This window comes from Falco biarmicus, chromosome 2, assembly GCF_023638135.1.
Source record: "Falco biarmicus isolate bFalBia1 chromosome 2, bFalBia1.pri, whole genome shotgun sequence".
Taxonomy (NCBI): domain Eukaryota; kingdom Metazoa; phylum Chordata; class Aves; order Falconiformes; family Falconidae; genus Falco; species Falco biarmicus.
The window spans coordinates 78,233,589-78,357,618 of NC_079289.1; the positions used below are offsets into that span (position 1 = coordinate 78,233,589).

The 124,030-nt window shown below is 39.0% G+C and overlaps 5 protein-coding genes across 8 annotated transcripts; 1 reads left to right on the forward strand and 4 right to left on the reverse strand.

Moving 5' to 3' along the window:
* Positions 1 to 8,316: 8,316 nt before the first annotated feature.
* Positions 8,317 to 17,462, reverse strand: PSMG1 (proteasome assembly chaperone 1). Its single transcript, XM_056328791.1, has 7 exons — positions 17,079 to 17,462; positions 16,845 to 16,954; positions 15,307 to 15,458; positions 14,895 to 14,957; positions 12,242 to 12,440; positions 11,191 to 11,327; positions 8,317 to 10,117 (listed from the first exon to the last, which is right to left on the reverse strand). Exons 1-7 carry the CDS (start codon positions 17,312 to 17,314, stop codon positions 10,043 to 10,045), a joined length of 972 nt encoding a protein of 323 aa, XP_056184766.1. The 5' UTR covers positions 17,315 to 17,462; the 3' UTR covers positions 8,317 to 10,042.
* A 1,829-nt stretch (positions 17,463 to 19,291) lies between these two features.
* BRWD1 (bromodomain and WD repeat domain containing 1) lies at positions 19,292 to 83,708 on the reverse strand. Of its 4 annotated transcripts, none has more exons than XM_056328789.1 (41): positions 83,508 to 83,708; positions 83,281 to 83,339; positions 83,059 to 83,088; positions 82,792 to 82,851; positions 79,442 to 79,592; positions 78,081 to 78,179; positions 77,358 to 77,518; positions 76,549 to 76,770; positions 74,551 to 74,651; positions 72,913 to 72,983; positions 70,884 to 70,984; positions 69,478 to 69,518; positions 67,799 to 67,897; positions 65,162 to 65,312; positions 64,447 to 64,581; positions 62,827 to 62,955; positions 61,292 to 61,517; positions 60,668 to 60,853; positions 59,763 to 59,946; positions 58,842 to 58,932; positions 57,745 to 57,885; positions 55,649 to 55,734; positions 54,582 to 54,777; positions 53,420 to 53,536; positions 53,172 to 53,279; positions 52,678 to 52,802; positions 52,480 to 52,562; positions 51,900 to 52,011; positions 45,918 to 45,979; positions 41,503 to 41,658; positions 41,105 to 41,225; positions 39,431 to 39,556; positions 38,692 to 38,767; positions 37,422 to 37,466; positions 36,663 to 36,809; positions 35,368 to 35,520; positions 34,922 to 35,091; positions 33,035 to 33,270; positions 31,726 to 31,914; positions 30,222 to 31,205; positions 19,292 to 21,540 (listed from the first exon to the last, which is right to left on the reverse strand). In XM_056328789.1, exons 1-41 carry the CDS (start codon positions 83,569 to 83,571, stop codon positions 20,387 to 20,389), a joined length of 6,948 nt encoding a protein of 2,315 aa, XP_056184764.1. In that variant the 5' UTR covers positions 83,572 to 83,708; the 3' UTR covers positions 19,292 to 20,386. The 4 variants fall into 4 exon arrangements, 3 of the variants coding, with proteins under 3 accessions (XP_056184764.1, XP_056184763.1, XP_056184765.1); XM_056328788.1 differs by having other exon boundaries at positions 31,726 to 31,917; XR_008820227.1 differs by lacking the exons at positions 19,292 to 21,540; positions 30,222 to 31,205; positions 31,726 to 31,914; ... (7 more) ...; positions 41,105 to 41,225; positions 41,503 to 41,658 and adding an exon at positions 51,321 to 51,461.
* A 4,118-nt stretch (positions 83,709 to 87,826) lies between these two features.
* Positions 87,827 to 95,259, reverse strand: HMGN1 (high mobility group nucleosome binding domain 1). Its single transcript, XM_056328797.1, has 6 exons — positions 95,032 to 95,259; positions 94,546 to 94,578; positions 94,418 to 94,447; positions 94,269 to 94,319; positions 91,179 to 91,310; positions 87,827 to 88,689 (listed from the first exon to the last, which is right to left on the reverse strand). Exons 1-6 carry the CDS (start codon positions 95,044 to 95,046, stop codon positions 88,642 to 88,644), a joined length of 309 nt encoding a protein of 102 aa, XP_056184772.1. The 5' UTR covers positions 95,047 to 95,259; the 3' UTR covers positions 87,827 to 88,641.
* A 148-nt stretch (positions 95,260 to 95,407) lies between these two features.
* Positions 95,408 to 103,649, forward strand: GET1 (guided entry of tail-anchored proteins factor 1). Its single transcript, XM_056328796.1, has 5 exons — positions 95,408 to 95,675; positions 97,732 to 97,897; positions 99,263 to 99,330; positions 100,169 to 100,283; positions 101,974 to 103,649. The coding sequence occupies exons 1-5, from the start codon at positions 95,586 to 95,588 to the stop codon at positions 102,045 to 102,047; spliced, it is 513 nt and encodes a 170-aa protein (XP_056184771.1). The 5' UTR covers positions 95,408 to 95,585; the 3' UTR covers positions 102,048 to 103,649.
* LCA5L (lebercilin LCA5 like) lies at positions 97,904 to 119,576 on the reverse strand. The gene is made up of 6 exons (XM_056328792.1): positions 115,191 to 119,576; positions 113,569 to 113,706; positions 111,466 to 111,559; positions 107,826 to 107,935; positions 107,410 to 107,529; positions 97,904 to 98,763 (listed from the first exon to the last, which is right to left on the reverse strand). The coding sequence occupies exons 1-6, from the start codon at positions 115,611 to 115,613 to the stop codon at positions 98,746 to 98,748; spliced, it is 903 nt and encodes a 300-aa protein (XP_056184767.1). The 5' UTR covers positions 115,614 to 119,576; the 3' UTR covers positions 97,904 to 98,745.
* Positions 119,577 to 124,030: the final 4,454 nt, after the last annotated feature.

Here is a 124,030-nt window from a genome sequence, read left to right on the forward strand (position 1 = left end):
TTGTAATAATGAAAAGAGTTTTGCACTGATTTGTGATAAAAGAAGAAATGTCTACCCCATCCCTGTCTCCAGCTGCAAATTTTTTGCCTGATCCGTTCTCCTCCAGAAACAGAAAGGTCACATCCAGGTTAAAACCACACCTGCTGCAGGAGAAGCCAGCCAGACGTATCTTTATGACCTCCAGCAGCAGAGGCACTCACACTTTCCACTCCCTAAACCAGATTTTCAGTGACAGCCCCTAAACACACCAGTCAGCACAGGTCACGGACTGATACTCCCATTTCCTTTGTGAACTCAGAAACACAGCAAAACTCCTAGTTATCATTAGTCAACAGCTTTGAGTATTCCACTCTGTTCTTTAAGCAAAACAGATAAACTCTGGCCCAAGGCTGAGCACCTGCCTTCTCCTTCCTCACCCTGGATTAGCTCCTCGAGGCTGAAGCAGGTGAGACAACCCAGTTAGACCTGTGCATGCTCTGCTCTTCTGGATGTTAAGGCCAAACTGTCTCTGGACAAAGAGGCAAACTGAAGCCCCTACAACGAGTCATCTTGAAAACTTGGTCCTTTTTCCTGAAACCCTGTTAGGGTCTCAAGCTGACAGCCACAACACCATTTCTGTGACTGTAACGCATTTTTCTGCTGCAGGAAACACTAGTAACAGCCAGCAATAGGGCAGGGATGGCACTGCCCAGCTCCCCGCTCAGAGGTGATGCCCACCGCATGCTCCTCCAGCTCTGCATCACTGGGGACATCAAAGGAGCTGAAGCTGGTCAAAGCGAGGCACCAGCCAGCACCCCATCAGCCCATGGCAGATGATGAGGGAAAGAGGAGATGCTCTGAGAAAGCCTGCAGCAACACCCCCCTGCGTTTGCTCTCCCAGCTGCTGGCAATCCAGCATTTGCTCTCTGCATTTAACAGCCCTCCGTCAACATTTTCTATCCAGAATTTGCACTTACTGACATTGCTGCCAGCACAAATAAACTCAGCAGCACCAGGGGAAAGGCCAAGAGTCTTCCTACAGAGTAACATAGCCCAGAGGTTGCCCCACACCTGATGCTGGAAAACATCTGAAATGCAAAGATGGGAGGGAGGAGGATGCCAGCACAGAGTGGGCAAGGTGGGAGGTGGGCAAGAGAGACAACTGGAGAAGGGAAAATGGAAGAGGGGGACAAGCATATAAAAACTGAAGAAGCCAGAGGTGATGTTTCCTACAGAGAAAGAGGCAGTAGTTGAGGGAGTGGGTAGGGGCTTGCCCTCCTTTTATTGCTGTGTTAGACACATTTACTGATTTTCCTCAAGTCCTATAGCTCCTGGAAACATGTGACTCTGGCACAACGTATCTTTCATCCCAAAGAAAAAAAGCAAAAGTCCAGCCCTCGTAGTTACAGAGTAAACTCAAAACCTCAGGAGGCAAATAAAAACACCCCCAAATACATGCATTTTTTCAAAGGGTAATGGTTTCTGGAGCCAATTCAGAATTTGCACACTTTGAGCTAGCTACATCAACGCAGATATTTATACACATGCATTTCCTTGTCAATGACATCTTCATCTTTAAAAGCAACACTTCACTTTGCTACTAACGAGAATTGTTACCCAGTCACATCAGACTAGAACATTTGCCTCTTGCCAGTAAGTTTTTAATTTCTGGTTCTCAAGTTCTGACCAAAAGGGTAATTTTTCAATCACCAGAGAATGGGTTTGACGCTTAGGATTTAGTGCCTCATAATTACATCTTTAAGGTCAGAGAGCTGAAGTGTCCTAAAAAAAAATTAATAAAAACGAAAGCTGGGCTAGAAAAATAACAGCTGAGAGAACTGCTGGAACAAAACAGAAAGAAAGTCTTTTTATCTTTTAAGCACTCAAATAATTTTGTCCAACTGCAGTAATGACTGAAACTTTTTTCCATCTCATTTTGAGCACACCTTTAAAACAAACCACAACAATGGATGAAACTTCCTGCATCCACTTCCTGCTATGAACCATTCTCATTCTTTGAAATAAATATGTTTTGGGTTATTTTTGTAAGGGTAATGTTTAATAACTGTCCCCCAGCGTGTAAATGTGTGGAATACACCAAAGATTTAACATCTGCTACAAATAATTTTACAGAGGATCTCAAGTTCTCTATTTTAAGATTATTAGGATATTGTACAGGTGGTCAAATTATTAAAATATGGTTTAAATTCAACACTCATGCACTTTCATAACATGAATTGGATTTTAAAGTCTGGAAGCCACATGTCAACACCAGAAAACACAAGGCTGGCTTGCTGGAAGTTCAAACATTAAAGGCCACTTTCAAAACATTACAGACTTGCTAGGCAGCACCACAGCTGTGGCAGCAGGCTGCTCTGCAGAAACACTTAGCAGCACCCCCGAGGTAGAGGTGATGCAAACAGTTAAGGCAAAATACTCAGGCGGGTGGCCATTTCTATGAGCATTACAGCATTACTTTCTCTACCCCATATTGATTAAGCCAGAACCTTGACCCACTGATCTTAATTTTAACATCTAATCTGAAGTGCACGCTGCAAGTGCAACGCACGGTGAAAGGTGATGCATACAAAACCAAACAACTACTGATGCTGTCTTTGTTCATGAAGTACCGTGAAAGCTACACTAAGGAAAGCTGAATAAATGCAGTATTAAAGAGCCCTACTTACTGAGCATGACTCGGTATTTATTCCTATTTTGAGTTGCTTCTTGATGAATGAACGGAAGCCTCTTGCCTGATGCACTGATGCAGCACAGGGCTCTGGGGACAGCTGGGGAGTTTGGGTCCCAGCTGGAAGGAAGTACATGATTCACACCAGCATGTGGAACATGAAAACCCACTTCTGCAGCTTGTGGTTTTACTGGGCTGCTCTAAAGACCGCAGAAAGTGGTTTGCTGCGCAGGAACTCTTGCGCCTTCTTTGGGGGAAGCACTAGCTATACTGCTGCGAGGCAGAAGAGGTGCCATACTTGATTCCATCTGTCCCACAGTGTAGAGGTGGGTGCCATTACCTCAAGAAGCACCTACAGTGCCACCTGAGCTCCTTGGGCCTGAGATCTCAGCTAGCACATCTGCTGTTTTACTTTCCAAGAGCCAGTGTGTGTTCTCCTGCTTCCAGGCGATCCCTGTGAAGGCAAGATCCACAGCTGGGAAAAGGAACAGCACATGTGAAGAAGAGCTGGGATGATACTCGGTGAAGGGGGAGCCTCATGCTGTGGCTCACCTGCTGTGCAAGCCACCCCATTCACGAACATTTTGTTTGCCAACACACACAATTTAGAGCACATTCAGGGTAACCACACCAAGTATGGCACTCTTACTGCTTTAAGCAGAATAACATGACACACAGCTGAGCCTGAATCAGAGCAGTGTCACCATCTCAGAACTGAGCCAATACAAAATTTGATCTTCAGCACTGATATGGTGAAATATTTCCATCCAGATGTTTTTAAAGACATGAACTGAAAAAGTTAGCAAGACCCCTAAAATTCACGAGCCTTAGAAAGCAGCATCACCACAAATTAGCACTACAGTACAAACCAGCCTGCAGCTTTGATTATCTGACCCCTCCATCACCTCTATACTGGGATGCTCAGAAAAGCAAATCATATGATTGTTGTCCAGTAGGACACAAAGCAGAGCATTCACAGTTAGAGCCAACAAAATCTTCACTGAAAATTAAGCTAGACAAACCTGCACCATGCAGAATTTCTTTGCTTGCCGGACAGAGTGTCAGCTGGGAACTGTGGGGATTCATACTTTGTTTTTACTCATAAGGTGTCTGCAAAACACCTTGCAAGAGAAAGAGTTCATAAAGACAGAAAATGTGCTTGCCACAACACCTAGGTATAAGTCTTTTTATAAAATCCCCACAGATTTACTTTTAGTTTTAAAAACTTGCTAGATTTTAGTAGCTGTTAAAAGTAAATATTCCTCACATGCACTCTCATGCAGTTCATAGAGAAGTGGAACACAAAAAAATCTATAAGGGCAGGTGCTAAATCACCTTTTCTGCTGAATCCACCATTGCAGAGCATCTCCTCACATATGGCACTACAAGGTTATCCCAAATGTGCTTGCTTCCTGCCACTTGGAGAAAAAAAAAACAAAACCAACAACCTGACAGAGCTACGTTGGGTACTCTTAATTCTGGTTTCAGGTTGAATAGTTTTGCACCAGCACTTTCTAAGTAACCAACAAAAGAACTGCGTGTTTCTGACAGCATCCACAGGGTTTCTTGCAAGTGTCCTCCAGGGTTTAAGGGTGGAAATAGCCAGGCACAGTATTTTGTACTTGCTCACTGTGCTTATTCTGCACAAAAAAATGTATTTTTCAATCCAATTTGGAAGCCAGCTAAGTGGAGCAGCACAAAGGCATTCTTTGTGACCTACAAGAATGTTACTCAGGCCAGCAGGGAATAGCTAACCCACCTCACAACCTACTTTTATTTCACATCAACTGTCTCAAACCCTAGTTTTATAGGATGGTGTCTGCTAAGGTTTTCTCTACTGTACTCTCACCTTTCTATACTGGATGCCTCTGTTCTCATATAATCTTTCAACTACAACCATTCTACCTGCAGTTTTTTTGTGTTTTTTTTCTTCTTAAGTGAGAAAAAGAACATTCATCTGTTCAGTAATCAAACTGCTGCCTTTAGTGATTGTGACTCTGTTATGTTCATTCCCCCTTTTGTTAATTCCCTATGAAGCAGCAGATTGGCTTTAAAGTCTATAGAGCTGATTGAAGAAAGATGGTTTTCATTTCAGTAGACCATGAAAAGGGATCCAAGTCCAAATCAGACGTAACAGAAGAACTCAAATATATAGTGGTTTTAGTGTATGAAAGCACACAGTAATCCTCTGATTAAAACACAGGGGAAGAACCCATGGCCTTTTCCATAAATGCTTGTGTTAAGAAACTGCCCTCTGAAGGTACATCACCATTGTTACAAAACATTTTCTACTTTAAAGCAATTACCCAGGTAATTATATAACATCCAGGTAAGTACGTAACATCCCATACAAAGAACATTTAAACATTTAGTCATACAACTATTTGGAAAAAAACTCCTCGAGACTATAGCCTGCCATTTAACCTTTGAATTTCTTCCACATACATACTGTTCACGGTCTATGGTGCGCTTCTCTCACTGAAGACATCTCAGGACACCTTGCTATGAAAGCAAAACAAGTGCTTTGCATTTTGATTCCTGCTGGTTAATGGCTTCCCACAGTATTTATTGTATGGCATTCTCAAGTACTTTTGCTCATCAACGATTCTAGGACATCTACCAACAGCATCTCAGTGTTTCCTATAAATTAAGAAGGGTTTACCTCAAAGCTCTCATCTCACCCAGCTAGACAGAGGTGCCCATTTAATGTTGGCTGCTGTTACAAGCAGCAGCTGCCAAAACTTCTAGTCTAAAACATTTAAAGGGAAAAAAATGCAGATCTCATTGCACTGAAAAAATCATTAATCTCTCCTACTTCCATTTCATTCTTAGCTCATTTAGATTTTTCAATGTTTTAGACAGAAAGAAAACAACATTAAAAAAATCAGAATGAACATCTGAACTGGAACAAAATGCCTGCCTTTTAAAAAAATCTTTTTCATTACCTGCAACATTTCAAAGTTTCATTGTACCAACTCTGTTTCTGCTTTCAACATCCTGATCCAGCTTTGCTCTTACAATTCATCTCGTGAATGCCTGACACATCAACAAGTCAGGCTGCAGGTACCTCAGCTTCTTGTTCACCCACCAAATACACAGCTACCAGCCGCATGCCAAATTGTCATTTACAGGGTTTGCTTAGCACTCCTAAGAAACTCTTGCCTGAAGTTGAGGCAGAAACAAACTCCTCCTTTATGGGCCATTAGAGTACTCACCTCAGTCACCCAACTCTCCAACACGGAGGAGAAAGGAAACAGCCATCTCACCATCCTGAGCTTCTCCCGCTCCACGTCCTCGTCACTGAGCCCTGCCCTTCAGCAGGGTAGCTTTGGCCAGGAAAAAGCGCCTGATCTTGTAACGAAAGGTGTAATTGAACTTTTGGCATTGGGTGGGGAGCAACCAAAAGTTTGCAGGGCCAACTTCCAGTATTTTCCTGAATTTTGCCCACTTGACTTCCTAAATGCTTTAATAGTGTTTTTGGCATAGAAATTGTAAAACTACATGTCGTGAGGTTCTTTGTCTGAGGCTGCGGCAATAAAGGGGTCTGCAGGATGGAGCCCAAGATATTTGCTGCCAGTATGAGAAGGCTGGAGTCTAAGGAAGACCTAAATTGTTTGCTAGAGCCATGCAGTAAGATGAGACCTTCACACAGGATCAGGAAAGAGAGGTGCATCATGCACTGGCATCAAGGATGGTCTGATGAAAGAATAAAGCTCTTTTCTACGTTATCTGTCACGCAGTGGGAACACAGAGGTACATGAACAAGGTTCAGGGAGCACATTACTGGATAGGAGGCAGCAACCACTGAAATCAACCTTCAGGACATGAGCTCCAACATCCCCTGCTATAGCGCCTCAGAATACTTGGGCTCCAACCGGAACACGTGGGCTCATGCTTTTGCGCACAGTACCAGTGCTTCTGCTGATGGCACACAGGAAGAACTGGTACATATCAAATCCAGAAGGAACATAATGGGATAGAGAAGTGCTCAGGAAGCAGAGCAGGGTGTCAAGTTTTCATGCTGGATTTTCAAGATTGAAAGAATTTCATTACTGCAGAGTCATTGCACTGTATGTGACCACAACAACCACAGGGAAAATTAAAGCAAAATAGCAATATTGCTGTTTGGGGCATTCAAATGTGGAGGGTTTGTAACAAATTAAAATAAAACCCAGATTTCCTGGCTTGGACATTACCTTCTATGTCTGTACAGTTCTGTACTCATACACCTGTGACCTGAACTGCAGACACCGACATGTTACAAGCCAAGAGTTAAGGAGCCTATTTAAAGCGCACCGTGATTCCAGGACTTAAGAATAAGGTCAGGCGCATCACCTTTGAGGAAGGAGAACAAGTCTGCCTACCAAATATATTCTGTAGCATGGCAAAGCAGATTAGACTTGAGAAGAGGCTGTGTCCTATGTTTGGAGGACAACATTCTTCAGCAGAAGACAGCTCAGTGTTATTGGGGTGGGGTGAGGCAGGAGAAGGAAGGCAAGTGGCTTGGACGATTTGAAATCTGGAAAAAGAAAACAACTCCAGTCTAATAGTTCACTCTATCTGGTTCCATTATTTGCATTTAGCCCAATACCTTAAGGAGACAAGCCTTATACAATAATCGCTTTTCAGACACGCAGGCAAGAATGCACTTCTACCCTCAAAGCTTTTGAAGCCATCTGCCACGTTTAACAGTTTTAAGTTTATACGCTCCTACAAATATTACAAAACCCAGCAGCTGTTAGAAACAAAGAAAACCACTGGAGAGCACAGAAGAAAAAAATACTAAACCCAACAACTTAGCATGTTCAAATATGAAAAAAATCTTCAGCCAACGCTCGCATCTTATGAGATACTGGAGCATCGTTAGTTCTGATGCTTCCAGAACTATCTGTTTTAAAGGGGGAATATGAGCTACTTTATACATCAAATTATGGAAAAAGAGAGAAGGAATTTTAAATTAAAATATTTTCTTTCACTGCCCTATAGTACTTACTGTGTACTGGAAAAGGTTGACATTTATACAGCACAATCCAGCTGACTCTGGTGAGGGAGACTGTTACTGACTACGTGGTGTGCACGTGCCCTGGCCTATACAGTTTCACACCAGAGAGAACTACTATGGCACAAAGCTTGACCTCATCTGTAAAGTGGATCACAGACATGTGCCTGGACACACAGGGCAAAACCACCCGCCTGATGGTATCCAGCAGAAAAAGCGCCACATCCGACAAACATTTCCATCTACAGAGAGCTATCACACCCTTTGAAGCAAGAATAACACCCTTTGAAGCAAGAATAATTAGCTTTCGGAGCATTCTGCCAGCACACCAGTTTTCAGACTTTCTAATTTCATCTTCCAAGTAGCTTTTATTCAAGGTATTTAAGAGTATTCTTACACCTCAGCATAAAACCAGGTAATAAAAATTGGATTATACCTCAGTGGTAACTGTTTTGAAACACTGCAAACTGCACAAGTTATAAAACCAATACTAGAAGTATATTTACAGTTCCTATAAGAGCCTGCATATGTATCATTAAAGACATTTCTTGTTATGTACTTTACTTATTATGAATCAAACATTCAGTATGCAAGAAAATGGTGCAGCCAACTTGCAACTCTTTCAGAGCAACAGAACTCTCAGCTCAGATCACATATACAAACAGGTTTTAATTAAAATGCTGCACAGAAATGAAAAAAAAAAAACAAAAACCCACAAAAAAACCAACCAGAAGGAACTGTGTGTGTCCTGCACTGCATGCTTCAGTTTGTTCTAGAATACAGCACCACTTAAGGAACAGTTGCTTACTTATCTATAATTATATTATTAGAAATTGAAGTCAGTATCATAACTGATAGGCAACTTGATATCCACATCAAGAATATTTTAATACCATTGAAACTACAATACAGCAAGCAGTTTAAAAATTTCCAAACCCAGAAGCTGTAGCGGGCCTGCTTGAGCCAGGGATTACTTGCTCCAGTGGACACTCACTAAGCTGACCACTTTCAAACCTGAAGGGAACAGTTCTGTTGAAGAAACATGCTGTTCCAAACCACCCACTGGGCACCCAGTGCAAGCCAAGGCTAAACTTTGGCAGAGAACTTTGAAGCTGTTATCCTTTTGTCCCAAAAGGATAAGCTACATAAAATTTAAAGACCTCCATTCAGTGAATTACCTGATAGCAACAAAAATACTATCTTTAGCACCATTTTCTTAAATAAAATGTGAAATTAAAGGGGGTATCTGCAAGTCATAACTGCAAGTCAGTCCTAATAAATACTTTAAATACACTGCTGAAATTGTGATCAACTTTCACAGTTTTTTGAAACACTTTAGATCTTGAACTTTTACTTTTCTCTAAAAATCATACTCTGGCCTAAGAGATCTTGTACTATTCCTACTGTTGCCAGCAATTTGGAGTTTTAAAGTGGATAGAATACATCGGTTTGCCCTGGCAAATCCAGCTGAAGCAGCTTGCGAGCCTACAGCCTGTTTCACCGGCAGAGGTTCCCATCACTCTTAAGAGATCCAACAGCGGAAAATGCTCCTGTGCCTCTGCAGCAACTGCTCCGAGGTCTGAAGCTGAAACTGCCAACTAAGGCAAGCTCTCAGCAAGGCACTGCAAACTGCAAGTGGGAGTTGCTGCGTCTGGACGTGGGCACACCTCTCTTCCTGCCCGACCTGCAGACAACAGCACCCAAAGCACCTGTGATCTACATGGTGAATCCAAGCCACAGCCCTTCCATGCAGTCCAAACCAGCTCCACATTCCTGCCTCCCACTAAAGCAAGCTTAAGATTACTTCCCACTAGTAAGTCTTTTATTTACCATACTTTACTTTTTTTGTACCGACACATACATAAAAACATGTATGTCCACACATACACGTTATCATTCATACACACATACATACAAAATTATATATATTTATGTATGTAAAAAGATGCAGAACTTATTTTCTCCACCACAGACAAATCTTTAAAGAGGATCAAATATTAGGAAAACTTTTGTGTCTCAAAATAAAGTTAACAAAAGGTGTTCTCATTAGACAGACAGAATTACTTAACTGCATTTCCTCTTTTACATATAAAAGGTATACATTTAGATAAGACAATCCCTTCAGGAGAAAAAGAAGTTGCTTTCCATATTCAAGATTTCTTTCCTACAATTGCTCCAGAAGAAAGTCTCCCAAGCCACGCAGAAGAAATAAATGTGTTTGCAGTGATGAATCTGAAAGTAACAAAAATGAGGGCAGAAGTAAAAATCTACTGGAATTTATTCCACTTTGAAGGAAACAACTACAATTCCAAGATGTCCTCTACAGAAGAAACTGGAGCTTACAAAAGTGCAGTCTGCATCATAAATGTCCTCTTTTAGATATAGATATTATTGTGAGTTTCATTGGTTGTCAGTAACTTCTTCAAAATCTTTGAGCTTTCAGATACATCCTAGGAAAAGGAAGAGACAATCAGTATTAGCTACATTGCTGGTAACAAACCAAACCAAAAAGTCTCGCTGTCCTCTATTCCTATTTTTATTACTCTGAATACCAGACTTATTAAAATATTAACTGTGAGCAAAACTCAGGTCTTCCGAAGGCATCCACAGACCTGCTAAAGGCTCCAAAAGAATTTGCAGTTCAGTCTGGGATTTGTTAATTTGTATTCCTCCTCATTTGTGTACGAAAGGAAGAACTTGTGTATTTGCTGCTGTTTTCCTTCAAAATTTGAACATTCACGTACTAGTCTAACACGTAGTAGTAAGTCTAACACATCTGTTAGACTTATTTAGCAGTCCAGTATAAGCTGTAATGAAAACTACATTTGCAATTCCTACATTTAAAGTTGAAATAAATACTGTAGCACACACAAACCTCTTCTATCACTTAAATATAAGTTAAATTGGCAAAACTGAGTGTCTTGAACAAACTATACTTCAATTAAAAACATTTCAGAAATATGCAAAACATTCACTTTAGTAGCTATAACACCAAGATTTCACAGCTGCTTGTTTAGTGCAAAACTGTTACGAGCCATTTTTAGAAATTCAGTCTTTTAATTCCAGAAAAGTTACAGGTCAAAATAAATTTCTTAAGAACCTTTCACATAAAGCATAAGACACGCAAATACAGAGCTACAACACAGCCATCTTCCACACGAATGCAGAATGAAAAAAAAAATAAATAAAAAAAAAAATAGAAGTTTTAACATGAGACACCCTCGAAGGAAACTGCAGCTTAAACAATCATAAGGAATCACTCCTTAATACATTAGTAGCACAAGAGCCTGAAAAGTCAAATGAAATTTTGAGGGAACCTGTAGATTCATTATTTCTAAGCAACTTACAAACAGATGTTACATAAGGTGCTATACCAGAAATCAGTGTCCGCTACCATTAAAGTCTGTATTTTTCTGCCTTTTAAGGTGCCCTCATAGGGGCACACCAACAGCAGAATGCAAGAGATGAAAGATAGACAAAACCACAACAAACCTCCCATTAATTCTTAAGTATGAAATTTTACCTTGACTAAACTCTTCAGCATTTTAGAAGAAAGCAGAGGCTTGAACGCTTCAATTGTAATTGTGTCCAGTTTGATAATGTCAGTGTAACACTGATACAACACTGCAGGAATGTGCCATACTTGACAATAACTCAAAACTAAATAAAAGTCAAAAGAAAATGTGTGTTACATTCAGCAGAGAAGGAATCTCAGTTCTGTGTATAAAATCACATGTGTTCTGGTCAGAACTTCAAAAGCACAAAAGTTTATATGTTAACTGCTCAGGATCCTTACTGCTAGACCATCCATTCCTCATTCCCCAGGTACACAGGAAAACAAACCACCGAAAATTAGAAAGATGCACTTGGTGTTTGCTCCTGGAAAATACCTTAACTGGAAACTGTGTATGACTGGTAAACAAAAATAATACTAGCTTCTGTAAAACAAAAACAAAACACCCTCAAAAAACAACTGAACATAAAAACTCAAAACAAGATAAAAGTTTTTTGAGAAAAATCATCCACTTCTAGCTCCTGCCGTACAAATTTTTCCTCATGATGCTACCACTAATTTGGTACTGCGAAACAAAAAGCCTGGGCTTTCTTACATTACATAATAAAACTGAATCTAACTTTTACATGAGGGAGACCAGTAGCCCTGTGAAACCTACTTTACCTGTAATATGCAGAAAGGACTTTTATGAGCCTCAGCCTGGATGCTCAGATGAAAATAACTTAATAAAACATACTCGGTTCCTAAGTAAAATGCCCCAATACCCCAATCTACAATACCCCCAATATACAATACAATACAAAAGGCCATACTGAAGAATTTGCCAGCACTTATGTGCCATGCAACACTTAAAAGGATTTGTGGGTATTTTTGAAATTTGTCCCTGTTTTACAAGGCAACATGTAAGATGTGAAACAGTTAGGAATTAAGTTTCCAAAAAGTTAACTTATTAGCCAGTTCACACAACTAAATAAAAATTCTCATTTTTAATGGGATGCCCTTCAAAGTGAATTTTGTGTTGCCACCAGCAGCCTTGTAAATAACTGGAATTTCAAAATACCAGCAGCAGGAAGATCTCGCACAATGTTAGGTTGTTCCAGCAGTGGGCAGCAGATCTGCTCTTTGAATTCTTTTGTCTTCAAGGCTTTCAGAAATGGAGATGGAAGTGTTAAAGTGGATTCCTGAGTTTTATAATCAGCTACAGGACACGTTGAAAGAATGGTTACTTGCAGGCCCTCCTTTTGCATACAGCCCAAAACCTGAAATAAAAATGTTAATACATAAGCAAAATTTATCTTCTCACGGTAACAGCATAAAACCACAAAGAGTCACTTCTATTTAAGTGCAAATGGCAGTTTAATTAAGGTTTGCAGGACTAACTAAAATTTGAACAGCAACCTTCAGCCAGAAATTCCACACGCATTGCTCTTGGGGCACAAATAAAAACCCCAAAAGAACAGCTAACATATTTACCAATTTTTTTTTACCGTATTTACCATATTACCATATTTTCTGGAGAGGCTTTAGGTTTTCAGCACTTTCTATTCACCTGCAAATATATTAAGATTTACCATTTTTACTAGTGGTGATCACAGAAAGGAAAAGGACTCCAAATAAAACCAGGCTGCTTATGACAGGAAGGCAGCTTGCTAAGCTACAAGACATTTGAAATTGAAATCGTGCTCCCCAGACGTTCTACGGTACTTAAAAATTTGAGTCTTCATTGTAAATACTGAGATTTTATTATATTCAGTTGAATTGAGAAAGAGAACCCTAATTTTTCTACAGTCTTCCTCAAATTCAAGGAAGAAAGTTTCAAAAACACTGTACAAAACACACTTTTGGATTCATTATATGCCATCACAAAACACCAATATGCTGCACAGCGTTCCATTATTTTTAAATAACGTATGTCAAAATAAGCAGAAGCATGATAAACCTGCGCCTTCTGTTTCACTGTCCTCTTCGGATTTATGACCAGGAAGGCAATAGGGAATTTGGTAACCACAACATAAATTTGCCTGTTTCTGTACATGGTACCAATCACAGAAGGGAGGCTGACTGTTCCCTCACATCAGTGTGCTACCACTGTAATACAGAACCGATAAAACTTTTCAGAAGCACAAACACTTTTAATTGACTTTGTTGGAAACACTGACTGATATGCACGACTGCAAAACTTATTCTGTATGTTCTCATTTTGTCAGTGATCACGTACTGAGAAAACACATAACTAAAAATCTGACTCATGGAGACTGTGAAGACACTCAGTGAATCAGAATTTATGGAATACAAAACAAGTCTGTAACTCACACTAAAAGCAAAAGATTACCAGCACAATGTTTCTGCTGTAAATTTAAAAACGACCATGAAGTCTAAAAGAACACTGACGTGGTAAAACTGTACACTCCAACTGTTCATGAACATCTATGTCTGAAATAGCATATAGGCGTGAATAGCTGGAAAAACACAAATGGGGAAGACAGCAAAACCACAGTCAGCTTTCTTTTGTAATCCCGGTTTAAACAAAGTGCAAGAATGTGTGGAATACACAAAACCAAAATCGTTTTGGTCTTAGGGTTTCTGAACTTCAAAGCGAACCATTACCCCGCACCAAAGCAAATTAAACTGTTGAACAAGCCAAGGAACCACAAAAGGCTAGTATTCCACAAACTCGGGTCTGAAAACCCTGTATTGTTCAGTGAAGTTACTCTCATTTTCCATCCTCTTTGCCTTCCCATTATCTCTCCAGCTCCCTCACACTGAGATAGTTCTCCCTCGGAACCAGGTAACCCTTCTCATGTGCTGGCTGGCCCAGCTGGCAGGCCAGACTGAGGGATCACTCAGCTCCAGCTGAGGACTTGCTCTCAGCGGACGCACCACTTTTTACCTCACTCTGTATCTCTAGCCACAGCCTTACACAAATTCAGTGTAACATAATAGCTTTAGAATCTCTGCTTGTTCATCAGATCAGCCAAGATTTACAGGAAGCTCGTTAGCAGGCAGACAGCAGGACAAATTAAGCCATACCTCCTTGAGGCTACACAGTGACCCAAATCCATAAAGAAAATCAACAGCCAGAACATACCCCCCACTGGCTTTATCTTATCAAAATCAACATGATGATACCTCGAGGGACCTGAATGACGCAGCAGCATTTCTGTACCTGAATGATGCTGGGGTAAGGCACTTGGCATATTAAGTCTATGAACAAATGGGACAGATACTGCTTTGGAGGCACCTTCCTTTAGAGTTCCTCCTTGTGAAAGGCACAGAACACACCCATTAGTGAGTTTCACAACATGTTTGTCTGATGATCCTCTGGCAGCCGTACAAATGCAGTTATGTTAGTATTTTTTAAGGAAGGATACTATCAGAGCTGAGATGCAGCTGAAATAAGCCATAGAAAATTTAATCCAAACAGCAAAAAGGTTTGGAAAGGGCAACAAAATTGAAACCGTCCAAAAGAAGTAACTGCACAAAGTTCGTAAGTGCAGATACAACTGCTAGCATCTAGAAAGGAGTTTCATAGAATCTGCAGATAGTAAATTTGTTCATTTGTTGAATACTTAAGAAAAGAAACCCACAGGGAAAACAGTTATTTACTATGCTGTCATGTTTTGGAGTATCGGAGAGGAAGAGGCACTTAACATTAAGTTGAAGACCGCCACCCAAGATCTGATTACTCTGATTTGCTGCCTTGCCAGTTTTACCTTTTCAAGCCACTGGAATTGCTGATCCTCAGCAACGTAGCAACTACACTGGCACAACAAAACCTTAAAAAAAAAAAGTTGCATAAGCAATTGGTTTGAAGAACACAACAACAGCTCATAATCACATGTAAAGATAATGTGACTGCAGCCAAAAACAACTTCAGTTTTCTTGGGCTGCTTCAACTCTACTTCATACAAGAATTTTTCATTCACAACTCATGTGAAGCAGTCAGGTTGTCATACACCTTCTTTGTACTGAACTTCACATGCAAGAACTTCAAAATAAGTTTTAGATCCTTCATTCAGAATACAACAGCCTTAATGTTTTGTTTACCCTGGGCAGGGGGTGGACAAAGGCTGCTCTCTTTTTCAGAAAACTGAAATATAAAGGAATGCATGCTAAGTCACTTACTGTCGGATCCGATATTAATTGGTAGAACAAACAGAAAGAATCTGTTGGGAGGACATTTGTTGTGTTGGATGTTCGACACCACTCATTCCACAGCTTCACAACTCCAACTACTTCCCAACATACAGAATCCAGAATAAAAGATGACAGAAAAGCTGCAAAAAACAATACATACTCTTAATTTATAAAGGATAAAATCTCTGTTCTACAATACTCAAACTGAATTAGATAATTTCTTTGCAATCTCAAGTTAAAAAAAAAGCAGTAACTTATTTTTAATTGACATATATTTATTGACCAAATCCAGCAAAGATCAAGAATGTGAGTAACCTCATAGTATCAAGACTTAAAAGAGCGGTTTGAACTGTAGAGATCCCTAACATCAAAACCATGTATTCTTAGGACTTATATCACTACAGTCAACTTTTATTCCTTTAGTATACCCTAAGGATCTAAAAATTAAGTCTCTAATACTTGTTGACATATCAGATAAAACAGATTTCTCAAGAAAAAAATTTTAAAAAAATTACTGAACCAGCAAGGCAAAACTATTACACTGATTTTAGGAGGAAGAGACAAGATAACACATGACTTAGTGGCAAAAAGAGATCCTAAATCAAATGTTCATAAATCAAATTCCTGTCAAAAGCTACTGTTGAGCAGAAGACAGATCTAAAATATCTGTAAGTATTTTTCAAAGAAAAACTCTGAACAAAGAAAAAACAAGTTAGCAAAGTTAACTTAGTCTCTAAATGTCATCTAGATGTGACTTAAATGTAAGAAAGACTTTCTTTATATCCACAGGGAAACAGCTATTAAAAAACTCAAGACCTTGGTAAGTGTGTGCAGGAAGGGGAGAGGGTGTTTCGAGACTAGGCCTAATGACAATCACCTCAAAAGAGGCCATTTGGAACAAGTGGGGAATGAGAATGTCAAAAAGGGACTGATTCATCAAGAAAAAAAAAATTTAAAAAGTCACTTCATTAGAAATTAAAGAAATTACAGCTTATCGACCCATAATTTTACATCTTTGGCAGATCCCTGTTTCAAAACACTAGACTGCACTGAGCAGCTTGCTACCATTAAAAGGAAACTTTTGCCAATTAACAAACAGCCCAGATGAGTCTACCAATCAAGAGTCAAATAAAGAAAATGGAAGGTTGCCCCAACTAAAATCCAAAACCAAAACATACTTTGCTTCTGCCTTTCCATTAAAAATATATCATTTTACCACGACCTGACAAAGGGAATAAGCAGCTGTAACAAAAAGCTTATTTCCCACATACAGACTAACTTTAGCTTTCTCTGGACGGCTCAGCTGCCTCGGGGTTAAAACTCCACTCCCTAAAAGAAGGGCTGGACACGGGCTAAGGACCATTCTTCCAGCAGAGACCAACGTTAAAAAGGCTGTGGCAAAGGGGGTGCCCTGGCAACACTTACACTTTCTTCCAACCTCCTGCCTTCTCAATTTAGCCAGCAGCAGAAGAACAACAGTATTTCAGACCCCCAGACGGTTTGGTTTTGCAGGCCGCACCACCTACCTGCAGCGTTATGTCCTATCGCTACTATAAATTGAGAGCACGCAAACGGCTGGTCGGCAGAGCTTCCCGCAGGCGCGCCCGGCTTCAGGGTCCAGAGGACGTCGATCTCCCTGACAAAAGAGGCGGCGGGAAGTGGAGCAGCGGCCCCGCTACCTCACCCGGCCCGGCCCCGGCCCCCCCCGAGGTCCGTCGCGGGGGCCGCCGCGCCGCGGCAGCCAGGAGGCCGGCCGCTACCTTTTCTTCTCCAGCTCCCTGCGGATCTCCCGGTCCTCGGGCGTCTCCTCGCAGGCCTCCTCCGCCGACTCCTCGTCGTCCACGCCGGCGCGGGACGGCGCCACCACCACCTCCCCGAAGAAGGTCGCCATCGCCGCCGCCCCGCAGCGCACCGCGCCTGCGCGCCGAGACGCTCTGGTGCGCCGGTACCACCGAGTGCCGCTACACCCCGGTGCCGCTCTGGCCCCGCGGACCATAGAGCGGGCCGCCGGAGGCCTCCCCGCTGCCTGCCGCGCCGCGGCCGCTTCTGTGGCCGGGCCCCGGCGAAGGGCCGGCCGGCGGCAGCGAGGAGCCGCTGAGGCCCCCGTCCCCCCGCACGGCTCCTCCCGGCCTCAGGGCAGGCCTCGCCCGCCGCCGAGCCGGGCACCGGCAGGAGGGGCAGCGGGGCGGAGGCGGCCCCCGGCAGGCAGGGCACAGCCCGGCCCCCGCTCGGTGTGTGACACGGGAAGGCACGTACCCGGCCCAAGTGACACGGGAAGGCACATACCCGGCCCAACACACCCGGCCCGTGCAAGGAAGAGCGCAGTGACGGTGCAGTTTCATGTACAGCTTTACTTTGGGCCGCTTCCACAGGTACACTGTAGAAGTCGTGAGGAAGCTGATGCCCCTGCGCTCCCGTTGGCCCAGTCCCTATCCCAGATTCAGGTCCTGCTTTAAAACAAAACCACCCCTCCCAAAAAAAACCCAGCTTATAAATGCATCGCCTTAAGCAGCTTTAAATAAACTTTTACAGGTCCACTGCGTCACTTTACTTCCCTGAGTACAGCTAGACCAAACAAAGAATACCAACTGATTAAAATTACCAGGAAGACTGAAGAACTGTTTTCTGCAAGGCTTAAGAGAGCCATTTCCACCAAACATGCTCATTTTAATAAACTAAATAATAATAATTCAAAATCTTAGAGGGTTAAAATGTCCCTTTCCAGTTTAATAATTTCTCCTCCTGCTGGCTCTTTGGAACCTGGCTGTATGTATAAAATTGGGGAATACAAACCAGCACTCTCTCTGCTTAGAAAATGAAGTGCCGCAGTCCCTAGGCCAGCAGTGCCCTCCCAGCTATGTAAGTACAGGGACCAGAGCCTTCTCCCAGCTTTCAGGGATCACCACGAACGCACAGCACATGAATGCGGTATGACAGAGAATACAGCATCTGAAAAAGGGCAAGAACAAACCCCTCCTTTTTAAATCTAAGCCTGAATTAGAAATACAAACACACCAGCCCCGCTTCAGCAGTTTATACTTGAGATTTAAAAAAAAAAATATCTGACATTCACTTAAGAACTATTATATCAGTATTTATTCCTGTACTGGAGGTTATACTCCATTAAACACTGATCATAAGCAGCTGCTGAACAATGCATTCAATTTATGGGTAATACAAAAATACCACTTGACTTACTCTCTTTTTAACAAAGTTGCCCCTAAAAGGTAAGATACACAAAGCCACCTCAAAGTTTCATCACTAAACACAACTGTGTTCATATTTTAGAAATCGACTTAAAGAAATCAGATAAAACCTATCTTAAATTTACAAAATTCTACTGTATCACATTAAGGACTATGTTCTAAATAAAATTCCTGGGGCAAGAATTACATAAACTAGGTTATTTTTGGACTTCATACAGAAGTTTTAAAAGAAAATTTAAAAGAAAAATTCTTTCTCTATACTGAGATAACATTCTAGATACCAAAATGATGTGATGGTAAATACACCTTTTGGCAAATAATGAGAGCAATGTTGCTGGAGAAGCAGTTCTCACTGACTGCTTGGTAAGGGGACTCCCTTTCTTGTTACTTCACTTCCACTTGCACAAGCAGTTCTGGCATTCATGACTGTTGATTATGCAGCTGCACTAACTTCCCCCACCCCCCCCCCTCCCCAAAAACCTACCAGTCCAATCTGCTGGAAGACTGATTCACAAATTGGCTATTTCAGTTAAAATGAGCTGGGTTGGGATAAATCCAATATTCTAACATACCTCCTACTGAACAATGAGATCAGGAGTCACTAAGTCTTACTAAGGGGAAAGAAGGAAGCCAGCAGAGGGAGGAAACCTGCAGCAGAGAGTGGGAAAGGCACAGAGAGCATGAGCACCTGGTGCTGGACTGAAGGCAGCAATCATGGGATTTCTGCCACAACAGCTCCAGGGAAAAGCAAGGTCAGAGTTTGGAGGTGCCGTGTGTTCTCGTAGTTGATATGTGGTCAAGCAAGAATGTACACATTTTTCCTAAAGAAATTTTCTTCGATCTTCTATGCAAGAATTACTTCCTGTCAACAACAGCCACCTCAAACACTTCGAAAATAGAAGATATACTGCAAAAATCAGAAACTGATATGCTTTAATCAATGAGAAGTCTACCATTAAAGCACTTAAAAGTTTAAATATGGAAGAACAACAGAAATGTAGCAAAAAGGTCTGGAATGTAAGAATCCTGCACCTTAAGCTTTTCACGCATAAAGAAAACAGAACAAGTGTTTTGTTTGTTTTTCTATTTTATAAAGAAAACACACAAAAACCCTTAGGCCCAAGAGTTCACCTGCATTCATATGCTTAAGTTTACAGTATAGAAGTCACATTGATGATGATAGTACTACCTGTCAGCATAAACCCTATCTCCACCAGCACCAATATGCCTTTTTAATTGGCAAATAGACTCTGTCACCGGTAACTGGTTCTAGTCACGTTATCAATAATGGAAGTACAGAACCTTTAACATCTGTATTAATACAAGTTGTAAAGTTATTGGCCCTGTGACCATTCATTACTCCTTTGATGCAATGCTAGCATCCACCAGATTTTTATAGTGTATAGTATTATTTATAAGCCTGTTACTATTGTATATGATTTCATACAGCGTTAGAGATGTTTGAAATCTGTTCTTGAATGTTGTATGACCTAGGTAGTATTCCATTGCAGCACCCATAACAATAATACTCAACATACTGCCATTAATCTGTTGCGCAGTGCTTTAACATTTTTTTTAACTCTTGTTATATGTAATAAAATACCAGTAAAGACAAAAAATTGCCCCTATAATGAGGCACATTTTGGCATCTGTGCTAAATGCTGCTACATGGGCAGGCAAGTGCAAGTCAAAATATGAAAAGGAGAAAGTCATCATCTAATCACATTCATAACTTTTTCATAGAAAAATATAAATATATTCCCTGAAATGTAGGACAAAGAAAAGCCAGTATCCATCATGAGTTCTAGTGCTATTACCATAAAAAAAAAAAAAAAAAAGTGGACTGGCTTTTCCTTTTAAGGTTACGTTTTGCAATCTGCATCATCTAAACCTCTGTCGTCATCATCATCATCATCATCACAATCATCGTATCTCACAGTCCGTCTACCACCATTCCGAGTTCTTATCTTAGAACGCCGATTAGCTCTTCTGTATTGGGTGTAATCCAAATCTTCAGAGTCATTTTCTTTATTAGGTTTCCAACGTTTCCTTCGCTGGGGTCTTCTAGAAGGCTTACGTAAACTGGAATTGGTAATTTCTTTTCTAATCATTTCTGATTTCCTTTTCCTCTTTCTTGTTTCTGTGGCATCACTATAGATACTGTTATCAGTTCCAGATTTTGAATCAGAGGAAAAATTGAAACTGGCTTTTGAACTTCCTGCAGTCCCAGGTGCTTCCACATTCTCTGATTCTGAGCTTTTTTCATCCTTCTTCCCCCCTGTTTCAGATTCTGCTGTTTCTTTGAAGTCATCCAGTAATTTTGATCTTTTGAAAGAAGCTCTAGATTTTTTATTTGAGACTTCTCTAATATTTTTAGTTTTGTGTTTAGCTAAGTCAGAATCTACCTCCTCTTCGGAGTTGCTTGTACAATGGTTGTGGGCTGAAGTCGACTGACTAGAACTTCCCCAATTTCTCCCATTTTCCATCTTGTGGTTTGTGGAATTCTCTGAAGAGTCATATTTGAGATTTTTAAGAGCTACAGTACAGACTGTTTTGTTTGCCTGCTTGTGGTTAGCATCGTTCCACTTTTGAGTCACTTTTATCTCTGCCTCTGATTCTGTTTTTTCGTTCCCTGACTCACTAATGTATTTTCTTTTAGGAGCAGATGATTCAGGGCAGGAAAGTTTTTTTCTGCCAGGAAACTGTTCTTTCTCATTTTCAGACTTTAAGCAAGCATCTGCCTCCGAACTGTCAATCAGTTTCTTCCGGGATGCTGCAGAAACATTGCCATGAAACTGTCTTCTGTTCTTCTTTACTGTGTAAACACTTTCTGAGCTTGATAATTCTTCCTTTATATCACTCATTATCTTAATCTTATTAGCTGCCAAAGTGGCACATCTGCGTGGATTTTTCTTCTCAGCCACATTAGACAGATTTATATGTTTCTTGTAGTTAATGATGCACGTCCTGCTCCTGAGCACTTTTGCACTTTGTCCAGTCTCCTCAGATAGTGATTCTACAAAATAAAGATGTAAAAGCTCTTTTTAGTAATTTACATTCCTGAAATAATTAAGCAGAAGCTCTACTACATTTAATAAAACACACAAAAGCATTTTTATTTAAATTGCAACTGTTATGTCCAATTTACCTTAAGCCTTTTTTAAAAGCACAATCAGCCAGTCCTAAGCATACTGTTAACTCTCAGGATTACTCTTGTGCTTTGAGATAATGAACCGGTTTAAAAGTAACGTTCTTTAGCAATACTCCAGTTAGAATACTCGAATTAGCTTAGAAATTAAGTATTACCTAACTTAGCAAACAAATGCTTTCATATTACTAATACTTCTATCATTAAAGCTGTAATTTTCTTACTAGAACTCTCAAAATTAATTACTATACATTTTAGACCTTTTGTTTCTAAAAAAAAAAGGTTACAGTATTTTATGTAGACATAAGCCACAGATGGATTTCACAATTTTAGTATTGTTTCACATGTGTACAGAACATTTAAACTGTTCAGTTCCTCAGAAACTTAAACAGTAAGATTGCTTGTAACAGTGAATCTTCCGTTCAGTATTTTTATTTTTAATATAGCCCTTGTTGTTATGTTGGGTTTTAAAAAAAATACGCACTCTGTAATAATGTGATGCTATGAAGATCAATGATTTCAACTTTCATCTCCCAAATAAAACAGATTTACTCGTAAGTATAAAGCAGAAACTCTCGAAGTTTTTTGCATAGACTTGATAAAAAACAATAAAATTCTGCTATTTTTGCAGAAATGTGTTTTGCAAAGTTAGTTTTCCCAAGATTGTTGTCCATCTCATATTTCTTTGTAGCTGTTACTGATTTTATGAGCGAAATTGATACATATGTACTCCATTAAAGCCCCTACATTATATCAGGCTATTATCTCCTGATAACAGTCAATTTTGTTCTAGCTTAAACTCATTACTTTTGATTATTCTCTACTTGTACTCAGCAAACAGAAAAATCACGGCAGCCACTGTATATTTGCAGAACACTAGGCAACTAAGTGGTTTTTTTAAGCAGAAATTTAGGGAAACAAGAGGAGTTTAGAGAGGGCACGCTCTTTTGTCTTCCTTTACAGAGGGATGAAACAAGCTTGTCTTACTAACTTTGTTTCAATTATCTGAACTGCTAATGGCCAAATGCCTTCTGAGAATGACAGCCACCCAGACAGGAACAGTAGCACGAGACTTAACACCAAGTAAGGTTCAGTTCTTTGCTCCTTCTGACCAGCTCAACCAGAAGTGTTAACACTGCAAGTCACTTGTACTCTCTTTTTCACAAGTTCCTCACTTTTGAGGTAAGGACAGGGCAACATTTTCCCTAAACTCTGACAAGAATAAATGCACTGAAGATGTATTTAGAAAAGTAAAAAAAAAGTTATGGGAAACAAAGTCAACGTCCAGCTTGAGTGCCAATATTAAAAAATCTCCTCAGATACCAAATCTGATCGTTATTTCAATGTAAATCTTTTTATGTGCAACTCATGTATATTCCTATTTTTACATTTCCAAAGGATAATTAATTTACCGTCTTTTCTAATAGTTTCCAGAAATTATACATGAACACTACTACTGTTACTATTTGTACTGTCTGATTTTATGGCCAATTTGTAACACATTTCTGCTAAATACCACCACATAATGCTGTATAAAAGGTGAACTAATTTACAGATAAAAAAAATGAAGAGCTAAAGCTTAAATTATATACTGTACTACAATACTATCAAGTAGACGTGCACACAACATACGGCTGCCACTCATAGCTGTTAGGAGGTAACCCTGAACAGGCAGGAGCAAAGAGCTTTAACCATGGTAAATTACACCTGAAACAGGAAAATATTGTACATAAATGTAATGATACATCTTAACATACTAGTAGTGGCAAACAGCAGCATACTGGTACGAAGAGACATTTTGACCAGTTAGTGTGGAAACGTATAACCCAACCCCAGGATTAAAATTCCCCTGCATCTGCTTTGAGCTACACTGGCATTCTAGAAGGGCAGTTTGGAAAGGAGGAAAAGACTGCTCAGGCTTAATGATGAGTACTAATAAATCTCCTTTTGCCTTCTGAAGAAATAAATGTTTAAATCTTAAAGACATCACCTGGAACTATTCCAAGAAAAGCAGTTAAAAAAAATGCATAGAATTATTTTAGCCAGTTTTTCACAGTTAGATGCTTAGCTGTTTGCAGATGCATGTTTTTAGAATAAAAAAAACCCAACTTTATCATAATAAACAGATCACGTGTATTTTCAAAGTTTCAGCAGCTAACTCATAAGATGGAATGCAAGACTAAAGGATAAAGGAATCCAGCCTTTCTGCAACACAGCACCAGAATATTAAAACTACATTTTCTATGCAAAAGCTTAAATTAGGTGCAAATCTGTATATAACTAATCTTATTTTTTAATAAAAGCTTTAATTAAAGCTTAATGAAACTCCACAACGAACATCCTGAATTAAATGCTGCAAAGGTACAAACAGATTGCACAGGCAGGAAGGAGAGGATGAAAAAACTCTACTACCCGCAAGAACTGGGAGAACATTTAGAAGAAAGGCACCACGATATGAAGGCCTTGTCCATCAAGTTTACCATTGTGACAAGCAGTCCTGGAGTTCATGCCATGAAACACTAATCCTGGAAGTCCAGGCTGCAATAGTGGGTAGGAATATCCAGCCATACCTACAAGTCAGGTAATCTGCAGGGTGCACTACAGTCCGCAAAGTATTTTCCAACCCCTACTGGCCAGTTATGCAATTTATGTGAAAACTCTGCCTTTTTTTAAAAAAAATAATTATAAAACCATGCCATGTATATACATCTATATCATGTAAAATATAGAATATAAATATACATTGCAGTGCTATATATACACTATGTATTATACATTACAATATACTATATTTTATGTGGTGTATATGTATTATATATTTAAAAAATAACCAAACTTCCACATAAACTGCTCAGCTGGTTAACTGCATAGTATACATAGTATATAGACAGTTATACATAGAGAGAATATATGTTTATTTTTAAATACATATTTATATAATATCTATGTGCCTATATGTATGTATGTAAATAAAAGCAGGCACATACTCCAGCAGTACCTAACAATAACTTTTAGAAGTAAAAGCCAGTTTAGACTCCTATTTACAGTTAACTATCAGCCTCTTTTGAAAGAAGCAATACATGCAGCTGTTCGGCAAACCACAGTAAACTAGGCTGTGCTAACAGCGCATCTGTTGTTGCGCCTGTTGAGGAAAAAACTGAGCTAGAAAGGGCATCTGCTAATTTAAAAATAATTATGTGACTACCTGCAATCATATCCTGAATTAGATTAAAAGATTAGATAAAATGAAATGGAAATATTTTGTTTTACAGTAAACATGCAAAGCTAGCTATCATTTCATGTACCGGGTAACTAATGTTCCAACAAAACAGCAGGGTGGAATAACTCACAATATAAAGAAAACGAAAAGCCCGGAAGTTACTTGCCTAGAAGGAACACTGTATAGGACAACGATATATTCCCCTTTGACAGGAAAGAAGCCTCAGATTTGGCCCTATGTCTTTAAGTATTCTGGTTCTGTACATGCTGGAAAAATAACATTAAGTTTCTCAATAAGTTAACAGCATCCTGAGCCCTCCTGGCAGATGACTCTGCAATGAGACCCAAACAATGCAAGTATTCATTACTGTATTTTATTCTTATTGACTTTTAAAGAGCATATTCCACAGCTTTTCATTTCAGAAATCCAGTGATGCTTACTCTTGCCCCATACTTACCTGAAGGATTTCCTTTAGATGGGGTCTCTTAAGTTTTAAAAGGGCATCAGCTTAAAACTTACGGTAAACCAAAAAAGTTACATTCTGCTGTGCACACATTTCAACATTTGGGTGGTTATACAGGGCAGGGGACATTAAACATTTTGAATTAAGACTGTTCCATAACAAACAACCCCACCTTAAAGCAAAAAGATGGATATTAAACTAAAAACATGTACTGTTTATTTTCTTACTGACTCTCACTAAGGTCTTTGGTAATGTTATTATGATTATTAAGCAAATGCAGCCCTTGGCAACTAACTGATAACACATATTGACACTTGCCTACTACACATGGAAAGAAATGCTCAATTTGCTTTTATGACTGGCAGTTTTATCTAGTGAATGAACACTGATTGCCAAAGAAGCTAATAGCCTAAGTAAAATTAAGAAAAGAAAAAAAAAGAATCAAAAAAGTTTAAGAGACAAAATGTGAGCAAGAGGAGTTTTGCTCCAACTTAGAGCTGGAAAATAAATTAGTATTTCACACCCACGGACATAAAAAGTACAACACAGCAGAAGCTACAGTTTCACCAGAGTATTAAAGAATTGGCAAGAAGAAAAACCAGACTTTCATCAAGCCTTACAACACAACAATATAAACTGAACAGTCATGTTACATTCAAAGGACAAGCTAAAGAGATCAAAAGCTTAGTGTTAGCTACCCAGTGTGGCAGCTTCTATATATTTCATGGGAAATGCTGAAACAGAGCAAGGTCTTAAAAAGATTAGTCAGGATGAGTTTGGTACAATGCTCTGGGTGATGCTGTGCTTGTGTTAATGTGCTCTGAATAATTAGAAAAGATAAGGTGGGCACCTGAAAGAGATAAGGAGACCATGAGTCAGGAAATCGCTGAATTAAGAAAGTTGAAAGGTTTACTCCACCTACATCCCACCTATTATGAACAGGATGATTAGGTGTCAAAATCAAATTATGTATGTAAAGATGTTGTAACCTCATGCGAAAACTGTATAAATTACATGACTTTTCATGGAAAACTTTGGAGCTAGTTTGTCTGGTGTGAATCGGCTAGCTCCCCGGCGTTTCATGACATAAATACCTTTGCTGCTTAAAGACAAAATTAGCCTCTGAGCAGTTACTCTGTACCAGTTTGGCATCACTGTTTACGCAAAAGGTATAAGGAAAAGTGTTTATAATTAACCAGTCTTGTTTTCTCCTTAGAAATGATGTGTTAAACAAGCTTGATAAGGGAAATGTTACCAATTGCCTACTCTAAAAAATAAAAATTTGCACTAGATTAAGTATTTGTACAAACATATTCCTTTTTTATCATATTAGAAGTGTCTTCAAATCTCATAAAGTAATGGTACAAATCCCACCCATTAAAAAAAAACCAACTTAAGTTTTGTATTTGACTCGGAAGTTTTGGCATGTGAAGCACATTCAAGTAAGATTTTCAGTTCCATAAAGCCATTATCCACTCCACACACACACCCCCCCCCCCCCTCCATTTTCTTAAACTTTAGAGACTACGGCAACCTAGTTCTGACAAGTCTAGAGTTAAATAGTCAATTACAGAACTCAGCAGTTCAAGTCTATCTGGGATGCTTTCACATGACTAATGTTGAAACACAGACTGGTTTCAGCTGGGATACAGTTAATTTTCTTCCTAGTAGCTGGTCCAGTGCTGTGCTTTGGATTTAGTGTGACAATAATGCTGATAACACACTGATGGTTTAGTTGTTGCTCAGCAGTGCTTACACTAAGTCTGGGACTGTTCGGTGTCCCATGCTCTGCCAGGAGCAGGTGCACAAGAAGCCGGGAGGAGACACAGCCAGGACAGCTGACCCAAACTAGCCAAAGGGATACTCCGTACCATATAACATTATGCCCAGTATATAAACTGGGGGGAGTTGGCTGGGGGCCACTGATCGCTGCTGGGGGACTGGCTGGGCATCGGTCAGCAGGTGGTAAGCAGTTGTATTATTGTGCAGCACCTGGGTTTTTTTTTCCTTAAGTTTTATTCCCTTCTGTTTCTTTCTCTTCTTCATTACAATTATTATATTTTATTTCAATTATTAAATTGTTCTTATCTCAGCCCACGAGCTTCACCTTTTTTCTGATTTTCCCCCCCTATCCCACTGGGGATGCGGGGAGTGGAGGGAGAGAGCAGCTGTGTGTACTTCTTTGCTGGCTGGGGTTAAACCACAACAAACATTAAGAAACATCTGCAGTACATTTAGTAGCTATAAATACTAAGACTTTTCTTTTCTTTTTTTTTTTTTAAACAAAAGTAGTAAGCATTCCTTGTGGAAAACTGTCAAGACAGGTTCATCTCAAGAGACAATCATTTTCCTCTCAACATTCTTACACTTTGATACAAGTGTGTATCAAAGCCACTAACCGAGAGGACATGAAAATGTGAAATAAAAGGCTGATAAAAATTTACTCAGTCTGGAAGAAAAAAAATACACACTGTCAAAAATAATCCTTTCCCCCACGTTATTTTTTGGCAAGGCAGCATTCAGTTGACACTGAACATGGGTAAGGATGCAGCTTGGACACAGATTTTATTCTTTTGTAATGCAATACCGAAGATGGCTCTTACTTTTCTCAACTTCCAAATTAAGTGTTGTGGGAAGTAACTGAAAACACTGATAGGAATTTTTGCTCTGAAACATGACAATCTTCAACTCTGAGTATTATGTGAATCAGAAAAGTTTAATTCTGTTTTGTATGCTTGGTATGGAAAACAACAAACCAACCCCTTGAGCCTGAGCATCTTTATTTCTTTAATTCCCTTAAAGCCTTTTGATAACTATTTGTGAGGCACTAAATTCCCGCCAACCCACACATTAAGGCTAAACAATATAGACTACTTTGTTTGAGGGAGGTGGGTAAGGAAAACCGTTGGCAAGATTGATCTTCACACCATAATAATAAAAGAAAAGCTATATAATGAAGTCTTTAAAATAAACCCAAATGCTACATATAAATGTGCGCAACAGTTCATATAATGCAATCCTGCACATTTCATTCTTCCTGAACATATTCATTTTCCTTTTTAGGATAAGTGCAAGTGATGAGAGCTCTCAAAGCCTGAAAATTTTGCTTTACTCACTATAAAACATACTGAATAAATTGAACTTGAATAAAGTTAGATATACAAAAAGCTAATGATTCAACTGCATCTATTGCTACTTATGGGTATTCTCTCAAGTTTTTCTAAAACGTTTAAAATCTTTCAGAATTTTTTTTTTTGGGGGGGTGGGGAATAGGAACAAAAAAACCCAACCAAGAGCCCCAACCCCAAATTCCTTAGTTTTTAGAAATTCATAATCTGGTATCTGTAATTCAGTGACAGATCTGGAAGGATTAGACCAAACACGACCTCTGAACAGTCTTTCAAATTCTAAATCGGGACCAATTCCCCAACGACGTGAAGACACAATGTACAGAACCTGTTTAATAAATCTTAGTATCATTCTGAGAAGTTAAAATAAAGCCCCCAAAAAACAAATGTCCAAATCATAATGCGTCAGCAGCACATGCAAGCATTTGAGTGACAGATAAATTATAGAAAAAAAACCAACCAACCAAAAAGTGAAAAGCTAAACTTTTTGAAACAAGCCAAATGGTTAGTACATCTTACTTCTGCAACTATTTGTCATTTCTTCACTCCAGTTGGCTGTTAACTGCTTTACAGAGATCTCATGTAATGTTGTATCAGTATGATAATATAGTTAGAACAGTGACATGATGCTTCAATTAGATACGTTACTTAGACACCCATAAACCTATAAAACTAAAGCAAGTAACAGAAAGGTCACCACTGTATCTGTAACAGCACTCCCACACACACAACCTCCCCCCAAAAGCACCCAAACCCTTGTATGTTGAACCTAGGAAAAGCCAAGACATGCACCAGAACACTACCAACGCAACATCAAGGTGCCTCCCTGTCTTAAGGACACTACACATCATTGGCAGAATAAAATCAAAAAATCAAATCAAGTTACAGGTTTCACTGTACACCATGGAAATAAGAATAATTAAAACATCTTTCAATCAAATTTACTTCAAAAGACTATAAACAAAAATAAAGTTACTTCATCGGAAAATAACAGTTGTAAGTCTGCTTTGGTACAGAAAACACCAACAGAAAATAACGATAATCTAAAGTAAGAACTATTACTTTACCTGCAAACTCCACGTAACAGGACTACAAGCCAGAGGTGTTTTGTTACCAAAATTCTCAGAACAAGAAACAGTCCAAAGAAAGACAAACGTACTGCTCCTTTTGAGATTTTTTGCTACCTTGAGATATACACCACAGAACTTGTTCACAGCACCCTTTAGAATATCACTTAGTTTCATGCTGACAACCTGAAAGCTGGTGTTTCTTACATCTGTCACAACAAGCAGGCACAGCAATACTACTTCAGAACAGGTATTTTAGCATTAGTTACTACATACTGCCACGCAGATAAGGAAGTGTAAGTTAAATATGGAAAGAACAATCATGATTTAATGACAAGTTTTTCATAGAGAAATGTATTGCCCAAATTGCACAAGAATGACCAGTGTTGAGTCTGAATTCTAAACGCCACAGAACTACACCAAACTATTAGTTTTCTCAGTGCTATGTTTGATAACCTCCAGCTCCAAACCTGTCTAGATTTCTAGACACTGTTATCATCACCATAGCTTACAGTTCTCCTTCCCCTGTTTATAGTGATTTTAGAACAACAAGGAACACTATTACACTTTTTATAGTCCAGATTTTCCCAGTCATTATCCAGTTACTAATCTCATATTTTCTCTGTCTAGTCAGTATCAAGAGTTAGATGCGTTAACTGTAAAAATTTTACCTTTTCTAATGATTTTTGGTTTTCCTTTTCTCTTCCTCTTCTTTGTTTTTGAAGAAGTTTCACAGTAATTACTGTTATTGGAATCTGTCTTAGATTCTGTATCAGAAGAGTGATTGAAGCTGGCACCAGGTGCAGATCTTTGACTCCTTAAAATTCTAACTGGCACCAAGCTTTCAAAGACAAAACTTCTCCCATTCTCTCTGTCTTCCGCTTCAGATTCTGCTGTGTCCTCTAAATCACTCAAGACTTTTGCTTTTTTAAAAGAAGGAGCGAGCTGCAGACCAGCTACTTTTCTGCTGTTCCATCTATCCAATTCAGAATCCACTTCATCCTCAGAGTTGCTCACCACAGGCTTATTATGTGCAGGTGTTGACTGGTCAGAAACTTTCTGACTGCTCCCATCTTCTGAATTATGGCTTTTGGAGTCATCCTCTGAAAAGTCTAGGGTGGGACTTTTCAGTTTGGGAGACGCAGCACGGACTGTCCCACGTAACTGTTTATGACCATTGCTTTGCCAGTTTTTCTGCTTCATCTGTGTGTCTGTCTCAGAATCTGAAGTTCCATTTTCAGATTCACTAACAAATTTTCTTCGTGCAACAGATAAACCAGATTGAGAAAGAATCTTCCTCTTGGTAAGCTGCTCTTCTATTTCTTTTTCACTTTCAGACTTTAAGCCTACATCATCCTCAGACCCCTCGAGTAACATCCGTCTGGCTGCAGCTGAGGCATTTCGGTGAGGCAGTTTTCTATTCCTGCATCCAATGCCAATACTTTCTGAGCTTGAAATTTCTTCCTCCACATCACTCATTAGCCTTAACTTATTAGCAGCCACAGCAGCACTTCTGCGTGGAGTTTTTCTGTGTCTACCAGTACTATTACTGAGCGACTCAGATGTCACCACCGAAGAAGTATTTTCAGAGTCACTTCCATATAACTTTTTCCTGACAGTTTTTCTTATATTCCCATTCTCCTGAAGTGGTGCTCCTGTAAAGGGAGGGGGGGGGAAAAAAAAAAAAAAAAAAAAAAGAGATTATTACCTTAAATGTAAAAATAGCAGCTTCTTAAGTCTTGTCAAATCTGGAACAGGTTCAACCCACAGACATAACAAATGAAATACACTCCTACTAATAGCTATGTACTTTTGTTATCTGCAAAGAGAAATTATTTAGCTAAGGTATAAATTTCAGCTTTATTCTAGTTTCGTGAAAACAAGGACTTCTTTACAAATTATTGCTTTTACTTTCATTAAGATACAAAATGCTGCAAAACATTCCCTCTCACTAGGCTCTCGGTTTCTGCCCTCCTCCCCTAAGTACTGGAAAACAACAACAAAAAAAAAATCTTTTCAAAGTTGAGTGTAGTACTTTGAGAGCTTCAGAACTACCACCAATCAAAAAGTTAATGTAATGATTATTTTTTAAATTGCTGTATATGTAAAATATTTATTTACATATATACACACTTGTGTTACTGGCCATTCACAAGATAACTACTCAGATCTTACCTATCTGTTTTCTCTGAGCAGCTCGATTTCTAGTTATCCTACAATTGCTGATCTTTCTTCTACATACACCATTGTGTAGTGGAGGTGACACAAGAGCCACAGAGCTCTCTTTGCTGTCTTCTGAGCTACTTGTAGAGGATGAAGATGAAGAAGTAGATGAAGAAACCAAAGAACCTTCTATTTCACTTTCTGCTAAAAATAAATATTCAGTTAGAATTCTAAACATACAGTTAGCTTCCACTTAAGAGCTACATTTTGCTGGTCCAGGAAATCTTAAAAATTTCCTCATGATATTATCTTAAAATACACTATGATGTCTTAATGACTTACACATAGGAAACTGATAGCTCTATAAAATATGCCACTCCATATTTATACAGTGTTCAGTGATAGGAATCTTCATTAGCCTATATTTAAGTTTCAAGTAAAATAACACAGCTGTTTCCAAATAAGAGAATTAAGAGAAAAGCATGTTAAAAAATAACAAAACATAAGCTGACAAATCTATTTTACCAGAACTTGCACTCTTATTCTTTCAAAGAAGCTGAGTTTTTGTCAAGGTGAGATGGAGGGGAAGAAGGAAAAGACAAGAAGGCTTTTATGTCTCAGGGACCTTTTGTTATTTACTAATTTTGGATGACAATTTTAATGTAACATATATGGGAATATAGCCTATATTTTATGTAGTACCAATTATCAAATACACTACATCTTCCTCTAAAATAAGAAATATCCATTCACTACAACCACTTTTGCAGAAGAGCTGCTTGAAACAAAGAAATTCCATTATTCTATTTGGTAAGACTTAAAGAGCATCAAGTGACCAAGTAATCATCAGTCTTACTCCACTCAGCTTTGTTATGAATACCCATATAAAAGCTGCAAAAAAAAATACCATCCATTTGACTGCAAAATGGATATACAACGAAGACAGCTCTGTGGAGCAAATTATCCCACTGACCAATTTCTGCTTAGGTGCAAGCTTTTTCATTTATAGAAGTTAAGTAAGCTCAATGCATTCCATGGGATTGTAAAGCAAATGCTTCTGTGTTTAGTACACAGATCTTTTTATAACATTCAATAATGTAATAAGTGTCCAAAATTCATTAATACACACAAAATTCTGTATTACACAAAAAACAAACTGCATAGAAATCTTGTCTAAAAAATTTCACATAAATGCAAACCTTGCTTAACAACTTGGAACATAATTGTAAATTACGACAATTATAAAGGAAGGGAAACACTGAAAAATTCGTTGATATGACCAAGATTAAAATCCTCATCTGAAACAGATTCGATTTCTGACCTGATGATAATGCAGAACAATTTGTTAGTGTTGTGGATCTAGCTTTTCCATTCCTTTCAAAGGATGCCAGGCATGCAGAATCAGAGGATTCACCAGAGGAACTATGGTTGTAATTTCTAGCATTCGGTTTATGGCTTGCAACACAGGCGGCTCTGCTTGAGGTAGGTTGAGTGAAAGAATCTTCCTGCTCAGATTCAATTTCTGCCTGAGACTTTAATGGTTTCTGCTTCAAATTTCTAGTGAAAGGGGAAAGAAGTAAAAGCAATGCAAGTTGTAACACCATGAGAAATAGTGGCAACTATTTTAACAATATTTCTCCCTGAAAGTTTAATTAACTGTATGCCATATGATTTTATGGAAGGGTCCTTAGATTTGTGAGTTAACATGGTGCGGGACAATTTTAACTTTGACTAGGATAAGTATTAACTACTTTAATTAAAATAACAGTCTACACTCCTAATGAAGTTACACATGAGGAGACATTCTTTCTCTGCTCCGAGAAACAAGTTAATACTGGATGCCTTCTGGACAGCAACATCCTGTTATCGTTTACCAGGAAATTGCAACGGCAGCCTCAATTTCTGTTGGAATTGCCAGTCTCCTGTTAATTGCACACAAGGCTCAAACTAAGTGCTATGCATACTAACGTTATTCCACAATAAACTGAGTTCCAAAGACACAAATAAGGTGTATCTTTAAAGTTTACTGTCTAATATAAAACACATGCTTGTAGAGAAACTCACCAAACTGATTCTTCCTTACTATACACGTTAGTGTGCTACATGCAGTCGTGATAAGTCACTTCTTTTCACATTTAGAACTATTTTATCAGTTGCTCCCTTACAGTCACAAGTTTTCAGATATTCATCTAGGCACACAAGGTATATATGCTCTTCCTGCTATCCAAACACTCTCCCAAATACTCCCAAACCTCAGCCCTGCTGACCACCGTTGACTTGTTTACCAGTCACATACAATTCTTCAGATACAAACAGAAATGTCGTTTCAATGGAAAATTTCTGTCTATCCTGATTGTTTGTATCTTTATTTCTCCGGAAAGAAATGAGAACCCAGGGAATAATCCCAGTAAAGCTTAAAGCCCACTGCTAGGTATGCCTGTAGTATAATCCAACATGTATACGTAACACAATTGCAAAGTGCAGAAGTAATCCACTGAAACTGTAACAGAAGAAAATCAAACACGGCAAAGTAATGTATTCTTAGATATTTTTCTTTCTTTTCTTTCTTAATACTCCTATTCCTGTCCTTTCATTGCCAGATGAGAAAAGCTGGACAATAGCAGGAAGGTATAAAATCAAGTTTCCAAGATTTTGGTTTTACCTCACTTCATCCCATATGCAAATTAAGAATACATGAGATAATTGTGTCAATCAGCCGTTGTCTCAAAGGCTTGTTTTCCTTTGAAAGAGAAAAGACATCTCTAGCTACCAACAGAATGCTACATTAAGTGAAAATTTCTATGAATTCCATAGGACTGACTTTCTTCTGTGCATGATAAAACACATAACATATGTAGCTTTGTAATCTCCATAAAATATACAGCAAGTAAATCTTTGTTTCCTTCCTCCTTATTTCAGAGTAAATATTCATTCCTCAACTGATTTAAAAAAAGAAAAGCAAAAACCCCAACCTTTTCTACTCTTCATTGCCTTTGGTATTTCACAGCCAGTTTTATACTACAAAAAAACCACTTTTTTTTTTTTAGTATGTCTTTCCTACTGCAGGAGAAGTAATTGTACAAAGTCTCACTGAAGTTAGCTAGCCATTTAATAAACCCATCGGTCTCTTCTTAGTAGACTAAATGTGACAGTCAATATGAACATTAGTCAGCTGTGATATATATCTACATCTTCGTAATTTCATTACCTGAGCATTTTGGTAGGATGTTGCACTGAGCTTTGATTATGAAATCTTCTAGTATACCTCTGGTTTCTTCGTAGTTTTTCATTCTGTTTCTGACCATTTTTGAAGTCTGAAACAATCCGTCTTATTTTCTCTTCAAATAGTGCTGACAATCTCAAGGTCATACTATAAATCTAGGTAAGGAAGTGGCTTATATTAAAAACAGAACCTTTCATCCAAGAATAAACATTTCTAAAATTAAAACCTGTACAGAAAATAGAAAAACCACAGCATGCAATCCTATGCAACTAGATAAACAAGAAATAAACATATTAAGTATTTCTGTCATACTTCCCCCCCACTATCTATCCAATCAGCAGTGTTATCAAAAGTACTGATAAATAAACCAATTCCAAAATAATACTTCATTTCATTAACACAAGCATAACCCCCCCAATATTAACAGCTACCTTTGACTTTTTGTTTGGAGTATAAGATTTTGCATTACTAAATATCAGTCTTATATCTTTGCACAGTTCCATTGGAGTGTCGTAATTTCCAGCTTCCAGAGTTTCTTTCACTGTGCCAAAGTCCATTGGAGTGTCTATAATATCTCTGTAATCCTAGACAAAACATATGAAAACAAAATCCCAGAAGGCATAAAGGACAACCACCACTTATCAATTTTATTTCTGTAATTTAAGGGTAACTAAGATGACCCCAGATTATCTTAACCATCAGCTGAAAACAGAAGCACCTAACCAGCTGACAGCAATACTTCTGCTGAGCTTAGTTGATGTGAATTCTCCACCACATTATCCCATACAAACTCTTGCTCATTTTCAAGGTGGTCTTCAGAATTTCTGAAGGATCATGCGTTCACACAACATCACATGCTTGCATATGCAGATTTCAAGTTTCAGTTCTCCCAAGTTTCCTCAATAAAAGCTACCCAGTAACAATGGGTCAATGTTTTTATTGTTAATCAAAATGAGACTGCCCTTAAGTAGTCATGTAATCCTTTCCCTGATGCATTTTACTATGAGAAACAAATTGATCTGGGTTAAGAAAAAAACAAACAAAAAAATTTCCAAAACTCAAATCAAAACACATCTATCTCTCCTCTTAATGAATTTTAGAGAACCTCAAGATGTCTTTAAAACCTGAAGTGAGACCTAAGATATGAAGTCCATATGAAGACTGTTGCATGCTTGTTAATAAGTTTTTTTTCCTTTCTTGAAAGTGTGTTGGGTTTTTAGACAAAAGAGACTGAAGAGTTATTAGGAATACCATGAACAGCTAAGAGAAAGAAAAGAAACAACCCAAAGTCATAGCTTAGGCTCAGTAAACAGATTTTGTAGATTGTCCCTCAAGAAACTAGTTTTAATTAAGAACATACAGAGTTATCTAAAATTATTTCCCTATAAGGGACAGTAAGAAAGCAAGCAAAAAAAAGACTGAGTCGTTTCAAACCATATTTAAAGTATCAGGATATTTTTGGACACCATCACCACTCTACAGTTGTTTTGTGTTCTGTGTCAATATTTTTATGGATGTTACATCTTGACGCAGCAGAGCACACAGCACGTAGTTCTAAGCACAGAGCAATGCAAACTTCTTTCAGCGGTTTGGGACTAAAGCCAAACAAACACGAAGAGAATAAACAGCTGCAAGAGCAATGTGGAGATCTTACTATGATACCAAACACCAAAAGAAAAAACCTAAGTAGTATTTTTATTTTACAAGGTTAATAAGAACAACTTACAGGATATTGATCTAAATCAACTGGCTGCCTGAAAGGCTCAGAATCTTCACACTGGAAAATTAAGTTCACCAGCTCCATACACTGCTTCTTCCAACAGTTTTCATCATAGCCATTTTTCACACTTCTTCCTTTTTTGAAGCCCCGTCCCTTGGAAAGAAAGTTAGAAAAAAAGCATTACTGAAATATAACAAGAAAACCTAAACCTGATAATTTCTCTGAAATTATTTCTGTAGCAGAAAACACACTTCCAAACGTATTGTATTACAACAAAAAGGGCACTACAATACTAGCAGATGTTTTGCCTAACCTTTATTAATTAACTGACAAATTACACACTTTTACTATCTTTCAAGGTTTTTTTACTAAATAACTAAGGCACACAAAAATACACCTTCTGATACCAAATTTTTCTCAAGATGATTTTAATAATATCCATCACTCAAAATATTTTTTTGAAGCATCTCAGCTGAATAATGGTTTTACTTCAGTATCATACAGATAACTGAAAACTGTTACACTGGACAGCACTGGTATTAAACTCGTACGTAGTATTTTCCTAGAAAACTATGCAGAACAAGTACAGAAGCATTAAATGACCAAAGATCTATTTAAGCAACGATTTTACTTCCTTAGTATCATCGGAAAAACTATGTTCTATAACACCGAGCAACAGCCTCACAGAATTTCAATACAGTCTGCTAATCAGTTCTTCCCGCCGGACCTGAATTGAGTATATATAGTAAAGATTAGTTAACTCACTTTTCTTCTTCTGTATGATGTTTGTGGAAGACATTTTTCATCATCCTGCACAAAATAAAAATCAATCATCTTAAAAATTAAATATGAAAAAATAGGTAATGGGTGCTCAAAGTACCGTTAGATTTGATACTGTGATAAAAACAGATTTTTATTCTAATTTCTCTCAGTAAGACGGAAGATGAGCACATATAAAAAATAACACATATATACACACATAGCATTTGAGAGACTTGGAAAGACAGACCCTGGGTACCACCTGAAGATTCCCAACTGCAACACTTGTCCTTAATACAAAGGGAAAAAACACCACCAGAAATTGCAATGAAAAGATACCTATCAGCTTTGAACCTCAGTGACTAAAGATTGTAAACAATTTAATTCAGTGATAATACACGTCATAAAACTTTCTGAGTATTTTCTTGTCCTGAGTTTAGGAAAAGACATCTTGTGATCAAGTTACTTTTGGTAAAAAGAAAAAACTTACAATGTGTGATGCTGAAGAAGTGAGAAAGAGAACTAAAAGGACTCGGTGTAATTTCCTCCCTACATATTAGCTTGCAAGGGCAAGCAGCTGCTTTCCAACTTTATGAAGTCTTTTTCATAAATGCCAAATTAGAAATCAAGATGTGAAAAGAAGACATCCGTTTGGGCAAATTTGGGTACACTATTAATAAACATACAGCACTGCAACAGTGAATATTTACCTCTACCAGATAAAAGATAAATACACACTATTAAATTCTCAATGAGGCATGCACATCTGATGCATGATTCATATTATGGTATACAGAGATACTGAGCTAAAGCATCACTGCTATAGTTACCAACTTGTCAGCTTTTAGCGTTTATGACTACATGAATAACAATTTTGACCTTACAAATAGACAGATGCATATAATACAATGAAAGACTATACTCTCGAAATATTTATATTACATTACTGCACATGAACACGTTTCAGAAATACAGTGGCACTCGCAAAACTTGAAATAATTGTTCTAGTTGTTGGCATACAGCCACAGCACAAAAATGCTTATTTGTTATACTTCTTAATGAATACTGACAACTCAAAATTATTTTAATAAAGCATCTCCTCACATCATTCCCCACATTCACAACATATTCCGTGTTTATATTAGCTATGTAAATGTCTAGATATAAACAAAGATCTCTATAAAAATAACTGAACAATTTTATCAAAAATAATTGAAGGCTGGTGTTATTTTCTTACAACCATACATTACTGAAATTATTCATTAAAAAAGCTTACCAGATCAGCATCAAGACAATCTTGTTCATCATCTGTTGTGCTACATAATTCAAAAATGTTTGTACAGTCCTGATCACTGTAATGCAATTAAATCTCTGTTACTGGAATAGCAAAAACATAGTTATCATTTCCTAGATTAAACCCAGCCACAGCCAAGAGCTACACAAACTGAAAGACAGTAACTTAAAATTAAATGAAATATAAAAATCACATGATGATTATACTACTAAGAAAGTCACATTACATCTGAAAACCTGCTGTACTGTGCATTTCAGAAAATGGGAGGGAAGGAGGGTGAAATTAGCACTAGGGATTTGAAAGGTGTCTTCACACCTGATTTACTTGCAGGAAGACTGCCTAAACTAACATCTTTTAAAATAAACCTTTCAAATTAACCAAGTCAGAAAAGCTGCAACAGGAACTTCTACAGATGCTAGACAGCACAGAACTTACTTTATAGGTTGAGCTACTTTCATGTCAAGTGATGTTTTGATACTATAAATACCAGTGAAGGCTACTAAAGGAAAAAGTTAAACCGTATCTATGCTGAACATTTAAGTATTTCCCTGGTCAAGATAATAGTCAAAGAGAATTATATCACTGTCCTGCAGTGCATTGAAAAATAGTAAGAAATGAAAAGAAGCAGCATTCACAACAAAGGGATATTAGGATGCTTATACTCTCCCACCATTTAAGAGTGCAAGTATTCAAGCACTATTTAGATTAAAATGTCACTTACTTGATAAACTTTAAGAGCTGGTTAGTGATCTTTTTTGCAGCTCTAGCAATAGCACTCCCAGGTTCATTGAAGGTCCTAGCATTGCTTTCAATATATCTTACTTCCCAAACCAATGCAGAGATCCTCCTTAAAATTAAAAATAACACTGCACCTTTAACACTAAGCTGAAAAGCTTTAAAATTGCAAAAATTAAATCTTGGTAGTTTTCTGTGCCCATCAGATTAAGATATATGTCCTTTGTTTTAAATCTCATTAGACCAGTCTCAAACTTCTCATTCACATGCAAAACTGATATGCATATATGTATACAGATATTCACTCAAGGAAGGAAAACCAACAATGCACATCTTTGCTCACTCGTTTTCCAACTCGTTGATAATTCATCTTCAGAAAGTTTGTGAAATTCTAGCATACTTTGGTTTCATTCTTGAAATTCCATTAATAAAACTAGCCAAGTAAGCACTAGCATTTGTTACCATTAAATTATAAAACATCACTGAAATAATACTGAGGACTGTGGATTTCCTAGATGCCTTAAAAATGTATGCATTAAAAAGCTTACATTTGACCTCCTTCAAAAGGAGGGGAAAAAGTACTATTTAACCACCACCGTAAACTGTAACATTTATTCTGGAAACATCAGAAGCTTGTCACAAGGCCCTGTCAAATGGAACACAAGTTCCGTAGTTATCTTAGTAATTAATCTTAACTAATAAACAAAGGCACAAACAATTAAGAGAGTGGCAATAAGCTTAGTCCAATTACATTTTTAAAAGACAGCCATGATGTTTTTTTTCTGTCTTCCCTCAAATACCTTGCTTTGAGGCCAACTGAGCAGTTTAAGCAGTGCCCTCTGTAAGATGACAGATTTATAGAAACTGCTACAAATTAAAATTGTAACTTGATAGAAATGAGCTAGCACAACTATGCAATTTCATCATCCATTTTACCAATTTCTTGTAGCTGTGAAACAGATGCCCCAAGTTTGCAGCTCTCTACCTACAGAATTTCAAACTATTTTCCAAGGCATTACTTCAAGTCTTACATAGGAGGAAAACACACTGAATTCAAGTCCAGATGAAGAACATCCTGAAATTTCTTTTAGAGCTATTGGATACCCAGTGGATCCAGCAAACCAGAACTATACAGTTTCTTCCCTCTTTCTCTACCATAATTTTCTATAATCTAAAATACTGGTGGTAATATTTAACATTTCAGCTCTGTGTTTAAGGCCATTTCTGAAAGTATTAAGCGCTTAAGAGTTTAAACCTCTTCAAATTCAAAGTAACTGAGGTACAGTACTTCAAAAACTGAATTAAGTCTTCAGCATTGAATTAGCTTCAAATATCTTTTTTTAGTATTTACTAATCTTAAATAGCACATTTCTCAAAGAAAGAATGTCACTGCTTATTGCAACTCTGAAAACAGTACCAATATATGCTGAAATCAATTTCCTTAACTAAAAACCTTAATAATAAAAATCAATATAATGTTGCAGTTATCAAGCATCAGAGCCCTGCTACAGAACACTACGAATGCTCAGTTCAGGCACCAGGCTATTGGTTTTCAGAGTGTTTGTAAAAAGAATAACTGTTCTTACTACAAAAGTTTAATCCTCTCACAACAGACAAACTCAAGGCCACATTCTCCCTTGTTTCCACTGCTAATACAAACCTGTAAAATCGGTTAGCCAGCCTTGTCCGAATAGTGTTCAGGTCTGTTGGATAAGCAATCACGGTACAGTACTTGGGATATGTACACAGGTCAACTGGACCGGCAAAAGCTGCTGAAATGTCTGTTAAGAAACAGCAAGATTAAACTATTTCAAGGCTTGTATGCATATGACAGTTGAGCCAGGTGTTCAATTGCCTTGTATAGTTATTCTTGATAAAACCAATGATGTGTAAGAATTAAAAAACCTCAGTACAGACAGAAAGAACTGCACATAAAAATGTATGAATTACAGTACTTCCATCACAGGGAATTTTAAAGGATGCCACGGATATTCCAGAGAGCTGGTTATAAATGTAATGTTAGAAGAAAAATACCTAAAGGGTAGATTACATGCTCACCGAGTGTCAGAAGCTGATCTATACCACTGATAATCCGCTCGCATGCTTCATCACGAGATTTCATCCCCCACTCCCCTTCTTGGGGTTTATACAGTAGCTTCTCCACCTCTTCGAAAGTCACAGAAACACTAGCTCCTAATTCTTCAGGCTGATCAACTGAAGAGTGATAGCAAACAGGAAAGGGTAACAAGTGAGAACACAAAAAACCAAGATAAATTGTTACATACTCACGCTAATTAAGTACTCATATGCTCATAACTGACAAAAAAATTCTTGCCTTAAAGTGGAGCTTAATGCTATGACTATGGGGAAAAAAAAGTACACAAAGTGCATAAACAGCAAAGACATCTTTTATTTGCCTTGTCTGCAGATCTGAGTTTCCTGAAGACTCTTTCCTCTCTTCATCTAAGCACTAGACTTAAAAGGACGTAAAATCAGAAGAACTGTCTGTATGCTTTCAGTTTAAATGCACGCCTGAAACTTCACAAGATCATAACTTAGTTTTAGTGAGCAAATTCGTGCCCCAAGCCTTCAAAAATGAGCAAGATAGGCAACATACTTTGTGACATTGCTCCTGACATTAACAACTGTTCTTTTGGACATTTAAAAAAAACGTTTGTTTTGAACATGGCAGATTGTTTCAAAGCACTAAGAATTAGTAAAAATATAAAGCTGTGAGGCACGGTTCTGTGGAAAGAGTCACGCTTCCAAAGACTAATGCAATCTGGCCAGTGCAGAATGACTGGGGTATCTTTCCCCCCTCAACTCCAGATTGTTTTTAGTATGTCTGCAGTTGCTGCATTTCCGTTGTTTTACATAAGCGAAGTTCCCAGAGTTCTTCATTTCATTTGAGCACTTGAAAAGGAACAAGCATGTGAACATTCCTCATCAGACACTGTGGGTAAGCAAGATCACTTCTTTGTACTAATTAGGACAACTGGAATTAGCAGATAAATAATTTGTTGTTAGCAGATTAATTCAACTGTATAAAGCATGTAGGTTTATAGCTAGAAACTAACAGTAATAACTTCCATTAGCTTCCGAGAGTCTGCCCATTAAAAATGAAAGCAAGAAAGAGAATAGGGTCCTTGTCAGTGTAACAGTAACTGTAATCCATGAGTATGTTACATACAAATTCTAAAATACATTTCAGCTAGAACTACTGTAGAGAAAAAAAACAACTAGCTTTAGTGAGGGATCTTCTAAGTTTATGAAAAAGAGTATTTTTTTCCTTCAGCGGAACAGTGTTGGTCTCAGCCTGTCATGGTTTAACCCTGGCTGGCAACTAAATACCATGCAGCCACTTGCTCAGCATCCACCCCTGCCTGCCCTGCCAGCAGGACAGGGAGTAGAATTGGAGAAGGTGGTAAAATTCAAGGGTTGAGGTAAGAACAATTTAATAACTGAAATAAAATAATAATATAATAATAATGGAAAGAGAAGGGGATAAAATCCAAAACCCACGTGACGCACAATACAATTGCTCACCACCACCCGCTGAATGATGCCCAGCCAGTCCCTAAGCAGTGATTGGCCCCACCTAGCCAAGTCCTCCGTTTATATACTAAACAACTAAAAACACCAGCGTGTTTTCAACGTTATTCTCATACTGAATCCAAAACACAGCACTGTGCCAGCTACTGAGAAGAAAACTAAATCCATCTCAGCCAAAACCAGGACATAACCCAAAGTAATTTCTAGTCTTCTGCTCATTATTGTGTTGATGGAACCCTAACAGTATTTGTAATCCATTGAAATAGTACTAAAGATGAAGCAGTTTTTCAAGAAGCAAATGGATAAAAAACAAAAAGGTACTAAGAAAAGCTGAAGGGACAGAGGTGACTCACTCAGATGATCCTTCTAACTTATCTTTGAGCCAAAACAAGTTCTGCAACTTCCTGAAGACAACACAAACAGAAAGCACCAAGTAATGCTTCTACACCTACACAGGGTTGTGTCAAGAACTCAACATGGTTATCTGGTACTCTGCTGCATAAGTGCTCAAGAGGGATTTTCTCCTGCAGGAGTTAACAAGTAAAGCAGAATGACAGATAGAAAAAAACAAAACTCTGTCCTTCCCAACAAACATGTAAAGATCTCTGCTTTGTGTTCTTTGCAGCACCCTGGTGCATGTGACACAGAGGACTTGTCATAACCCCTGGCATGTTATACATCTCTCTCTACAGTATGACCATATGCATATGGGTCCCATAAAGCTGAACCCGCAGAAGGAGGGTTGCAGTGCTTACAGTACAGGTAGAGGCAGTTTATATACACAACAGCCATTACACACCAACAATGGTTTAGTAAGCAGGCTGCTGAAAACGGAACTGTCAGGTCCGTATGCACCACCTTTTCCTGGTCTCTACAGCATTGTCCCTGACAAGACAAGAGCTTGACATGCGATATTGTATCTTGATAGCCATGAGACAAAACTTATGCTTGCAGGATACAAAAGGTAAGAAATTAAAAGTTGTGACCTGCCAGTTAGTCCAACTTCAGTGCTGTTCTTCTCCCATACATCTACTGTAAACTGTAGAAACATTTTGAAAGAAGAGTGGCAAATGCAAGGTACATCAATGACTTACATCTGTAAGTCATTCAATTGAAGAAAGAAAGAAAGAAAGAAAGAAAGGGATTTGAGGTTTAATTGTTAACATAATAATGCTTTCTATAAAGGCACAAAAACTTTCTGTGAGAGCTTTACTTCTCTACACAGTGCCATTTTCTGCCTGGAAACATAGAAAATAAGGAGTTCTGGATTGTCTTTGGACAATTTTTGTTCTTCCTTTACCCTAATGGCTGCTGTGGTACTTATCCTTGACCTGTTCTGGTCTCAATTCTTTGACCTTGTCCACAAAAAAAGACATACTAGCTTTTAGTTTTGGTTTTGTGGGGGTTTTTTTTGTGTCACCTTCCCAGTTTTCCTATGGTAAAGTCGCAGCTTCTCAGATCAATCAAACCTTAAGCTCTTAATATAGCAAAGTAATAACTTAGATCAAAGAAATTAAAATTTACCTCTGATACTGCCAGTAAATGATGATTTACACATGCGATACTACCCAGATTTAAATTAGTGTTTGTAGGATGCCTCTGTGATTACATTCCCAGTGTAGCAATTTCAAGAATTCTAGTTCCTTTGTGCTATCAAACTTAAGTGGTTGAGACCACTATTCTCTGTATTTCAATCCACAGGAAGATGTAGTGATAACTAATACATTGATATAAACAGCGACTTAAACCATAGTATACAGTGTTCAGAAGAAATTGATACAGTTTGCCCTATTAACAAAATAAATCCTGACTTAACTTCACATGCAAGACCTGTGAGCCTCTAATAATATGACTGTCTCTCAACAACATACATGGGAAGCATTAACCAGTTCATGATGAGTAAGAAAAGCTTCTGTATGTGAGGAGACAGATGGTGGTAGTGAGAAAATTAAATGTTTCAATTTGAATCTGTGCATGTGTAAAAACAAAATCCTGCTGATTACTTGTTTTCTGTAAACTAGAATGTATAAAGATTTCAATTTTGTATTGATTTCAGACTGTTTTGCAGATTTTGTCACCACAAGGTATGACTGAAACAGCCAGCTAAAACTTCAAAGATTAGACAGTCAGGTGGCTACTGAGAACAGCCGCATGTGTACAATATACCTGTATTTACGAAAAAACATAGCCTTTCTGGTGTATGGGAAACAAGTTAACTCCTAGCAAAGTTTATTAAGAAAATTAGTTACCTTTTTGACAGCTTATTCAGTAACTACTCTCTCAGTATTTCACAAACTTTCCTCCCCTCACCCAGCTAGTATACTGACAAGCACTGGAAAACTGAATCAAGTAAGAAAAACAAGGAATGCAACTTCTTCATTTACAGTTAATTTTGATTTGACCACAAATTTTATAAATTGCTGGGTTTAAACAATATGCAAGTATTTGCTGACTGGAAATTATTCTATACATATTCTTTCCCCACCCACCTATACTGTAATGTATTAAACTAGCTTTTGAAACTTGAGATGTTCTTGAAACTTGACATTTGGAAGCAGCAGGTTTTATTCCATAAGCCTGAGCTACACTTCTTAAGTATTTCCTTCAAAATTGCTCTGGAAGATGCAAAGGAAAACAATATAGGTATATTCAAAGTATCTCACCAAGTCTGAAGTAAGACTGTCTTTAAGAACTTGCTTGCCTAAACACACAGGAACACCCTGCTGACATTCTTTATAATTTAAAGGACAACTATTACCATATAAGTTCCACCTGTTAAGTAGATATGCACAATGGATACTGTACGCAGAAGACTTAGTGGCAAGAAAGACAGGAATTGTATAAGGTCTGCTATCTGCATGAGTTGAAGGAACTGGAAAGAGGGAAAAACACATTAAACTGTTAAGTGAGTTTCTACCTACCATTATCAGGAACTGGTTCCATGTCCCATGGGCTAAGCTTTTCAATTTCACCGTTGTCCCATCTGATACACCAAGTTAAAAAAAAATAATAAAGTTATTGTGACTCAGAAGTATTCGCTCCAAGCATATTTAAATCACAGCTTGTTTTAGGTATCAATAAGATACACTGTATAAACATGCATATAAACAAAAACATTAGCTAGCCATCAGCTATCACAGTGCAAAAAATAAACATTCCTTATAATGAATTTCAAATTAAAACTGTGCTCCTGATTTTGGCTATATGCAACTTACCCAATATAAAAATCAATTCTACAAAGCCTGTATCAAGAAGTTGCAAAGAAAAATAAGCCATATATTTGGAAAAATAAGATAACATCAAGGGGAGGATATGAGAAAAAACACACAGAATTTCTTTGCTAACCACAACAGTAGTTGCCCAAGTCTGGAACGTTTCAGAGAAAGGAAGAACCGTGAGTGAGGTACTTGGTATATTAACATTTCATTTTATAAGGTATGCTACATTAAGACAAATAAAAGAGTAAATATAAAATAAAGAATCTAAAGTTAAGTAAGGGCCAAGAGGAAGCCAAGGCAAGCACAGTTGATACTGATAGTACAGTACTGATATTCACTCTGATGCTTAAGTATTAGATATGAATATCATTTTGAGATCTCTCCAAATCCTACCACTTTTAGGCAGATTTTTACATGTTTTTAATAACATAAATAGCAATGAATTTTGGTATTTCAAGGGTAGGAAATGCTGACTTGATCAGCTCAACAGCCTACTGGTCCAGCTAGACTAGTAATTTGTGTCTTTGAAACTATTATTGGGAGATGCTGTTTACGGAGAGTGTATGATCCTGGTACAAGTCCATTCTACTTGTACTTCCAGCATTCCTGGCCACTGTATTCCCTGAGGAAGGTTTGTGAATACATCCCAACCTACGTCCTTTAGGATCTGTTTTATTTTTGTACAATACCTTTTTGAACCTGCTATTCCTGTTTCCACAACCTCCTGTGTAAATACATTTCCAAAGTTCATTACCCCCAATGTTAAAAAAAACAAACCCAAACTCTTTTAAACAAATCTCACACAAATTTTAACATGTACCTCCAGTTCTGTCATTACTGAATGTGGTGAAGAGCAATTCTCTATTCATCCTGCCTACCACCTTTATGATTTTGTCAGCTATGAAACAACCCCTTTCACCCTTCTCTTCCATCTGAAGAGTCACGTTTTTCTTAGTCTTAACCCACAAAGCATCTGCTACATGCTCTTAATAATTTTAGTTGCCCTGTACCTCTCCCAAAGCCATTATGTCTTCCTTTAGATGCCAAGACATAAAACGCATCAAGACATCAGCACACCACACTGCTAGAAAGCAGCGAGCAATACTGTTTTGTCCTTGATACCCTTTCTGATTGTGGCCAACACCTTGATGGTTTTTGTAGCTGCCACTGCGCACACAGCTGGCATGTGGAGAGCTCTCAATGACTACCTCAGCATTTCTGTCTTCAGCGGAATCAACTAACAAGCTCAATATCATATAAGCATAAATAAGACCATTGTTCCCTCAGATATCCTACCTAATATACATCTGTTCTGACAACTGTCTGGCACTTTTTACCCATTCAGTTTTATGAGGTCCTTCTGGAAGTCCTCGCCTTTATAATAGTGGTTGACTACTACCTGAAATTACTTGTGGTATTTGGATATTTCACCGTGCAAGCCCTCCAAGAGGCTTAGAAGGACACTGAGTAAAGCTGTCCCAGCACCAGTTTGTGAGGGAGCCCACTACTACAGCCTGAAATATGATTGTTAAGAACCACTCTTTTGCACCCTCCCTATCCTTCAACCAATATGCAACACCTAGAAGTATGTGCTATAATCCTATGCAGTCTTAGTTTCTTTAACATCTCCAAGAGAAACCCTGTCAAGCGCTTCTCAACAAAAAAATCCAGATATATGCTGCCCACTTTATTCATATGCTTACTAACAGAGTCACAGAACTTCAAAAGGGGTAGAGACAGAACTTCCCTGTACAGATGAAGTGCTGTCTCTTTCCTACAGCTGAGTTCATCTTTATGCTCAACAGCATTATTTTTTATTATAGGCACATACCAGAAACTAAAGTCAAATATATTAGTCTACAGTTCACCAATTTCCCTCCAGAGCCTTTTCTGTTGGCCAGTTACAACAGCAATCTGCCAGTACTCTAGTACAGGGTCCAACTGTAGGACAGTTTGCAACTTTGCCAGGAGATTTGTATCAAAGTTCTTTGAATGCCTGGGTGAATGCCATCTACTTCTTATGGCTTAATAAACATAGATATTTGGTCTAATAACTCCCTGGTATTTATTTCAAACAAACTGAAAATTGAGATGATCATCCTTACAATACTTTATAACTAAACTCTGCTCAGGCAGGAGCACTTCTCCATTATTTTGGATTACCCATCAACTTAGGAAAACCTGGATCCATGCAAATTCAACCTGTTTGATATTTACGAACTAAGAGAGTTCTGAAAGCTCTGAAGATTGATCTGTTTCGTTTTCCTCTCCAGTTAATATACAATACTTCAGTTGTTGGTATTAACAAATGTATGTACTACTTCATAATATTGCATGTAAGACACCAATACAGTTTAGTACAGCTTAAGCCCCATTAAGTTCTGCCTAAGCTCCATTCATACAGGTAATGCAACTTAATACTATATAAAGCTGCTTCTACACAAATACCTATTTTTGTCCAGCCAATAAAATAACAAAACATTCAACTAGCACATCTTCTATTTATATACTATCTATACAACAGTGATGGTGACAGTTTGAGAGGATTCCTAAGCGTGTGACAACCTGGTTACCAATAAGTAATTCAGTTATGAACATTCCCTTCACTGTAGACATTCAAGACTGGCCTGGACACAACTGTTCAACCTGATCTAGGTGGACCTGGTTCAACAGGTCGTTAGACTAAATGATCTCCAGAGGTCCCTTCCAACCCTGACCATTCTGTGATAGTGTGAAGTTACATGGCAATTACTTCCCTTCGCATTCAAATGTGGTTTCCCACACTCTCCATCACTGAGTGTTTTGAAGCCAACTTTCAAGGGTTGTTTCTGGTATTGAAAAAAAAAAAAAGCAGTTCTATTCTAATAAAGCTCTTTGTCTCAGACATGGCAAAGAACAATTGCAGATGCTCAAACTCAGCTGGATTAGCAAAAGCACCATAACCCAAATCCTGAGTGAAGAAGAGAGACAGCATATTGCAGTTTTTCCAAGACAGTCACAACCACTTCTGTTTATGTTGTTCTTTCCTCTGCTTAAACAGATGCAAGATGAAGTGTATTTGAAAATCTTTTTGCATCCAATGTATAAAGCATATGGATGCAAATTATGAAGCTACTGCTGCTGAATCATATGCAGATTCTTGGGCAGACATGACTTGAGAAAGAACTAATGACCCAGCCAAGTCACAAAACATAACTATACCTGCAAAACACTCCAGACATTTTCATATACGTATCTTAGGAATCTTCTCTAGAAGATAGTTAAGATAGAAGAGTCACATTCTCTACAAAAGCAGCACAAATCTTTAAAAAGCTATTTTGAAAGTGGTCTTTAAAGAGCACTGCATTGCTTACCTACTCAATTATTAAACTAATTTCAAAGCAGCTCTAGACTTTCCTCTGTTAAAGGCTGGTCCATTAAAAACCTCAAATATCCTTTAGTGTTCACAGAAGAAAGGAGTCTAGGAAATCAGCTGTATTCATAACTGGCAACTTGATTTGGAAATAGCCAAGAAAACAACCAAAACCCCCATCTAAACTTACTCCTGGTAACATAACAAAACATATGAAAGGTATAACATGTGGAAGGTTACACACCTTCCATGTACATACACTCCATGGGAGCATATAAAACAGTTTGAGCTAACATAAAATTTAGTGTTTTGAAATAAGATTCAGTAGTATATACATAGTGGTATCTGGACTCAATGGAATTTAGTCTATACATGATTTTACAGAACAAGGGAAAATGTACTAGCCAGTAACTCATATATTTTTACACCTATAATACCTGCAGGAGGTATGCTTCAAGTGTACTATCCCTCATGCCTGGGACATGAGTAAGACGTCAGTAAACACCCAGCACCATTTTAGTTTGTCAAGACCCTCTCTTTATATAAGAGTCCAAATGCAAATGAAATGAGGGCAAGAAGTCAGTGTACTGATAGCCTGGATTTCAGTTTTTTTGTCTGTACGTACTTTCTTATTGTGGGTGATTAAGCAACTAGCAGAAAGAAAAACCAAGTATTTGCACATACTAACAGATCCTTTATGTGTGGAGCAGTCCTAGCTTTATCACTGTCAGGAACATGAAATCCTTGTGGTCAGATGATCTGTTGCGGAGACTTATTTGTTGTTTTGTTGATACCGCTTTTATTTACAGCACATCAAGAATGCCAATTTGCTAAGCATAGCTGTCGAAGCAAAAGTGAAAATTCACTTGCCAAAAGCATACAGGCAAGAACTTCAATCTGGAAGTTCCTTACACCTTCCCACTAAGGAAAATAAATGGGATAGATGACAAGTAAAGTAGATGAGACATGGACCCAAAATATGCAGCACAATCTTGGCAGTCTTATAGAATTGTCTATTAGCTACAAGTACTTCCTCTCTTTGGGATGAGCGACAGGTTCAAAAGCCTCTGAGTGAAAAAAAACATACAAAGCTCTCCAACAATGAAACTCTGAATATCAAATATACTATAAGAGACATGGGAAGATTCTCTGGTCATGATGGAAATAGGAGTGTTATGTATCCACTGTATATTCTGCTTACAGTCCTCCCTTGCTGGGGGAATCCAAAGCAAGCAAGATCCCAGAACCATTCCAGACAGCTTGAACAGGACAAGGACAATATCCTCATTCTGAAGGCTGAGGCTCCAGAGCTATCTTTGCTCACCTTTCAAAGGACCTCTTTGTTGGTATGAAAGAAGGTGCTCAAAAATGCCACTAACATCAAACTATCATGGGGGGATAGTAGGGAATCAGTTTTCAGAACACACCTTGGATAAAGAACGTAGGAGTCCAACTGTCTTGTTACCAGTCTGACTCAGATGCTCTGGGCTTTTCGTGTTTAAGCAGTTATTTTTTTCTACTCAAATACCCTTGATTTGCTCAATGTGCCATGTTTTGAACAAGGTACTTGATATTATATGCCTTCGTCCAGGCAGTATTATCTCTGACAAGTAGACTGGTCAAAGGGATTTGTCTGTTACAGGTAACACAGGGTCACATCACTTGCCAGTTATCTAGCAGAGTATCACCCAAAGAGGAAATCAAAAGGTGAAATTGCAAGTGGGATCTACACAGTAGGGAATATGACAGAATACCAGTAGGCAGTGAAGAGACTCAAGTTCTGTCTTCACATTCATGTGTCAAGCATGAAGAGAGAGCAACGTTTGGAAACATCCTCTACAGGAGTCACAAGTGATAGCATGAGATCATCTTATACGTATACTCGCTCCTGTGGACTATAATGTGAAAGACAGTAGTGTGAGAACTTAGAGCATAAGGATCATGATGTCAGCAACAACAGAAGAGATTCAGCATGCCCCATTCAAAGCCAATTGTCAATGAGGAATAATAATTTACGTGCACTGGAAATTGCATTGCTTGCTTTATGGAAGAGATTCAACACTAGTCGTCACAAAGTGATTTGCAAAATGTGAAAGAGGTCTTATGTAAAATGTAAAAGAACTTCTTTTACCATATTACTATTCACTAAGAAGTTGCCACGAATTATTAAATGTTCATGTTGTGCTAGATTAGCAACTTGAAGCCATTAAGCAGTGATAATACAACCAGTAAAACCATTTGACTAATTTATACTTTCTCATACCAAAGAGCCAGCTATGTAAGAGGCAACCCACACTACTACCATTAGAAGTGTAAAAGCTTTTTATACTTACTTAACACTGTAGCACTGAAAGTGACTATCTGGATACTGAGACTGATATGGTTCTTGTCCCAACACTGTTCCAAACCACCATGCATCATCAATAATGGATCGGAACCTATCGGCTAGAGCAAATAAAAGTCTGTGTAGACATTCTACCAAGAAAAGTTAATTATGCTGCTTCTACATACAATTAGAAGAACTTCTGATCAGTTTATTTCAGTTTGAAGTTCTAAATGCACTGATATGCAGTAAGAGATGAGACAACTTATTGTGCCAAAAAAAATTGAAGTGCTAAAATCTAAGTAAGTTTGCAACTTAGCTACAACATAAGTGAATGCTACAGTCCAGTGTTTTGAAGAAAAACGCGTTTTGAAGATACGCGTTTTGAAGACTGTATCTTAGATCTATGTTAATCCCTCCAAAATGATTAGTTACACCAGTTAGTAAGCTCAAATTTCTAATGGGCAAAGGGACCGTACCTATCAGAGAGCTCTCTGAAGTAGCATCTAGCATATTCAGCAACTAGCCAAGGACAAATTTTTGATTTCAAAATCATTTAGTCTATTCAAAAACCTAGAAAACATACTTACATGCTTGCCAGTTCCTTTGCCGTGCCTCATCATAAAACTGACGTAATATAAGGAAGTCAATAACATCTGGCATATCGTGGTACCTAGATAAAAAAAAATTTTAAAAATCCCTCTCGTGTGTGCCTTAGGGCTTTAGTAAGAAGCTTAAAAAAACCCGTATTTTTTTAATACTTTTCAGAAAAATAAAGATGCACATACCTGATGGAAAAGGATTTGTCTGTATGTTTTCCAGTGGCATGATCTATAAAAGCAAGCTTGAGGCAACACAACGTGGGAGGACCGATTTCATATCTAATTCCAACAATTTTTACTAATTCCTGGTCCTACAGGTAAGAACAAACAGTTTCAGCAATTATCACCTTCTGGACTATGCACAGAACTATTAATACAACATTAGTTAGCCAAGCACATGAATTCTACCACATGCAAAAAAAGCCAAAAATATTAAAACTGTATTTGAAATCTCAATGGAAGACAGTCTGTCACACTTGGCAGTTTTAACACCGGTATTTATATTCGGGCTTCCCACAGGTAACTCCAAAGACACTTTGGTAACTGAAGACATCTTCCCATATTGTTTCCATAAGGAAACAGCATGACCTCACAAATCAACATTTTGCAAACAATGTAATACAATTCTTCATTCACAGACTACTAGTGTTGAACCCACAGTATCTTCAGTGCAGACCTACCCTAAGGACTACTTTTCTCCATGGCTCCTTGTGTGGGTTCAGTTCATAAATGTTATTTCTTCTAACCGCTTCAATGTAAGCTTCATGTCCTTGTCTGAAATATATTACCTAAAAAGAAAAAAGAAACCAAAAAAAATTCACAACAACAAAGCACACAAAGAGTAAATGTTTAAATGTTTTCCTCTATTTGGAAACCATAATCATCTAGGGTAACACAAGCGTTTAAAGATCTTAATCCATATACTTACCTCGTCGCCCATCTGAGGAACAAAAGGGGATCTTCGAAGAGCTGTGTCTGTTATCCAAACAGGAGGATGGCAATCATAAGACAATTCCAAGTTTACTGGCTGTGTTGCAGCATTAGCCTTCACATTTAATAGACAGCAAAATTAGTAATAACAGACATATGGCTGACCTGACATCGAAACAACTAAATTCATTTTAATTCAGCAGACAAAAGCTTAACTTATACAACACTAAACTACATTTCCAAAAATATATTAGCAAAATTCCTCCAAGGCTTTGCTCAAGTTCTAACTGTATTTGTATACTAATATTAAGCATTCCTTTCCTATATGAAGATTTGAGTAAGCAAGGTCTTATTATTAAATACAGACCTGTATTATGCAGGTCTTAAGAGAAACACAGTTTTATAATTTAGACAGCAGTCTCAGTGCCCAATTAAAAATCTATCAAGCTGTAAGAAACTATTTGATGATGAAAAATTATGAGAGATATTGCACAGTAAATGTCCATATAAAAACAGTTCCAAAAATACCATTTTAAGAATACTTAGAAGGAAGTGAAAGGACGGAGAGAAAAACATACCAAAATAACCCCAAGCACTTAAAAAAAAAAATAAAAATAAAAATAATGTTTGTCCCTTTATGGTGGAAAACAGCAAAAAATAACGAATTTAACTTCAAAAAGGATAATTATTTAAATTAAACTTAAAAATTTCAGTAACCTAAAGACAACTAATTATTGTAGCTTATGAAGAATTAAAAATTCAACCCAAATATAAATGGCCACCACAAAGACAGTGACTACCTCCCTTAAGTTTTTAAAAAAACATTACTTAAAACCAGACAGTTTAACAGGGTATTAGTCTAGTATTCTGAACAGTTATTTAATAATCACATTTCCCCTTTGAGACCAGCAACCTTGAGAACCCATTTTATTTGAAAAGTGAAAATTACTTCCATTTGGAATGTAGATTCCTCCATACAAATCAGCAGATACCTTGCATTTGGAATAGTCCTAAATTAATGAAGGGTACACTGTATGTAGTGATACCAATATTCTTGTCCAATGGCAGGAATAATTACTTTTAACAGTTTCCTGTGAAGACGTCTAAAAACTTAGAAGAGAGAAATTTACTAAAGGGCAAGTAGAAGAAATTAACTGTACCTCCTCCTGCTTTTTTGGTTTGGGTTTTTTCCTCCTTTTTCTTCTTCTTCTCTTTGGAGGAGATGATTTCCCTGCTAATACTTCATCTTCAGAAGTACTGCAATATCTGATAGCTTTCCGTCGAGAAGTCCGTACAGGAGGTTGTAAATTAATGCCTGCATCAGCGATCCAGTCAGAGTATCTACTTGAAGAATCACTGTCCATAGTGGATGGGGTCAAGGAAAATATAAAACCAAGTCGTCAATTTTTCAGAATGCTGAATTCTCTTAGACAAATATCTGTAGATCTAGATTGCTGTTGAAAGTACTATTAAAAGAACTGAAATTACTTCAACCTGTTGTAACACTTCACTTAACATTTAACATAAGGGTTTTTTTAAAAAGTGCTTTGAATTACTGTGTTCCCAAAAAACTAAGTCTGGTGAATTCTAAAATCAGTAATTTTACTTAAGAAAATTGTGCAATGAAATTCTCGACCAGTTAAGAGCCCTCCCTGAAGAACACACTAGCTAAACACTACTTAAATTCTTTAAAGACAGTTACACAAATCACACATTTGCTTTTTTTTTTTAAACTATCTCTCTCAGGAATTTTCAGTTGTACTGCTATAGAATTCAGAACTAAAAAGCCATAGCAAGGTGATTAGAGTTATCTGTAACTTCAGTTCTAAATAAAATTATAACCTTATGAAAATTATTTTTTCCCCGACCATTTTTGTATGACCAAGCAACTGACTGTTGCTGCATTATTAACAAAAAAAAAGCAAAAAAAATCCCAAACCAAACAAAACCCCCCACCCCTCAGTAACTCAACAGAACAAAACACACTACAGAAAACACTCCAGAAAATCTTGTTTCTCCTTGCCATCTAGCAAAAAGAAAAATATTTGAAACTACATTAAAAGACAGAAATCTTTGCTAAAATGGAATACTAAATAATGCAATATGTCAGTACAGTACAAAATGTTATTACATATGAAGCACAACAGAACTTCCATACAACTTAACTTGCCAAAATTCAAGTAAAACTCATTACAGTAGAAGCTGGGATGTGTTTGTTCGCTTTTACCTAGAACTATTACTGTTGCTTTTCTTGTCACTTCTCCACTCTTCCTCTTCATCAGATGAGCCAGAGCCCTCACTTTCTTCTGCTTCCTGAATTTCAAAATAGGCTGTCAATCCCAAACCTTCTTAAAGCACATAGTTTAATGGTTTGAAACATAAAACCCATTCTCCATTCCTGTCTGCGTATTACCAAGTTAGGAAGAAATTTGGTAAAAACAGTTGTTAAAATGGAAATGAAAGTAGTTCCCTTCTGTAGCCAATTTAAACTTACTCTGTTAACCTCAGGAGCGCACTATTAATCATTAACTTCTGTATATTCACTCACTTTTTATTAGCCAGATGTGGATCCACCTGCTGTAGCAACTCTTCACAAAGCAACAATTCTATCCCCCTGCCATATGACAGTTCTACATTTTTCTAGTCTTAAGTTCAAATCATTTATCAAAGTGGCAATTGATTTTGCTTCCTTCAAATTCCAGACTTACTATGCTGTAGTTAGGTCATGTCAAGTAGACAATAAAATCTAGCTCACTAGAATGCAAAAGAAGAATTTAAAGACCGCACAAGGAACAGGTCAAGGAAAACTATCACATCTCCCATTCACACACAACTTACATACTGTTAGCGGCTCAGCACTTTTGTTGGTTTTTTTCCCCCCTCATTAGTTATGCAAGTTAGAATGAGGTGATTTTTCTGATTTTAGTATCAACCGATTGACCAAGTACTAATTAGATTTATTCATGCACATATTTAAATGCAAAACTAAATAGTCAAGATACATCAAAATATATTACAACTGAAGTCATTTGCTGATTGCTGTTAACCAATTTATTCACATTAACTTTGTGTTTTACATGTGTTTTGTATAACTGAAATGACTAAGTATCATGTATTACTCATGTCCCAAGTTATATGTTGTCAAGCAAAAAAGAAAACAAGATTTAAACTTGCAACTTCAAGTTTAATACTGTTTGAATTAGTCTAACTGATTGTCATTTTCAGAATAACAAACTTAATAGTCTTCCCCCAAAGACCTGTTCATACCTGTGTACAGGATGGACAATACTCACTAAGTCAGTTTTCTTTTACCCTACCATTTGTAGGATTAAAAGAAAAAAACCCCACCATTTATATCACAGCTTGGCTTCTCACAGTATTATTAGTTTTGGTATTATTAGATCTAACATCGCTGCCTCAAAAATATTTAAGTATATGCAGTGTTTACAGGACAATGCACATAACTACCTGCACTTCGTGTGCTTTGAATTTGTCTGGTGTCATCTGTCAACTCTCCTCCCATCCTATTCCCAAAATAAGGAACACTCGATTAAATCTATGCGATTATTTGTTTTGAAACACATAGGAATTCTTTATTAAGAGGCTAGGAGAAGAGTCAATTTCCAAAGAACATTATTCTTCATCTTACAAAATAATCTTACCTCCTGAACACCCCCTCATTTTGTTCACCACTCTTCCTTAACACAGGAAGTGACTAGTCCAATACATCTGACCTTCTCTTTCCACTTCTTCCCCCTTTCCCAGTGTGAGACTATTTCCTTGTGTGAAAGGCAAAATAAATGTAGTCCAAGCAATCCTACTGCTGTCTACAGCATCTGATAACACAACAGTCAAAAGCTCCTGCAAAGTCCCATTGCACCCCAAGCCAGGACTTGGCAGAGATAAAGAGACTCCGTGGAAGAACCACATTAACAGGCTTCACATTTTCCAGTTTTAGGTCTGTGCACAAATCTGGGAAGGTTTTGCAGAGAAACAGCAAAACACACCTGAAATCCAAACTTTACTTTAAACCAACCTCAGCACTGTACATCAGGTTTTTGTCTTGGACTGTGGATTTAGTTTAGAAGATTCTCAGAAAAAATAGTTCAGCCATTTATAAAATTACAGGAAAGATTGCCATTATTAAAGCAACAGATAACTAGGTTCGAGAAGTGCTAACAATAATGATGCTTACAGAAATACCTTCCTTGGTATAAGAGAAGGGTTTTTTTGTCAGCTTGTTTGTTTTAAGAGAAAAAAGGCACATTTACATAAACTTCACTTATTGAGGAATTCAAGTTCAATACAGAACTCTGAAATTACCTGCTCTATGAAGCCAAAGGAGTTATCTCTTTCTTCATCAGAAGACTCCAGTTGTTCAATGTTATTCCGTGTTCGGTAACTAGCGTATTTCCGTCTATGCAGTCTACGCTTAGATTGTATTAATGATGACTCAGAGTCACTCTAAATTTACATAGGAAGTGAAAAAGAAAGTTACATAAAAGCATATATGCAGCAAACTTTTATGGGGTGAAAGGGTGGCTAAAAGCACTGCTCAATATAAAAGCTGAAACAGCTTTATCACATCACATCACAGCCTGATCCACAAAACTCCATTCCACAAGAAGTAATTTTCCTGTAAGCCAGCAGTTTTTAAATTTGCTGTTCCCAATTTAAAATCTAGTAGTTCTAAGAAATTTATCCTCATAAACTACTGTAAGCTACAGATTCATTCACATTATCTGATAAATACATTTACAGAAGCAAGAATTAACTGCCTACAACATGCAGTTCTGAGAGGACCTGAAATCCTCAACTCCCCCCAGTTAAGGGGATCATGCAGTAGAATTCTCCTGTCAAATTGTTTTGTAATGCAAGACACAGCAGAGCAGGCCACTACCTTATAAAAACAGTATAATAACCAATTTTTCCTTCTTATCGATCCATTCCAAAAAGCAGACAATGAAAAAAATCATTCAAAATGTGGTAAGTCTGAAAAAGTTGCCCCATGGACAAAACATTGGTCTTCTAAAGTAAAATGACAAGGGAATTGCAATTTAGCCTACAATTCTTCAAATACAAGACCCTGAATATTCTCACTTGCACCTTAGTGCCTTAGCATGGACCTGCAACAACTGTCCTTAAAACTTTTAACTGCAGTAAAACCAGAATGGCCTGAAATCAAGCCTGCCTTTTAAAATTACTAGCAAATACCTTTGATGGAAGGAGGCAAGACTAAAAGAAAAAAAAAGAATTCTAGGTATTCATAAAAATGCATCAAACCTTGTCCTGCAATAAGTGCAAGCTGAATCAGCAGAAACTTCTGAAGACCATGTCTTCTGAAATGTCTCCTTCCATTTTTTAAACCACAATTTGTCCCTAGGCACAAAATGCCCATTTTCCTAGAAGCTGCTGCATACCTTTTCCAATGACTCAAATGACTTTTTCTTCTCTGTTGCATAAAGATCTCTCTCCTCTTCCCCTTTTGCAATTCGATATTCTTCTTGCTTCCTACAAGAAAGTAATGAAAATCTAATTCTACACCTGTTTTGACAATGCTGAAAAGTTAAATAATCCATTCTATTTAAAGATCTATTTAAAACCCCCTAACACCTCATTTCATTACATTACTAATTTCCGATGTTATTATTTCTCAGTTCCAGAATATTCTCAATTCCTCTCATTTCCAGAGTAAAGAAGATGAATATTAAGAAAGTCTTCCTTGTAAATATCAGAACATAAACCTTTTCAACCTCATTTTTAACCCACATTTTTCCCTTGGCAATCAATCTACCTGCCAACACTGGGGAAGTTTTTTAAAAACTTCAGAGATGTGGCCATACATATGGCTGTACCATTAAAAAGAAATATTTAGCTACCTATATTAATTCTCCTTTTCACAGATGCATACTGATAGTACTTTTGAAAGCAACTGTTTTAGCATTTCAAGTGCTCAGTGCTGCTTCTGGTCATAAAACAGCACCGCCACAGTGTCTCACAAAAGCACAGTCTCTCCCAGCTCTTTCAAGAGAATGAATTTAATCTATATCACTTTATTTTTGATAAGGCAAGAATCCAAGTAAGCTAACTCCCTTTAAGATGACTTAAAATACTGAAATATGGGCGAATAATTCCCTAATAAACTAGAGAAACTTCCATTTATTTTTATTGAATGGACTTTACAATACAAAGCTTTTAAGGACAGCTGACCGTAACACGGAACTACTTCAATCTGTACCACAGATCTCTTTTAGCTTAGGTCTAAGAGCACTAGATTTAGAAAAAACAACATGATGTGTTCTCTCTAGTCATATGCGCAGCCCCATAAGCTGCCTAAAGACCTGAGTAAACTTGGTGGTATTTCTGGTACAACGACTCTTCGTCTCCAAGCCTGAAGGTCTCGCTCAGTAGCCATCTGACTTCGTGGAGCGTTCTGATGCATCTGACGCACACCTTCAACTTGCCCACTACGTCGCAGACCAATATTGGGAGGAGACTGGATGTCGAAACTTGGCCTTCTAAAAGCTAAAATATACAAACAAAACCATTTTTTCCAGACTACACAGAATTGGAAGCTTGTTTCTTCTTACTACAACATAAAAAAAATTAACACTTTTCATATTTTAACCTCCGTAATTCTAAGTACATGACTAGTTACCACCTTCAGGAAATTATCTGTCTCATAAGAAACACAGTGAGATTACACATATACTTTTTAAAATGTAATATTTCTACTATTTTAATACAGTGAAAGGAAATGCTTTTCCAAACTATTTCAGGCAGCTCTGAGGTTAGTGAGGTTCTAAAAAGCACTTTTCCTAGAGCTAAGATTACTTAATTAAAACTACAAGGACACAGATCAGAAGAGTGCCTGGTTTAAATCTGTAAAGAAGAGGGAGGGAAACCCAGTTTGAATAGTGGTAAAATACTTTGCAAATTTTAGAGGAGAATAAACGTAGCTCCTATAAATGTTACTTGAGTACTCTACGAATATTATTAAATATGTAGCACTCCAAAAGTAATACAATTAATGCTCTTTAAAAGGAAAGTAAAAAGCTCTGTTTTGTAATTTAATCACAGTAGTAGCAGTGTTTTAATGAATGAGAAGACCTTAACCAGGTATAACTATGTTAAGGGAATCTTAGTACCCAAAACATTAGAAGATAAAAACTGTTTGAAATATTTCACAGAGCATAACCAAATGGAGATAGTACAATTACCTAAGAATCTATCAGCAAGCACTAACCTCTTCTAGGTGTTCCTTCCCCATTTTGTGGGCCATTTGAAGCAGATTCTTGATCAGCTCCGGTTCTTTGATCTTGTTGTAGTTGTAATTGTCTAATCATGTCATCAAGAATGCTGGGCTCCAAGCCTTGTTCATCATGATCAACTGTTTGTTGGCCTATAACTTGTTCAACCACTTCTCCATCACCTTGCAAGTGTAATACAGATAAAATGAATGGGTTTTGTTAAATAACTGACTATAGCAAAATGACTTAATCTCATTGTTTACATCACAGTGAGATGTGTTGTACAGCTAAACACAATGAAAACCATTCTTGAGATGATTGCAATTGCTTATTCAAAACAAGCCATTTGCAGAGTCTACAACTCAAACACAGCATGCACATGTCAGTGCCTGCAGAAAATAATTAAGACATCCATTTGAACAACAAATAGTATTTTTTTTTGCTTGGTTAAAATCATATTTGATGTGGGACCTTTCAGCATCTATAGTGAACATAAACACACAAGTACTTAGCACGTGAGAAAATGAAGGCATTTTTAAATCACTTATGTCACATCTACTCTGTTCCCATGCAGAATTACTATAGGTCTGGATGCAGGTCTTTAGTGATAGTATTCTTACTTGTTGCTACATATCCCAGCTGAGGAATCAAATGTTCATCTGCACAATTCTCTCTTCCAGGCACCAATCTTTGATATTTTGTCGGATGAGGGTTTCCATCCACATCTACTAAGAAGGGAGGGGGCATGAGATGAGGTGCTTGTTGAGTCTGCTCATCTAGGACGTAATTGTTAGAGTCTCTAATAAGTGGCCGATAGTCAGTGTGGAAAAACATCTGATCAGGAATCTAGAAAGAAATGAAGGTTTTATATTATAATTTTTTTAAAAAAAGAGTTTTCTAAAGAACTGAAAAGAACAAGTCACACTAACATACCTAAAATGTCCTTAAAGGTTAATAGAAAGTGCAAGCTCCCAATAGAAAGAGTTATGCATAGCTACAATTAACCTGTATGGGTGTTGCAGTACTCATTTTTAGTGCTTTTGCAGGCAACAAAATGCTTTTACAATAAACTGAGGTAGCTTAAAGCAGAAGCACTTCAAGCACTGCTTTACACTTGAAGTTAAAAATATTTAAATCTCGTTCTGTTTCATTTTTTCCCCACAAAATTAAGAAAGTTTCCTTGGTTTTCATGCAAGGAAATAATTGTCTAAATTTCAACATAAGTTCTCAAAGTAAAGTTTGTTCTTAATCATGCAGTGACCACCAGAAATTTTTTCTGCAACTGAAACAGTCTGTTAAATCCATGCAGCTGAAGGAAAATGGTTACATAGGTATTAGATCACAGTCTGAATCTTTGCTCCTAGCAATAATGAGCAAGATGAAGAGAATTAAGTTTCAATTTCAGCTAAGATATAGAGCAAAAAACCCACCCACTATTTAAAATGACAAACACAGAATTACCATTACAAATTAAAAAAAAAAAAACTGAGGGGAAAGTGAAGAAAAGCATAGGCAGAACTACAATTTTGAGAGCTATTTTGAAAAAACAGAAACACATGTATTTATCAAAACAAAAAACGAAACAGGCTGATAAAGTCAAAAAATATTCATCCCATGCACATTTTTAAACATTTCAAAATCCAGTGTTGAACGATATTTATTTTTGCGTATTTTAATCAAACTCAAAGTGATTTAGGGGTTCAATAAGGACAAGCCTAAAGAACTGCAAGTTCTAATAACTGAAATAAACCAGCAAACTATGCTTAAGATGCTACCTGATTAACCAAAAAGCAGTTTGTAGTGCAATAAACTGTCACACATTCCACTCTTCAAACATTAAACTATTTTCAGAAATTAGAAATAAAAGTAATTTTGAGGTTGAACAACTAACAGGCAAATTAGCTGACCGGAATATGAAAATGTATTCCAGAGAAGTTCTTGGGAGCGACTCCCAAGGAAATGTTAAGACACTGGTTTTTCCTGCTGTGCCGGGACCATATGCAAAAGCAAACTCAGGCATCAAGGAACTTGTTATATTTAGATCCTGTACCTACACAAAACTATTTTTTACATATGATGTTTCAGAGGAATTAGTGTAACTAATCTACTTCACTTAGAAGCTTGACTAAACAGTTTAACAGAAGTCTGAACTTACCTTTTCATAAGGCCTGCTACAGCCAAAACCAAATATCAGTAAATGTCCATGAGAATCTGTACATGCAAAATGCTGTCCATCTGGTGAAAATTTGCAGTCAAAAACAGCACCATGTCCTTGGCCTTCAATCTAGATTGAAGGAAAGAAACTCAACTATCTGACCATTTTTTTTTTTAGCAAACAATAATGCAGCACCAAAAAATAATTACTCCGTCAAAAGCAGTCATGCACCTCTTAAACACCTCCATTAAAGCACAGATAACCTCGTTAACTCAGTTTATTTCTTTTCCCCTGGACATGTGAATTTCAGTCCTGATTCAGACAGTTTTAAAAGATGTGCTCAATGGTATGGAAACTTACTGTTACAAAAAAAAACCCCAAAAACTAACCAACCAACCAACAACAAAAAACCACCAAAACCATACAGAAATGCTTTTAGAGGTTCTTTACCTGTTGTATACTGCTTAAAAGTAAACTGCAGATTTTGTTAAATCACTTCCAAGAAAAGCACAGAGACCCTTAAAGCTAAAGCCCTCACTTTGCTATTGACTGTAACCAGGCAAAAAAAAAATTAAAAAATTAATCTGAACAGTGGACCACAACTTAAGCCTCAGACAAAATAACCTAGTTTAAAGTGTAAATCATAAGCTGTCAAACGGAACGAATGTAATGGGAGCTCTCAAGAAGAACTGCACCAATCCACTAATTGTTATGGTAATAATATTATCGCTTCCAACACAGTTGAGAATACATATATTTGTCTGTAAGACTCTTGAAATGATGGTCTAAACCAGGACCTTTCAGTCTCTTAAATGGCACCTCACCTCAATTAAGGAAAATGGTTACTAAGAATGAGGTGGAAGATCTTCCATACCAAAGAGTGGAAAAGCCCTGGTGTCAACTATTTACAACAGCCCACAGACCTAGAAGTCCTGATCAACAGGTGAAGTCTGAAGAGCTCAGACACTGCCTAGGATGAAAGTAAAGTCCTGCTCTGCTCCCCCATACCTCACACTCAACTGCAAATTCTCACCATTCATCCACCACATCTCAGAAGCTTATCAAGACCTCCCTGACCAAATTCAACTTAGAAGCCTAAGGAAAGTAGCAGTGGGGAGTACTTCTGCAGATCCATGAACTGGCGCAGCTTAGTAAAGGGTCCAGTGAGAGGCACCTGATTCAAGACAGAGAGTAGAAGTGGGCACCCAGAAGCAAACAAGGGAGGCAATCCCAGCCCTCCTTTTCTGCCATATTAAACTGTTACAACTGACTCCTGGTCACTTTCCACCTACAAATACAATAACCAAGAAATTTAATGGTAAAAGCTCTAAAGAAGAAATGAATTCATAACATTTGCTGGTTTGGGGTTTTTTGGTGGTTTTAGTTTTGGTTTTGGGTTTTTGTTTTCTTCTGGGGGGGGGGGGGTGGGGGGGGTGTCATCTTCTTTTTCTTTGGTTTTTGGTTTTTTTGGGGTTTTTTTGTTTTGTTGGGGGTTTTTTGGGGGGGGCAGCGGTCCTCCAAAATGTGCAGGGGTTGTATGTGTTGGCAACAATCCCTTCAACTAGTATATGAACACACTGCAGGCCACTAAGAGAAAATGGGGTTTAAAAAAGGTCTTACCATGTTAAAGTAATGCTTTGTTTTCATGCCTTTGGTAATGTCCCATATAAAGATGTTGCCATCGTGACCTGCAGACAGCATTATCCTGGAATCAAAAGGATGGGTCTCCAAGACAAATACTTCATCCGTGTGCCCCTAGAATTCAAAATTCCACATCACATTCAAACAAGAGGACATAAATCCCCATCAATAGGGTATTTCCAGTAGTGCCTTAAGTACTATACTATCCTCTCCTCCCTCATACTCAATTTTTGGAAAATTAAACCCCTGTAAGCTGCCTCCGAAAACATATGGACTTTTACAAATTCCACAGTGTATCTATCTGGACTGCTAGCTGTGGCTCATCAGTAGGGTAAAACTCCAGGCAGCCAGAAACACTTAAATCATTCTAAATTTAGTAATTTTCTAGATTCAAGCAAGAACTCTAGAAATACGGAGCTTTTGCCAAAGAACAGCGAACTATTCAATGGGTAAGTGTGTTACTGCACAAAAACTTCTATATATGCCACAGGAGAGGCAAGTTCAACACAGCAGCTAGAGAAAGGATTGTTCAAATGCAGGAGGAAGCAGCTAGTTTTCGTTTAAAAATAAAACATCCAAGAAACGCTATGCTTGCTTTTTAAGACAAATCAGATCTAAATATGAACTCGGGATGCACATGTCATTGTCATTCTAGGAAGACCATATACATCAAAAAGCAAAGAAAATTACATACCACCAAGTCATGAAGCAATTGCCCTGTACTGGAATTCCAAACTTTGAGTAGATGATTATTCACAGCCGTAACAACATAGTTATCATTTTGGTTCCAAGCTATCATGGTTACTTTAGGCTTCATAAATTTGTCTTCTTCTGAACATGGGTCGCTATTTTAAAACAAGTTGAACTGGCATGAGATATTTTTAATCAGCCCATCTCAAACTCAAAACACAGAAAAATAACCTCTTTTCCCATGTTAATAATCAGACAAAGGAAAGGAACAGAAGAATTAAAATTTGTTTTGAAATTTTCGTCCATAAATTTCACTCTTTTTGGAGCTATCAACTATAAAGCAGATCTGGATTTCTAGGATACTTATTTCATAGGACATGATAACCTCTTTGCCATTACAGGTGCAAGGCAAAAAGGCTTTCCTTTTTCATGGAGTCTTATCTCTTCCACAATTAGAGTCCTAACATAGTTCCTTTAAAAACTTGGACCGTTTACAGTCAAGACCTTTCCAACTGTTTCAGAAGCTAACCTTCACGTTAACTAAGCATTTTTTTCTGATTCCCAACATTAAAATATTTGTAGTGAGTTTTTGGGAGCAGAGGGAGCTACAGGAGTAGCTTCTGTGAGAAGCTGCTAGAAGCATCCCCTGTGTCTAAAGGAGCCAATACAAGCCAGCTCCAAGACAGACACAGCACTGGCCAAGGCCAAGGCCATCAGCGACCGCGGTAGCACTTCTGTAGTAACATATTTAAGAAGGGGAAAAACCCCAAATCTGCACAACACCTGAAGCAGAAGACAGGAGTGAGAATATGGGAGCACTGCAACTCTGCAGACACCAAGGTCAGTGAGGTAGGAGGGGCAGGCGGTGCTCCAGGCACCAGAGCACAGATTCCCCTGCAGCCCCTGGTGAAGCCCATGGTAAGGCAGGCTGTCTCCCTGCAGCCCATGAAGGTCCACAGTGGAGCAGATATCCACCTGCAGCCCATGGAGAATCCCACCCTGGAGCAGGCGGATGCCCGAAGGAGGCTGTGACCCATGAGAAGCCTGTACTGAAGCAGGTTCGCTGGCAGGACCTGTGACCCCATGGGGGACCCACACTAGAGCAGTCCATTCCTGAACTGCACCCCATGGAAGGGACCCACACTGGAGCAGTTTGTGAAGAACTGCAGCCTGTGGGAAGGACCCATGTTGGAAGAGTTCATGAAGAACCGTCTCCAGTGGGAGGGACCCCACGTTGGAGCAGGGGAGGAGTGTGAGAAGGAAGGAGCAGCAGAGACAATGTGAGATGAACTGACCACGACCTCCCATTCTCCATCCCCCTGCGCAGCTCAGGAGGAGGATGTACAGAATTCAAGAGTAAAGTTAAGCCTGGAAAAAAGGTGTTTTAAGATTTAGTTTTTGTTTCTCATTATACTAGTCTGATTTCATTGGTAATAAATTAACCTAATTTCTCCACGTCAAATCATGACACTAACTCCCGAGTGATCTCCTGTCCTTATCTCCAGCCACGAACCTTTTGTTATATTTTGTTTCCTCTGTCCAGTTGAAGAGAGGAGTGATAGAGCCGCTTTGGTGGGCATCTGGTGTTCAGCCAGGGTCAACCCACCACAATATTAAAGGTAATATTTTGTATTAACCTCAATGTATTTCCTCATTTCTGTCCCCAAAATACACGTGTAGGATACTGTAACACACCCTTTCAGCATCTTAAGTCAACTGAAGGAACAAGCTTTCTTTGAAGCATACCTTCACAGAGTATTACCTATATTCCACATCAACTAGTATCCTCTCTTACAAAGACTCTCATTATACACAACCACAATTGTACATATTAATCCAGAAAGATATCACAGTCAAATCTCAAATATTTCTGTCTCCTCCTTTCTTAGTAAAACCACTTTTCCCCACACCCTCCCCCCTCCCCCACCATGGGAACATCACAGGAATCACACCCTCTAATCAACTAGAAAACCCAAGGTTTGTTTTTTGTTTCCCCCACGCTCCCCTACTCCTATTTAATCACCTACAAATTCACTTCTGCTTAGTGTCTACAAAAGTAAGCTGAACATTCTGCACAATTGTGAAACATCCAGCCTTCAGGTTTATCCAGCACCATGTAATATCCTGATCTTATCTGCAATGACACTACTCAAACTGTGTGACATCAGCATATTTCATTAATACACTTTTAAAAGTACAAAAGAATCAATGAAAATAGTCAGCTAGATCAGCCCTTGATGAAACCCACCTATTACCAGTCATGACCTCTGGAAAGAGGTCATCTACAACCTTATTTTTACCAATCTAAAAAGGTTTCTCCTGTGACATGTCAGGTGTCTGAAATCCAGACAGAGAAGATCTATTGTACTTTCTGTTAACTTTTTCCCTTAATAAAGGAAACGTAATTAATTTGGCATAGTGTACCTTTGAAAGCTATAAAAATATTTATGTGTTTATTCAAGCACAAACTAAAATTTAGCAAGTTATTACATCACATTATTTCACCCAAAAAAACCCACACCACTTGATCGTAACGCTGCTAAGGCTTGCTCTAGTTTGACTGCAAATAAGTGTGCTTGAGTTTTTCAAACTTTCTGACTTTACACAACAGACAAAAAAAAAAAGATAACACTTCACTCACCCTGGTAATCGATCGGACATATCCAACAAAATACTCCTCCATTCTGCTTGCTCAAAACACCAGATACGAGCTGTTCCATCTCTACTGCCACTTATGAACCTTGAAGAAATTTTAAAAGATAGTTAATTCATCTTCAAAAGAACTTGCTTTACATCACCACAATTTAAAACATTACAATGAAAGACTGATAGAAGCAAAAGCTTCTATTTGCGTGCAAGGGAATTCTTTACAGTTATCTGTCCATTAACCTTCTTTCCAGAAGCCGAGGAAAGAGTTTTTCTGAACTGAAAAAACTGAATAAAGTTGTCAAAATCCACAGGACAGAAAAGCAATTTCCAAAGTTGAACTCAATTCACAACTTCACCCTCAACTCCTTCTCAGCTGCAGTTTTTCATTACCATATTTTAAGTAATGCATTCTTGTAGAGTATCAGATAATGAAGTGGAGGCAAGAACAGATCAGCACAGCAAAACCTGAGCTGTTCCCACCCACAACTGCACATAAAAGAGGAGACCACCAGTGGCTTACTTCAGGATACCACGGTGTAAACCACAGCAGTTCAGGCTTCCATTTCATGAGCTGCTGAACAATGAATGCAGCAGAATGGAAATTTCTAAAGAGAGGAACTGAAACACTATAAGATATCCCAAAGATAATCTCCCTAGTCCATGAATCACAACCCTGAGAAAGACAGTTGACATACCTCTCATAAAAGAAGTCTGGGCGCTAGGTATATCACAACTGTGCTCTAATTTGCTATGATTCATTTTAATAACTCATTCATTAGTTCATAATTATTCATTTAATAATAATAAATCTTAAACATCTTCCACAGAAAGTTTCACCAAGCAAAACAGCAGAAGTTTTGCCTTTTTTTTTTTGTACTGCCTTGAAAAGTAATCCATGCAGGCAACTTGATGGACCAGTGCAACACGATGACCCCAAACCCAAGTATAACTGCAGAAAAACACTGAAAGGAAGACAACTACAACTTCCAAACTGAATACAGATTATCAGCATTCTTAGCCACAATTACCTGGCTTCCAAGAAAAAAAAACAACCAACAAACAATAAAAATACATCTGCAACTCGAAGTTGCAGCTTTAAGTCTACCCTGAAGGCTAAAATCCACATCTTCCTTAGTGATAGGCCAATCAGAGATCAGTTTTGACTCCATTCTGTACTGGAAGTATGGATGAAGTTTTACAAATGGAATTTACACATGCTCCCCCCAGCCCCAAATCAGCTGTAAAATTCTGTTAAATCCATTTCCTTAAATAACATTAGGCTAGAAAAAAAAATTAGAAGGATTAAAACTTATTTTAGACCACTTCCATTGCATTTTCCCATTTCCTACTCTGATCCAATTACCTTCCTGAAACCGAAAGGAAAGGAGTGGAAAAGCAGGTTTATAAAGCCACAAATACACTGGGTATGTTAAAATACTCCAGGTAAATCAATATGCAGCCACTCCAAATACATTATCTAACAAAGATTAACAGAAAGCCAAAACAGACAGCTGAAACCTAACTATGTTCTCCTGGATTAGTCCACATTTCCCCTTTGAGTTCTTAGTAAGCAGAACCTTCTTACTGGAAATCTCCAGGTGAGAACAATAATACATTCATAATTCCAAACTGACATATTGTTTGTTCACATTTGAGCATCTTTCAACATACCTATCACCACTGTTCGAAAACTGAATGCTGTCAACTTTGTCCTGTAAGAAAAAGTACCATTTGTTAGAAATTATGTTTTTAAATAGGAAATATGGTTTTGACAAATCCAAGCTTATTAAAATATGATGTAATCAGTAAAATACCATGTAATTTCTAATGCTTTTAACTGTAAGGTAGACCAAGTCCCAACGAATACTTAAAAAAAAAAATCACTAACCACTAATGCATTTATAATGCAAGTTTTTTAAAAATATCCCACTTAAACATGACGGATTGACAGATGAAATAGCTGTCCATTAATAACTTGGCAGCCAATTAACTCATAGTTGAATATATATTTCCAACATCCTAAGCTAACTACTATCAAGAGGAATCTGTTGTTCCCACTCCTACTTACACATTCCTTAAAGAAATATAATTAATTATTCATTTTTATCATAATAAAACCTACAGGGTAAGTAGACAGCACACTCAGATCAGTTTGTCTTCAAGAGCTGAAAGTCTCCTCTACATACAAAATAAACATTGATCAAGCCTTATCATTGTAACATAAAAGCCTAAAGTCAGATTCAGTATTGGAGAAAACATATTAGGGCAAATGAAATTAAGGTGATGAGTATTTTAAGAGCTGCCCTTGAAAGAGCTGTAAGGTTCAACTAAATCTGAATTCTCTACAGTAAAACCACAGATTCTTTGTGCATTAAGTGCTGAAAAAACCTGCACATGAACATAAGCCAACTTTCCCTTAGACTGCTAGGAAGACAGAGTCCATTTGACTAAGGTACACAAATAAAAAAATGAGAGTATTTTATCTAAGAAGTTATTTTCCTAACAGGTAACAGTTACACTAAGAATGCAAGTAAAGACAGACAGCACACATAACACAAAGCACATGGGAAAACAACACCAAACCAGCAAGCTGACTTATTACTTAGGAAGTATAAAGCAGCTTGCACAGCTACTGGAGACCTGAATAAAGTAAAGACGAACAGAAGTAAAATTCTGGAGACTCAATTCCATTTAAATATTAAAACCAAAAGGTGTCAAATGGTAAATAACATAAGTAATGAAATCTACATTCTCAGCCTATCTACTTCCTATATACAGCACAGAATATGTAGGCGGCTAGGCACACTTGCATCAGGGGGAAGCAACTGAACAAACCATACACTTTAAAATTTGAGAAATCTATGACAACCAGTTGGAAAAACAGAATTCTAAACACCATCTTGATACATTCCAACCTTTAAAATGGTCAAATCACATTGAGCTGACTGGCTGAAATTCTGCCTAAGTTCTAAAAATATTCAATAAAAGAACATTGCCACAAGCCCACTAACAACATTCACATGTGATTTCAATACTGCTTGAAGTGACTAATTATTAGATTTAACAATCTTACTTACAGCATGACTTTCCAATTCAGCTATCTTCTCAGGTGTTTCAGAGCCAAAAAAATACATCCTGATGACATGGTCAGTACTGCCAGTTGCTAAAAACATACCACCTGTAGAAATCAGGCAATAATTAAGCTACTGGGGAAGAAACTAAAACAGATCACTAACATTTCTCAGATGCCTAGTCTAAAAAAATAATCTGAAGAGTGTCTTTTTAATGCTTTTCCACTGACATTCAGACGTGGAAGGAAATCTCCCTCTTGCTTCAGAATTCTCTCTGCCATAGTAAAAATAAATAGTCATACTCAGTGTGACAAAGATTTTAAAATACCTAACTAGGGGAGTGCTCAAACATCTACAACTACCAATTGCGCACAGAAGCCTTTGATTACAGCTAGTCATCAGCAGAATTATCTAGATGACTCTTTCACTGTAGCATGTGTCTCATTTATGGCAGTGAATTACTTCAAAACTGGGTAGAAGTGCAAGTAAACCAGCTTAAGTACACAGGCATTTATCTGTGGTGGCAGCAATACTAAGATCTGCCCCTTGGCACCTCTAGTGCTATCAAAAAAAACCCCAAAAAACCTCCAAACAAACAAAACCTAAAAAAATCCCAAACCCAAACACAACCCAGGGCTATATCCTGGCAACCTTACTACACTTTGATTTGTATTGTATTTCTGAAATTCCCAAGTTCCTTCTAATGTCCATGCTGTCTGGTACCAGTAAACCTTTCCACAAGTCACCAACATGATTAGAATGAGAGAAGACTACAAGCCAGGAGTGAAGCATATTTATAGATACATTCGTGGGATGTTAAGAAAGAAGGGATTCTTTATGACCATCCCTGAATACAATTAGCACAGAATCAGGGGCTTGACAATTGGCAGCAACCACTTGCAGTGCTGTTGACTGTGGTATCTGTAAGAGCCAGTCTAAAGAGAACAATATTGTCTCAACATTGCCAACAGAGACCTGGAGATGGAATGAGGTCCTCATGGACACCAAGACACAAAGACCCTGGGAAAGAGAACTGCATGGTACGAGGAGTACTATGCCACTCCCTGCTACCTGGGACTGAAAGGAACAACTACACCCTGGGAAAGAGAACTGCACGGTACGAGGAGTACTATGCTGTTCCCTGCCACCTGGGATTCAATAAGGCCGCATAACAGCTGTCCAGAAGATGGATCACAACTGTGGTCATAACAACAAACCAGAAAACAATACAAGAACACACCTCCTGGTCTGAAGCTACCCGCCACTGGAGCAAGATAACCTGGCTCAAGAGGGCGGAGACTGGCAGAAGTCCACAGACCAGAGAACGAGCAAGGTGTGTTGCTTGGCATAAAAAGATGCCTTCTTAGCAACTGAACTTTGGAGATCTTCCCCACCAAGGATCACGATGATCAGAAGGACCGGCGGGACGCTGCCTGGACCTGGGACCATAGGGACGCCTTGGACCCATGGTGGTAGCTATAATCCTCTTTCCTTTTCTTTTTACTTTACCTTTTATTCACTTTCTGTCTTTCTACCTATCACACACCGCTTTACGGGCAAACAATAAAATTGTGCTGTTTGATTGAAGCATAACCCCCTTGGTATGGTCGCCTTGATTTTTGTGCTTTGAGATCATAGTCAACAAACCATCACGAGTCCACTGAGTGGACCGTGACTTTATCTTAGCGAATTAATTTTGCAAATTCCTGATATTATACTAAGGGATTAAACAAAAATAAAAATCCAGTAAAGATGGATAAAAAGTAAACAACTATCATGCAACTTTTACTTCTGTAAAATCACCAATGGCAAAGGGAAAATAGTACCACGTAGTTCAACAGTCTTTCACCGTTAGCTAAGGCAAGCCACAGTATTTATGTCACAGGCTAACTATACATGTATATACAGCTACTTACTACACAGCTCCTGGCTTTGTGTATTTCAAAGCTGTCACAACCAGAGTACTACAATAACTCTGTAATAAATGAGGAAAGAAGAGACACCACACGCTAAACTCAATCTGTCCATGACTTACCCACACTGAATGAAGAACAAAGCATCTGAACCCCTGGCCTAGGTTTCTCCGTGAATTTCACTGGCCGATTGCTTAAAAAGAAAAGATGCTTGAAATGGGACATGCCATACAAAAACTTGGCTTTTATCAGCATTTTAAAACATAAAGGTATGTTTCTTGAAACATCTACATTACAGGTAATTCTTAAATACATACACTAACACCTGCAAATCTTGTGCAGGAGGATGAGCAATAAGGTTTTCTTTCCAAAATTACTGTACACACACAAATGATATTTGAAGCCCACACAGCTCATGACTTTTTCTGCAAGATGCTATTACCTAGCAAGGATAACATGACATGCCAAAGGATGTTTATTTTCTCTCATCCTTCTGCAAGTATGATTTACCCCCACCACAACATATGCACAAAGTACTGAACTCTTGCTCTCACATTACAAATCACCCACAGTAAATGAAATAAGGCCTATCAAAACACCATTACTACAGAATGCTGTGCAAAATCATAGAATTTTGCAGAAGTAAATAAAAGTTTTGCAACACTGTGCACATAGTGATTTAAGAGACTGGTTTCCTGTTCTGTAAGTCATATACACGCTCTTCCAGTTGACATGGCCAGAATCTCACAGAAAGTAGCTACATTAAGGAGAAATCCAGCACTGTGCCACTTAAAAGCACTATAGGTTTCTACCCATTATTCTACTGCTTTTCTGTTCCAATGTTTTCTGTTTATCAAAGGAAATATTGAGAAATTCTGTGTAAGAAAATTTTTCATGTTTGTATGACACACACTACAGAGATTCAACTCCTAAGAATGCTGCTTTGAGACCTACCAATGCTTAAACTAACTTAAGTCCATGCTTAACCTAATTTAAACAATGCTTACATCTGACACAGTCCTCTAAGTTGATTTCAGAAGGTGAATAATTAAGGATCCAGTTTAAACACTTTCCTCCTGTAACTTACAGCCCTAAAAGATTCTTCAGATGAAACTATACCTTTGATAGTTTTTGCGCAATTCTACTACCTTAAGTTCACAAATTTGAATTAAAAAGCAAAATAATCTTGTGCTTTCTAACGTACTGATTTTTTTGAAAAAGAAGCTGCTCTATCGTAAAAAGGATTACTTTATACCAACTTCCATTATATGGCTCAATACTAGTACAGACTGATGATCCCAGATCTCTTCTTTCCAGTAATAATCTAAACTATTTTTTTCTGTACAAATAAACAGCAATCACATATAGAACATTTAAAAACTATCCTGAACATACTCTGCATGCAAATTCTGTAAGTGACATCCTAAAACTACAGGACTGTTTAAAACTCAATACAAACAAAAATATTTATTATATTGCTCCAATATATTTATGTTTAGCAATTCTAGTTGTTTTATATTTGTACTTTTAGTGTAGTAAGAAGTTAATATTCCTGACTAATCTCTCAGAGCAACACAGTAACATAAATTTGTACAGGATATAGTCAGTCATGGTGCTTTAAAATAATTACATAATAGATTATTTCCACAACACTTTTATGATCACAAAAAAATCAGATTTTTTTAGCTAATTAAAATCATTCCACTTATTTTAATCAAGCATGGTATGGCACAGAGATAATTTGCAACCCATTTACATACTTGAATTTCATGGAATCTGCATCCCATTGCCAAAAGCAAACAGTTCCATCTGCACCAGTAGAGACCATGTATCGCATGGAGCCTTTCACCATTGGACTAAACTAAAGAGAAGAAAGGAATATCAGATCCACACAAAAAGATATTTAAAAAAACTAATGTAAAGCATCGATTTACTTCGGATTTTTCAACTAAAATGGCTAAAGCAGTTGTTTTTATGCTTATAAAATAACATTTATACTTCAGATTATGGTCGATGTTTCATCAATGAACTATATAAAAATCAATTTATTCACTGCTTTGGTTTTGAAGTCTTAACTAACCACAAGCATTCACTAAAAATTTTGTCAATGAATGAAGCAAACAGCAGAGCAGACTAAAAAAAAAGTATGGAATTAAGTTTCACTAGACAGGCTTACTTTTTAAACTCTATATTTAAGCAAAGCATCAGTTATGAGATAGTCCAAGTATGTGTAACTTGGTATCACATACGAATTAATAGGAAGTCCTCACACGTATTTTTTAAGACATGGATTTACTACTATGCACAGAGCTATCCTTCGGAAAACTTTACAGAACACAAGTTGATTAAATTGTTTATCAATTATTATTACTACCACCATTGGAAACAGTCATATAAATTGTACATATTGCAATTACAGTATTACTAAAAATGCTTAAACAAAAAAAATCCACCACAGAGTAGAAGGAACTCCATAAGTTAAGTGCTTTGCCAATAAAAAACAAAGAAACAAAACCAAATAAATGCAATGAATGCCAGAGAAGCTCTTCAAATACAAAGATTATTCTTGGAGGCAGCATTTTTGACAAAACTGCAAAACTAATTTTTGTACTGAACTTCACAAGCTGGCAGGTGGCCACTACTTCACCCCTCAAAATAAGCCTGTTTGTCTCATTAGAAAACGCAGCAAATCTGGATAATGAGTTTATCTGTTAAATAAGGAATTACAAAGGCCAAAACAAGACAATTCAAAGGCCTACCAATAGCACACAGAAGTATCACAAAGTCTTCAAACTTAAATACACAACATACTACACTGAACATCTTTGCACTTTTGAAATAACTTATAGTTCTGAAATTAAGACATACCTTTATCACAGAAGCTCTAAGAATCACATACTGGATGAGAACACTCACCCACATAAACCAGTAACAGGCAACTGGAAGTCACTGTATTTCCCAGAAATTCCCTTTGGTTCCAACAGCTCAAGTATTACAGGTAGTGATTTTTTTTAAGCAAAGAAGGATTCCTGGCATTATCTTCAGTTAAATACTCAGGAATTTCAGGAAAGCAAGGAACTTTTTTATTATTTAAGCAGGTTTCTCCTGTGGCTTTGACTAATTCTTGACATCAATATCTTAATGTTCACACTTTAATATTCCCCCAGGCAGTCACACAGAAATAATTTCAGTCGGGTGAAAACCAGTGACAGGCACAGTGAAAGCTGTTTGATATTCACACGCAAGTCTTCATTGGAAATAGAACATCAGTTCCTTGCACTAGCACACGAAAAGCAAGATGTACACTTGCTATGTTACCTCCTAACCTAGTAAGAGCAACAACAATACTTTTCTGCATCAAAAGAAAATGATGTTACTAACCTTCCTTTTCAAGAAGTTATAACATAAAAACAGAGGGCTCTGAGGTGTAGAGCATTCACATGACTGTTTCTCAGTTTCAATTAGCAACCAAGGAAACTGGTCCTTTCTTACCAACATGACAGCTAGCTACTCTTAGAGTGTCCCATCAATCTAGATTCTACTACTAAAGCAGGCAACTTCCTAACTCAGGCGCAACAGCATCTTCCCCCTCCCAAACTATTTCTTGTCTTCAACTATTTGATTAAAATACCTTCAAACTTTCCATAACATGCTGTCAAGTGAAATTTATAAGTTTCATGGACTGGCTGCTTCTTACAATCTATCTACATTATTAGTGCTTCAATATGTAGAAATACTTAAAAAAAAAAAAAACTTACCTGTAATGAGGTAATGGACCCTGTATGTCCATGGAGGACTGCAACTGGTGCACAAGTTCTCAGACACCACACTCTGATCATTTTATCACAACTTCCAGCTGCAATCATGGTGTTTTCGTAATTGACAGCCATATCTGAAATCTCCGCTGAATGTCCTCGTAATGTGGCAAATAACCTGCCATTATGAGTTGACCAAATCTTTACCAAACAGTCATCTGAGCCCTAGAAAGAAATCATTTATTACACTCAGCAAGGATTTTCAAAGACATTCAGGGTAAAAGTTTTAGGTTTCTTCTGAAGAACCAAACTATATTTTCCCACAGATTGGTAAATTACACTTCTATTTAAAATTACATAAGCCATTTTAATCTGAAAGAAATAAAGTCATACAACCAACATTAAAAAACAAAAATGCTCATTTATGGTTCAGGATTACAGTCCAATCACCACAGATCTATACCATATAATTAAAAAAGTCTGGAATAAGTTCGAGGGGATTCCTTACAGTAATGGCAAGGGCCAATGAAAGTACTGTTCTGTAAAAGCAATTTCTCCTATGCCTCTTCATCAAACTACCTTACTGAAAAAATCTTGTACAACAACATCAACACCTGACCAGATATTAAGTACAACTTCTTACATGCTTCTACCCCTTAATCGTATCAAATTGTTCTACCTAGCACAGCTTAATCAGCTAACTTTAAACACTGTTGCTATCCACCTCCAGAAGTTTTAGCATAACATGCATTTCAAAGTTCTTTTCCTAGCATCCATCTAGAACTATATTCAGATCCATTTCATCAACTCACAGTAAATATTCTATGTCCAGTCCTATCGAATGCAACACAATATACAGAAGAAAGATGGCCAAGAATCCGTCTGTGCATCTTGACATGCAGATACATACTTCCTGGAAATGAAGTACTGAACTTTGCATATCCAGTTAATTGTTTTGCTCGATGTACTTCCACTAGAATGCAAAGAAATCAAAGAGTGAACATACTAACGTTTAAAACAGGTCTATTCCAAAATATGACTTTATTTAACTTCCATTAATATATTACTTAAGGGCTTACTAGAAATGACTCAAATTTCATAAGATCAGGGGTATTTGCGAATTTTTCTATGTATAATATCAAGACAGTATTTTAAACTTGCTCCAATCAAAATTTCAGTCTCTAAATAAGAAGTGCTAAATGTTGCATTTATTTTCCCATGGCTTTCTATTCCTTAAATCACACCTTAGAGAGTTCTTCTATCCAAAGGAGAATTATATGTATTTTCTGTAGGTTTACCTACTCAACACAAGAGCTTTATTAAAGAACAAGGTGTCATCTAGAGGCTACTGTCTCACTAGCGCTGTTAGCAGACCTTTGCACCCAATAAGTAACTCCAGTGAAGTCACATAAAGTTCTCCAGATAAGCCTCCAGATCCAGTTCTGAGGTGCAATTTTCAGGGTTGCAGCATGGCTAGTATCAAGATACACATCATATGCTCACAGGAGCAGTGTTAAGTGTTGGAAAGAGCTTACCAAGATTTGGTGGTGTGCCATAGTTCACAGGAATTTCAGGAGGTCTTCCTCTATGAAGAGCAGCAAACGCAGAGCCCTTCCAAACAGTGTTCCTGCAATCTTTAAAACCAATTGGTTGAAGTTTATGACAAGTACATGTTAAAAATGCCAAGAGAGCTGTAGTTCCAAGACACAGTAAAGAACGTATCTATAAGTGGTCTCAAACACAGTATTGAAACAACTAAAGAGATAGGAACACCAAATGCCCCAAACTTTGCATGGACAGTGTAGCATCAGAGGAGAGAAAAATTCATTTAACAGAATAACAGAAGGATGGAAAAAACCCAATACAAACAACCATCAGACTTTGGAATTACTCCTAAATAGTGATGCCCCCGCAGTTCACATAGCACAAAGCTAACTTTTCAAATGAAGTTTTCCTACTTTCCTACTCATTCTCAGCGCAAAGCCTTTAAGACTTTTAACGTTTTCATAAATACTTATTTATAAATATTATATTTATTAGTATGAAATTATTTAACTAGATGACCTTGAGAGGTCCCTTCCTACCTGACAATTCCCACACTGACAGTTACTTTCACACACACATGCTGAAATAATTGCAGCCCTGATTTTCAGGATAGAACAGTCACTGTTGTTCAACGTGCATCCTTGGAAGCAGTTAGGACAGATAGCTGAAAACACAACAGTATCCCATAGACCAATCCCACAACACAGCATCCAGCCACGCAAAAGAACTTCATACAAACACAGGAACAACTCCCCTCCCGGAAACATTCAAAAGGTAAGAGTAAAGCTAAGTCACACCCTATCAAATACAGTATGGGCTTATGCATTGCCAACCATTCCCTATAAGTTACAGGCAAGTATTTTCTTCCTGTGTATGTACAGAATTCACAAGTACTAATTTTGATGCCATTTGCATTAATTAAAAAAAGCTTTCAGAAAACGTGTTACTGTCTCACATTTGCACTGAACAGGGTACAACAGCTACTGCTTTCAAAACCCAACAGGGGACAATATACTAGTGGGAGTGTTGGGAGATGTTAGAGAAGTAGCACCTGCACCCTGATGATTCATCCTATTGCATTAACACAGAAAACTGGACATGTTCAGCAGCCTCAGCACTCAAGTGTAACAATAATTCTTGTGATGCAACTTAAAACCTTCTCTTCACAAAAATCAATATATAGTTATACCACTAATACACAGATCGCTGGTGTTTTGGTTGATTAAACACAGTACAGAAGAAGCGAGGGTCAATTTTGGTGAAAACTCACCACTTTTAAGTATTCCAAAAGCATTCAACATACATTTAAGAAAATTTATCATACCCATTTCAAGTAATAAATAAGCCATACCTTTTGCTGTACGTAACAACGACTGTCTCCCTGCACCAAGTAAAGAATTCACTCTCGAAATGCTGGGTGGTATCTCCTTATCCAGTATAGGGCCAATACGCTTGCAAATTTGTAACAAATGGTCTGGAGCCACATGTTTGTTGGACAGCACCTGACAGAAATTTAAGTTTTAAAAATACATATATATATATATATATATATATATATATACACACTACATCCAGAACAGATGAATCTAAAAGTGTCAATATGCATAGGTATATTAAACAATGTTTAAATATTTGTAAGTTCAACTTACAAAATAAAATAAATTCTATTAAGTTCTGATCTAGTAAATTCAGCCAGTACTTTCCAAGAATGGCAGAGCTGTAGTAAAAATAAGTTCAGTAACTTCCTGCACATGAGTATTTTACCCTGAAAACCTGTAACATTCACTCATATGGCACCCATTTGTGCAGCACCTTACAATGAGCATCTTTGCCCAATTTACTCTATTTTTACTAAAAATAAAATTCAAACTCATATGAGAATTTTCCTGTAATCAAGCACAAGAATTTACGCAGCTAGTACTTCAGTCACAGTTGTTCAGTAAACTGCAAACTAGTAGGTTTGAGTGAATCTCTCCAGAAATAGTTTCCTTGAAGAACCAGTACTACATAGCATAAGACTGCCCTACCTTCTTAAACCAAAAGGATCAAAACAGTCATCCATCCATTCAGGACGGATCCCATACTATCCACATCTAACAATCTAAAAAAATACACCCACACACACTCAGATGTCTCAGGCAAGAACAGATGTGTGTGGGTTTTTATTTTTTTTTTTCCACACTCTTCTTTCTGGGAGTTCAATGAAAAAAAAATATTTAAAAAAAGACTTTATCCAACTATATGTCAATCACAATAATGCAGAAGTTAAACATGCAAAGCAGGGTTTACACAGATGAGTAGACCAAACCACCAGAATCATAAATTTAAGCTATTGTGGAAGTCTGAATCAGCAGGCACAAACAGCTCCATGCTTACTCCAGTCTCTGATCTGGCCACGTAAAAACCAGTTAGACCCAGAAGCCACACTGCTACTTCAGCAGCCAGACTATTCCCAGCCAATGCATTCAGAAGAGGCAGAGGGCCACACCAACACAGGTACGTGGCTTCTTGCCCTTGTAGCTCAGAACACATGCAGAACTAGCTGGTGCTCATGATGCTGTTCCCCTAGCCTACTGACTATGCTTAGATGAGGGAAAGTCCTGACAAGGCTGATCTCGTCATCAGAACAGCTGGAATAAAAATACCACACGCTGTCACATAAGATCTGTTCAACAAAAAGTTGCCCAAACGCACACTGAGTATTGAGAACACACAATTTAAGCCACAACCTAATACTTGTTTTGAAAATAAAAATCCAAGTAACATATAAAGCTTGTGGGGGTATAGGTGGTATTCCTGGCAGGGCAAGGAAGTAGTAATATCAGTAAAATAGTGAACATTACCACACAGCCAAATGTATCCAAGTAAATCAGTTCATCAGATGCTTAAGGTTGATTATAAGAAATACATTTGGTAGTCCGAAGATTATAAAATATACGTTTTCATAATTTCTTTCTAAGTTTTGCCTCTTGAACTGGTAAGGAGCAGTACCAGCCATGACACTCAGGACAGAAAGCCCAGTATACTTTACAAACAGCATTATAAACCAATTTGTTTGCATGCCATCATCAGGAAGTATATGTTGCAAACTCAATCCCCAACAGAAGCATGTATCCAAAACTTTGCAATTCATTTCCTTTTTAAGTAGTTTCACTCAGATTTTCGAAGGAATAGATATTTTAAAGTCTTGCTCCAATTCCATGATGAACAAAGAGGAAAATAAATAATTGTACCACATGACTGAATTTGTCTGTGGTCTCTGCAAATTCAGAGTGAAACCAGTAAGACAACAACAGGTTCCCAACGCCCCTCTGCCACAAAAAACTAAAACCTTCAGAAGATTAATTTGGATATTCTGAAATAATATTACCCTGTGTAGAGATTTATTTTAAATTGTGTAGGGAAAATCAGGTAGAAGTAGCACATATTAAAGAATTCATCTGACAACTGTATATGCATAGTAAACAGTTTAAAAACCCTTAAGTCGGAAGAATCCATACATGACATCTCCCACCACCCACCACTTTTTTGCCAGATCTGGGGTAAAAACACCAACACAACAAACCCAACTAACCAATAAAAACCCCTCAAACAATCCTTTTTAAACTTAATACTAATTTCATGATTGCTAAATTCAAGTCAGAGCTTGAAAGTATCCCTGTTTAGCAAGACTAGGCTTTTTAGTGACTTAAAACATTAATCTAAAACCTCATTTGCTCAACTGACCACACCAACAAGCAGAAGAAATGGAATCCAGTTTATCATTTTAAGCAGCACTTAAATAATTAAGAAAATGTTTTAAACAGAATTTCATTCCTTCTCTATGCAAGTATGATTCTGAGACCTTCAAGCATTACACAAGAGGGACAAGGGGATTTAACTGCAATAATAGACAAAATGATGGCTATAGGAGAAGTTGATCAAATCAACCTAGAATGCCTGAATCCCTAAGAGGGGGGGAAAAAGTGAGAACAAACATCAGTTTAAAGAAAACATGATCAACTACAACAAAGCAGGATAAAACCACCAGGCCATCACTTCACAAGATCAACTGCCAAATATACTTTGCCATTTAAGAAGCAGTAAAATAAAACTGCAGGAGAAACACAGGCTTCCATTCATGAACAGATACAAATTCAAACATTTAGAGCAAACACCATCACCCCTAGAAGGCATGCCGTTGAGAGATCCCTCGTATCTTTGTAACATTTACGAACAAAGCTATGACCAGTGAGTAGCCAGAGAAAAAGAGCATACTCCTAGGCACCAGAACTGCCAACCCTTGATTTCTGAACAGCGATTTCATTTCCTAATCGGTTGAAGGGGACTGATGAAGGAAGCCAACCAGAAAATAAATACCATCAAATCAAAACGCGCTTAACAAACTTGCTCACGGAACTCCGAAATGAAACCTTGCTTCAGATTGGCTCTTCCCTATATGTAGGCAGCGGCATGTAGCAATGCACAACGCCAAGCTCCACCTCGGCTATGTAAACAATATCCTCAATTTAAAACACCACTTGTGTTTTTGTTAGTCTAATGTAAAGAAATTAAAGGCCCTTTCCAAAATAACTCGAATACTTTAACAGTCAGAATGAAACTGGAAGGTAAAGCTTTGGGCCTACTTTTAAAGGTAAAGGGTCTAACATCAATGTCATCATTCTAATTGAAATGGTTATTTAAAAAAAAAAAAAGTCTCACCAGTTCTTCGTAACTTCTACAATGCTCATTTCCTTGCCAATCCAACCTTTTAGGAAGCAACTAAATTGAGGTGGGGAAAAAAAAAAAAAAAGAAAAGTGAGTGGTTAAAGGGGAAGGAGGGATAGATCCAACATCCAAACAATGTGTGCTGAGGGGAAGAAGTTGAGACAGTAGAGCGTTCTTCAAGAAGAAACTTGAATGACTTGTAAAGTAAGGGAAACTCTTGACTACAGCAAGAGAGACTATTTCATCAGAGCCCACACAGACCTGGTGCTGCTCCATCTCCTGCACCAGCACCTGCAGAGAAAAGGGGAAAAATAGAGTTACGGACGAACGAGCCTCCGGCTTCTCAAGCGGCGGCTGCCGCAGAAGGGCTGGGGAGGGGGAGGGGGACACCGGCTGTTCACACCTCCCCTTCATCCTCCGTGCGGCAGCGAAGGGCCGAGGGCTCTGTGCGCCCAGGTGAGTGTGCGGCGCCCCGGTACTCACCTTCAGCGCCCTCCGGCAGGGCCCGGTGGTCAGGAACCGAGCTATGAGGAAGTAGAGCTCTGCAAGAGACACAGGGAGAGACGGGGGATGAGTCCGGGGCTGGCCGGGAGCCCCCGGGGGGACTGTAATTGATAATCACGGTCAGGAAGATGGCGGCAGGGAGCGGCGGCGGCACCGGCGGTAGCTCTCGCCCTGGCCCGCGGCCGCTGGCGCCCCGGCGGTGTTACCTGATTCAATGAGCGGCAGGGACACGCCGCCGCCGGAGTTGGAAGAGGCCGGGGGCTCGGCCATGGCGGGCCCGGCCCGGCGGCTGCCGGCCGCTCGCTCGCTCGGCGCAGTCGCTGCTGGCGGCGGCCGTGGCGGCCCCGGCAGGGATTAAGGCTCAGGCAGCGCCAGGCGCGGGCAGGGCCCGGCTCGGCATAGCCCTGTCAGCGCCACCCCTCCCCCACCGCCAACCGCCAGCCAACCGCCCCCCTCCCCTCTCCTCCGCGCGCGGGAGCGAGCCGCCCCCGCCCCCCGCCGGACGCCTCGCTCGCGCTCGCGCTCGCGCTCCGGCTCCCCTCCCCCCCGCGCTGCCGCTAGCGCAGCCTCGGCGGCGCCGCCGCCATCGCCGCCGCCCCGCCGGCCACGGTGCCGCCGCTGCCACCTGCGCCGGGCACGTCCGGGGGAGGGCGGGGGGAAAAAGTAGTCCCCGTCCCGCGCTCCCGGGGACTGGCGCGAGGCAGGGCGGGGTGGGGGGCGGGTGCGCGTGTGGCCGCGGAAAACGTGCGGGGACGGCGGCGGGGCAGGCGGCGGGGGGCGGCGGGGAGCAGAGAAGGTGCCCGGTGGGGGAACGGCAGGCCCTGCCGCGGAAGGATTGCGCGAGGCCGGAGGGTGGTGACGCAGCCCCGGGGGGCGGGGCCGCGCCGAGGTGGGGCGGGGCCGCGCGGCGCGCTCGGGTGCGCGCGGAGCGGCCGTTGGGTGGCCGTTGAGGGCCGGGAGCGTGCGGGCCCCACAGCTGCCGCCGGGCGCCCCCGGGGGCCTCGGGGCCGGGCCAGGCCGAGGCCTAGCGGGGACAAGCCGCGGCCCGCAGCGAGGCGCCGAGAGCGGGCGGTGACGGAGCCGTGGAGCTGGGCCGTGTGCCCGGCCCGTCGCCCTGCGCGCTCCCCGAGCCGCCGAGGGCCGGGAGCAGCCGTGTGCCTCCCGCGTCGGCGGAGCTCGGGAGCGGCTGGGGCGGCAGCGCAGCCGCCACACGGCCGGGTAACCGCAGTTTGGCTCCCGTTCGCCGCTTGAGGTGGCTCGTCTAGCTCCGCTGCCGGGCCTCCCGTGCCGCCGCGGCTCCGCGGGTGCGGTGCTCGGGGGCACCTCGCCGCCCCGCACCTCGGCGTCGGGAGCGGCGGTCCCCAGCCCTCTCGAGGAAAGCGTCACTGCGTCGCCATCACCTTTCCGAAGCCAGCGCCCTTGCCCCACGATGACCCTCAGCAGACGGGTGCCAGCGCCACCTCCACCCCACCCGGCTCCGCGAGCCTGTTCGTGGGGCATTTCACTTTTCTTCCTTCTTACAGTTGTTCCTCACCTCTGTCCAGCATGAATTCCAATGTAAATTTAGCAATGGCTAGGACTGTATTTTAAATCTGAGCTGTTCCTTTCTTTTTCTATTCCCCACCCATGGTGGCTTGGTATGCATTTTTAGAACCTTTGAAGTCAAACATTTTTACATATCATTATAGAAGCATGCGTGCATTTTGTTAGTCTCACTACCTCAGATGTGCTTTTCAGCTTCTGACAAAGAGCTTCTGTACACCTGAGGTGCAGGGCCAACAGCAGCAGTTTCCCCAGACTGCTGCCCGTGTCCTGCCTTCAACACCTCCTGCTGAGTCAGTGCTCCTCTGTCACAATTCAGGTACAAGAAAAAAATACTGGTATCCTTTCCATTACAAACCTGACTTTAAAAAAGGAAGAAGAAAAAAAAAATCCATGGTTTTCTGCTTCCTGTATTGTTGCAAGCTTCAGCCACGCTCTGGAAGGCTACCTGTGTTCCTCTAGATTTCATTGACAAATCAGTACTAATTAGCCAAACTTGGATGCACTCCAGCATCCTGGCTGTGTTAAGTGTTTTAAAGAGCTGTGATCCAGTTGATACTAGAACATGAATTCCCAAATGGTGCAGCATGAACATGTACGAAACAGTCTCCTCTTAACCAGAATGACTAGTAACAGCATGCAAACATGATTAACTTCAGAGAAGCATGTTTTCTTCTCTTCACGTTTTGAAACGGATAGCTCTCCATTACGTATGTTATTCTGTAGTGCTGTATGCACACCTGCATTACCTGTCACTCCATCCCCTAGCTGCACACAGCAAATATATCTGGTTTTGTACAAGAAAGAATGCTTTTTCTGAAGCATGCTCATGGACATTCTTGTCAGACAAATGTAACACCTTCCACTAATTCTGTAGGCAGAATTAACATCTAGTACCAGTATGCACAATTCCTCATTCCCTGTAGCCAAACTGGGGGGGGGGGGGGGGGGGCGTATGTGTGTGTGTCTGTGTGTTACGGTTCTATGTTGGCATTTCACGCTATGCAGAGAAGGGCAACTGTATCTGTGTACTGCAGAATCAATTAAAATTCTTCGTTGATTCACCTACTTATTTGCTAGGCATACTTCATATAATTAGGAAAGCCCATTTCACTCTGTATCGCATCAAGCAGGCCACGCTGCTCAAAACAGATCTAGGGATCCCGTGCTCTTGATGGAACTACCTATGTTGTTTCCATCTTCCAGCATGAAAATTCCTCTATCCCACAAGCGAAGCCATCACTGATTTATCTGTGCCGAGTCCTTTCACTTCCGTAATAAAGTAAATAACACTGTCCCCTAGAGTTAGGGAGCAGTTACAGTAAATCAAAGAGTGGATAGCAAATGTTAGAGAGATGCTGAAAGTAATCAACAGGATCTCAACATCAGAAACTCATCACATGAAAAGTGGGCATTCGGTAAAAGGAAGTAAGAGGTTATTTCGGGGTATTTACCTGCAAGTTTGAGTCATTTAACTGGTGTTTTTGACTTGCTAAAAACAGAAAGTAGAGAATGTCATGTAGCTATGCCACGCTACTACTAAATTAAATCAACAAATACTGTAACCGGAGTGAGAGGTGGGAGGCAGGAGAGTTAGGAAGTGGCATAGATTTACAGTTTTGGAATATCCAGGAACTTGTAGCCAAAGCCACAGGTGTGCTCTGCAGGGAACACAGCTGCGGTGGAAATGGACCAGAAGCGTATTGTGGTCCAGTGTTGGGAGGGCATCATACATATAAGCTAAAGAAGATTTAAACATTGCTTAAATACTGAAGAGGTAAAAATGGTAAAATCCTTTCTCAAATGAAAGCATTGTTTAAGAAAGTAAGTTACAGATGAAACTAAAGTGGTTGCTTTTTTTTAGAAATAACGGACAATTTTAAACAGACACCAAAAATGTACAGAAAGCAGATACTTGCAGGTGTTACTTAAGAACCTACGTTCTCAGTTAAGGGGGGAAAAAAAATCTAAGGAACAAACATTACATTTTGATCTTGACTCCTCCCAAGACAAGGTTGGCAGTTGTCTGACTGGCACCAAACAGACTGTTAAGATAAAACCATGCTACTCCCTGCTGCAGTTCAGCAAAATAATGTGAAATGGGGGGGAACCCAAAAAACAAACCTACAACCAAAACCACCCTGTACTCTGTGGAAGAACTGAAGTAATGCTGTACTAGATTTTACTTTTTATTTTAGGGTTAAGTAATATATACACTAAATATGCCCCCTTCTGATGAAAGGCTGTTAAATCTTCCAAGACTGATTTAATTTTCCTCAAATACAGCAAGGAAGAATCAGGGCAGTTTTGTACTGCATGAATTAGCTCTCAGCACACGTACATTTTATTTTAATGCTCTTGTCAACCTGCAGCCTTATTTAGGGGCTACTCATTTAGGCTATTGCTAACAGCATGGTAAAGTCATCTAACAGCTCATCAGCACCAAATGGGAAGTTTACTCGCACTTCCCTCCTTGCCCAGGCTGTTCCATAGCTCATCCTCTACAGGTTCCATTACATAAACTCTGCTGCCAGGGGAAGTTCGCAGTCTAGGTTCATTTTCCCCCAAACATCTGAAGCTTTACTACTTTTAAGACAGTATTTGGGGAAATTCCACCACTGTTTCAACACAACACCACCATCTGATCAGTTAACAATCAAGAGGACTGCTCTGTGCATCTTTGTTAAAGCAGTTAGTTACACAAGATTGCATATGCAAACTCCTAGAGGCGGAACAGATGAAAACATCTGATGCTTACTGATCACTGAGTTTTGTAACAGAACCAGCGCCAGGCTATCAGCTTTCAAACTGGAAGTCCAGATTTAGACTGCAACTACAGCATTCTACTGGCTACTCACTGCCTACATTACCACCTATTTACTGAAAAGTACATTTTTAACAACATTAAGAACATGGTTAAGACTCTGAAACTATGCCACTTAGACTGTGAGTTGCCATAGTCAATGCAGGAGCTACAGAAACATCCTTTCATAATCAAGATTTATTTGGCTTTTGTTTGGTGATCACAGACACTATGAACAATTTTACAATTGGTTTTATTCACATAGTTTTTTAAATCTAAAAACTGTAATTCTGTGTTTTTTCTAGGAAAATTTCATATGGTTTTTGTTTGATCTTTGTAGACAAGCTGTCCTTTAAAACTGAATGTGAAGTTCCATAACAAGTTACATCTGCCAAGCAAAAATTTTTACTTAAGTCAGTACTTGAAGATACAAGTTTCCCATCTTTCTCATCACAGCTACAAATATGTTGGAAAAAAATAAAGCTGCAACTACCAAAAATAACTTTGTCACAGATATACGTCACTGAGCATGGAATCCAATAGGGAGCAGTTTTATTAGATAAGCAATTCTACTGATAGTACAACCATAAAGATAAGTAACTAAAATGTTAAGACATTCTCAACCTACTGTTATGAATTCCAAAGTCTGATCTGTGTTATGCTTCATTTAACAGGATAGAAAAACTGTCCCTCTCAGTCTATGGAAGGTGAAGCCTCATCAAGGTTTCAGAGCCCTCTCCTTAATGTAACATGCCATTAATTTCTGGTTTCATAGAAAACAGACAACCAGTACATGATTTTACCACTTAAAAAAAGCATTTACACTTATCTAAATATGTAAAAAAATGGGTTGAGTTGGGATTCTCTTTTTTAAAAATGTGTTTTCTAGAACTACTAAAAAACTTGCATTTACAAAATAGTTGATAAAAATATTCCTCTGAATTGTACAAGAAGAAAGGTATAAGGACCACCAATTAAAGACTTGGTACCAGATGTTACTCAGACTTAGCTTCTTTCTCTACTGCTGCATCAGATGCTGGGGTCTGAAAAGACAAAAAACAGAACACTTCAATGCAGAAAGTTCCTAAGTGATTCAGCCTCTTAGTCTGTAGTATTTTTAATGCACAAGTTAGCTAACCTGACATACAGAACAACCACGGCTTCTTTCTACATACCACTCTTTACAGTCTTAATAAACTGGTGTCGTGATCTGCTTATCTCTCTTGGCTAATGACCTACTAAAAAGCAGCTGTCTTGCAAAGGCTTCTGTCTCCTCAGATACATCAGCATAAATTTTGGAATGCTGCTGTTGTTACTACTCAATACACACTGCAAAGGATTTTTTTTTTTTTTTTTAAAGAACAAAGCCCATTTCATTATTTCCTGCCTTTATGAGAGGAAAAGGGGGCTTTTTAACTTACTAAGCTAAAATACCTGCACATAGGGTGTTTAGAAAAGACTCTATAGAGTTCATGCATTTAAATTTCAGTACAGCACTGTTAACATATTCTCAAATCTTACCATGTTTTGAAGTAACTAAGAAACACAGTACTGCATTAAATTAATCTTGTAAAAATACATTCAGTGAAACTGAACTGTAGCAGCAGAGTATATTGTTTTCAAGTCAAGTCTCTATATGCTGTACCTCAACTTCAGAACAAGCTCATACAAACTTGATTAAAATTACAACTCCATTTAGATCGGAAAACTCACTGGATTTGCAATGTAGGTTAAAAAATGGAATGTAACATGTATTAACAGAAAAATTGTACTTAATTATTCTGATGTTTTGCAGCACCACCAGCAGAACAGATTATTCAATCTCAGTAGTACACAAATGGGAACCCTAACACCCGTTCAGTCTTCACTGCGACCTGGGGGAAGCCTTTGAAGGACAAAGTACGGAAGCCATTGCCATTCGCAGGCCTTGGTCTCTGTGAGCGTCACTAGAAGTCATCACCTTTCACCAGACTCTGGATCAACAGCAGCATCGCTTACACTGTTGTCCTGATTGAAAACAGTATGTCCAACAAGACAGACTATACCCCTGCCTCTCCTGGACTTGGGCATTCTATTAAGCCTGTCATTTTGGTGTGACCAACATGAGACCAGCATGAAGATGTGCCCCAGAAGTCATGATCCATTCCTTGCAAATGTAACTCATCTCTGCACTACTGTACTGAACAGACCCCAGCTGAGAAATATTGCCAAATTAAACTTTTGCTGGTATTGCTGAAATACTACATGCACAAACTAAGACCAAATAATGTGTCAGTAATACAGAGCCAGACCTACATAGAAAGTGAAGCCAACTAAGAGATTCTTAGCTATAGCACAACTTTTTCACAAAGGTCACCCTGTAAGCTTGCATGAGAACTGTTACCAAAGTAAACTGTCTTGTACACTAAAGTACTGTCTTCTACCTTCCTTGCCCACCAAATGCATCATCTATCTAAAAAACAAATACTCTTTTCCTCCACTTGAAGATCTATATGCACACTGATAGATCAGTGTGATAGAATTCAGATACTTTTTTTTGTAGAAAAATAACTTTTCAATGCAACAACCAGAGAGGAAGCATGAATCACGTATTTACATTTTTTTTAAAAAAAATCACCTCCCATCTGATCAGCAAACTCCACTGAACTAATTAAAATGAGCTAGGCATTCAATATTGCGGAAACCTGAGACCAATTCTAGGCCTGCTACCACATGAAAAGATGTGTTTCATCCAGTTGTTAATAGCTGCCCTAGTAAGAAGCTCTGCTTCAACCTGCAGATCCTGTCCTAAATTTAAAATTATGTCCACATTCCATAAAAACTATACAGCGTGGAGGGTATTTTAAGTTAGATGATCAGTGACTCCAAAAATTTCAGCAACCTGGACATTTTAACGCAGTATTACAGCCGAGACTGATGGGGCATATTCCTTTCTTCAGCAACAACTATTAGTTCTTGCACTTTCTCTTCCTATCCTGCACTAACCTGTCCCTTCTACCAGCACTGTCTGTACCTACAACTCCTATAAATGTTATCTCAACTTTGGTTAAATCATTTCAACTTTTGGTTTTCAGTGAAAACTATTTCCAGTCCCACAAAAATGAATACTGCATTTGACAAAAAAAAAAATTGTAGCAAGAAGGAACCTCTCTTCCTGTAACAGCAAAGGCAGACTAAAACCCAATCAGACGAAACACACACACAAGCAGTATCCCCTCTGTACACTCTCTATGTATTATTTTGCCAAGACTTACCTGCGGGGAAAATAGCCCCTCTTTGGGCACATTATCCTGTATCGTAACTTTGGTAAAATTCTCACCTTTTTCCTTAATTTCAGGGACAGTTAACATATCACTGCAATTCTTTTTGGGGCAATTGGAATTTTCCAGGTGTATCTACTAACATGTCAACAGTACATCTTTCTTTTGGCAGAAATATTTTAAGAACTGCGTATGTTTCTGATAGATGTTTGGATATACCAGTGCAGTAAGTTATCCAGCTGCTTTGCACCAAAGAACAGAGACAACTTTACCTCCTCACTTTTAGCTTCCCCATTTTCAGCAGGCAAGTTGTCCTTTGTCTGTTCTTGGTTTGTCTCTTCTGTCTGTTTTCCTTTAGGCCCCTTTTTCCCCTTTGATTGAGCTTTCTTGTCCTCAGATTTATCCTACAATGAAATATATTTCCAGTAAGTAAATTCCTACAACATACTAGGTAAGCGTTTAAAGTAATAAAAACCACACAAAATTACAGACTTGCTAAACAGCAAGAGCTACTACCAACAACCAATGAGCCAATAAATAGGTAACTGCCAAAAAAGTTTTCTATACAATCACAGTTTCGGGTAGTCAGTAAGATGAGATAATCCAATCAGGATGAGATTAACTAGATTCCAGTGGCTAGACAGAGCCATTTGCAATATATGGTTTAACTTTGTGGCACATGAAATAATAGCAAAGCAGTCCCACTCTGTAAACACAAAGCACTTCGCTCTTTTTCCTCTTACATTGATAAGTGAGAATTTCAGTAACCTAACCTAAGTAACTGCCTCACCTACAAGTATTGTTTTCAGCACTCCTTTGTTAGGATCTCAGTCACATCCTCTGTACCAACATGACTGTTGTTAATTGGCAAGTATTTGTTCAAGAACTACTTTCATGTAGATCTATAATACATCCTCCCAAACATTCCTACAGCAACCAAACACTAGGAAAGTTTGCCTGTCCTCCAGATGATCCCCCTACTTACAAAGTATTTCTATCAGTTTAGAATCACATAAATGCGCTGGTTTGGACTCCATCTGTCAGACATTACTTCACGACACTAACAAAAGTTTTCAATAAATGAAACGGCAACAGTTTTTCCAGGCAGGTAAAATGGAAGTGGCAGAAGAACGTAATGCAAATGTATACCTCTAAGCAGAAGATCACTACACTTGCCTACCTTAAAATGTGTCTAATCTCATTAAAAATATCCTGTGCATTTTGTTAGTATGTTCTTCAAAATAGGTCCCAATTTGTTGTCTCTGACCTAAAATTCACTCCCAGAAATAAAGTTCTCATTTTTCCATATTTTCAGTACTGTAGAAATGTGTATCTTAGATTACTATTAGAAACCATTTGGTCAGAAGTACTCCATACTCTCTTCACTCCAAGCATTTTTCTTACAAAAACCCATGCAACTTCTTTAGTTCACATATGCAACATTTTAACAGCTATCTGAATATATTTCCAATTTTGATGAATGCTCACATAGAACACTGTCTTCGTGAAAATACGGTTTTGTCACCCAATCACAACCATTGAGCAGTTGTGTTTTACACCACTGCATACACTCAGTAAGCTACATTACATATATAAGAGATGCAGGGTTAAAAAAAAAAACAACAAAAAAACCCCCACAACCCAACACTGAAGCATCTTATGTCACGTAACTAAATCATCAATGTCCCTAAATGCAGAAAATATTTGAATTTCTAAATTAAAAGAAATGCTAAAAATACTATCTTTTTAGAAAAGGTAATATTGTAAATTCTCAGGAGCACAGGGAAAACAGCTGAAACATGCCCATGGGAAAAAGATCCTTTTAAAAAGTTTTAAAGTTTAAACTTGGTTATTATAAATTCAGGCTTTTACACATGCAGACTTCTGGGTTTTGATTATCAAAATGTATTTTTTCTTCCTTAATATTTATTTCAAAAAACCCCAAGTAACTCCATAGTGAGCAAACATCTCCCAACCAGAAAAAGAGACTGTAAGTAAAGTTTTAAAAAGTTACAAAGCTGATGCAAAGAACCATCTTTCAATGGATAAAATAAAGAAAAAATAATTTGAAAAGAAAATTAAAAATCTCATTTGGTATGTAACACTGAAATATTTCTGCAACCTGTTTAAAGAAGGTCCAGATAGCTAAAATGAGAAAGTACTAAAGCTGGAGAAGTAAAATGCAATCTGAACAGAAATGGTTTTTTGTATTTACAATGAGAGAGTTTCCAAGTGACAAAAATGAGTTTTAGAACAGAGGATCAAATATGAAATAAGTTATACATTTATTTAAGAAAATAATAATTCACATTACAGCAGCATTCTGGGGGGGCCTTATGCAAGGTGTTCTACTTGATGTTCTAAGATGACAACTGTCTGTGATGTACTTGGTTTATGTATTTCCCCATGTGTGAACTGTGGAAATGTTTCTTTCTAGACCAGTTATAGGCAGCAAGTCAGCATCATGTGTATCAGTCAGCATCAACTAGCAGCATTAAAAATTAGATGCACCACACAAAGACTGGAAAAAAAAGAGAATCAGAAGTAAAATTGGAAAGCTTCCCCAAATTCTTTAGGCTTACAATTTTGAGAATGGGAATTCCCTGATATTCAAACCGTTGGAATGAAGATGCATTACTGTTAAGTAACTGTTCAGTAGGATTAATAAAATGAAAACATTATAAAGTCTACAAAGCAGTTCTACATTAATGTATTTTACATGCTCATAATCTATAGTTTAAAAAAACCCCTTACAATCACAAAGGCACATTTAAAACCATATATACTGACAAGCCAACAGATAAACAGCCTCTTTTGCTTCTCCCATGAAAGAATTTTACACAATTATTGGCACTGTGAAGATTATACTGAAAAACTAATAGATCCTACTAAACCACACTTGCTTATACATACACACTGAGACCTGAAAGCTAGACTACATGAATGGAAACTGATCTTTTTCAGTGACTGCCTAAGTTATGCAAGGGGGGTGTGTGTGTGTGTATCCTAAAATACTGCTTAAGTTGCGAGTATATTTCATCCCCTTTTCTCACAGTGCTGCTTCGCCACTCAAGCAGTTCTGCCCGTTACTAACATCGACACGCACGGATCAGCGCCCACACTTCCAGGCAGCACTGCGAGCACCCAACAAGGATCTACCCAAACAGCCGCGACGTACCTGCAGATACCGGCAGAAGCATCTGAAAACGGTACTTCGGCTACACGAGCGTTCCCGCAAGGAACGGGTGAGGATGAGCAAAACCGCCGGGACGCCGCGCACCGACGGCGGGGGACGGGCCGGCACCAGCACCGGCCCGAGGAACCGACAGCTCCCCGCCCTCCCCGCTACCAGCGACTCTCACCTTTGCCGGCAGCTTTTTCGGTTTCGGCTCTGCTTTAGCAGGAGCAGGTTTCTGAGAAGAAAGAACAAGTTAAGGCCGAGATTCAGCCCTCAGTAACGCCCCTCGCGGTACCAGCAGGCACCGGCCCCCCGCCCGGCCCCGGCACTTACAGCGGACAGACGCGCCGATCGCCTCTTCGGCTACAGGCAAGGAAAGAGAGAAAGCAACGGCGGCGGTGAGGGGGCGGCCCGGGAGCGGGGTTCCCCCCCCCCCCCCCATGCCCGCCGCAGGCACCTACCTCCTCGGGGGCCTCCCCGTCGGCCACCGTCACCTGCCAACACAAACCGCGCGCGTCAGGCGGCGCAGGCGCCTCAGGCGGCGGCGGGGCGGGATGGCGGCCGGCACGTGACTCCGCCGCCCGCCCCTTCCCGCCGCCGCTTTCGGATTTCGAGTCCCGGAGAGCCGAGGCGCTCGGCGGGCCTCGCCGAACCTTCCAGACAGCGCCGCCGGCTGCCCGCGCCCGGCGCCGCGCCCCAGCGGCCCCCCCCGTCCCCGTCAGGGATAGGCGCGGGCTGACGACGCGAAGGCGCTGTCCCCCGTCAGCTACCGCCGGCGGCCGCCGCTCCTGTTCCCGCCGAGCCGCCGCCTCCCTCTGAGCGCCGTCCCCGCGCAGTCACACCGCCCCCCCCCCCCCCAAACCCGCCCGCCCCTGCACCGGTGGCGCGCGGCAGCCCGGGCAGCTCGGCTCTCCGTCGGCGGCTCCGCTCGCTCCCACCCGCTTCACCTTTCTCTTCGGCATGGCGAGACTGCGCGGCAGCGGCTCCTGGCCGCGACCCCCTGAGCTGCAGCGGCTCCCTGCCCGCTACTGCGCACGCTGGGTGCCTCACGGCGAGCCGCTGCGGCTGCCTGCGAGCCAGCCTCGCTGCGCAGGGAGACTGCCCCCCCCCATCCCAGCAGCGCCAGCGGCACCGCAACAGGATCCAGCCGGATTGGGGCGGGGGGGGGGGGCGACGGCGGGGGGACGCTCCCGGCTCTCCGGCGGCCGCCAGCACCGCCCCCCCGAGGGGCGCCTCCGCAGGGCGGGGCCGGCTCCCCCCCGCGCGGGGCGGGACCTCCCCCCTAGCCACCGCCTCCCCCTCCCGGGGCGCGGCCTCCGGATTGGCCAGCCCATGTCACGTGGCCGCACCTGTCCCCGTTTCCCCTCGCACAGGCGCTCGTCCGCTGTCCCCCGCGTGTGGGGGAGCTGCGGCCGCGGCGCGGTGCCGCCCGCCCGGGAGGCTGGTTAGTGCCGGGGAGCGGTGCCGTGCCGTGCCGTGCCGTGCCGTGCCCGGCCGCGGCATGGCGGAGAGCGGCGCCTGGCTGCTGGTACTGAGTTCCGTCTTCCTCTGCAACGCTCTCAAGATCCTCTTGCCCTCCTGCTCCTCCATCGTAAGTGACGTCACCGCGCCTGCCCCGCCCCACGCCGGGAGGGGGCCGCCGCCGTTACCGCATGGGGGCCGCGGCCAAGCGCCTGCTGCCTTCCTCCCTGCTCCCCCGGCCCGGGCGGTGCGGCTGCCTCTGCCCGCCCGATCTCTGCCGCCGTGCCGAGCGGCGGACGGGGAGGGGGCGGTGGGGCCGAGGCCCGAGCGGCGCGCCCGGGGGCTGGGGCGGTGGCGGCGCCTTTTCGGCCGGCACCCGTGCCCGGTGAAACCCGTAACCCATCCCCAGCCGTGACCGGCAGGGCCTAGTCCTGCTCCTCGCCTCGGAGGAGGAGAAGCAGGAGGGGCCGGTGCTGGGAAGAGCTGGAGCTGGTGACACCTCATGCCGTGAGGGCGGGTGACTCTAGCAGAATCTGTCAAGCTGGTCTTTGAGGCAGAGCGCTGGGTGACGGGCGGCTTAAACGATGCTCCTGAGGCTCTGGTCCGTTGGACGTTGCAGGGGACACAAAAGACAACTGGGCGCAGCCTTCTGTGTTTTCGACAGATGGACACGTCTGTTGCTGAGAAGGGAGATCAGCGACTACAGAGGTTAAGGCGTTGGGCATCATAGGAGAGAACCTCAAGTGGCAATCACTGAGCAGGGTGCCCCCTGGTCTGACCTTAAGCGTTTCTGTGGAAGCGTGGGTAACAGACTTACGGACCAACAAACTCGTGTCACTGCCAAATACACTCACATGTGAGCAAGTGTGCCAAAATCCCCGTCTTTCTGCTCTTCCACGAGAATAACTTCATTGTCACGCCCCTCAGTGCACACTGTTTGATGATGCATAAAAATCCTTTACAACGTAAATTACTCCTAGAAGTTTGGGAAGTTGGACTCAGTGTTACTGTAGATGACTAGTGAAAAAATTTCTGCTCAACGTTCTGCTGTGGTTCATGATGGGAAGTAGTGTAATGTTGCTGTTGATTGCAGTACTGAGAACATAGTTTGTGGGGAAAAAAATTACACGTGTCTTGAGAAAGTTAGAAAGATTTGCTAAGGAACAGCAAGAAAAATATTTTAGGTTCTTTGTATCTTCATTTCTATGGTAAAAAAAGAGTTGATTAATCAACAAGCAGGTGGTGCTTCATGAAAAGAACGTAAAAAAGTAAAAGAAAGGGAGAAAATGCTAACGTGACGACCTTTTTACATTTCAGTCAGAAGGAAATTATTTTAGCCAAGAAACCAATAGGAAGTTATAAGAAAACCACATTTAAACACATGGGCAAGATGTAAGAAAAATAACTGATGCAAATTTGTGTTTCTGGTTTTGCGGTAGTGGGAAGATACAGCACTAGAGGGTTTCCACCTCTCAGCCAGTATGGCAATTTGTGCATTTCTAACAGCCCAGACTAGGTAATCTATAATCGAGAGGAGTAATTCCTGACTGGTGAGCTGTGCATTATTGATGAGGTCTAAAATTGGGCTTCAGTGAATAAAATTTCCACGTTAACTAGTTGAGACCTTCGCTGAGGCTGCTGGAGCTGGAAGTGGTGAATGGGTAAGGGGCATCATTGGAGCTGGAAAGAGTGGTGATGAAAAGGAGTGCTTCCCTGGTCCTTCCTCTCCTGCACGCCAGGTGCTCATCGTCCAAGCAGCGCATGATGAGAGTTGCAAGGAGGGAGGACAGCAGTTCAGCTCAGGACACAGCAGCAGGCAGGGACTGGGAGGTTTGACAGGTCTTGGAAGGCAAGCATCATTGAGAGTGGGGAATTTTACATTACACGAGGAGATGAACGCAGAAACCAAGAAGGGAAAGGCAGTTAACCATAGTTAGAAAAGTTGAAAGTCACTGCCCTACGGGGATGGTAAAACCCTTTTTGGCTTGCTTCAGTCAGAACAAGAGAGTAAATATTTTTTGGCTTATAGAACAGATGTCAAGCCAAGGTTTTCCTGTGTCTTGATGAAAGGGCCTTTTTTTATGAGAGGCTGTTGAATGTGTAAACAGGAGATTGTACTTTATACATATTAAAGAATATCAATGGAGTTCTGGGTAAATAACTGTTAATATTTCTTTACTTCTTAGATATCCAGATTGTTACAAAAGGATGCAGAGCAGGAATCCCAAATGAGAGCTGAAATTCAGAACATGAAGCAAGAACTCTCAACCATTAGTATGATGGATGAGTTTGCTAGATATGCCCGTCTGGAAAGAAAGATTAACAAAATGACTGACAAGCTTAAAACTCATGGTACAGTGCAATGTTTACTCCCTTTTCTAGTTTCTGAAAAACATTTTGTCGAGAGTGTCTTCAATTAAGTATATTTCTCCTCACATCCATTTCCAGTGTTGCCTTCTCTGGTTTTTTTCCTTTAAACTTTTTGGAGAGCTTCCTTTTGTTTTCCAATTTTGTGTAGTTCTGCCTACACTGACAAGGAAGTGACTTAGATTTTAATTTTTTCTTTCAAAGAATTTCCAGGGCTTTGCTGTGTAATTACGTACTCTTTCTCAGTGATACTCATCACTGAATCATGTTTTAAGTAAGTTGAGGAAGTCCTCTGCTGCGTATCTCGTATCACTGCAAAAGGATGCATTGCTTGGGTGGGGCTATTTAGTTGGTGTACTATAAAATGTTAAGATCTGTAAGGTAACCAGATTAGATCTTTCCTGATACTTTGCAACCCTGTTTGATGTTATGTAGCAGCTTCTGTGATAAAACTGTAGTGCTTTGTTTCAATTAGGATTTTATAGTAGTATATATAGTCCATTATCTCATGGTAGAAAGTACACGTAAACCTTTGGCACCAGAGCTTTTGCTCTTGCTTTTGCCCAAATTCACTAACTGATCTGAACAGGATACAAGACGGATTTGCTTTGTCTGCTTCCTCTGTGCAGAATGGATGGATGTTTATAGGCTCCTTGCTTGGAGAAAGGACAATATTTACAACTGGCAATTTTATATTGCTTTCAGTAGTATAATTCTTAACCCAATAATTTCAATTAAAATACATTTGAGTAGTTTACTTAACTAACAACATTGTTTTAGAAAACTTCAGGCCACTGTTATGTTTGAAGATGCGCTTTCTTCACTGGGTTGCTTTATATTGGTCTGAGGTCCTGTAACAGAAGGAAAACAGAAGGCATGAGGAGTTTTAACACTAAACCTGACCAAGATTCATTCAGTGAAGGAATAGTCAAAACTGTGTGCCTGAATGAAATAAGGCAAAAAGTGCATCTGCTAAAGCCATCATTCTCCCCTTTTAGTAAAGGGAAAAATTTACTTTATGCTTCATCTGAAGCAGGTTCTTAAATTAGTAACCACAGTGACTGTTCTCATTTGGGAGTAGTGCTCTTGGTTACGTGACATTTCTCTACGATATATCAGTGTTTCGAAACTTTTCATTGTAGCATTAATAAGAAACTATGGTGTGATATGGACGTAGCACTTTCTTGCAGAAGGGTACTTTCAATATAGCTATGAGTCATTTGAAATGAGACTTTTAAACAGTGTAATGTCCTGATTTGAAGAGTCAAATATTAATAAATTACTAGTTTTGAGTAAGTATAATTCACTATTATAAATAATGCAGAGTAGTATTTTCTTTTCTTTTAACAGTGAAAGCACGAACTGCCCAATTAGCCAAAATAAAGTGGGTAATAAATATTGTATTCTACATCTTACAAGTAAGTAAATATTTTATTATGAATACAAATGACTAAACCAAATCCTCGGTAGTGTAACGGTTCTCTCCTGTGTTTATTGGCTGATTTGTCACACAGGTGTTTGGCCAGACTTTCAAAAGACTTTGTTGAAATAGAAGGGAGAGATATTGCTGATAAGGTCTGGTAATTGTGAATAGGAGTTTTGAGTTTCATTTTAGCTGTTTCTGGTTTTGAGATAAGATAGGAGTTTGTCCTAGCTCTTTAATCACTGTTTTGGGTCTGGGGTTATTATTATATATGGCACTGGACCCAGGAAAGTTCTGATCATGCCAATATATTTTACTTATGTTTTGAAAACAAAATACACTTTTGCTGAGGATGCAAATTTCCACTTAGGCCTGCCACGCATTTCCCTACAGTGCCCCATCAGATTGTCTCTGTAGTTCAGACTCAATGCCAAAGAGTTGTCCACTAATAAGGATGACTAATAAGTGGTCAAGCTGAAGATGTCCTTAGGGTAATGTTAAAGGGAGTTGGATTCCTAGCAAGCAAGGATTATGGCTAAAAACAGTCATCAGAATTAAACAATTACTATTCCTATGTTTGTCTATGCTAGATCGGAACCAGGGTCCCAAAAGAAAGCAGTATTTTCCAATGCCTCACTGTTGTCTCTTAATATTGTGTAGAAATTTAAGGCCATACTGAGTTTAAAAACAGTTTGAACTTCCTTAAGAACAATGTAAAGTAACAAAGAAACCATTCCCTTTGATTAGAATTTGTAATTTACTGTTTCAAAATAGCAGTGGAAATGTACTTTGATGTGTATTAGTATCCAAGCTAATAAAAATTTCAATTCTAGGCTGCCTTGATGATCTCTCTGATTTGGAAGTACTATTCTGAGCCAGTGACAGTGCTTCCAAGCAAATGGCTTGCTCCGCTGGAGCGCTTGGTAGCCTTTCCTACGGGGGTAGCAGGTAAGGACTGCACATTGGAAAAAAAAAATCCCAATCCCATGCGGATGCTAGCAATGTGGTGTTGAAGAGCATACACATATTAAAAGCACTGCTCCTGTTTGTTTGTTCTGAGTCCCCTAACACAGGGGGGAGTTTCAAACATTTGATTAGCTGTTCCCTGTGTATTCAGCTCTTGTTTATTTAACTGGTGATGAAACTGGCTGTCATTTTTATTTATTCTCAAACAAAGCAGCTTTATCTATATGGAATAGACCCTGGAGCAGATTTCAAATGAGAAATATTTTTATATCAAGGAGTCCAGTGAAATAGTAGAATTGGGTTTAAAAATGGGCAAATACTTGATAGATCTGTATCACTTTTGTGTGTTTCTTAGAAATTGCTGGTGTTTCATAGTAGTGTAACTCCACAGTGATTTATATACATTCTCTCTTAGCATTTTGTCTTGTCTGTTCCCACCCTTTTCCCCATCACGCCTCTGTTGCATTTTTACCTAATTAAATACTTTTCTTTTTGGCAGTTTAACAAATTAATGATCAGAATGACATACCAGGTTGTAAACGCCTGTTTCTGAGTGAAAAGTGTGCTGGCTCTGTGTAATGGAATAATTAGACAGCCAGAATAACAGGACAACATAGTGTGGAAATTTACCTTCAAGATAAAATGCTGCTGGTGAATGTTCACAATAGGCTTGTAAGTTCTAACTGCCTTAGAAGGAATTCCAAAATATGTTGTTGGAATTGTATCTTTAATAGCTGTCTAGAAAACGATTTGTATCCAGCATGCCTCCAGGGCAAGGGAAAGGTCTGCTGCTGTGCAGGGGAATAGTCCTTGGAAGATGTTCATTTGAATAGCATTTGAAGGGATTTAAAAATGTTCACTTCCATGTCTGCCTTCAAATAGCCTTTTTTGTCTTGGCTGATAATCATAGTAAAGAGTTTGCTTTGAATTCTAGGTGATGAACACAAAAACGCCTAAAAATCACCATAAAGGTAGTTTCTTCATGTGTGTGCTATGAATAGCTATGTATTCCATGATAACTACGTAGCATGATTCTATGTAGCCTGCAATACGGATGTGCTGTGTATTCCAGTCAGGCTTCACCCTCTATTCCATCATAGAATACAAATTTCTGTGCTGCTAGTTGGAATGATGGGACCCTTTAAAACAGCAATGCAAGGCCTCTGAGTCACTAGCAAAGGTCTTGGTAGCATTTTTCTATATAGCTGTACGGGGGCAAGGCGAAAGGAGTGGGGTATGCATTTATTACTTTTATAAAGACTGATTTAAATTTTGGAGGAAATTTACTTTTTACCTCTCTCAAATCTTAAATTTAGGTTCTAGCAAAGTATTCCATTACATGTCAAGCGCCTTTAACTTCAGCCCTTCAGACATCTTCTGTTAGTTACATAGCAAATGTTTTTAGCTGTGGGTTGTATATACCCCACTTTGGCTCATATTCGTGTTATTTCGTACTGTTCTCCCTGATCTTCAGGTTTTCTTGGAACCAGCATGGAGTTAGCTGCCATCCCTTGGAGAGAGACATTTGTATATAAAAAGAAAGATCTTTTGTTCCTGTTCACCTCGTAACTAATTTGTTCCATTTTTTACACTTCCAAAGCTGTTCTCAGATGCCTGTGTGCTTCAGGGTTATTGATGCAATGACTTAAATCATGTTTTGTATCTCTTACAGGTGGTGTTGGAATTACATGTTGGCTTGTGGTTTGTAATAAAGTTGTAGCTATCATGCTACACCCTTTCAGCTGAAGGAGTCCCACTAATCCATGGAGTCCTCAACTACATTTTCATTACCACTTTTTTAAATGAATAAGAAAAAGTAGAAGGAACAGTTGTCTTTCATGAAACTAGGTCTGAGATCATCTTTGTAACTTCATTTGGATATCAGTCAGTCTTTTTGATTTATTTTAACTTCCCTGAGTTTGTTTCTCAGTTTAGTGGTCAGTTTTCAAAGAACAGCATTGCTCTTTATAGAACCTTATTTTGTGTCTATTTCAACTAGTATGAACCATGGCAGAACCATAAGACTTTGTCATGGCATGCATTCACCAAAATCTGAAAGTGTAGCATTTGTATTTTTAAATTGGAAATGCAGTGGCATTAGGAATTCATTTGGGAGCCTTGTTGTTTCTTGTATAATATGGTAGTTTCATCCAAAGGTGGGATTGTATTTGGTGACAAGTAGTACCAGAGGATAGAGGCAGGTGGTTTGGTTGGCTTAGGGTAGACTGAATTAGTTTCCTTCTTGGTATTTTTTACAGTAGAAATTATGTATTCTTTGGCTGTCTTAGAAAATGCGTTATTGATACTACACGCAAATCAACTTTTTATCTCTTAAGAGACTCACTCAGTTGCCAAATACAGGATGGCTGGATACTTTTTCCTCCCTGACTTTTAAGATTCTTTGAATACTTAATTTTTTTCCTACTTTTACTGATAACTGACCTTTCCTTCCTTGATATTTTTTCTGCTTCCCAAACTGAGTGAGAATCACTGAAATTATTTCCATCCATGTTTTGGGAGGAAAGGTCTGGCCAACTTTCTCAAGCTCCATGTGAATAAAGAGGAAGCAGAAGGCAGTGCTGTTCCTTCAGAGGACTGAATTTCTAAAGGCTTTAGCAAACGTTAATGACGGTCCAGAATAGCCCGAAAAAGCTATGTAAATGTAAGAAGGCAAATTAGCGATTCAGATGTCTAAAGTATTAACAGAATGGTAGCAAGCAGGAGGACAAGGGAAAACAATTTTCTGTTTAGGAGTAAATCCTTCTTGCTGTATTTAGGTACAGGAAACAGCCATGGTATTTTGAATTTAAAGGAGAACAGAATTCTTCCTGGTACCGTGCCTGTGGAACAGTGACAAAGTTGCATTAATCTTCCATGCCATGGTGATCTGTGACCCTGTTGTTGCTGCCCCGTAAGACAAATGAGTGGGTGTATAAAGTTCTTGTTCCACACCTCGTTTTTTCTTTGACATGAACCTGAACAAAGCTGACAGGAACACCTTTCCCTCTCTGCAGGGCTTTGGCGATTCTGCTTCAGCTTCCCTCTCTGTTCAGTGGAATGTGTCTGCTGTGTTGTTTCAGGTCCTTTGCCTTCCTGCAGGAAGAAAGGTGCTAGGGCCCCTCCATAATTAGCACTGCGTTTAGAAATCAGTTCAAAAGGTCATGATACATTGTGTGGATATATGCCTGAAATATTTTTTAATGTTAAATTTTTCAAAAAAATGTTTATATTAGGGATTACATTTAGCCAACATGGAAATAGATGCAGTAAATATCATCAAGAAAAAAATGTGTTTGAATGTTATGTATAATTTTTTTTTTATTAAAAAAATAAAAGTTTTTCAACCCATCTCAGGTTTTCTAATCTATTTTTCAATGTTAATTAGAGCTTTCCTAAAAAAAAAAAAACCACCAAAAAATAAAACCAAAACCCAAACCAACAACCCCTCCCCCCAAAAGGACTAATATAATTTTTAAATTTTTTCTGTATTCGGGACAGATTATTTAGCAATGATAATGACATATTTCTGAATCTAAAGATGTGGCTAATGATACTTCTGCTTGGCTTGTTAGGGAGTATAACACAGTAAAGTCAAGAAAAGCTCATTTAAAATTTTCATGGTGGTATCTGCTGTTTATCCACACTTAGCACGGGGTCACTAAACACCCAGTTTCTTGGCTGCTCTAGCCAAACATTTGGGCGAGTACAGGCAGAAAGGCTTTTGATCCCCTCATCCGTAGAAACAGGAGTGTTGGCTTATATGCGCTTGTTTGCATTTAGCTTTGGGACAGCAGTAAAGACATTGCAGAAGTATGAGTAGTTTGTAGAGGAGAAATACCTCCTTTTCTGACTACACAAAGTCATGCTTTGAAACCTGTCCACTGAATTTCACTGCAAGTATTTCAGATTTAAATGTCCCAATCACCTATAAAAGCTTTCTCAGTATAATTTTTTTAAGGATTTTTAAGTGCTACTGCCTTTTAAAATTAATAGAATATACATAATTTTCTCTTAACTTCATTTTAGCAAGCGTTTCATGAATTACTATGAAGAACAAAACATAATCCTCCTACCCTTGCTTACATAACCTTAAACGCAGGATTTTTAAAGGCTTTTTGAGAGCTGGATATGCCTGACTTCTCCTAAACAATAGTTTTCTCTTGCACATTCATCTTTGGATGTCAGCTGTGGAAGTTACCAGGCAAACGGCTTTGCTAAGTTCTAACAGTGGAAAAGAATGAAGCTTTAGAGCTTTGTAATGCTAGTGAAAACAATGTAATAGCAAATTATTTTTATTGTGTATGAATTCTGGAAGCTATTTCAGGAGTGAAGAAAATAAATTATTTTCTTCTATTGCATTGTTGGAACTAACGCAATAATGAACCTTATGAAAGCAGATTGCTCACTTCAGCTACCTAACAAATAATCAGCTTCACAATCCAAATTGCAGAGGGAATGTAAAAAACCCGGAAATTACAAAACAAGGACTAGGACACCTGATAACAGGTAAAAATGTTGTCATTGTTAAGGCATTCATGGTAAGACACACAGGCATGCACATGCATGCCCATGGATCAACAACAGAAGAGTGGGGGTTTTGTGACAACTGATTTGACTATCATTTTGGAAAAATTATTGAAAGAAATGGTTGGTTCTTGTAAGATTTAATATGCATTTAATGAAGGTAAACCCGTTACTTTTAAAAAATGTTTTAAATGATCCAGATTTCTAGATGAAAGATAAGTTGATGTACTTAATTAAATTTATCAAACAAAATAATTAGTTTGTGTATTCTCATGAGGTTATTCATGATGATGAGTGTTAGATGCTGGACATCATGAACTAGTAGTGGCGGTTTGAAATGTGGTTTGTGTAATCCTGCATCTTTTCACTTCCTTTTCTTCATTCCTCTCATGTTAGAACTTGAATGGTTGTCCCTTCAAACACAGCCTGGTCCAAAGAGTTCTTTCATAAGACTATTTCCTTTCAGCAAATGTTATATGAGCACAGCCTTCCACTTCAGTGGAGCTGTCCTTCTGCCTTGGTTTGGTATCTTTACCAAAAGATGGTTCATACAGCCCAAAGGAATTTTTCACTTTTGATTCAGCTGTTTCACTGTAGTCCTGACCTGCATGTCTATGGTTGCAAAGACTGCCTTTTTTTGGTTTTGTATCTGATGTAAGAGGCCCATGATGCAAATTATCAGTAGCTTTGGGGGGTGGGGGTGTCAGCCTAATGGATGTTTTGTTTCTTGGACCTGGAGTTACACATTTACTCTCTGCCTTCTCACTGTTATTTAGTTTTATTTTTTATTTAGCTTTTTTTCTTCCTTTTCATATTCTTCCACTGTATCTTTCTCTTGACAGTTATCTTTTACACTGTCACTTTGAGGAGTTTGTTCAGTTTTCATCAGTTTCTTCAGCTCCTGTTTAAGCAAATCTGTCTTTTTTCGCTCTTTCATAAATTCCAAACAAGTGTATTCTTCTGTCAGCAGTCTACTCTCTCTGAAATACTCTGAAATGAAATATTGTGGGGTTTAGGAATGTTATTAAATTGCCTAGGAATAGAAAGAGTCATGAAGCATTAATGAGAGCAAGTTTCACTTCCTTTTTCATTGCCTAAATTGTTGTTATTGATGGTATTTCGATCTTGAGGGTTATGACAATGCTATTTACTAGTAAGTAGAATAGGATGGAGCAAGATTTAAACACAATCACTGTGCCACTGAATATAATCAGTAGTGGCTAAATACAGGGCCAGAAAAGTCACATACAGTGCAATGAAGAGACCACATGAGATCTGACCTCTAATTGTCATTTTCTTGTTTTTAAATGGAGCTTAAATGTATGTATGATTTTCTTTCCCTTAACCGACAGCACAGTTGCTGGTTGCATAGAGCAGAATATACACAGAATGGAATATACAACTCTAACCTATAAATGAGTTTAGTGGAAAAAGGTATGTGTATACTGAATGCCTATAGTAAATATTTCCCTGCTGTAGGAGATAAATTGTAAAAGGTTCTGTGCTTTGGAGGGACTTGAAAGACTACCTCCAAAATGAGATCGAGTCCAAGCTTAAAGAAGTATGAAGTTGCAGTACGTCAGTCTAATATCAGCAGTGGGAGAAAGCTGGAAGAGAGTCTGGCAAACAGTGAGGAGAGAGAAGATTCACAGGCAGAATCAGAAGACTTGTGTTTTCTGTCAATTTTAAAAGGGGATTTCAAAGACAAATGTTGACCCTGGTTATCTGGTGGGATCTGGAAAGGCTGCAGGCTAGGAAGTCGGAGTACAGAACTGAGGAGTTAACACATTCCAGATAACTGGCTCTGTTACTGATCTAGTAAGTGACCTCAACAGCCTGTTTCACCTCTGTAAATGTGTGACCTGTAGGTCACATTATGTTTGTTAACATTTGTGAAGTATTTAGCATGACAGTATTCAGATCTTGGTTCTTTCTACAAGACTTACCCAAATGAAAATAACATGAATTTTTTAGAAAAAAAAAAAAATAAAGCCTTGAAAGGAATAGATGCACTGGCTCTGTTCTCTAGAATTTCTTCAAAATAAAGGTGTTTATAGATGAGTCCTTTGAATATAGCTTTTATGTGAGAACACAGTCAATGGCAAAGATTTAGATAAAATCTATTTGCAGTGATCACTGTAATGAGGAGATACTCCCAGCCCTTGAAGAGGTCCTCTTCCTTTCTTGGCAATAGATCCTGAGCCAGAAAAGTATGTTGACATCAGCTATGATGAAGATTCACAACCAACAATTTGAGATCACTGTTTGCTTAGCATGGAATTAACAAACTGTTAACTAAAGTATACTTTTACAGATAAAGCACGGACTTTTTACCAACATGACCAGGAACTGCTTTTAGAAGTACAGCAGCATGAAGATGCTTTATGCTGTGGAGCTGCTCTGCTGTCAGTGCAGCACTGCCAGCAGCGGATTTCAGTGTCTTAATACATGATTTTGTTGAACTAGTTCCTGTCAGTCAGGTGCCAGCTAAAGGCTGTCAGGCACATGGAAATTACCAATACCATTGGTTCATTCAGCTTTTGAAAACGTCAAGTGAGTTTCTGAGGAAAATGTTAAAATATACCTCTACGTGCTCTACTAAAAGTTCCTGGCTTTGGTGTTTTCTTGGTCGATTGCTTTTCTGTTCTGCATTGGGCATCCATGTATGCTTCATTTGATTCTTATCTTCTAAAGACTTTTTCTCCTATAATTGGTAATTAAAGGTATAAATAATGAGGGAATACTTGTTTAATGACTTTTAAAAGTGCACAGTGCAAAACTTATAAAAATATTAATAATTTCTATTACTATTATATTCTTATTTTTTATCACAACGTTTGTCCTGTGTATTTTCTGCAATATAATTACATTCACACAAAACCCATGTCCTAGAAAGTTAAGATGGGGGATCAGGCTATTCAGGCATGTTACTGAAACTCGGGGAATAACATACAGCTTAGCTGAGAGTTTAAACAAGGATTGGATTCAGATCTTTCATACCTTTTTTAGCTGAATTGGGCTTTTTTCTGTTTCCTGAGTTTGATACTGTGACAGCAGCAGGGATCTAAAGTTCTGTTTCTCTACTTGCACTGATCTGTTTACACTAAGACCTATTGAAAAGGACAATTGTTAGTAATACAGCAGACTCCAAAATTATATTGTAGATATAAACAAAAGCTACTTTTTGATGACTGATAATACTGGTATGTGACCTAGGATTTAAACTTTTTTTTTTGGCGTATGTCTTAATGCCCTTCCATAATGAAATTCTGCCTAATCTATAAATGTTGAAACTGGAACACAAACATAACTACCTAGACTTTTGAGCATTTTCATTTGTACATCACTAAATCATATGCTGAAGTTTTAGATCTACAAAGTCCTGTTCAGATAGAACATGTGGAGCCAGACAAATGTATGTATACCCTAGAGCCCATATGGGCTTAATTTGTGGGGTAATATTCTAACATAAATTTAAGAGGTCTGAGCTTTCAGGTTCCTAAATTCAGATCTTACAGAGTATAATAAACATGCTTGCTTTTATGCTTTCTAACTTGGTTACTCACCTTTCTCAAAGTTAGGCACTTATGTAAGGCTTTATGGAACCAAACTCTTCAGAGGAAATGCTTAACACTGAAATATCTATGCTCTTTGAAAAGACATTCCAAGAGAATGGTTGAATGAAACATTTAAAGAAATAGCTGAATGGAGATGGGAGGGGGAAGGTGAGTATATTGTTCTTTTATTCTATTTTTAGAATTAATTTTGACATGAGTACGGTAGCCGAGAACGCTGCTAGCACAGGAGCCAATATGTGAACTTACTTACCTGTGTGAACATTTGACCTTATTCCCAGTTTTGAGCTCTGAAATCAGAGGAAGAGTCTCCATAAATATGATGATTTTCAAATGATTGATGTTTGGTGGTAAAAAGGATGTTGATAACCAATCTGAGGCTTACTTTTGAAGGAATGACTGATGATGTGGAGGGAATTAATTTTCCCTTTCGAAAGGCAACCACCAAGTAGTTAGTTCAGCTTTTTCAACAAATGCCAGCGGAGCGTTCCTCGGATTCAGAACTAGGGGGAGCTGTACCTCTAGATGAGCTGGTGTGACCTTCCCACAACTAAGCAAATTTTGCTCTCATGCCGAGCTTATGAAATGAATAGCTTCATTCAATTGATCCATTTTATTTATGTACATAGAGCTTTCTGATAACCTAAGCAAGGTTACTTTCAGGTATTTATCAGGAGTGTTAAAAAATGCAGCCCCACATTTATTTTTTTCTTTCCTGCTGGGTAAAAATTCTTGCAACCTCAGAACAGAAAATAATTACTTGAAGAAGTAACTCTTAAGTCTGTTATAGGAAAATTCAAATCAATAGTGAAAAGAAAAAAGAATTGTCAGTAATTCCTGTTTTAGGTTTCTAAATCAACTTTCCATCTAAATCTTTTCCATTAACCGGCAAAGAATGAAACCTTTATTGGCCAAAAATACCAAAGGATCAGACAACTTTGAAGCCTCTTTGTTACAAAATATCAGGTCTCTCTCCAACTAAGCTCCCTTATCTTGCTTAAAGAAAATAACTTAAATAGTAAACAGTGATTTAAGTCCTGTAGTTTAAATAATAATATTGTACAAATCCATATGTGAGTAAAAAAACCCACAGCTGGTTGAGTGACGTAACTAAAACTGGAATTTAAAGCTTCATAAAAAAACGTGTCTGACTTGGAATGAGAAGTAGGACTTTGTGTTTCTTAATTTTACAACTTGAATTACCAACCTTTTCCCTGTAGTTCACTTGTAATTAAGGCAGAGTAATGGATTTGCAAAGGCAACAAAGAGGAGAGAAATAAACTGACTATGATAATAGTTTGTACTGATGCCATAATTTGAAGAATTCTGTGGGCATATGCAGTATTTCCAACAGATGTGCTTGCTACCATGGAAATTTCAAGTGCTTTTCTGTACCCACATGAAGACTCCTTGAGTTTAGGAGCAAGAATATCTGACCAGTATTTTAAAGATGTGCTTAATCCAGAAAAGTCAATGTTCAGATCATTATCCAGAATCAAGGGTGTAAGTTTGTTGTGCAGTAAGCACTCCTTTAGGATACTGACAGCATGTTTACAATCCTGAGTAGGAGGCAAAACATTTTCAATATGGGGAAAGAAAGTACTTGCAATCTGTTTATTTGTTTCTGTATAAAACACATTTATTTGTAAATTATAGATACTAAAGCATATGACAATGAGAAATTTCTAAGTGCTTCAAGAAAACTATCTCCTTCAACATCTTTGTCCCAAACAACATTTGATGAATATAGTGAGTGCATTGGCAGCATAAAAGTTCTTGGCATGTATGATTTGTAATTGTTGCTCCCTTCAGTTCAAGGGCTGGCACCCACTTCTCTGAACACAGGCACCTCATGCTATTTGAGATGCCCTCAAGTATTCAAGGTATCCACATAAGTCTGACCGATACTACGCAGCACCGATGGGATGCCTGTGTCCTGCTGGAACAACAACTGCAGGGCCAGGCAGATGCAAGAGCATCTCAAATGGCACTGGATGCCTATAATTAGGCAGCTGAATCCCACACAAAGTTGCAGCTCCTGGAACATTTGACAGACAAGACTGCATATAATAGATACTCCTCCCCAATACCTGTCTGAGCATCCATGTGAAAGAAATACTCTTTAATAAAGAGCTTGCTTTCATGATAGACTTTTCTGTTGTTCTTTTCTATTATTCTATTACATTTTTCTAAATAACATTAATTCTGTGGATATAGCTAATTGAGAGGATATACAATAACTGGGTTATGAAGATCTCTGGTTGCCCATTTAAGTTTACTTATGCTAAAAACCAAAGGACTACGAAGGATAGACATTCTCTTTTCACAGATAAGCTGACAGTATCATCATCAGACTCTCCTTTAAAATTCCTAAACCTTGTATCTGAAAATTCCTCTTCTCCTTTCACCCCAACAAAATGCAAGTTGTAGGAGCTTCAATAACGGACATTGAAGCATCTCTGCTATTCGCAAGTTACAAGGTCTAAGGATTTTAAAGATGAGAAAACAGTTTTTAAAGACACAATCAAAGTCATTATTTTTGCTTATATAAAAGCACTTTGAAAGTCTGTACTAAAACTAGGAACTTGCTACAGGAGGGTTGTTTGTGAGGTGCTTTGAGTTAGCAAGCCATGTGTGGGTATTCTAGGTCTACAATGGCCACTTCTCCAGGCCAAGTCAATGGCAGCTCAAACAAAAATTAGTCTGCAAAGCTTTGTGTATTGATATCTTCACTTTGTAAAAAACAAATAGGCAAACAGCTCTTGATGCAAACAGACACAATAGCAGCACTACTTCTGTGTCATTGTTAGTATACTAAAACTACACATGCTAAATGCTATCCATGATGACAATTGGGTTAAATGTTAAAAACAGGTCATATATTTGTATTCATAAAATAAATGAGCAAAAAACCAAGCAGCTGTCTTTAAATTACATGTAACAGAATACTTTTAGCTCATATGAAAGTACTATATTGGCTTTTATTTTGGGATAGACCTCCCAGTCATAAATCAATGTAAGTTTCACGTAACTAAACAAAAAAAGGAAAATTAATACACACGTACGTTTTTCATGAAGTACTGGATCACTTTTGTCTTCTGGGATTTTAGGCATCCAATTTGAATAGATATTTTTTACACAAAGTTGCCGATCCTTTTCCTATGAAGAAATAAACACGATTAATATGTGTTGAGGATTACTTTTTACCAACTTACTTTTGCCACATTGGGGAAAACTGTCAGTGATTTTGCTTTGTGCCAGGCCATGTGGTGCCGTCGGCATTTACATAAATAGGATTTGTCAATTTCTTTCAGAAGCCAAATCAAAATTCTCCCTTTTTAAGGCTAAGAACACATCTGTACACCTACATGATCTTTTTCGTAACACACTCTTCAGAAGACTAATTCTTCTTTAATGAGTTTTTCATTTGTTGTTCTGAGTTATTTTTTTTAGACAGTCATTTTTGCCTTTACTCCCTGTTTTTAAAATTTATTTATTCAGTGCCTTTGGTTACAATATGCTCAGTTCTGTTTTATTGGGAGGTGACATAAACTTCACAGGCATACGTTTAAAATTTATTTAGCAAGAGTCCTCTTTCCTTACTGAAATCTATCTTAAACACAGAACAGAGATTTCAGTAACACTCTCACCGTATCAGCTTTTAGTGTGAAAAACAGGAGCTGCATTTACTTTGGAGATACAGGTTGTCCTTAATGTGTGTCTGAATACCTTGAATGGTCTGAATTAGTCTGATGCCCAAAACTATGAAAGTGTAAGAATAAATTCTGTTCTGGCACAGAAATAAGGTTAATAAGCAGGTCCGGTCTTCTTTGTGGTAAACCAACAGGTTTTGTAAATCTAAATATAACATTAAGAGAGGTGGACACATAGAAAACTGTGGAAAACACATGAGATAGAAAAACATTTTAGAGAAAAGTTGAGAACTGTACTTTAGAATAATTTGTATTTTGGAACAGTTTTACATTAGTGTTCCTGGGACTATAATTACTCCTGTCTCCCAGATCTGCACATATAGAAGGAAATCAGACTCTGGCAGGGAAACAGCACTGCAAGTACTGTTTGGGGACTTTGATATGGAGACTGGGAAGAGCACTATACTTTTTTCCTTTCCGAACAGCTCACTGGGCTTTTGCTGCTGGGCAGCCTGGCTGCTGCCAGGTATCAGTAGGAAGGTTTCTGGACCTGATACATAAGTAAGAGGGACAAACAAAGCCCATGTACAGAAATGCAGATCTCCATGAATCATCAGGAGCTGCCTGTTCTGCCTTTCAGAATGTCTGGGAAAACTCTCCATAACAACAGATACTTGATTCTATTTAGAAATATATCCCTCGTGGGATTATTTAGAAATAATATCCCTAGTGGGATTAGCAGATAGATTGGTCAGTTCACACAGAAATAAAAAAAGTACAATTTATCTGTGTTTATATTGTTATACTTTTTTTTTTTTACTTTTAAATATACTTTTATATTTACCTGCATTTATATTGTTTCACTTACAAACACAATTTAAAGTATTAAAAAGCCACAAGGGTTTTCATGTTTTTTGGAATATGTACTGTTTTTCTTGTTTACAACTCATATGACATATCATTCATGGCATTTTAGTTTCAGTTTCTATTTAGTGTCACTTTTAGGTTTTTCTGTGTGTTTGGCTTACAAGCATTACAGTAAGTGCTAAACTGGACATACCTGTCCCAAAAATATTTGTCTAAAAACTAAGCTAGAATTTAAACAAACTGTTGAAACATTTATGTAAGTCTTTTTGCTAAGCTCTAGTTTTGCAGATTGTAATATTTGGCTCATTTTGATTTGGAAGGGTTTCTGTAAGGGAGCTCATTTAAAGTTAGTAGATGAATATACTGACCTAGATTTATCAAAAGAGTAACAAGTTGGTGTGGATTCTGTTCAAATTGTGACGCATTAATCTCTGTTTCGATTAGTTATTGAACTACTTTGAACTTTTGAAAAATAGACACTACAATAATTTCATCATATGATATTTTGTCTTTTTTTGGTAGACTATAGACTCAACTAGGAAACAAAAATCCCATTACTAAATAATATAAAAGAGGCAAAAGCAACAGCTAACATTCAATACTTTAATTTTCTTGCGGGAACAGAAACCTGTTTAAAATCTTCAGTACCTTAATTTTTTGGTGAAGAGAGTTAATTTCCATTTTCAAGTTCTTTGTAATTATCCCAGCTTCCACAGCTTTTTTGTTCTCATTTGCCAGCTGATGACTAAAGGTGCTATTGTTCAACTTCAGCTGCTTTTCTAGGCTCTTAAAAAGATTACATATTTTACCATATGGATGGTACACAGTGTGACTGTTGAAAAATTTCAGTTCTTACCAGGTTTAAAAAATAAACATAATGAAAAGTAAGCTTCTAATGATTTTATTCTATTGTAAACAATGCACGCAATTATGAAGCATCTGCAAAATTACTTTAAAAATGAGAAAACCTGGTTTAAAACCTAATTTTGCTAAACAAAAAGAAAGTATATTTGGCATTCAAACATAACAAATAAGGCTAACCTTTCTCATGGATTAATGAATACCATAATCTCTGGAAAGTTAAGACAACATTTCTGTTCACACTGAGATCTACTAACTGACTTAGTGTAAATGAAAACTAGATAAGTTATTGAGTACTTGATGAAGTGCTTTATCATCAGCACCCAGTGCCATGCACTGAAGTTATGGTTACTAAAACTGTAAGGTGGACACCCAATCCTTCATGCTCTTTATAGCTTCTCGCTAGGACTTGTGTAAATAGAAAGTTTTCAAAAGAGGTTCTGAATTTAGTTGCTAATATTTTCATTTTCTTTCCTGTAATAAATGTATTTCAGACCTAGCTTTTCAGATGGTGAAATGCCTCGTAACACTACCTGGCTCTTTATTTAATTTTATGCATAATATACCCCATAGAAAATAGAAATTAATTCCTGGAGGACAATGGAAATTTCACTCTTCCTCTTTTGTATGAAAAACTGTATTCCTGTCTTTTTGCGAAGGGTTCAATAAAAGTAAAGAAGCATGAGATATTAAAAGGAGCTGAATTACCTCCTTTTGAACTCCCACCAGGCTTTTACTACAGTTGCGTAATAAATCAACAATAGAATCAATCCTAAAATCTAGGACACTGGACTACTGCTTAATTCAGCAGATGCTCTACAGCCAACTACAGTGAGTGACAGTAATTAGTGAACAGGAGATATAGGCATGTCCATATTGCCCACAAGCACTATGTAAAAATAACAGTGCTAGCTCCAGATAAGTCAGCTTTGCTTGTTTAAGGAAATACAGCAGCAGCAGCCTGGTGGTCTCCATGTATGACTAATCCTGTGCTTTGCCGTGGTAAATTCAGGTCCGTGCTATTGTGGCCAGATGACCCAAGCAAGCCTGGATACCCCATGCTGCTGGCAGGGAGCAGAGTAGATACTCTGCTGAATATTGCTCTCCAACTATATACTGTTTCTGACCTAACAGGGTTAAGGCACATAACTTCATTCCTAAAAGATCTTTATTCCCAGACAATCTACTCGTACATTTCTGCCAGATTTTAAAACACTGGAAGGGGGTACTACTGCAATTTTTAGTACCTTACACTCAGGGACAGCACTGGATTAAAAAGAATGTTCAATGCTACAGGATTACATCAGGTTTGTTAATGTTAACAAGAAGCAGCTAAAAACTTTCCACTATTCTTGCACAGAAACCTCTGCTATTATTGTTGAACAAATACAATGGTATGCACATATTACCTGTATTCTCTTATCATTCACTTCGATTTTTTCTGTAAGGACTGACAATCTGTGCTCAAGTTCCTCTCTCTCTGCAAGAGCTTTGTCTTCTGAAAGCATGTGCAAGGTCTGCAAAGCATCTTTAGCTTTTAGCAGCTCTGCTTCAACTTTTCTGAGCTTCCTGGATGTCTTTCTCTCATCCTCCTGAGATGTCCTCAGGAGTTTCCTTAAAGCTCTCACCTCATTATAATGACTTGCTAAAAGATCCGGCAAGTTGTTTTGTGAATTTTTGTATCTACCTATTGCTTTCGAGTGCCGACACTGAAGCTGTTTCAAAATATGGTTTTCTAAGCTTGATGCTTCTAATTTGTGTTGTAAAACAAATATTTCATTCTTCAACTCTTTAATTTTGTGAAGTCTTGCCGACGATATTTGCTGAGCCATTATATTTTTTTACTGGGAAATCATACTACTCTGCAGGCTTAAAAATGAAGAATTCTGTTGTGGTATCTTCTCAGCCGGGAATTGTTTTCCTCCTGCATTCAGACCAAAGTAAACCAACACTGATATATAGCAATCATTTGAGGCAACAAAATCACTGTATGTCTTTACTGCTCACATAAGCTCATCTACTGGTCTTCCAAGCTACTTAACTGTGGTATATTTGACAAAATGTCCAAGATCTATACTAAGACTACAATGTTCAAGTATTTCACAGATAAAGCCATTAAAGACTTCATATCTCTGTGCATTTATGTGGCTGCACTGTGCTGTAGCTAACTAGGTTTATAGGAGGTCAAGGTTCCTTCTTTTCATTCTCTCAAGCCATTTTTGTTCGAAACAGCCACCATGCTCACTTTCCATTAATAAGGGTAACTACATAGATGGTGTCTTCTAAGGCAAACAGCAATAATACTCTGGGAATAACTTGGTAAAGTATGCTCATGTTAACACCATCAATGGAAATAAATCTTCTTTCTGTAAATCATGCAGTTCACTAATGTAGGCATGATCTGGAGACTGATGAACTACATTCAGTCCATCTAGAAAGATTCCCAAGAGGGAGCACCTACACTTTGAATAGGGATGTGATAGAAAAAAACAACATTGTAATCTACAGGTATGCAAGAACTCAAAAAACAAGGTGATCACAATAGCATATGGTTAAATTTCTCTGCAGCTAAGATTTCTACCCAGCTTTCTGGAATTTTCAAGTCAGCTTTGAGTTGAATTTTTAAACCTTAAATGCTTATTTGTATAGAACTGTTATGCAGTTGTGTATACTGTTTCTATAAGCAATTGAAAAAAATCTTTATAGGCTAGCATTCCAAGTGCATTACTGCCACTTGCTCTTCTTTATGGCCAGCATCTGAGTGAACAACTCTAACTTTCCTTTCCTGAAACATAATTAGAATTTGAAAATAGCCAAGACTCTAAATCTGAGTGTGTTCCCCTTTTTCAGGCATATATTCAATTTCACTATAGCCCTCGACATTTCACAGTATTTTGCTAGAAGCTTTTTATAATAATTTATAGATCACATAACATTTTGTGGATAAAATAGACAAGGTCCTAACCTAAAAACACCAGAGGAAAAGGACAGATCTTTTCAAGCACTTCTGTTGAATTTAATGGTGTTCTGCACAGAAACTCTACAAGAGCAGGCCCCAACCAGCATACTCCACCGCAGATGCGAAGCAACATAAAATTGGTGGTAGGAAAAGTAGGGTGGACATTGCCTATGGCACCACCACACCATGGCCTCCTTGCTTTCAGAATAGTGGAAAGCCATGGAAAGAGTGTTATCGAAGAAGACATAGATGTTTGGGGCAGTGGCTTCAGTGGGGAAAGGGCTCTACCCTGCAGCAGCAGCACCTATTGCTCTCCCTCTCCTTCCCTGCTGGCAGCAGCCGCACCAGCCTTCCTGTTCTGCGCAATTTCAGCCCAGCTCTGCTCCTCCCCTTCTCACAGCAGGGGCTGGAGTCGGGCCTGGGCCGGACACCCATGCACCTGGTGTGCGAGGCAAGCAAGTTATAAGAGGGTATGAAGGGGGTCGGTTATACAATTCTGTCTGTCCTTTGCTCTTATTCCTGTAACACCTGATTCACACCACTATTTCAGGATACAAAGTGGATGGTCTTTGTTCTGATGGCCCTGCTGACAGAGAGAAAGCAGAGGCAAGCTGGTGGGACCTCGCTCATACAGAGAGAGACATACAAGGTCAGACAACCAAGGTCAATGTGATAGCAAAAGGAAAGGATAAAAAGAATCTGAGATTAGGAATCAAAAGGAGGAGAGGCTGTGATTTGGGCAGGGCGGGGCTGGGGGGTTTTGCATATGTTTTAAATGGATTAAGAAAGACGATCATGGAGGTTGAAGTAAACAAAAGAAATTGCAGCAGTCAGTTGAGGTCATACATGTTCAAGACCTGCAGGGAACAAAATTAACAGGTGCTGTGGAAAAAAGTCACCAGAGGTAAAAACCAAAGTAATTGGAAGGTATGCAAGCTTGTTTCCTCTTGCATGTACCTGCATATTCTCTGTAATACAACTCCACTGCAGGAAGATTGCAGTATGACCACAAATGTTGTCACACAAATATTTGCAGAGTAAGAACCACTGTTACATTACTACTTTATTTTGTCAGAATGGAATGAAAGGATGCAAAAGAAACAGGCAAAATACTTTCCTGCAAAAGCTCACAAAAATTCTACAAACATCTGTAAGGGGTGAAAATGTAGATTGTAATTGTGGTCCTGGGAAACTGATCATTTCAAGTAGCCATGAACAAGCAAAAAGAACCACTTAAAATATCCAACACAGATACTAGCCAATAATGATTCTTCTGCTAAATAGATTTACAAAATCTGGTTATTTTTGCTGGTCTGCTAGTTTCATGCCAGTATGACTTTTTGACAGCAGCATGTAACTTACATAATAGAAGAGATAATTAGTGTTTTCTCTCTCTCTTTTTGGTGGATTTGCATCTTGTAGGTTTGGTAGACGTAGATGAAATTTTGATGCACAGCAGGAAAAGGGTCATTGGTTTTACACTCATTTTTTGAGGTGGCATAGTGGGATCTAAGAATGTATGGGTCTAGCTATGAAAACATGGAGACATGAAGAGATTCTTCATTGTCAACATTTATGTAAATGGAATACACTTGTGCTGTATGGTCTTTCCATTGAAGCACAAACTTAATTTTACATGATGCACCATGACTAAGCTAGCCTAAACATAGTTTTTTTTTCTCTCAAAACTGACACTTTTGTGAAGACATATAATTTTTGAGTAACATTACTCAGGAAAGACTTTTTCATACTCATCATGTGATGCGTAGTCTAAAGCAGAAATTGCAGTATATGTGCGAAAGCCATTTTCAGTTCCTCAGATTAAAATTGAGGAATAGGGATTGTAAAGGTGCTTCCACATCTCAGGTGATCATCCTGTCTCTAGGATTGCCAAGGACTGTAAAATAACACAATAGGAAATCTCCATCTCTCTTCCCTCCCCTTCCTAGCGTTTGAAACCTGATTTATTATTTTTCTTCAGTGAAAAACTGTTTCCCCTGTCTTCCTAATTACTGAAAAAAATGCCAAAGAAAGGGAACAGCTATATTTCTCAAGAAAGCCTCATTTTACTACCAACAGAAAACAAAGTATCTTTTTTATAATTTTGGGGGAAGATAAGCTGTCCTTTTCCCTTCTTTTTCTTTTTTTTCCTTTTTCCAGTGTTTTCTTCTTTTCAGTTCCTGATATTTCTAAGTGTTTGATGTTTCTAGCTGTTTCAGAGCAAGTCACTGACAAAGCCTTTAGTATATTTAGCATGAGAATTTTCACTTCTGTATTCTCTACTGCATCACCTACAATCATTACCTCTGCTACAGCTGCAGCTTCTGTACTTGTATGCTTTGGGGAATCTTCAGCATCCCTGCTTTTTGTGCCACATTCTGACTTACTCTCTTCTACCACTAAAATATGGGCGAAACAATCCTCTGGAGTTCACAACTGTGTTATGGTAGAAGACTTAAAAGTTGACCTCCAAAACCTATCAGGAATCACAGTGCTATTGTTTACAGGTAACAAACAATACTAAAGAGTGTTCAGCTATATTAAATGATGCTAAGAAATACTAAGCTACCTTTAAAAAAACCCACACAACAGTCATTACTCTTTAACCCATTAAAATAATTGTGTGGTCTATAGTAAGTGGGTGAGTTTGTTTCCAGAATAAACTGCAACATGAAATATACTAGTTTTTATCTCAGAATTTTCTATGATACTGGCATCTATTTTCTAAAGATTTACAAGGTACTACCATTTCAATGGAAATAGAAACCATAGTTTACTTCCTGTAATGTATACATTTTCTCCATGATTAATGTAATTTAAAAGAAGTGTAATTGTATTTATGCTCAATACCTACAAAGTACTTTACAATATTATAAAAATAATTGTTCAAGTGTCTAGAAACTAGGTATTTCTGTATTTTTACAGTATTTTTAGATTTCCATTTATGTAAAACCATAATTTAGTCATATTTTTCAATAATTAGATCACAAAATTAACTTCTGCATTAAAACAGAAAAAAAATACTTAGCTGCCATATTAACACCATAGGTAGAGGATATAGCAGCACCTAAAGGTGCACAGTTGAGCACCTCAGAGACGAAATAAAGATTTTCTTAAACTTTTGGGATGTTGTCTATTTTATTTGTTTTCAAATCAGAATTGTTTGTAAAAACAAAAAAGCTTGCAAAATAAAACCTCACAATGTAATAGAAGTGTCTGCACAATTTCAGAAGAAACATTAGGGAAAATTTCAATATTTTTTTAATGAAAACAATTTCTTCACAGCCTAACTGTACTTAACGCATTTGTTTGCTTTTGAAAATGCTGCAAGACACTTATCTCCATGTCTATGCACCCATATAGCTTGGAAAATACCACCTATAATCCGCTGTTGTCAGAGATGTGGTCCTCTGATGAGATGATCTCATTTTGTTTGATCAGGTTTCTAAGTAACATTGCTGCTTCCTCTGGAATTGTCTTTTCTCAACAGCCCAATTTTCAAACAAAAAAAACCTCTCCTAATTGTTTAGCTTTTTTAAAAAAACATATATTTAGCATAAGATACAGAATGCTGTCTAATTTTCCATGTCTTTTTGAATATCTGTTACACCTCAGTTTGTTTCCCTACTGAGGCTACTGGAGAGTAGAACGGAATACTTCATTCTCCTGGCAGCATTATGCAAATGCTGTGGTTCTGGTAAAAATTATTTCTTGGGATATGATTAAATCCATTTAATTTTTTTATTATCACATGAAGACGACTTAGAGCATATTTTTATAGATACAGAATTCTACCCAGTAGTAGAATAAGTTGTATATTTGTGGGGGTCTAAAAGGGGCATAGCAATTATGTAATAGAAATTTAAGGGGAAGTAAAAGGTTATTTTAGTTTAGATAGATTTTAACAAGTAGCCTTCACTAAAAAAAGAAGATACTTTCAGAGCATTCTAACTCCTTTGTTGGCATTTTTTTCCTTGTGGTGGTATTTTATTGTAAATTAAATTACATTTCTGAAAGGAGAGAGGGGAATCAGATAACTCCTGAAGAAAATCAAAAAGTGCAATTTAGGATTGCACAAAATGTTCTAGGTTGAATCAAAACAGTTTCATTACTTTTCATTCCCTTACATTAACAAGTCTTCCTTGTGGAAGACCGAGGAATGCCCAGGGTCCTACTACGTTTCTCCATCTTAAGAGATGACAACTCGTGCTTTAAGATGAGGATTAGGCAAAGGCCAGCTTGGTACAACGATTTGTATTTCTGTTTAAATTTGATTTGGCACTGTCAACACTTTTTGGCCAAACTGTCTTTAAATCAAATTAGCTTGAATTAAACATAAACCTACTGCTTTAATTCGATTTGATTGCTTTAAGCTGATTGTGGGCTGAACCTCACCATCCACCTTCAAGATCAGATTTTGAGAATAAAATGGAAAAGGAGAAGACAGAAAAACAGAAGGTGAAAGACAAGAAACAGAAAAATAAAATTGAAGATATTACTATACCAGTAAAAAAAAATAAATCAGTAGCTGAAGCGGGGCTGAAATGGACCAACACCAGAAGAATGTACGTTGATGGCAGAGATGCAGGAACAAAAATAATTAGGGCTAAATCTACCTGTCAAAGATGAAAAAGCCATTTCAAGCACCCACAAACTGCAAAACTGTCAGGGGGAGAAATTAATTGCAGTCCGTGTGCAAAAATAGAGTCAATGAAGGGGCAGTCCTGGTAGGAGAACACAATCTGAATGCCCACACCAGCATGGGGCTGCAGTCCCTTGGCCTCACAGCCCAGCCCGGAGCCCAGGGTGCCAGGGCCACCCGCTCATGCAGGAAGGGCGAGGACATGGACAGGGCCCTCAGGCCTGTCACCGGGCTCCTCCGGGGGCCCCAAACAGCCCCTGATGTGGCCCACGCAGCCCCTGGTGCGGCCCAAACAGCCCACACAAGCCAGAGCTCCCCCCGCCTCACAAACGCAGCATTCCCCAGGGTGCTGGGGGGTCCTGCCACCACCTGCTCTCCCCAGCCACCTCAGCAGCCTGCAGCCCTGCAGCCCCTCGCCATGCCCTGGCGGCTCCCTGAGGCAGCACCCCGCCCCCCCCGCCAGCTCGGCACCCCCCTCGACACCCAGCCCCTGGCCCTGGCAGCCACCCCGGGGCCCTGGCAGTCAGCACCAGGCCCTGCCACCCAGCCTGCCACCGCCCTGCCACCCAGCCTGCCACCGTCCTGCCACCCAGCCTGCCACCGTCCTGCCACTGCCCTGCCACCCAGCCTGCCACCGCCCTGCTCCTGCCCTCCCACCGCCCTGCCACCCAGCCTGCCACCGCCCTGCGACCATCCTGCCAATCAGCCTGCCACCGTCCTGCCACCCAGCCTGCCACTGTCCTGCCACTGCCCTGCCACCCAGCCTGCCACCCAGCCTGCCACTGCCCTGCCACCCAGCCTGCCACCGTCCTGCCACCGCCCTGCCACCCAGCCCGCCACCGCCCTGCCACCCAGCCTGACACCACCCTGCCACCGAGCCCGCCACCGCCCTGCTCTGCTGTCCGTGTCCAGGGCAGGACCGCAGCCCCTCGCCACGGGCCCCTCCCAGGCAGGGCATCCCACCTCCCCCTGTGCCCACCCAAGAAGTGTCCTCCGTCCCTCCCGACCTCCCCTCTGCCCCGGCCCCACTGCCCACACCGGCGTGCCCCATCCCCGCCCGGCCTCCCTCACCGCCCCCGCCGCCATTACCGGCCCCCTCGGCCGACAGGCGCGTCGCCGTTGCCATAGGGACAGGCAGGGGCCGCGGGGCACCCTGGGAGCCGCCGCGCCGCCTCGCCCGCCCGGGCCGCCCCCGCAGCCCCTTCCCTCGCCCCGAGCCCTGCTTGTTTCCACCCGCTTATTTCTGTGCCTCAGCGGGGTCTTCGTGGGAATTTGGCAATGTGGCGTGCAGCCAGCGGGTCCCCCGCGCCGTGACCTGTGGGCCGCGGACCTGGCGGTGGCTGTGGAGGCACCTCAGTGTGTGTGTGTGTGTGTGTGTGTGTGTGTGCGTGTGTGTGTGCGCCCGGGAGCGCACAGGCCGGACCCAGCAGGCTCCGAACTCACCGTGTGGGTGAATTATCCCATAGGATAATATAGGAATATTATCCTATGGGATATCCCATAGGAATGAAAGCAGCAGGGGCAATACTTTTCTTCAAGGTTGGACACAGTAGGAATCATGCCCTAAAGGCCTCATCTGCCGGGCTCCGGGTGGGCAGAGGCTTTGGGCCACAGCCGTTTTTTATCCTGTGTAGTTCAGTGCGTGTTTCAAAGTAGAACAGGAGAGAATATTAATTGGCAATTTTGTCCCAGTCCTGACCTTGGATGTTTGATGGTGCAAATATTTACTGCTTTGAGTTTTAATTATTAGTATTGCTCTACCAGCAATACTTACCAGCATGCTTTGCAAGCAATGAGCAACTGCATCCTTTGTATTTCTTCAGAGCTCTAGGAACTAAACACATTCATTTGGAAATGGTATGTTCCAAATGGCTAGCCATTTCTGTTGAATTGACTAGACTATACTTGCACACAAAATCTGAGAAATGAGTATGTGTAATCACTTCTGGCAACACTTTTATAGTTTTGCATTAAGGTGGTTTAGTTTTGCTTTACAGGAAAATGCTCTGAAAATACCCAGTTTTAACAGGCTTTTTCTTTTTGCTGGACTTCCTATTGCCTCACAGAAGAAGAAAGAAATGATGGATGGTGAGCCACAGTAAACGGTGCAAACTATCCATACTGGTATTTTAATTTCCAGTGAGGTTTTTCAGGATCCCTGTTCCATACATGGAATACTGCATTTCCAGCTTAACATAGTAGTTTGCACAGACAAAAATATTACTTTCAAGAACATCTTTACTATTGTGCATTTGATCCAACCTAATCAATCCTGGAAATACTTTATCCCATTTTAAGTGTTTTCAGGATTGGACATTGCTATATTCAATATTAACATTTGAAACATGTGTAAGCACTTGCTAAAACCTAGGCCAGTTTCACCTCTTACCATAGGGACAACTTTAACTGAGCTCAGTGGCATGTTGCTCAATTACAGCAGAAACAAACTTGGCCCTTAAAATCTGAAAGTAGTCTGTTACCATTTAACGTTCTTAAAATACCTCTCATGCTCAGGGATCTCCTTAGGCAAATACATGCAGGCAGCCACTGAATTGTGACCATCTCTGGGGCAAAAGGCAACAACCAGATGTGAAAAGAGCATCCTGGATAACACAGTAGAGTAGGATATTTTTTTACCAAGTATTCTG

Excerpts from the sequence above, each read along its gene's own strand:
- PSMG1 (XM_056328791.1), bottom strand. The coding sequence starts at position 17,314 with ATGGTCCGCGGGGCCAGAGCGGCACCGGGGTGTAGCGGCACTCGGTGG. Across the intron at positions 15,459-16,844 it reads GATAGGACATAACGCTGCAG|CTTTTCTGTCATCTTTTATT; the intron begins GTAGGTGGTGCG and ends TGTTTTTTGCAG. Across the intron at positions 12,441-14,894 it reads AATTCCAGTGGCTTGAAAAG|GTTTTGGGCTGTATGCAAAA; the intron begins GTAAAACTGGCA and ends TTTTTATTTCAG.
- BRWD1 (XM_056328788.1), bottom strand. The coding sequence starts at position 83,571 with ATGGCCGAGCCCCCGGCCTCTTCCAACTCCGGCGGCGGCGTGTCCCTG. Across the intron at positions 78,180-79,441 it reads GTTGTTACGTACAGCAAAAG|ATTGCAGGAACACTGTTTGG; the intron begins GTATGGCTTATT and ends TTGGTTTTAAAG. Across the intron at positions 31,918-33,034 it reads TTGTTCTGCATTATCATCAG|CAGAAAGTGAAATAGAAGGT; the intron begins GTCAGAAATCGA and ends ATTTATTTTTAG.
- HMGN1 (XM_056328797.1), bottom strand. Across the intron at positions 94,448-94,545 it reads ACGGGGAGGCCCCCGAGGAG|CCGAAGAGGCGATCGGCGCG; the intron begins GTAGGTGCCTGC and ends CCTTGCCTGTAG. Across the intron at positions 91,311-94,268 it reads CGAAAAAGCTGCCGGCAAAG|GATAAATCTGAGGACAAGAA; the intron begins GTGAGAGTCGCT and ends ATTTCATTGTAG.
- GET1 (XM_056328796.1), top strand. The coding sequence starts at position 95,586 with ATGGCGGAGAGCGGCGCCTGGCTGCTGGTACTGAGTTCCGTCTTCCTC. Across the intron at positions 95,676-97,731 it reads TGCCCTCCTGCTCCTCCATC|ATATCCAGATTGTTACAAAA; the intron begins GTAAGTGACGTC and ends TTTACTTCTTAG. Across the intron at positions 97,898-99,262 it reads TGACAAGCTTAAAACTCATG|TGAAAGCACGAACTGCCCAA; the intron begins GTACAGTGCAAT and ends TTCTTTTAACAG.
- LCA5L (XM_056328792.1), bottom strand. The coding sequence starts at position 115,613 with ATGGCTCAGCAAATATCGTCGGCAAGACTTCACAAAATTAAAGAGTTG. Across the intron at positions 113,707-115,190 it reads TGAATGATAAGAGAATACAG|AGCCTAGAAAAGCAGCTGAA; the intron begins GTAATATGTGCA and ends AATCTTTTTAAG. Across the intron at positions 107,530-107,825 it reads GCCCAATTCAGCTAAAAAAG|GAGAAAAAGTCTTTAGAAGA; the intron begins GTATGAAAGATC and ends TACCAATTATAG.